Raw genomic sequence first — 134,685 nt, 5'->3', positions numbered from 1 at the left:
GTATAGGTTTTCTGTTAGCAATGCATAATCCACGTAACAGTTGACAATGCTTCTACGTAACTAGGCCTTAAATATATAATTATTTTTAGATTGTTCCAGCCAGTTAGTTTTCATTTTACTCGTACAAAAATTTTCTTTAACGATTTAGTTAAAATATAATATTTAAATTGTAACTCAATGTTTCGGGAATGTATTTTAAAATGCCATTCTGACGTTCCAATATTCTAATGATCGAAAAATGAATATTTTATTGTTACTACCACGCCATACACGATACATCACACTACGTAGTGTGGGCCGGTTAACACCTGTTTAATAATATAATATAATATAACAATAATGAAACAACGATGTTTTACAAATTCCCGAGATGGTCTTCTAACGCAATCGTTGTACTATTTACATAATTCGATTGATCCAAAACGTGTTAATTATATGCATACGCACATAGTTAGATTTTATATTGTTACGTTTATTTTTAGTTATTTGGATTTAATGCAATTGTAAAATAGGTATATATTACATTACACATAATAATATACAAATATATACTTATATATTTATGTATATTATTATGGATATTGTGCGAATTTATAATGCAGTGCAGTGCTGTTGGCGTGGTGTGCGACATTTTGATAGGTAGCACATACTCGTAATAATAATATAAAGCACATATACCTAAAATATTGTGACATGTGGTGCGCACACACGATGATAGGTGTGTCAGGTATGTATGGTTGGAGGTTGCTGACTAGAGTATTATAGCCTCCGTCCTTATACACCGTATTGTATTTACTAAATTGAAGTCCGTACGAAATTACATGTGCGTTGCATAAAACGGTGCGTAGGTACTAATCGAATAAAAAAAAAAATTGCCGGGCTCGGAATGTTTATTGACTGAACAACAGAGTAACAACAACAATAAAAGAACTATTTAAAAATGAAAATGGAGGCGGCCGGTTTTTATTTTTTTGAAGATCTACACGAGTTGGTTAGTATTTCCCGTTCAAAGAATTGTGTGTTTTAATTTGTGGTTAAAACGTAAAACCAATATCATAATACTTTTCATATTTTATGTAACTCTCAGTACTCTCTCATATCTCCATCTGAAAAAAAAAAAAATCAGTTTTAGTTATACATCACGGCAAGTAGATACTTAAAGTAGTTCAATACTTATGGAATTCATTTTTCAGTAACATTTTAAACAATAACCGTTGTGGATATTCGTTTGATTTGATTGATTTATAGACATTTATTTGAAAGATTTCATAAAATGTAATCGAATTGCTTTCTTTTTTTATAATATAGGTATACATATCAATTACGAAATGATTTCGTACGCCAACAACATAAAATAAAAATGTCTGTACTATAATTCTTAAATTCCATTAATGTATAATGTCGGTAACAATAAATGGATTTCATGTGTAAATTAATGATTATTATCTATGTAATATTTATTTAAATTAAATAATATGTTGCATTATGTATGAAAATCCTTTGTACCCATCACAAATTACCTTTGAAACCATGTTGTCGGCACAAAAACAATGGAAAAGTTGAATAGGAATTCAAAAATACGATCTTACATATCATTGGTCGTACCGATTAATTTTGACATGCCTATATAGTACCTATAATTTTATTAAGTCTTATTATAAATCTTTTCTCTTTTATAAAGTAGGTATATTATAAGACTTAATATAAAAATATACAATAGGTGTGATTAATTTGTTCAATTCAATCACTCTTCGTGTATGCTGTACTATAAATATAAGCCAGGTATTGAATAACAGGTACCTAACCTACCTATCTAATATACTTAAAATTATTATTTATTAGTTATTACACATATTATTATCTCGTGATTATCGTAATGATTTATATCGTAAGAATGATTGACAATATAATTGTATAAATGACTAGATGAATTTTTTGTGTAAATACAATTATAAAGAATAATTTGGTAGTATAATTATAGTTATGATTTTCCTAAGTTATATTAAAATAAGTTTTTTTTTAAAATGTAATATATTTATTATACATTACCGCTGGGTGGTTTTCTTCGAGAAATTCGGATGCGACATATTATATTTTTTACTCAATAATGACAATTTGTATATTTTTAAGAACGAATGCTAAAAAAAAAAAGTTATATTAAAATTAAGTATTATAAATATATAATGTTGTAAAAATATACCTACTTGGATTATTGTTGAGCTCATTCGTATTCATTAAAATAAATGTCATATTTGTTACAAGTTATCTAAATCTTTTGTAACACATTTAACCCCTACAAGTCGGTCATAATCATATTTGGTCGTCAAGGATATTACAACAATAAGGATATTCTAATATGCCGTGACTGTACAGTTGTCTCTCCCCTTTGTGTATATCTATTGTCATAAACATCTTTATCTTTCTTCGAGGATTTGCTCGTATGTCGTTATTTATTTACGACTTATGATGTTTGTATCTAATATCTATAATCTATATTATAGTACCGTTTTCGACTACTCATACCAAACTAGTGAGAGTCAAACATATCAAATTGTATATGCATTTAATTATGGTATTAGTATCAGCGTTTACAATTTGAAAAAAAAAACATTAATAATTGTAAAAAATAAAAGCAATAATTCATGCCATTTCAATAAAACAGGCGGCCCATTAAAAAGATAATATAACAACAATCATAATTATATTATGCATATTGTAATTTATCATGTATCTAATAATACAAACATATTATAAGTAATAAGTATGTGCGTAGAGTTTTAAATCTTTATAGAACCACTACTCGCTCGAAAAAAGCTAATTTAAAAATAATAAATACAACTCCTAAAGCCATTCGCATAAGAAATTAATGAAATATTTTGTGTTTGATATTTTCGTATTAACATTAATTTTATCATGTCATTTTTTTTTTTTTTTTTATAAATGATGTTTTAAAATAGTGAAATCGATTACACCTTACAAATATTCCGACAATTTCAATTGACAGTTCAATTTATATTTATATTAGTAGTCAACGTACAAAATATATAATATTATAGTTACGCACTTGTATACATAAATTCATTTGATTAACGTTATACTAATGTTGTGATCGGTCCACGAAAGAAAATATTTTCAAATCAGCTTTAAAGTTAAATTTAAGCCAGATTGATAAACTTTTGAGAGACGATTGAACATTTATACGTACATAAATATGATGATAATTTTTAAATTTTTACCAGAAAAAAACCCAAAACAGATTGCGTAACTCAAACAACTGATTTGAGTGTAATCATGAAACAAAATTAGAAAAAAATGTAGTTTTTAAAATGTCATATTTTTTTTTTTATAAAAATTAACGTTAGCCAATTATAATAAGGACAACTAAAAGTACAATTATTTAATAGTTTAATTAGAGACACAAAACATGAATTTTAAATTTTTAACTCTTTATAAGAGAAGTATACACAGTATAAAATTATACGTCATAAAAATCTAATTTTAGACATTTGGTAAACTCCAATGAGATCACTGATCACATTGTGGAATAATTATATATATACAGTATTTGTGTTATTATTTACATTCATTTACAGCCTTTTAATACTTCGAAGCATGATATTTTCGTCTTAAAAAATCATTTATAATAATAATGTGTCAAATGTTTCAAATTATAATGAATAATCTTACCGTAAATCGTAATCCTTTTGTGATATGAATATCGTATAGTGGCGTAGCGTGGGTGTCAATTTAATGTATGCATTGAAAATGATAAAACAATAAATTTGTGGGCAGCTCCACCCCCCACACTCAATTCAGTTTTAAAAAATCAAGGTTTAAACGTACACAAGTTTTCCATATTTTGAATCTTAATAACTATTAGTATTATACACCAAAAAAATATCACTTTATATTAGTAAAATTCGCAAAAAAATGTGTTGAATTTATTGGTCAAAATGTTTAATAAAATAATAAATACAAACATTTTTTTTTTATTAATAAATTAAATCAGTTCTTCTATTTTTAGTAAGAACATTTTCGTTTAAATGATAATAAAGAACGATAAAATAATGGAATAACGTGTGAATCAATATCGTATATAATACTGATTGCGCATACAAGTGATGAGTACACGATCTGCGATCTGCGAGCCTTTTATGTTATGTGATCGATATTATAATAAAATATGTAAATTATTGTTATTGTATGACTGCACACAATAATAAACACAGTGGGTTCTATAAAATATTGTTAAACGATTTTGCTATGGTGCCGGCTACTCTTAATAGCCTTTAATGTAACATTATTACGTAATCGCGTGTAATTTCGGATTGATCAATTCCCACAAACTATGAAGATAATCCATAATATTAAATATATTATATTATAATATGTCATAGCATTACTAAAACCGATCGTCCAATACGGCTTGAAAACATGGGCACAGAGATAAACAGAAGATCGAGACTATTGATTTTCGAAAGAAAAGTTGTACGGACAATTTACTGTCCAGTTTTTGATAGTTAGACCAATGAATGGAGAAAACTACATAATGATGAACTCCAAAGACTTTTGACTATTCAAAGGCCGAATATAGTTAGAGAAATTGGAAAATGAAGACTAATGTGGGCGGGTCATGCATGGCTCAAACAGGGAGCGTTAGTTGAGCGGTTGATTGAAAAATACCCTATAGAAAAAATACCGTTAGGTGGACCTAAATTAATATGGGAAGACTGTGTGAAGAAATACGTTAAAAAAATAGAAATCGAAATCAGATGGTGAGAAGTATCGGAGGATAGGGACAGATGGTAAAGTTTGTGTTTAGCAGTATGGTCTTAAAGGCAGAAATTAAGAAAGAAAGAGAAGAAAAATATCACAAAATACTATATAATTTAATAATAAACAAAAATAATTTTTTAATTTTTGAAGTGTATGCTATACACAGCTTACACACACGCTACATCACTGGTATTCTCGTATTCTTTATAGGTAGCTACATGCCTACATGGCTACAATCGAAGGTTCGTTCGTAATTAATGCGTCATGGTAATCCGTTAAAGTTCATGTTTTTTTCAGTGATTGGCCGTTATACATACAAGTAGATCAAAGGTGAACGTTTTATCGTGTAATAGGTACACAGATTAGGTGCACCGTTTGTAAATATTTTGTAGTTACGCAAACCGTGGCTGAAAAACGTGTTCATTACAGGTATTATTGTAATAGTTATTAAAATATGTTCTATATATATTGTATATAGAATATATATTACAATATATTCATATATTTAAATTAAATAATTTTCATACGTTTTTAAGAAAACTAATGATATTATGCGTCGTTAATTTATAAATTAATTGAAAACCATGACTAGGTACCTATATACTAGGTACTATGGCTGCTATTCTTAAAACTAATTATAACTTATACATAATATGATGGTTACATTTGCGTGTTTTGTTTTAACACTACAATCATTCATTGATGAAAAAACTATAAAATTTTGGTGGGATTTAAGTGAGGTCTAGTTTGTATAGGTAATTTTTAGTTTAATTATCCGCATGTTTTGACTTCAAAATAATATACCTATTCAACGTTGTTATGTAATTTCGTCCGTTTATATTACTAATTTGTTGCTGAAACTGTTGAGGGTATTATAGTTATTAGATTAACATTTTATAATATTCGAATTATTGTGCTCAAATCGTTGTTTTTTCCTTACAAGTTTATAACCGGAATATTTAAAAATATTATTATTATATTTAAAATTTTGTATGCAATTATTTGTGTCTAGAATTAAAACCTAGGTAATATTTTGTAATTTATTTAAATAAAAATATAAAATTTTCCACAAAGATAAGATATAGGCAAGTGAACTGTAAAAATGATTATAAAAAAAACCACACTATAATACTAAAAAAAAAAAAAATAATTTACACTTGTAAATAATTGAACCACCTAATACTAATTAGTTTAATAATTAGGTCCCCTAAATTATTGAATAAGAATAACACGAAGCGTTCACTCCCTCCACAATACCAACAATACTAACTTTACATAATATTAAATTTGTTTTATTCAATATCAGTTTTTTTTTATCTATTTATACCTATAAATTCAATTAAACAAATAAAATACGCAGTTGTAACAAACTCAATTTAATCAGTGGTAAAATATTACATTGTCAGGTCATTATAAAATTATCAATTTAAGCTTCAAATAGCTCACTATTTTAATAGTTACGACTTTCTTGAGTCAAAGAAGTTTATGAAGAAGACACTTTTTATAATATTTTTTTATATTACTTTTTAATTATTGGATAAACTAAAAACCATATATTTAAAATGTTTTTAAATTTAATTTTATCAACACGTAATCATTAATAAATACCATACATAGGATTACAAATTGAATATTTTATGTTGTGTTGGCTATAAATAATAATGGATATTATTTTTTAGCAAATACCAAATAGTCATATTATGCTATATACTTTTATCACATTTTACATGAATCTGGAGGGCACCGTAGCAAATAAACAGTGATACTATAATAATTAATATAAATTAATTAAATATTAATACTATATTTTAATAGTGAATTTTTTTTTATTTTTCGTTATTTGTACACTTTATTTGTCATAAACTTTGCTATTATTTTTTATGTTTTTGCTTTGTTGTTTTTTTTCAGCGTTTATTGTTATAAAGAGATGTAATTATTTGTAGCGAACTAGCTTTTTGTAGGGAATGTATAAGTTTTTCCGGAGAACGCATGACAAAAAAAATTTTAATTCTCAATGCTCAAGTGTCAAGACTCTGCATCATCAGTCAGATATACAGACTTAAAAACAGCAGTAGGTGAATTGTCCTCTTATACAATCATATGACTGCATTTTTTTATTACACTTATATGGGGTTGCGTATAGAAGTTTTGTAGTTGGAACGAGTGGCAACTAGACATTTGTAAAACTCAATAACATTGCCTATAATTTCCTTAGACCGTAATCTCGACAAAATGCACGTACATATCACCCTCATGTTCGAGAGGTGAAGTTATCCGCTGTACGTTGAGTGTAACTACTCAGTGTGGTGTAACTGATCGGTATCTTGAGTGGCGTTGTCGGGCGGAGGTCTTGAAACTGCGTTGTTCGTGTCACCACAGGAAAGATAACGTTAGACACTTTTTAATTCGAAGGAATCAGCCTTCAATGCGTTAAAGTCCTTTTAAAACTTGATTCTACAAAGTATTTGATGTATAATATTGGAAATCGTATAAATATACGTAGGAATATATATAAGTAAATTATTGTTGTATAATTTTTGTCCTGCAGATGACTTATTTAATTCTTTATGTAGAAATAATATCAAAGGTCCAATATTTAATAAATTATTGATTGATTTGTACTTATTGATTATCGTAAGCATAATCTTATCTAAATTAATTTTAAAATACTTATTTTATTTCTTCATGTTTCAAAACTATACAACTATTTGAAATTTCTTAACTATAAAATATGTAAAAAGCGATTAAAAGAAAATATGCATACATTAATGACGTTAGGTAATACATATTATGTATTCAATTGGTATAGGTGTTGATGTGCATTTAATGTCGGTAAAGATAGCATACAGAAACTTCGTTAAAATATAATTCCAATAAGGGTATCTGTTTGAAAACATTTTGGTACCTACGCATTTTCCAGATTTATTATAACCTCGTTTTTGTAGCATATTATACTGGAAACGGGAAACTGCATGTAGATGTTGTTTTGATAATATTACATTGGAACATTGTTTTAATAGGCAATTAAACTATAATTATTAGAATGTTGATACCATTTTGGAGTTAGCTAAAAGTATACATATAATATGGAAATTAAGAATAAAATTGATACCAGAAATAAATAATATTAATAGCAGAACGGGAGCACAGGTAGAATATGATATCTTTATAAACCCTATTATGTGTATGGTGGTAATTATTAATTTAAGCTTTATACGATTATTTGAATGATAAATAATAAATTTAAAAATAATCATATTAAAAGAACTACCTACAAATATATTATATTTTTTGCTGACTTAAATTGTAATTATATTTTTTATGCTTCCTGTAACTTCTAATATAACTAACACAGCATTTGAAATATACCTACACATTAAAACGCAAGTTCATCAGTATTACTTAAATACAATAATTAAAATATTGTAATTTATTAAGCTTAAATTAAATTAATAAGTAAATTATACAAATAATAAGTATTTTAGCGTTAATATGTTATATAGACATATAGTTTTGCAAAATTGCAATAACCTTAAATAGTTCCCAATAATAATATTTATCATTTTATAATAATTCATATTCTATAAACGTACATCACACTTAATATTTATTTATACTTATGAATATTAATTAATTGTTCATAAGTTATGATTAAGAGTTAAATAGGTATTGTATTTCCGTAAGAATGGTATGGAAACTTACAGTTTTTCATAAATTGTTTGTACTAAATTGTCCTACCTATACTTAATAATTGTATATTTGTATTTATAATTATATTTGTTTAATGCATATGGAATTCGAGTTTCAGATACTTGCCGATGATATCAAACTTATAAATCGTTAGTGAATGATGAATATTTTTCTGTAAATAACGATTACTGATAGCCATGTATATCGAAATATTGTGTAACGAGCTATAATATTGCTAAGTTTAAAAAAATCTTACTGTTACTTTGTTATACATTGCAAATCATTATTTTTTTTTTGCATATAAACACCGTATAAATTATTCAAAACACTATTCATCATAAAATATGTATAATTATAAAAATTGTTTTAATAATATCATTAAATAATTGGTTTTTAATTATGATATTCCCTCCTTCTCTCACTAAAAGAATCAACAAATCGATGTGACTAGGTATATTATATACTTAGGTATTTAATATTTTTATATTCTATACGTGTAGAGTATATTATAGAATTTACTTTGATATAATGATTTGAATAAATGACAAAAGAAAAAAAAAAGGTGTCAATAATAATATTTACTTTCGCATATTATGCGTTTGAAACTGCGAACTACAGGGGACAAAACAGCAGTTGTATCTAGATTGGAATCTCCTGGGGGGTTTGGATATATAGCAGTATGGTCACCACTTGCAATACAATATCGCATAGGTGTGTATATACTATATATATATATATATAAACTGTAAACAAACATTCAGTGAAATATCGATTCGCAAACCCGTGTCGTTGCAGCACAGAATCCAGACGACTCATATTTATATAAATCAACTCATACACGCTCGTATATATACGACACACACATGCATACATATGGGAGGTCCTGACCATATGGCAACGCGGCGTATCTTTCAGCGTGCCCCGGAGAAACCGTATGCGAATTCATCACTGCAGCTATCAATTACTATATTATGAGCACTTAGTGCTAACTTCAGCAGCAGATTTTATAATAATATGTTTTATCGACTACCTACCCATACGGTGCAGGACGCAGTTGGAGAGGCATGAAAGTGGTATTATACACCTAGCATCGGACATATATTATATTGACCAATAGTAATATAATAATGACAGCTTCTAACTAGATCGTGTAGGCCGCGCTCGCAAATGTCGAGTGTTATATTATTATGGTTTGTACCTTGGGTAGTCAGTCTCGGTGCTCGGAGACAAAAAATTAGTCCCACCTTGAACAACTGATGTATTCGTTAAGATAACGCGCTATGTTTTTTTCTCGCGCGTTTACGTGTATTTCCTTTTATCGGTCTAATAATATCATGTAAAAAGAAAGGAATAATGTCCTAACAAGAACACATAACAAATATGTACGTAAATACTCGTATATATATATATTAAAAAAAATGATATCTAGTTAAGAACGATCAATTATTATTCTTTTAAATGGATTAATGTAACAGGTCTCACCCCACGGACCAGTTAACACGAAGAGGTAAATCCATTGTGGTTTCTTCAACTTTTCAACTTAGGTTTATTTAATTTAAATTCAAAAAAAAGTTTTATACATAATAGGCCTGAATATATTATGTAAAAAAAAAAAAAAAAAACGTTTCGTGCATCCATATTTTTTTTGATATCTGGATGTATTCCTATTTTATGATTCAATGAAACCGGTTGAAAAACCATGTATTTTAAACAGCGGGGTGAGAAAAGGTTGGAATAATAATATATCATAATTCATAAGTATTAAAAATTGTTTGATGTTCAACAAAAAACTGGAAAAATGAGTTTTTATACTTAAGTATAGTATATAATAATAAAAAAAATGTATTATGTTTATTAAATGTAGATACGTAATACATCAAATAAAAACAATTATGGCCTACGGGATATAATTTTATAATTTTTTAATAAACTCTAATACGCTTACAGATATACCCTAAATCCTAATAATATTATATAAAGCAATATATAACATTTTTTTGTTGAACGGTATTTAGCCCTTACACAGTTATAAATAACTATTAGTTTATGTATTTTGTATGTTCAAATGATTTAGTTTTGATACTTCACTTAGAAAAAACATCTCTTAATATCAATATTTAAAACTTTACATAAATTACTATACACACAATAACATTATCAAAAAATTAAGATTCAATTTTAGCTATTACCTACTTATACTACGAACCTATTCATATTAATAATATATTTTATTTTAATAATATTAAACAAAATGTTTCCGACAAAATTTAAATTGAGTTATGTATACACAAAATACAGAAAAAAATAATTAAAAATGTGTATACATTTTCTTATTTCTGTGTTGTATAATATGGTATATAATAATTATAGAAAAACACACACAAGATTATTTTTAATATTATCTTATTGATTGTTTTATTGTTACCATATAATATCTGTATATTTTACGTGCTTCCTGTTTTTTTTTTGAATCCCATAACATTATCGGTTGAATTTACTTACTACCTGTTTTTTATCAACGGTACCTGTGGGAGTTTACATGGTATTTTATAATAATAATTGTAAATCATTGAAATTTAATGTACCTACTTCACAGTAATATAACGTATTATTGTGACATAAACAGGCATTTTCTTAGCTGGGGATCCGATAATGACGATGATAAAAAGATTTTTAATTATTTTAATCAAAAAACATCTATAACATTTGTATAGATTCGGTTGAAAGGATATCCGGTTATTGTTCGGATGGCCAATAAATATCTTACTAATGCAAACACACGTTGCGTATTTTTAAATATATTATATTATTATAGGCAGCTATTTTTAATTCTACGTTGAATCGGATTATAAAAAAATGATCTAGAGTGTAAAGTTATATAATACAGTAAGACACGATCAATTGTTGTGGGAAAAAGTATCGGATGATAAAAATTTACCAGATTCAGTAACCGTTTTTGTACTTTATACGCGTATTTAATAAGCCTTCACAAACTCGTTTTAACATCTTAGACGGTTTAATGATACACTATTATAGTAAATAAATGCTGCGCCGATCGACAGCATAATGTTGTGTGTTTTGTGTAATAATATTGTTTTCAAAATTGTTTGGATGTTGACCTCCTATTGGTGCAATTACGTTGTACAATAATTGTTATAGTACGTCTTGAGTTAAAGCGTTTTGTGTGTTCAAGCAAAAATACCAAACGTATCGCGCCGCCTATGGGTCATATAGCCATAATATTATAATAAAAAAACAAACGAACAAAACTTTTGCGTTGTATCAATATCGTCGATCATTCGACAGAAACAGCTGATGACGGACATTGTTTTACACAGCACAGTCTCTCACTTATACATAGAGGTGCACACACGCATAATAATAATAATAATAATAATACAAATTTAGCATTTAGCTGCTACAGCATCAGCAGCAGTAGTAGCAGTCGACGCGCGTAATCTCGTGTGGACCTCGTTTATTTAAACGACAAATAATGTTATATTATTATGCTTCCTTTGTTTCTTGCGCCGTGGTGACTTGGCGGTTTTCGTTTTTTTTTCGGTCATAATTTTTCAAACGCGATCTCTCCTCTCGAACGAATGTTATTGCTTGCGTACGTGCTCGACGTTAAAACAAACATGTTGCGCCGCTCGCAAATACGATGTTTTAACATTACTAATAACTATATAATATATAATATTGTTATCGCTTTATTATATCGATATAACCATAGGCGAGGTTTTCCGAGAGGCGGGGATACAAATTCTTAACTGTTATAATTATCATATAGGTATATAATATTTCATCATTTATTGTATATAGTGTATGCATATATATATACCTAGTATTATAAAATATGATTTTTAAATTACCTAGTAATTAGATTTTGATTTTTTTTTAAACATAAAATCTTAGATGGCCACAAGTTCTCGTCAGCATGGTTGATCTATAACTTTAAGTGCCAACAGATTTATATTGAAATCAAAGATCTAATAAAAATACCAACAAATATTGGTTCTTATCCCCTTCGTGCGTATAAAAGTATTATCGTCTTCTCCAGTTGTTAAAACGATATATATATAAACATATAATATATGTATAGTAGTATATAATACCTATAATTATATACTGCAGGCTTCAGTTTTACGACCGTGCGTTTTGTGATTCTCTAAATAAATAAAGATTATATACATACCGATATGTTTTAATAATAGTTTTTCAAAGTAGAATCGACTAACTTAGTTGACCAAATCTAAACACTTTAATAAATAAAATTACATTTTCATGTTTTTATCTTGATATTATTATTATTATTTATATTATTGTCTATGTATATTGTATCGAGTATCGACTTGATATTATATGCGTATTGCGTATGTCGTATATACAACATATTGCATACAAAGTTCGAAACTGTCAGTTTTGGGGCGTGTATAACTAATGTCGAAGAAAGACAATAAGTATTTAAATTTTATAAATAAAAAAAAAATATTAATGTGTACCTATTACAAAAAAAAAATTATAAAATATTTTCCCACATCATAAAGTCCACAGTTCTGGACTTTGTACGAAGGTTTAGTAAACATATTTTCTTCATTATATACATTATATATATATATTTATATACACACACATACACACACGCATATACTTATTTTGTTAATAAAGTTTTAATAGTATAACTAAAACACAATTGCAAATTAGATATATACCATTTTTCAATTTTGTTATCGAATTGATTTTAATTGTAGTATATTAATTCATTACCTAGTCATCGCATTCATATTATATATGACATTTTGAATGTGAAAACTTACTCCTTCACCAAATATTGTACATAATGTGTTTTTTTTTTTTTTTAAAAAAAAACGTTATTTTGTGGTCGTTCACATTAAATTCAGACATAATCCATATTATTATTATTCTAAATGATACTGCGAGGTTCGTTTAAGGTGTTTAGTGTATTTGTAAAATAATTGCAGTTATTTTACGCCGTGAAAAATACATAAAACTAGTTTTTTTTAGAGAAAAACTGTCAACAAGTGGCTGTGGGTCCAATAAGAAATATAATTATGACATTTTTCACGTTTTTATACGTTTACATTCATTAGTCATCACATTATATCATATATGTGAAATTTTGAATGTGAAAACTTACTCCTTCACCAAGTATTATATTTAATGTGATTTTTTCAAAAAAACGGTATTTCGTATTTGTTGACATTAAATTCGGAAATATTCCATATTATTATTGTTCTATACTAAACTGCGACGTTTTTATAATATGTAGAATGCGTTTGTGAAATGATGGCATGAATTTTACACTGTGAAAAATAAGAAAAACTAGTTTTTAGAAAAAGTGACAACAAGTGGCTGTGGACCGAATAAGAAATATAATTTTGACATTTTTTTTGTTTTTATGCGTTCATATTTATTATTATTAAATATTAATAATTACGTGTTATAGATACGATTCGTTTAGAAGAATACAAACATATTTTCAAAAATATTCAAATTTGAAACACTCGGAAATTATGACGTTGACGTTACGTAAGTGGTAGACGCTAATTAATAATATATACCTAATATAAATGCACATAATATTATAGTATTATTATAATAAACGTACAGTATTATAATAATAAGTATTTTTAATTATTTTTGTCTGTCGTTAAACGTTTTCATTACGTATTGGACTGTATTACTGCCGGGCTATTGTTTTTGCAGACGATTCACGAATTCACTTGTAGTTATAATAATTGTAGTATAATCATATAAGTGATACATACGAAACTGCAAAATCGTATAGGTACCTATAAAAATAATGTTACTCTTTATCTTTAGAAAAAATGGGGGGGGGGGGGGAGACACGTGCCCAGTAAAACACAATTTGGCGGTGTTATAATACACTTATATTGTACGATTAACTCGTAAAACTCATAATGATTAATGAAGAAATGGTATTAGGTGGGCGCTGTGACCTGTAAATTTTTTGGTTTGCCGCCGTCCGTCATAGTCGTTGACCGTTCTGTTTACAAGTCGAGCATAATATTATAACTATACGTCGATAGTTATGATAATACACTGTAAAAAGTGATGGAGCGATTTGTTATCGTTGGCCGCGAAAATCGGTGGCCACGTTTTTGCGTTTAAACCTCGTCCGGAAAAAAATACGTCGTGTAAAATATAATCGTACCGAACGTGGTAACAAAGCCCGCGCCGGTCGGTCACCAGCAGTCGTACTATACTATATTATTATAATCGTATATACAGAATATTATATACGTATAGTAGTAGTCGTCGTCATCGTCGTAGTAGTAGTAGTATTATCGTAGTAGTATTATCGTATAGTCGTACGCGTATTGTAGGTCCCGACACGCGCGATTTTAATCGTATACGGATCGCGTTCGGGCGGCGCGTCCCCTAGACCGGTTTCAGAGATTTCGACGGCCGGGTGTTGTACGCGCGCGGTCGTACAACCTCGGCGCGGGGGTACGCCGCCGCCGCTTTGTCGCAGGGGAGTGGTCGCAGGTGTTTTACCCATTGTACGCGGTGGCCGTACGCATCGTGCGTCCGTGCCAGCGCGTGCGTACCGCGGTAAGCGGGCGGCGGACGGCGGCGGCGGCGGTGGCGACCACAGTATAACGTGGTGGCCCCAGTCTCGTACCGACGTTCGCGCCGACCGGTCGTCCTCTCCGCGCCGCGTGAAACTGGTCTTGAAGCCGTCGCTGCAGTTTTGGTGTGCGCGTCGCGAGTGCATTTTGTTTTCGAATTTCGTTTTGCCGCCGCAGTGTATATTCTTCGGTGCAATACCATACAAACACCACGCACACGCTTAGATTTCTGGATTACTGTATATGATGTCCGCAAGCCGATAACGCAGGTGAGTCGGGTCGAATTATGTTTACAATATAATGTAATATAATATATAATAGGCGAAGGTTTATTGCCGATAGTTGTTACGGCTCGGCCGGGATAAAAAACGTTCGGGGAGGTTCCGAAGTCTCGGCGTTTATTCGCGGTCTTATTCTAATGACCGCGTTGACGACGCGATCCGCGCGACTTTGACTTTGCCTCCGTTCAACGATCACATAATACGTTTTAATAATGGCTTTGTTTATGCGTTTTTTTACGCGATATTAAAATATAGTAGTAGCATTACAGTCGTCCGTAAACGGCTTAAATTACGAGTGCGCTTATTTCAAGACTTCAGGTTGATGGTATGTTTTAGTACCCTCCCCCCAAAAAGCACACATGGATCACGACTCTAGACTCTGGCTTGCGCCACTGTATAGTGGTTCAGTCGGACATAAATGATATAATGCATTTTTGCGACGCCCCCGGACCACGTCGTAACACGATTCGTAGTCGACCGTGCTGGGTTTGATTTCGCGCGTAATCAATACGTCCATTATCTCGACGTCTTCATCGTCGCGGTCGTAGGTCTTCGGCGAGAGGGTTCGAAAATGGCTTACTAAGTGGTCGGATAAGCCACCTACGCCCATATACATTGACATCTCACGAAGCGTCCACCATCAATTATCCATTCTGTCACGGATTGTTTCCGGTTGACGGGTTCGACGGGACGCGGGTGCCGTGGTCACGACGATTGTCGTCTTGGTCGTATAAATTATTATTATCATATTATAAGGGTTGTTTTTTTGTGCGTGTAACTGAGGGCGTGAAGGTGGTTGCAGACGAAAACGGCCACTGTTTGTATATGTTATACTTGTATATACACCACCCACCTACGTAATCTGTATTATGTTTGTATACCTATAGAAATCTTTTTGGTAAACAAAAAAAAAAAAGGGAAAAAAATTATCTCGTTATAGGTTTTACGGCACGTTCGGCTCGAAAACTCCATTATTTATTATTATATAATGTGTCTTGCCGTCATCTTCGAGTCCGTCGTCACCGGGTGGCACCACCATGGGGACATTCGATATAATGCACTTCGCGGCAGTCGTTCGGCGCCTGTATTCGGACGCGACGGGCCTCGAACATCCGATGGTGACCGTTTACCTGGTCCATGGCGCCATACGGGTCACGACAATCACGACTGGCGGCAACGTCGAGAAGGGGGTAGAGTGTAGGTGGTAGTAGCCCCGATAGATATAACTTTTATAGCGTCTATATAGAATAATGTCGTATGTATATAATATATAATGTAATCGCTTATATATTGTATATATTGTAACTGCAGTCGTGTGCGGTTGTCGTGATCGATATTTGCATTTGCACCTACCTCCATAATAAACACACCCGCGTACACAGGTCATTTTTGTCTCGTTCTTTCAAAGAGTAATAATATACCGCAGCAGGATCGCTTAGACCGCGCGATCTTAACCTAGGAACCACCGGCCTCGCAGTGCTCGAGCGCACGGGTGCGGATTTATGGAACATGCTAAACTTCATAGATACCGTCTAAATCTACTCAAAGGTTACCATATATTATTATAAAATTTGTAAGTCAGCTTATTTTATTTTATACGGAAAGCAATAACGTTATCATAAAAAAAAAATAAACCATATAAACCGGTTGCACCCTGTGACATCCAAGAACAATAACCCGCTCGCATATAGGTAACATGTACATACCCGTGACAATAATAATAATATGTATTTTATAATAGTGTGTACCTATAATAGTATAATGTGTGCTCACGGTTGATTGTTCCGATGACCTTGGTTGACCCTAGGACCAGTGCAGTGTCTCTGTATATTTTTTTCTCCGAGAAAACTCTTGGAATTAAGGTACCCTAAACGCGTTGGTGTGTATACTGTATACATAGTGTTGCTGCGTCGCTCAGCTCCCGAGTTCGTGAGGGTGTCCGCAGCCAGTATAATAACAACACCAGCATACAGCAGTGGTTTCCCTCGCGTACATTGTTGTATTATTATTTATTATAATAAGTACAACGACGGTTGGTGTGTGCGACGAAACTCTACAGACGTCAAAAAATATTACCACCGATGTCAAACTAAATGAAAAGGGAGTTCACTACGGATGTTATAAATTCAAATGAAAGAATTTGGAGACTTCATCGCTGTATGTATTTAATTATATAACATGTTCGTGTACGGATTGAAATGGTTTTTACGCGTTTTACGTGCAAATAATATGATTTTTTTTTTATTTTTTATTGTTTATGGTCTCCTGGACTTGCAGTATACAAGTATGCAGTTAATATTTTTATTTTATCATTTTCGTGGAACCATGCGTGGTCTTCTTCTACCTTTTCGTTTGGGTATTGTTCGTAAATCTTTCTGTCTTTTTTACACCATAATATATTATATTATAGATTTTTTTTTAATAAATTAATCAACAGATAACTAATGTCAATACTTTTTGGTAAAACCCGTTTGAAATAATAATTATAAAAAAAAAAATACGTTTTATTTGAATTATTTTTGTTAATCCGTTTTGACCAAATATTTAGGGATATTCTGTAACAATAGAAATTAGAATGAATTGTTAGTTACTTAAGTTATAAAATGTCGACTCATTAATGTATACAATCTTTTGTCTTGAATACAATAAAAGATCTACTATTTTGGAATTGTTAATTACATTATATGAATTATGATCTTCAATTACCGCCATTTGATAATTTTTAGTTCATTATCATTGAACTTAATAGGTTATATACATTATATCTACATATATATAATACCTATGCTTTGTAGATATGTACCATATTATTTACTAACACCGTTTGAATTTTTCAAACCATTCTATAATTTCCTAATACTAATCATATATAAAAGTATGTGAAAACGTATATTTCTACTAATAATTTGTAAATAATATAGAGGTGATTTTGCTCTTCACGTCTTGACAGGGGCTGATAAACACGTACGAAATCCTCGGGAAACGGGTGGCACGTGTCGTCGGGCTAGAGGTGATCAAGATTTATTTCATTAAATAACATTATAAATAATACGCACTTAGAAAAACGTAAATGATGGTTGGTTATAGAAATCGAATTTCTTTTCACTGAACGATACTAGGTATAATATATTAATATACACGATACATGCATTTACAAATGCATAAAATTAAAAATAAATAAATAACGTGAAAATGATGAAGCGTATAATAGTGAATAGAATAGTGGAACTACAGAGAAAATAGCGAGGACGACCATTTTTTAGGAACGACTAAAGACTAATGGAAACTATCTCTGTTACCCATTCAATGCGAGTATACAGTACCTATAATAGATATGTGGTTAGCGGTCTCTTCGTTGTGTTTACTACGATCAGACCACAGATAGTATTAGAACCTTATCGTATTTCGCCAACAACTTTCCGACCGCGTTCGTCGACGAACTCAAAAAGAAGGTTTAATATTATAAACTCACAGACTGCGATACTATCACAGTAACCAAGGTTTAGTAACCGATACCAATATTGTTTACGGTATGTTCATGGTAAATTGGTAAGTGGTAACTGTGACATTTTCCGTTGGTCATCGTTCTTGTTACAACCGATTGTTTCTGTTTATATTTTTCACATCAGTCTTTTCGTACCGTTTGATGCTTACTGGTTTTAATTGAATGATTTTATGGTCTTGTCCGTCAATTATTTTTACATAGTGTACATCTTACATTTATAGGCAGTGTTATAAAGTGCAATGGCATTTTGGTGAAAATAGTTTTTAAAATAGGCTCTCTATGACTCTATCACCTCTGAATTATGTGTGCGAGTAGCTCTTTAAGATAAGATGCACGTAAGTTACTTATAATATTATTCACAAGTTAGTTATAATTACAAGATCAATATTAATTGAATAAATCTGTTAAATTTATTTAAAATCTACTCTATTTACTGTATAATAATTTATGCCAATTGTAATATGTAATTTGCAAATGGTTGGAAAAACCAACTAAAATATTTGTGAAATAGTTGCGTGACGTATTTATAAGTTTATTGTACCATGTCGTTGCTGTTTATTATTTATAATATTTAGTCATATAGAACATGCATACTACTATATCTGCAGCGCTATGCTATTATTGTTAGCTGTGGCCAACTGCAACGGTATAATGCATAGGATATGTAGTTCGTATTTGGCGAGAGAGACAAAAGACAAAAGCATCCTGAATATAGGACGTTTTAATTTTTAATTAACGGTGCTTCAAGAATGTATATGAAGTATTATGAACATATAAATACTATTCAATAAAATTTACTCTGTAAGTGTAGCATCTATCGGGCATGTTTTTTTTATCGTGTTACAATATTTTGACGTTTGTGCTTTACTGCAATTAAACACTGTGTAAAAATAATAATACACAATCCATATAATAAGACTACTGGTGTTACATTAACTGTAAATGTTATGAATGTTTAGTAGGTTCTCAAGTCTTGTGACTAGAAACGATAAAAGTCAGAGCACAATAAATCTTAAAAAAAACAAGAAACAATCGCTTATTGATAACTATGTTTTCTTTTTTTTCCTTTATCGTAATTGGCTAAATAGGTTTAATGTTTAATACCCATGAGTTTATACATTGTGACGGTATTTTAATCCATTATATAGTCGTTTAATATGTAATTCAAATATTAATTAGGGATACCAACACTTGAAAACACCATATGTTAGTTCCTTCCATAAATCGTAAAGGATTTGTGGCGGAACGATTTCAAAATTATTTTTATTATAGTCACTTAAATCATTTAATAATTGTTGTGTATTTAAACCTATTTAAAATATATTCATTGACATCCGTCACTGCATTTATTTAATTTTATCTTGGACACCATTTTATGTAGGTAGTATATTTTTTTAATAATAAAAAATACTGATTAAATATGCATTGAATAAATGCATTTAGTTATTTAGACAATATAATGTTCTAGTATCATCAGAAATTTAAATTGTTTTTCTCATATTTAATATTAAGTGTATAATAATTTATAAATTTATATTTGATAATCAAATTATTTTAAAATTATTTTTAAGTCATTCTAACTTGGTGTATTGAAATCTGTTAGATAAATTATCAGTTTTATATTATATAGAAATTGGTATTGCCTACTATTATGAGTATTTCAGTTAATTTCAATAATAATTCTAAATAATTTAGGTTTGGTAGGTATAGATGATTATATTATACGTTTTATTAAAATAATAAAAAAATATCGATAATAATGTTTTTATTGATGAATACAATACAATACAATATTAACACATAATTTTGATAACCTGTATATTGTAGTTTTTATCAGTTATTAATTATTATAATTAATAATTTTATTTAAAATACATTTTTACTGAAAACAAATAGTGTATTCGATTATTTAAACATCATGGTCAAAAATATAATGCATTGCATTTTATTATACGATTATTGTTTCAAATTTATTAGAAAATGTAATAATATTTTTATAATGATTAATAACTTTTTTAGTTTGCGTTTAAAATTTATTAGTTGTTATTTTATTTATTTTTAATTTTATATCCCATTTAGAATTGAAATTATGGCAATACGTTAATTATATCCAAATTTACAAACTTTATAGATTTTGAATCACTAATTCCGTAAATAATATTTTTGATCTCGGTAAAAATCCTATCGCTGCTATTGCAGTTATTATGTGGTTAAATACTATAGCATTGACTATTATCCCTGATTTCACTGGTGAATGTGTAAAGAGTATAGGTAATTATTAGGTATCTACTCATATGCATACAACTATATTATAATAAGTATACACTATACACACCTGTACGCTTTCAGGTTTTTGAAAACATAATGTTATAATTTTCATTATCGATACACTTAACGTACACAATAGTTTCTGCACACGCGTTTAATAATAATGGAAATCGTTTCTTTTCTGGCTGTATGCAGTGTATATTATTTTCTTCTAAAACACAATGCCTACTGACAATGACAGATGAACCACGTCGTACCGTGTACATAGCACGTGCTACGCAGGTTTTGGAAAAAGTAGACGAAAAAAAATTAGACCCATTGCTTGAAAAAAAGAAAAACATAGATATATATGAATATATACTATATACACTACCTATGTATAATATAATAATAATACTACATATAAAAACCGGTACCATCTGTGGCGGCTTCGGGGACAGTGGTGTGCATCTTCTGCGGCCGCTATACGGTCGGTATAGGACCCGACGGCATACAATGGATTATCCGTAAAACATGTGCGCCTTCTATGGTCAATTTTAATTACGAGTCTTCTTCCACATTATAGACTATTATATTTTAAATATATATATATACTATGTTTATGTGTGTTGAGTGTATGTATGTTTGTGTGTATCTATATAATGTAATATTTAAATGCACCCGCCATGTTGGATATTATCTTGTGTCAACATTTTAGGGCGCATTATTCATCAGCCGCTGCCGCCGCGGTTTTCTTTTCTTTTTACATTATTATGGTAATCTGCTCGCGGGCGTACCTACAAGCCGCTGCTGCCATCTTTTTTGCTGGGTATACCCTTTTCGGCGGCATCTATGCTGTACAGGTGTGGTACCTGTAGCCAATTCAGATATTATTATGTACGAGTTGTGTAAGCCAAAATTAATGTTTTCATCATAAATATTATTCACTAGATCTTGTATTATATTTATTTTAGTATAGGTATATCGCAATAATAATGCACAAAAAATAACAAATGCACATATTTTTATCAAAAGTGTTATTTCATACGCATAGGTAGTTATAATTTGGTTTTTATGTTATTGTAATTACTTGATCAACTGTATACTATAATAACACATAGTTATATAGTAACAATAACATATCGGAAAAGAATGCATAATCAGCAAATTTGCTGTTGAATTATCAGCAAACTAATAAATTAATTATCGTTACTAACATAATATTATATAAGTAATTTTTAACTCATTTATTAATTTGTACATAATTATTTGTATTTGCTCAAAATTAATAATATGGTTCCGAAAGTAATGAAAAAAAAAAATGTCTGATAAAGCATAAGTTATTGTAAAATATTATAATCTGTAGTTTTATGATTTTCTCTTGAATCATTATAACACAATGATTATGATATCAAATATCACCAACGGTTTCCGGTAACTACTGGAAATATTAAATTTTTATTTACTTACTCGCACATAATATAGAAGTTTAAGTAGAATAATTTATTACCACATGTCTTTTTTGTTAAATTTATCAGGTTCGTTATAAAAAAATATAATTATGTATATTTTATTTACATTATTTTATTAATGCTAACTGATTACATTTGGTATAATTTACTTAAAAGTTAATAGATTTTTGTTTGAATCATGATGATATTAAGATAAATTGTATTTTAAAACGATTTTATTGATTGTTCTTCTATTTAATCCTGTTATAGGAGTTTTGAAATGTTTTTTTTATGCGTACCTACAATGATTTAACAAACCAGTTTTTGGTTTGTATAAATGTGTTTCATATAATCAGACTACTAATGTCTTCTTACATGAAAAGGTAACCCGATTAAATGGAGATAAAATCGAAAGTTATAATGTAGTAAGCCTATATAATGAAAATCGAATAGGTAGATAGTTACTGTATACAAATTTGAAATGATGGTCAAATTAGGTAAAACTTAAATAGAATAACTATGCATGAGTGACGGATATTTCTATTTTATCTAAATCTTCAATAATAATACTTAATAGCTAATAACGTACTTGGGTATTTAACAGTTTTGTATAATACACCTGTTAGCTTATATCTATTTTAAATATAAATAAACAAAATGTAAGAAAATATTTAATTTTAATTTTGTATTAATAATTACATTTATTACTAGTATACGTTTTAAAATCTTGTACAAGAAGTAATTTTATGCTTATTTTATAATATTACATATTTTATTCATGATTGTCTTTTTTTTTCAATGCCAATAACATTATTTTTCATTTTTGATGATTTTTCAGAAATTTTTTGTACTCTTTCTAATGAAAAAAAAAGTTATTTTTCAATGGTAATATTAACTGGTTTCTGTTTCTTTTATTAAGTTTTAACCAATTGTATTTTAGCTTCCTTAGCAATTAAATCTGATACTAATAGATAATATATCACAAGATAGGTACATACTATATCGTATTGCAATATTTTTTTACATTTTTTATTAGTCTGCTACCTCTGGAGTGATTTTTCGCATAAATTACAGAGGCCTATTTTATTTGACACCGTATAGTGCTATTGAAATTTGAGTGTGTTAATTAGCATATTTTTCATTCAATGAAATTAATGGCCCACGTCAATGGACACCGCCCGTTGTTGAAAGTCATTCAAATCACAACGATGTAATAAAATGTGAATACTGAGCATGCTATAGCATAGGGGTGGCCAAACCTTTTTTGGTCACGATCTACTAAAAATATACTTCACTTTTAAGGATCAACTTCCATAATTTTTTTTTTTTATTATTGAATAACTTTAATTATTAAGAAACATATAGAGCGCATGCCCCTAAAAATAAATTATCATACATTATCGACTTTGAAATTGTCCGAGATCGACTGGTGGATCGCGATCGACTGTTTAGCCACCCCTGTTATAGCAGTTAGCTGTTCAACAAAATTTATTGTACTTAAATGTATGATAATATAACCTGTAGTATTATGTTCATTACTTATTCATGAAAAAAATATTAAATTTCGTATTTAAAGAAAATTATATTTCCAACTTTTATAATTATAACATAATACTTAAATTTTCTAATATTATAACTTTAGGTTATTAAAATTAAAGTTAAATATTAAATGTTAAAATAAACATTCCGTGTCGATTCTAAAATTTGAATAAATAGTTGTATTTTAGAATCTGAACTAAGCGAGAAATATACTAGTATTATAATGATTTTAATTTATTTTAGTCAAAAGAGTGAACATCTTTTGCATAGTTTGGCTTTATATATTTTAGCTAACATTTATGTTTTAAAATCATGGTAGAATTGCACTCTATGGTCTAAAAAACATATATATAGGTAGATAATAGTAATCACATCATGTTTTTTTTTAATAATAATATATTCTTAATAATATTTTATTTTAAATTTAAAAACGTATTTTACGACACTTCAAAAATAATTTAACATAATACAGTATAGGTAATATATAGTATAATCATATAATATTTATACGTCAAGAAGGATTATTTTTCTGGTTTGTAAATATATATTTATTATTTAATTATTAAAGCTAATTATAATTTTTATTTATAAATGCATTTGTTTGCAGTTCCATAAAGATGCAATAAGGGTTTGGTAAATTTCAGTAATTATAGTATAAAAAAAGAACTTTTTGTAGTTATTTTAACTGTGATGAACTAGTGAATTTTTTTTACTATATATATATATTTATAAAAAAAAAATTGTGAAAAAAATTCACTAGTTCATCACAGTTAAAATAACTACAAAAAGTTATATATATATATTATATGTATAATGAAATTGTTTTTTATCTTGATAATAAATATTTGTAAGTAATTAATCTAAATTATTTAAACTACGCATTTTTTAATATAGATTTTATTTATTTCTGTATAATATGTGTTAGTAAGCTTATATATATAATAACAGTCATATTATTACCGATAAATTAATTAAACTGGATTTTATCATTTGCCGACAGTTGTATTAACTACTCAATATTCTTTGATCTTTTATCAACTGTATACAACTGTATAATAATATAGCGTGTCAGCAAAAAATGAAATGTTCTTGTTTTTATATTCTTACTCATAAGTCAATTTAAGTATAGCATATAATATCACAATTCAGTCGTATAGTTTGATGTTAATTCATTGTTATTATTTTTATTCTTACGAAGATTTATTTTTTAAAATACATTTAAGTTTTATCAATAATATTTTGTTGTAATAGGTACTCGTATATTAAAATCATCACATTATGCATACTATCGCAATACATTTACTAATACGCGTGTGGCTAAATTAAAACAAATAATATTTGTATATAATATTGTGGATATTACAATATTACATTAAAAAATATAACTAAAATAGGTACCTATGACATTTTAGTTCCAAGAACTGAGATCACTATAGTATTATTGTATCCACTGACCGTTTGTTGTAATTTGTATTCATTGCGGATATATTTGTAAGAGTACTTTTTTTTGTTAAAAATAAAACGGTAGCCACACAAGGAGGTATTATACACCAACCGGATGCGTGCGTGTGTACGTGTCTACTCAAGACGCAGTAGGTTTAAAATAAAAACGAGTATCGAAATCATTTTTTCCTCTTTCATTCTTATTATAGTGTATTCAGTTAAGTTCAAGAGAAATCGTATTGGGCTTGAAATGACTATCTACCTATAGTCCGTTTTTGTGCTTGGTTTGAGCCATATATTTCTTCTAAATAATAACTGTGGTCAAAAAAAAAATATATATATAACACCATTCATTGTGAATATCACGATACGCTAGCATTTAAATAAAATATTCGTTGAAGGTATTTCTAAATCCATTGAAATGTATCTAATATATTTAATACCTATTATAATGTTTTAAATAGTAATGAAGTTCCAAATAACAATTAAGGAACAATAAAACTATACTAGACAGTAGACACTATACCTGTATTAATTATAATTTAACTATAAAATAATTGCAATTAAATTAAAAGTACTCAGTTACTTACAGTAGCGTAGTGAACTAAAAATTTTCCAGATTAAAAAAAAAAAAACGTAGGTACCTACCATTAGGACCTACTCACCACTAAAGACGGAAAAAATGGTGAGGAGGGAGGCTAACGTAAATTTGTATAATTAATACACAATAATATAATACAACTAATTAAATTTTAGATCTATATTTACTACTTATTTTTATCATATTAAATTTATAATTATGGGACCCAACGACCATCACTCAAAGGTTTAAGAATCGCCTCTGAAATTATCGTTCACCACGCCACTGATAAATTATTTGTTCTTTGTGTATATAATCTATAACTTTTATCTAGTTAGATAAACAACATTTGACTCGTAATTTATTTGCTTATAAACTGATAGCAGAACTTACACCTACTATAATACAGTATATGTATACTATGATAGAACTACTTAATCAAATTTTATTTGGATTGAATATTGATAGCTATTTAGTATTTGTTCCTATAAAGGTCACGTACATAATTAGTAGTGTAATATTATTATTCAGTAATCTGAAAACTCACAAAATCTTAGTAACAAAATATTATTTATGTGATATCTTTATTTGTATATTTATGTATCTATACAATATACATATGACATGCCAACTGCCTAACTAGCCACCAACTACAACTGTGCCAGCAGTAAGAGCTACTATCAAATTATTTGTAAATTATTACAATATATTATAACGTTTTAGATACTTAAAAATATATTTCATATAATTTAATTGATTGCTTTTGATTATTATAAAAATCGTATAGGTAGTAGTAATTGTATTATTTTAAATAAAAATATAACTTTTATAAATTGCATCTACTAGTTTGGAATATTAATATATATATATTATATATAATTATATAATATATTTACTGTAATTAAATGTTGAGGAACACTTATTAGACAGTGTATAATTTATGAAAGTAAATATGTACGTATATATATAAAGCTACTTGTTAAAGTATAATTACAGTATGAATTAGGTTAATTTGCCCGAAGTGACTACTGTTTATTATCAAAATAGTAATTTTATTTTTTTGATCATAAACATATTGGCCGTTTAGAAAATTAGCCTATTTAAAACTTGTATATAATTTAATAAAAAAATTATAACAAACTTTCTATACAACATAATTACTTGCGGGGTGCAATAGTAACGTACTAAAATTAATTTTAAATTAACGATTTTCCATTTTTCATTGTTCCTTTAATATTTCTATCAAATTAGATAAAGTTAATTTATTATAAACTTAAAAATTAATATGTTATTGACGATTATATTTCACTTTTTTATATTTAGTCAAGTATTTATATCAAATATCAATGTACACAATAGTTGCATTTTAAATTGGTGTCAAAATAAAACCTTAAATCTTGACTGGACCGTATTTAATTTTTTATTGATAATTTATATAAACTATGCTGGTTTATAATAACTTTTATTTTTAATTCGTAATTTTTTGAAATACTCATTGTAATTTATTAGTAAAATTGTCTATAAATAATGTCTATTTCCAATAAAATTCGCTAAATATATATACATCACAATTATATTATTTGAGGATATCGAAAAAAAAAACTGAGTCATTCCATTATATTTTTGTTAAAGAGGGCTAAAATTATTCCTTTCTTTGAAAGCAGATTGATCTACTACAGGACTCAGCGGTCACACGGTTCCAATAAACGACAGTCGGTGCACAGCGGGTAATCTATCACGCTGAACAAGCATAAAAGTAGATATTATAATATTATACTCTTGTATTGGGTACCCTATACTGACCTACCATCCTCTCTCCCTCGTCCTTAATAGAGTTTAAAGTATGCATAATAAACGATATTGATTTAAATAAGGTTAGGTCGACCGTTGTTCACAATCCGTTTCATATGAGTCTTTAATGACACTGAACGATTGTCGATCGTAAGTCTGGAGTCTGATCGTCAAAAAAGTGATTACTATTGTTAATATTTTGAAGCATTTAACAACATACGTGTGACGTATTTTAATGTACCCATCTAAATGATTTACTGTATCTGCTTGTTACATTGTTTGATTATTTGGTTTTTTATTTTCAGGGCTTATTAAAAGACAAAACGCAATTATGATGTTCCTCATATTTTTGGTGATAGCGTGCGTTAATGGTCATCAAATCGAGCCAGGACACCATGTTATACCATATAAAGGTAAATATTATGAAAGAAATAATTTTTTTCTTACCTATTATTATTTGGTTAGGAGTAAATAATTTCTTTTTTTGAAAAATGTCATGAACGATAACTGGAGAATTGTCCAGAATGCACAAAACTGCCTTGAACTGTCGTGAAGTTTATAATAATACTCGTAGAAAGTACTACTAAATCATGTGATGTGTCTCGACAGCTTAAAGTATCCTAACAACGAGACTTATTATGATGTTTAGGTAGTTATATTTCTAGGTAAAGGATATTATGATTTCATGACTAAGTTTAGTGTTAAAAGTATGCACGCATTGTTAGTTGTATAATAAATCGACCCCAACATGACAGATTTATCTATATTATCTTTTTCCATTCAAATTACATTTTAGAAAAATTAGTTTGTTATTCTAGAATCTGTGTACATTAATATAATTGTAATCTCCGTAATAAAGATTAATTGATAAAATACTTACATTTTTATTTTTGCGAACAATATTTAACATGCTATTCATTATTAGATATTTACTCGATTTACGTAATTTATATAATTTTTAATAATTAATACTTTTATAGTGATTTGTTTATTGCAAATTTTATGTTTATATGAATTAAATGTATTTAATATATTCCAATGCATATGTATAACAGTATAACATCTCGTTCACAATAATTCCAAATTAATTAAATTATTTATTATACTAATTCTTGTACAGTTAGTTATTGATTGATCTAGGAGGATATTATTTAGTATGAAATTTCAAAAATACTTTTTTTAACGTAAATCATTTTAGTTAGTAATTTAGGTATAAATATAAACATAAAATATGATATTTAACATAAACTTTCATAGTTGATTCAATTCAATACCAATAAAAGCTATAAATTACTATTAGGTAATAGTTAATATGATAATACAATACAGTCGTGCAGATTTTTATTAAAATTATCTAGTCAGTTTAAAGGAATAATAACAAAAAAAAAAAAAAAAAACACACACACACACACACACACATATATATACATATATATAGGTATATATAATTGAAGCGATATTATAATATTAAGATTGTATAGATTACATGTACGACGTATATATATATTAACTGCATCTACCGTTACCGTGTGATAACGTATTTAATAAGTATATAATATACTTAAAACTACGTACCACGTACGTATGTCTGATTAAACATACAGTACATATATATAAAACAATAGAATTAAATTAATAGATGTGTATAGGTATGTTGTTTTTAACAAAAACATTTGTTGACTATGTATACCGTTCGGCATAGTTTAATAACCTGCACTGATAATAAGCTATGTTATATATGCTCGTAGAAAACAGCGTAAGCAGTCCTTATGATACTGTTATCCGAGCTATTTTTCTTTGCAGACGCAGGACGTAAGTATACGTGTTTACATGTATGGAGGTCCTTGCCGTAGGGGCTTTATTTTTTCGCGCTCGTGACCTTCGTTGCGGACGTCCGGATCTGGAGACGAACACGGCAGGCGGAGGGGACGTTTTCTCGTTAATGAAGACGTGCCCGTTTAGGCTGTACAAATCATCCGTTATAGACCAGAAGCTCGGTCCGGTATATAGAAAAGAATGCTGTATTGTCCTTATACAGTACCGGACTCGAGCGGAGTTTTTCTTCTCTTTTTTTTACCACTCAATTGCCTCAGAGATTTCACATCCACGGCCTAAATTTTAAAAATCAACACACGACTATAACAGGGCTGATTTTTTTTTAATTGGCCGCCGTGATAGCACACTTCCCAAGGCGTGTGTTTGGGGCGCTGGTAACAAAACAATACCGAAGTTTGCATAATGTCAACGGTGACTTGACGGAACGACATTGTTTCCCACACGACTATCTTTATGTATGCATATAATAAATATAATATAAAACATTCTATCTCGTTAATAATAATAATTGTTACGAATAACAGAGGTCAAAGGATCTGCGAGAAAAACTCGTGGGCAAACTTGTCGGTCGGTGTTGTAGTAGTAGATAGAAGTGTATTATAAGATTGCATGGTGTACCTATACTGAATCGCACACAACTGCGATGTCTGCAATCAAACGTTTAGTTTATTATCGAGTGTTTCATAAATTATATTTTCTCGGAAATATAAGATCACTGTGAATACAAATAGGTAGTTAAGATAAATCATGTTTTTCTTTTATTATATAGTGGGATTATTACACGATGTTTCACGTATTTGTTGACCATTTTATATTGTACCTACCAACATTTTCAGTAAACACATTTTAGTAATGAAATTGTATTATTAACTAATTATTGGTAATATAAGTAGTAGGTATGTATACTTTATATTATATAAGTACCTGTTATATAAGTTTAAAAATTTAAATAACATCAATTACAAAAAATAAACAAACAATAAATATTTCAATAAAAATTAACTTCTTCTGTGAGCACAATACATTTTATTTAGTTAATTTATGTTTTAATTTTGATATTTCTATACATCAATCGATTATTTGAGAAACTCGGCTTGTTCAATTATATATGTTTTATGCAGTTAATAATATAGAACTTTCTCTTTATTCTATTAAACAACTAAAGATGGATTAGTTTTACTCTTTTGTTACTACCTATATTTAACTTTTCAATGGTTTTTACATTGCATTTTTTTTTTACATTTGATATCAATTTTTTATCAGATTTGAGGAGATATCGTAAAGGGCACTTGCTATGTTTTTGAAAGTAAAGAAAATAAAATAATAATCGTTTGTTAATCTTAATTCTAAGTGAAATTAATAATTACACCCAATGCACCAACTCTTATCTTGCCAATATTTAAATTATTACGAGTAATTCGTAAAAACGTGTTAATTTCCATCGAGTAAACTACCTATCATTCTAGGTGTTGCCATAAACTCATTATACAAAGTAGTATGTGCTAGTTCTGATATGCCTGGAGTAACAACTGATTTCAATGAAAAAAATATAAGCCAACCTGCGGGATCAAATTAAAATTTCCAAGTTAATAATTTGTTCGGAGTATTCAGACTAGGTTATTGCTTTATCATTATGCGCAATAGTAGAATTTGCGAATATCTGAATATTTAATCTCATTAATAATAAGCGATCATAATTATTTAATTTTTATAGTCATTAATTAATGCATTTTTATAGCAATGAATGTACGAAAGTACCTAGTAAAGGAAAAGATAAGTACAAGAAAACTAGAAAGTATTTGTGCGTTATGAAATTATAGTTTTGCTTACGAAGGAATTATTTCAATTTATTTTAAAATGCTGAATAATATTTAATCATTTTAGCCAATTAGTTTAATTAGACTATTAAATTACGTGTAACAATCGAAAGAGATTCGTTTATCATTATTATTGGAAATCTTTATTTATGACGATAATATTATAACTTGAATACTTGTAATTTTATGCTTATGTAATATGAACTACGAGAGCTTTGTGTAATATACCTAGTATTCTATTAGAATGTAAGTTAATTTATTGAAGAAGTTATGATAATTCTTGACTTTAACTTAGATATATAGTTGAATAATATTACGTACTGTTAAAAATATTGTAAGACTGGTTATAACGTACCTATAAAAAATATTAATAATGTTGAAAATATTTATATTTTGGTTGTAAAATGTATTAAAATTAATTCTAACATAAGAGGTGTTTATATTATACTTACTGTCTAATAAATACCTATCACAGTTTTTTTTATATTTTACTTTCGACATTATTTTCTACATGAAATACAATATTTCTGAAGTATCTAAGCGTTGCTTAATATTTCATAAAAATTTAGTTAATTTTTGTCTTGGAAAATATCTTATGGCAATGAACCCAACTGATTGGATCCCAAAAACGCTTCACGGGCACCGAATCCTCTTAGTTCTATAATATCTGTTCCGTCGATCGAATGGCGAACCACTACAACAGGAGATCGCCGTCAGAACGACCTTGACGTTGGTAGATGATAATATTATTATTATTATTATTATACATATACTTTTCTTATACAGTTCATTTCGACAACGAGAAGGCATTTGGACATAGCGGGCGGCCGCTGTCATAATTATTATACTTATAATAATATACCTAACTATTGAGCAGACCGCGTAGACGTACGGAACGGTTATGGCCGCAGGCACACGCACCAGTTAAGAAAGACTGAAACAGATATAAAGATAGTGAGAGAGATATAATGAGAAAGGGAGTGGGAGCGAGGCTTGCATACGATTTGCGTGTACTCACGTCGTTTAGAGTTGTTCTCCAGGATCGCTAGTGGGTGTCATCTCCCGATATCTTTAAGCGCAACACACACCCCCGTCAGTATTTATATAAATATATATGTACAAAATATAAATAATAATGTATATCTACGCGGACGAGGTTTGTTCACGTCGCACATGGCCTCCCAGCCGCCGTTTTTTCCGTCGTTTAGTATCCAATATAAACATATGGTCGCATATGAGGATGTAGGCGACGACCACGGGACTTCGTCTTATTCTTCTTCTTTGCACATCTGGTCACCCCGACATTAAAAACCCTAATGTTCAGGTCAAAAATTGCCATTTTACTTTACAGAAATCGTAGGAGGTCGTCACATAAAATTTAACCGTTTTCTAGGCACAGGTCACAGGTCTTAGGTTCATTTTTACATTTACATTTAATTTACACTTTTTCTGTTTGAAGTATGACGTGTAATAAAATCACGTTAAATTATGTTATATTTTACTCTTTAAATAATATAACTTATAAGTAATACAGATTAGTATATTTCTGGCTTATATTTTACTGATCTTGCACTCTTGCTTACTGGTTTATTGAGTTCAGGATAATTTAGTTTATATACAACACAATTAAGATTCCTTATTTCCATTTTTTAAGATGATTAACTTCACGTTTTACTAAAAGACTACCTACACTATTTATCTGATTATATCTTTAATTTTTTTAATGTGAGTATCATTCAAAATAACAAACTATATTTTTTAACGCTTTTGACATTTTTAAAATTAAAAATAAATAATAACGTATAATAATTGTCTACACGTCAATCGTAATCTACATAATATGAAATACAAAATAGGAACTATATTATGTGGTATATTATTTAATTTTAAATGACTTTTCTTGGAACGTAAGATAATACTATTATAATACACACGATATAAGTAATACGAACAAGATTTGAATAATATATAGACAGTTATTTATTTTACATTACTTATTTTAGTATCGAATACTGAAAGAGTATAAATTTTAGTTAGGAATATTCAGGATTAGTAAATATTTACAATCAATACTATAATTGTAGTAATTTTATAAGTACCTGTATTTATATAAAATAAAAAAAATATTAATTAATTGTATGTTTATTTTACTTATTGCAGTATACGCATGTGTTATGTATCGATAAAATATTCTTAGCGACTTATGTATTCAGAGTTATTTGTAAATGAAAATCATCATTATTGTTTCAATTCATGCAAGTATTTTAAAGCACTTAAATTCATAACAAAATACGCAAATTGTCTTTGATTGACAGGATTAAATAAATATCCATTTTTAATAAAAAAATATTTTAACATTTTCTGTGAAAAACATAATACAATCGTGTTTTCCTCTAAGTAAAATCTTATGTTACGTGTTTTTATCTCGTAATTATTATGAATATTCATTTTGTGGTAGATTTTGATTATGATACTTATACAATTTATTATTTTTAAACCATTAGAATTAGATACAAGCCACTATAATGATAAGTATCTTTTCGCTGTCGTGATGAATCCAAAAATGTATCGAACAAAGAAATCCGTGATATAGCGATTTTATCCGACGATTATGCATTAAGCATAGTTAAAAATGTTTTATGTCGATAAAAATACTTTATAGGTGATTGTTAGTTATAATTAGTCAAATTTAGTAACATAAACCTGTTTTGCCAATTTACACGTGATCAGGTTTTGTTTCCTAATTATTGAGATAATAAATTTGAACAAATTATTCAATATATTTTTAATAAATATGCGTATCTATCAAATAAATGAATACATTTTTCCAGTAAAATTATTATAAAAAAAAAAATGTTTTCTAAAATCCTCAAAAATGTAATTGTTCAACATTGCTTATAAAGCTACATGCTACATCCATTAGTTGGTAACTTTAAACAGTATTATTTGTATTTCTGTAAATAGAAGTGATAAATATCAGTGAATCTCATTCACGTAGTAGATGTAGGTACAATTTATTTAAATAAGATATTAAAATAATTTACGTTGACATAAATCAATATAATATAAATAACTCTAATGAAATAATAAAATGTAAAAACACTATAATTTTCTTATTCGTGATTGTAATGACGGAAGCTTAAGTTGTAATTTCCATTTTGGCATTATGTTCTTTAGATTTACTCGTATTATTGCTTTATGGTACCTATCGTAACTTTAGATTCGATTACAGTCTACCTCACATTAATCATACACCAAGTGAAATTATGTACAAATATGTTTATCACGATTGAATGATACCACATAATATAGGAAGTACATTAAATAGTTGAACAAACTCTATAATAATGTAAACAATGTTCAGTTTCAATTTAAAAGTTGAGTTTTTTATTAATTATTCTATATGCTTTCATTTTACATACTTAATTTTAATGCCATAACACTATAGAATATAAATTCCAATTTGGCTATTTATTAAATTAAATTATTGAAATACATTTAAAATTTTTTGTAAGTTTATATTATTTGTGTTTCACTTAATAAATTCCATAACAGTACTTTAAGTACTGCTGCTTAGTTATAATGACCAGTATTAGTATATGGGATATCGATTTTAGATAATAACACTGTGTGAGCTAAACAATTTAGTTAAATCCACTAATTAAAACACAAATATATACATAAATGATAATAATACATTTTTTTTATATATAAACAAAGTAAATGGTGAATTATGCAATAGGTATTAACATAATATAAAGGTTTAAAACCTTTTTAAATAAAAGAAAAATAACTAGTAGTTAGTATAATAATAATTGTATATAAATTATAATAAAAAAAACAAAAGCTAAATTATTAATAAGAATTGAAAAAAAACATACTATATACCTGGGTGGTATTTGTAGGTAGAATGTAATATACCATTTAATGTTATATACCATTTTTATAGTAATCTTTATTGGTATAAACAACACAGAATAAGCATGTATGTATTTATATTTAAATTTATTTATGAATCTAATCCATTATCTATTGTGCATTTTGCATTTAAATGTAAAAGAAACCTACACATTTTTATACAAACATTAAAAAAATATCTTAAGTTTTTATTATTTTGTCCTCAATAATTATTAATTTTTACTATTGGAGAATTATAATTTTTAGAATATATAGTGTATTATAATATACAGTAATACATAAATATAATACTTAAAAATATTACGTGACTAGATATTATTAATGCATGGATTATATTTTAAAAACGAATAGATACTTCTTACGTAAAAAGCAATAATATTCAACAAGTTTTTCTAATAACAATCTGTAGCGATATAAATTATAATAATATGTGTTAAAAAATCGTGATTTTCCGCGTGATTTTTAATGAATATGTATAAACATTGTGTTTTTAACAGTGGTTATACATCATAAACGCTTACAATGAGTAATTTTATGACAAATGACAATCGATTGACACTTGACCGAAATGGACTTGAGTACAATCGAATCGTGAACTACCTACAATAATAATTGTAACGTTTTCAAAAAAGAAAAAAATGAAAAATTGTTTTTGTGTCTAATAAAATAAAAATAAACGTTCTATGTTTAATTGATCACTTTGTCAGTTATCAATTTTTTTTTGCATTTGTTTCTTTACGGACGACTACTCGCGCGCTATACTCGCGTTTAGGACCGGTTGGGTGTTGTACAACATATACGTGCGTCTCAATAAATTAAATCACCTTTTTCCTTACCATTTCGAATGCGTCCATATGGTCGTTATTCGTTCGCCAACAAAAAAAAAAAAAATTATATGTATAATAAAAATACAAACCGAATAACAATAATACTACGAGAGAACGACATCGATGCCCGGAGGCGGGATAACGTATTCTGCATGGAAAAAATATAAACAAAACAGGTTAATAAAAATGAAAACATAAAAATATAAAATGAAACGAAATCGGTCGAAAACGTATAAAAAATGATCTCCGATAATATTATTAAGACACGTCGGCTCTAGGTTATTTTGATGTGTGAATAATTTTGATTGTTTGGTTTTTTCGTAGATGTTATGTCGACGGCCAACACGTTTTCGGAAGACGGAGTGACATCGTACTCGCAGCTGTTATTTGACATAGCCAGAAAACAAGTGGTAGTCGGTGCAAGGTATGTGTATCATTTACTTTGTACAATATATAGATATTTATAGGTATACCTAAACATAGTCTTTATAATATTATATTGTCCCAGAAGCCAATAATATAGTGGATATAATATATATATATTTTACTGTACGGTGTGTATAATGTATTTTGCTCAAGTGACGTGTGAATTTGACAGTATAATAACGTTATTATATAGGTATCGAATAACATAACCCGGTGTCGTGTAACATACTCACGTCGTGCAGTGACTCTACCCTATACCTACTTTGAAAATAAATATGTTTCCCCTGTTCGATTATTGGTTTGCTGAAAACAATTTTGTTTTTTTTTGTTATTTTGTTATTTACTTTATCTCACTAATATTCAATAAAATCGATATTGATAAAAATAATAACACAACGGCACGTCTTTACAATATCCATACTTTACTATTGGAATGTTTTGTTCGCTTAGCAATATTATTCTTGAATGTTTGAATTATTTGCCTACGGCTAAATAACAAAAACGGCTACGAAAATATTCACTATTTGCTTTTAAAATTTACTGCTTATGCAAACGTTAATACAAAGAATTAATGTTGGAGAATAACACTCCCAAAAACTATTCTAAATTAATTCAAATTATATGTTATTAATAATGTATATGTGTGTTCTACATTTATATGTTTTTTTAATCAATATAATAATATTATCTCGAATACAAACACGTTTTATGGGTGTTTTCTTAGTGTTTTTTTATTATCAAGCATCTAAATGTCCCTGCATGTCTATATACTTATGTTATATTCATTCAACTCGAATTCAAAATAGTAAAATCGAATTAAACTAAAATATATTCTGAATTACTAAATTATTACTATTAAGATAGTTCTCCGTGTTTATAGGGATATTATTTTACATAAGACATTAACAGAGTATATTTAGATGGTTATCACTCGTTTTAAAATACATCGCAAGTTCAAATATAGTAATTTATAATATACTTAAAATAATAAAAAGGAAGTATTATAACACTATGTCAAACAAATGTAAAATTTTTATTTATTTCTTATGATCAAAACTCTCACTTTTAGGGAAAATTATCAATATTTTTATAACTATATTTTTTACATTATAAAATATGTAGGTACTTGTAAAATTTACTTATGAAATAACTAATAATTTAATATTCCTACTGTCTAAATTAAATGTACATTTATTTTTTTATATTTTTGGTTGATTAAGTACGTGTCATGGTGTACATGTATTTATAACAACTGTGATTTATGCACCCACATTTTGATGCACAATGATTCAACATTGAACAAAGTGTATTGACATTGGGTCCATTACTTGAGTAGGTATAGGCACATAATATACCTAGAGTTGTCGGTCGTTTAGTTTTTTTTAATTTTTTTTTTTTTTGTATAGGTAATTTTATCAGTAGATTTATTATTTAAACATACGTATTATTATTATTATAATATAAATTTGTATAGCTATGTCATTGTTTTCATATTGTACATACCACTTAAAGTAAAATAAACAAGTTTTGCATGTTCTCTTCTTACACCTCTAGTTGTATACAGTCAGTAGAAAACCCATAATATGGGATGCTACTGCATTCAATATTGCCGAATCTTATGTATCCGACATAATGCCTATAGTATTTAAAATTAGATAGACTTCAATAGTAACAAAATTCAATGGTTTTATTTACTTTTGTGTAAAAAATTATTTTACTGGGAATAGTTTATACCTACTTAGAAACATAAAATAATATCATATTATGCATACTGTTTTAAGTATTTAATTATTATTTAGTTTGATGTACTCTCATCATCATTTTTCAAAAATTCTTAATAATTTAACTAACATAAATTATTTAGATAGTAAAATAAAATAAAAATATAAAAATGTTCATGCATTATTCAAATGATGAAATTTAACGTTTGAGTTAATTATATGAAAAAAAAATATATTCATGTAGATTTTTGAAGCTTTCACATTTTTTCAAAGCCCATATATTCAGCCTATCAATAAAATAAAATAAACATTATCACTATAGTCATAGATCCACTATCGAGTATATTTTACTTTCGTTTTGATTCAGCGAAGGCTCATAATATGTTACACGTATTATTAATATCTACTTGTGTAGTTACTAGGGTTTCTTGGATTTTGAATGACAAAACCATTCCAAGTGTACACCTTATTAGTTATATATACAAGTGGTAACTTCCACATACCAGAACGTCATATTTTGTCACAATCAAAAATCATGCTTACAATACTTACGTAAGTGTTTTTAACAGACGTTTATGATTGTAAATAATAAAACTTTAATAATGTTGTTATCTTCAGTAAATATTAATATAAATAAAATATTTTAAAATTTTAATTATAGCCTGTTGTAGTTAATAAAAAGTTTTAAGGAATGATTATTTTAAAAATATTATTGAGTACCTATATGTAACAATAAGTCTCTATAATTTGTATTGTGTACATTAAATAAAATAATAATTTTTAAAACAAAAACTATTTGTAGTAATTTTTTATTATTGTATAGTTGAGAAAAAATAAAACACAAATTTACGAATAAGTAAAATATACAAAATAATTTAATATATACTATCAATTTATAAATCATTCAATTCAATCATGACACATTCAATGTTTTTTTAATTTCAAAATAAGTAAAATGTATTAAATTTAAATGCATCAATAATATTTATTTTTTTTTTATCTTAAACTTTCGCTGTACATGTTATTTAAGCTGTATTGTTTATAGTTTATTGATGATTAAATTTACCACAATATTACACTTGTTTTGCGCACGTGTTTTATCTGCTTTTCTCGTCAAACCATTTACTTAGATATAATACGCCATAATCATAATTCATAAATTAGTTATACACTCAGATATTTAAATAATTTCGTAAAAACTTTTGACAGAATCATGATGATAACCCTATTTATTAGTTTTACAATTAATAGTGACGTACATTTATTTGATAACCGAATAGCAGTCCTCACGTATTCATTTCCTTTTTTAGAGTATCTTAAATAGAAAACAGTTTATACTATACAAATACGAAAATATACGCTGTAAGAGCGTTAATATATATTTATTTTTTATTTTTCGTCATGTATAATACATAATATTTATTAATATTTTGAATCGTAGTCGATAGTTTGATTGTATGAGAACAAAATAAACAATTGGCTCTATTGACCTTCGATAGTGTAAAAACTAATGTATTTAGTCAGCATAGATAAGACTAATTTGGTAGACCAAAATATAAAAATTATATATACTACTAGCAAAACTAATTACAAAATAATGTTGAAAATAAATACCTAAATTGAATTTGATACAATCGTTATATTTCAGTTGTAATATATCCACAAATTAGAAGTAACTATTTTATATCGGTGGTTATAAATGACAGTAATAATAGTTTTTTTTTAATAATTAATTATTATATATTATAATATAATAGTAATTTGTTTTATTTTTATTAATCATACGTTTCGACAGCAGGGTTCATTAGCTTTTCATATGACATTTTACATAATTATAAGAACAATATAATAATAATAAAAAAGAAACTAATAACTATTTGTTTATATTTTATATATATATATTATTTCTCTACATCAGTATATATTCCTAAGAAATGATACAGCAGGTTAGCAATCTGGTCTGTTTCATGAAGTTGATAATTATTAATTTAATTTTTAATCATAGAAATAAATAAAGTACTTTCTATCAATATAATTTTAGATAATCATAATTTATTTTTATCTTAAATCACAAGTATATGTATATTTGTATACGTAATACGTATGTTTGATTGGCTTTTTAAATTACCTATACGTTTCAAAATTAGAATGATTTATAAAATTAATATTTACATAGAATTGAAAAATTATTTCATAATTATTTATATTTTATTATTATTAACTTAACAGTGACATTTTGAAATAAGTATACAATTTTTCTACTTTTGATTTTTTTCAAGATATTGTGAGCATTTTGTAACAGTTTATGAAGAAGAAACATAATACATATATATATTTTATGTTTTTTAATATAAGGACAGTATAATACTAGTTTAATTAGTTGTCGTATATTGTTAACGGTTTAGAAAGTCACAGTATTTTTTGTCAATACAATAACTACTAAAAAGTTAATAAGCATAAACTTTTTAACAGTAGTAGAAGTATGTACATATTTTTAATATTAACTTTATCTGTTGTTATATAAGTGCACGATATTTATTTAATTATACATTATAGATAAAAGTAATATCACGTATACAAATTTAATTTATTTTAGTTTTCGTTATTTTTGTTGAATGAATATTTTCTCAAAATAATTAAAGCCGCTTTTTATATTTTTGATATTGAGTGATTATTATAATTACCAATATTTCTAATAATTTATGGTCAGTATAACTTTTGATTTCTCAAATATTATTGCTCTAAAATATGCTGAAACAGTTATATAACAGGTTTAACATTAACATTATTTTTCTTATTTAAACTAAAATAATCACAATATCAACTGTCGAGCAGATGTTAATACACAACTTACTCGTATTAATACTGATTTAGTAATTATTTAAATTATTAAAATACATACTCTTAATTTAAAAATAATAGAAATTTGTATATATAGTATACATATTTTATTATTATATCCCTTTTATACTGTTTGTTAATAGTTATAATTTTTATTACCATAATTTTATAGTGCTTTTTGAATAAATATCTTGAATTATACGCATCATAATATATTCAACAACTATAAATACTTAGACATGAGGTAATTATTGATTGTTGGTATACAGTTTGTGTTTAATATGACACTACATCACTGCAATATTTAATGAACCTATAGTGATTATTAGAATAGTAGATTAGTGTTTTAATGTCTATTCACTAAAATATACATATATTTTACACCCAGGCACTTAAGTATGATAATTTTATAATTTCACTGCATTTATGATTGATTTTGTTACTCTTTAATCATTTTATATACGTAGCTGTGTGTCCAGCATAATAATATTTTATCAATATTCAACAGTTGATTATAATTAAAAAAATAGCCACTTACATATGGCTCCATGATATGCATAATGATATTAATTATTATTTATTATTATAAACGGTTGTACTTGACTACTATACTTTGAACTACATATTTAAAACAGATTCTTGACTGATTTCCGGTTCCTCATCTTGGTGCTTGAGCAACCCGGAGTTTTAGTTTCCGGGAATGTTTATTATAACACCAATGCTTCATGAACAATATTTTTACTTACAAACATTTTTGGATATTTTTGGATCTTCTAAAGAAGTATAATAACAATAACCTTGTCATCGCTGTATAACTTAACCACACATTGCTTTGAATATTTTTAATTATCTACGAGTAACATGATATTAAACGTGTCATCTCTATATCGTATAAATGTTATAATATTGTAATAATCATTCGAATAAAGTCTGTAAGACAAGTTAATCATCAGACATATTCGTAAACTAAATATTTTGTACCACCCTTATAGTTGAATGTTCTTTATAAGATAAAAAGCTAAAAATAAATATTAACTCTACACTTCATATCATTTAGATGATATATTTTAATAATCATTAATCTTAAACATTTTTAAATGTAATGAAAACAATGTTATAAACAAAAATAAATATTTACTTCAAATAGTATTTTTTTACTAATATATGAGAACATTGAAAACTATTGATAATTATCATTTATCAGCAATGGGGGTATATAGTTGTTTAGGTAGTTAACTATTTTAAATATTTACCCGTGCTATAAATTATTGTTATATTATTCTGATTTATTATAATATACGTATAATACATTGTGTGGTATAGCGTTGGTAAAATGATTAAATTATAGTTATTTCAATAAACAATCGTCTTGTCTCTTATTTTAGACATTAAATTATTTGTTTCTTATTCTCGTTTCTTCGATAATACCTTTATTATATGGGCATTGCTTTAATTATTAAAGTTTACAATATTGCGATCTACTTGTTTATTAAACATATACTTATACTTAATGTTTTTCAATAGGATAAAAAATCTATTTAAATTTATTTTAACTGTGTCGTCATCGACGACAGTCCAACACCTGACCGTGACGATCGAGGCACGCGGTCAACACGGAACGATAGATAATCATCATTCGTGCATTCGTCGCATAAATTTTATATATATATATTTATGTATGTGTGAGAGAGTTACGGTGGTAGTGGTGTTGACACGAGTGTCGTCGTATGCCTGAGGCTAATTAAAAAAAAATGTTCGGTTCATACTTTTCTGTCACTACGGTGGACAGCGGCATTCAACATCGTTGTTTTATACTCACAAACGCAGAGACGTGTGAGTTATACACCGCAACGAAAAGAAATCAGTTCAAAACGACGGTACCTATTCAACAAACTTGATTGTTTATCATCGAATAGATTATATTTAAATATTTGACTTGTTACGTCGCTACAATATTTAAGTATCTCGGATAACGATAAAAATTCATTAAATTTACATCTGACAGCTGCTATATCAATTATACACCAGATACCTACATAGTGCATACTATTATAATATAGCTGTGGTCAAAACATTTCAAGGTTTTATATTGTCGGTAAATCTTTATTGTCTTATGGGTGGTGCTGGTACTTATACTTGTATACCTATAGTAGTTTATCGTTACCGATTGTTTTTAATTTCACACGAATACTTGTGTTATAATTGATTTTATGTAAATGCATTTTTAAATAATTCTTTTAGCTTTTGAAACATCATTTTATCAAGTATTGATCATAAATAAATTTTAAAAATAGTTCAAAATGTGTTCTCAATATTATTGTTTTAATCAAATTTAAATTCAAATACAACTATACATTCAAAACGAATTTAATTATTTAAGTATACTTTAATAATTGTACATTGACACGTACCAATACGTAGTATATTTAGTTACTAGTTATAATAAATTATTCATTAACATATTTTATCTGCCATAGTAAAACAAAAATTAGTGCCAATAAATATTTTAATGGTCTGTATAATATAATATAATATTATATACATAAATTAAGTCATGTAGAGCAAGTTAAATAAAAAAAAAAAAAAAAAGAAATTATATTCCAAACAAAGTGTTATATCTTTATAATGTTTAGTATTTTTTTTTGCAACATATAATATTATATTATATTAAAAAGCGTATATAAAAAAAAAAAAAATCATAAAAATATCACTGCCCAGTGAATTTGTTTTGTACAGTAGAAATAATTTACAAATCCAGTCTACAGCCCACTTGAACAGCGTGTGTGTATTTATACAATAATATATAATGTATAACATCTAGTCCAGCTGGTTTTTTTCTTCTTAATATGTGAACACTTAAAAAAAAAAGAAAAAAGTTATTCAATAAACCGAACAGTTATAGCGCACCCGCCGTTTTCTATTCTATATACCTACTTAAAAATTGTTTCGATCACATTATTGAGCATACATTATATACACCTATATATATTTTATATGGGTATGACAAAAGCAGCGGGTTTTCTGTGTCGCGTGGTATAGGTTATACACGTCGCGTTTTCCATAGCGTCCTTTATAATGTATGATACGAAAAGCAAGATAGTTGGATCAGTCAAGTCAATATATTATACATTTATAACTCTTATACACGCATGTCATACACGCAGCACGCGGTTCTAAAATTATCAAAATACTTTTTTTTTAACATTTTTTTAACTTATTCAGATATTATGAACGACTTCGGCAAAGCGCTATTATACCTATTTTATTAATTCTTCGATGTCCACGCTCTACAGACCGTAATATCAGCACAATATTAATATGTAAACGAGTTATTTAAAAATACCATAATTGTTTTTTTGTCGTGTTAATCGTGTTATCGTTTTACGATCGTGTTACGACAGGATCGGTACACGCTAAGATATATAACATCATCTATACACATACCACCAGGTATCTATACACTATCATCTCGAACGATAAATTTGTACATTGGCAAGATGAGAGGGAAGAGGGAGTCCTGAATTTTTCGCCGCGGGTATTTTGACATCTGTTCGCCTCCACCGGGTCGTACGAAGACGTCGACGTTCAAAGAGAACCCAGAAAAGACTTATATATATATATATATATATTACGTACAAGAGACAGTCTTTGGGCCCGGGGTACGCTCTCATAACACGTCGTCCGGCGGGTAACAACGGCCGATGTAGCGAGAAACGAATACGAGCAAAGGATAAGAAAATAATAACCTCTATAGTTTTGATAGTTTCATATTATATATATTATACGCGATTGTACCGGTTTAGGTGGTGTGTGTGTGTGTGTGTGTGTGTGTGTTGCCTTGGACATATATGGCCAATGCCTTTTACGGGATTGCCGTCGTCGTCGTGGTCGTCGTCGCCGTCGCCACTGCCGCGAGCCGTTCGTCGGAGTCGCGTACAAAATGGTCGTCGTATCTCAGCGACCTCCTTACCGTTGCCGCCGTCGATCCCGCACGTACGAGTGCAACCGGGTCTTATATTATACTTTTTGAGTTGCTGGACGACGCGTGTAGGTTAGGTTAGGCTCTGGATAGGTATGCGCGAAATAAGACGGAGAAAAAATATATATAATAAAAATAAAATCACGTATATGGAATCGATATATTATTATACGTATATGTGCAGTAATATACGACAAGTACCTATACGACGTATCCGGTGTACCGCGCGTTTGACGAGAACCGTATTCCGCGACAGAGATCCTATGTGCGGGGTCATTGTGCGCTGTGTACGCTTCTCGGAAAGAAAACGGACGTTGCATGCTGTTCCTGGTGTACTTACCTTTTATCATTGTGGGTAATATGTATACGTTTGAGTGCGTTATCGGATGAAATTAGACATAATATATCATTCCTCGTGCAGAACAATATTAAAAAAAAAAAAAAATAATTCGTTATTTCGATATGTGATGGTATATTATTATTCCACATGTGGTCATCACAATAATATTACAACACATATCAGGAGAATATAATATAATGTGGTATATACGATCTAATGTAGATCAATTTACGATGTGACGCGTGTTGCCATCAAGGTGAACATTTTTTTTTTTTAAGAACAACAAGCAAACGGGCGAGAAATCGACCAAAATATACTGTTCGACGTTCGTAAATCGTTTATTATAGGTACCCCATTATTATGCAGTTAACCATTAATATACTGTTTGTATGTCTATATGCGTGCGCACAATGCGTTACTGCTTGCAGCAGAGGACATCGATCGAGCGGCTGTCACAATTCGTCTCGGCCATGTTCGTATAATAATATATAAATACGCGTTCGAGGTTTGGCTGTCGTTAGTTTTTTTAGCAACACAGTTTTTTTTTCGTGGTCGGACGAACGAAAACCCCATCAAGTATAGGAAAATGCGTTCCTTTTCGTCCTGAAGTGTTAATAATGTACGGTGACGTTTATCTTGCTGTAGGTACCGCCTGGCAGCCTAGAAATGAGTGGTTTAAAAAGTGCTCAGTTGCAAATCTATGCGGCTATGACTCTTGGTTTACGGTTTTCAGAAACTTTAGACGATTGGTGTCGGATTTCAGCATTCGGTTCATGTCATAACAATAACGCAGTTTATTATTAATTCATTAAAATTACCATTACATGAAAAAAATATAAATTATATTAAAGGAGTATTATTTAATAAGTCGGTACATCATCGTACCATATTTATATTAAGTATTATTTTATAATATGTAGTATAGATAATGATATATTATGACTAAATTATGTTTATTTATTCTTTTATTTTTTCGGTAAATGCGTTATAACTAATAACGATATAATATATTTCAATAGTGAAAAAATACGTACAAATGACACACATGTGGTTCGTGCTACTCGTTTGGACCGCTCTGTCCAAGTCGGAAAATAATTATTGTCATTATGTCTTGGGCTTCGGCCTACGTACATTTTTTAGAAACCTATTTCTAGGCTTAAATATATTATATATATTTACAATACTTTGTCGTGCCTATATAATATGTTCGTTTGATTAATTGACCAATACCGTGAAACGGATCAATATTTATTAACTATGGCCATGAATAATTTTTCTCAATCAACTACAATATCTGTGTGTAGTAAGTAAATAATTTTCACCCGTTACTTTTTTTCATATAAACACGTTAAAATATAATATTATAAATATTTATTTATTATTATATATATATATTTTTTTATCGATTTCGTCACGGTTTTCTCGTTTACATATGACTCAGCTGAGTTCAAAATCAACCGGAGGCTCTTGACATCGTCAAATAAACATACTCGATCATTCAATATTTCTTGCTGTAGGTACATATTGTATCAACACGCAGGAAAAAAAACATAAAACCGTTAAAATGAATATAAAACTTAACTCGTGAGTCGTGGTAAACACCAAAATATTACACACATTCCATCAAGTCAACAATAATTATTTTAACATGTATTATCTATTAGACATAATGTATGTAGGTACGTATATTATATCATTTACATTCATTCAAGTAGTATATAATTAGTGTAAAACCCATTAAAAAGTGGATAAATGGGTAAAAAAAAAACTCAATTGGAACAAAATACCTACCTACACGAATAATATTATAAAGATTCATGTTATCCATATTGAGTGGTTATTGTGAAAATCTGCCGGCGTGTAAAATGACACGATTTTATCGATCATCCCGCAGCACGCGTGTAAAATAACGAAATAAATTACAGTCTGTTGCACAGGTAATGTAAAACATTCGGTTCGTTCGGTATCGTTGAGTGCCTAATTAATATCGTGTTTGTCTTAACACCGCTAAACTTCCGTATCCGTATACATTACAGTCGTGATGTCTATAATATTGTAATACAACTACATCACGTGTCGGTGTCAGTATGATTACAATAATATTATGTGTATCTAAACAGTGACGATGGCCCCGAAGACATAATATTCCTTCCGATCAACACAATATTTTAATAATATTATGTTCTCCGCAGCGGAACCGATAACGCTATTATTATTATTATTCTATCTTGACGTTTATTATACCCGAAACTGGTGTAAGCGCTAAGCATACGTTATATCGTGCGCGGTATCATGTGTGTGCGACGATTGATTATAAATTATAATATATTATATTATTATAATAATTATCATGTATACAGAGTGTTTATCGAGTCTACCACGGCGGTCGACGAATCCGACGACGTCCCATTGCGGCACAGCGTGCGAGCAGCTATATCGAATAGGTGTTAAAAAAAACATAATCCTTGTTTATAATGACGACGAGAGAGACAGAGAAAGAGAAAGAGATAGAGTGAAATTCGTGCGTTTGTAATGGAATTTCAATGTTGTTTTTTTTCTTCTCTCGCCGGTTATCTGATGCTACGTATTCGGCGATGCCTATTGTTGTGGTACGTATGTGCGCGGTCTCTCCGCGGACAAGTGCCAGTGATCGGGTGGGCCGAAAACCCTATACTTACTTATACACAATATACGATGACTCCCACTCGGCGTGGCCAGCCGTACATTGAAAACGATTATATTTTTTTTATTTTTTATTTCTCATGATCGATCGACCACTTGTTCGATATAACATAACACTACCTACATATATATATATATATATAATATATATATATGTGTGTGTGTGTGTACATTATAAGATATACTTGTATATTGTATGTACATAAACACGTATCCACGTAATATACGAAGACGACACTCGCGATATTTATCATTGTCCCGCACGTAAACGCAATATTATTCTTCACCCGGGAAAAGCGATCGGTTAAACAATACGCTGTTCCTACGCCTATCATCTGCGCATATGAACCCAATATTATTATTGTTGTTGTATTGTAATAAATCTCACCTGTTGCCGAAGCGTACAGTTATTATACCCAGTGCCACTGCTAGGCGTAGGCGTATATTATATATATAATATTATAGTGGTGTAAAGTGTTATAGGCTATAATAGCTAAAGATAGACTACCTATCTGTACAAATATATAACATAATATCGATGTATAGAGTTCAAATATATTCGTTTTTGGTGGGTTCCATTTCAGAGAGTCGTTTTCACGGTATCAAATCTTCTTTTGCCAGCTCGACGGTATTGTTTAAATTATGGATGCATAATATTAATTTACTATGCGCGTCTAGTGTATATTGTATGTAGATAATAATGTGCATTATATAGTAGTTATTATTATTACTGCGGCGCGTACTCTTATAAAACATGTTTCATGTTGAAAAATTATTAAATAATAGGTACCCATAGTCGCATATACCTACAAAAAAGAAATTAACGATGCACCGACGGTGACGCTTGAAAGCCGAATATTATAATTAAACATGTACACCCGAAGACAAAACTCGAAATTATACATGCACTTACCTACCAAGAATAATGTTTATATATAGGTACGCGTTCGAAAACGATATCCATTGTATTGTTTTCTTTTTTTTTTGTTTTTGAACTGTCGTACATATACGCGTCACGTAACTCGTGTATAATAGCATTTCGTGTGGGCCATCGCCAAGCACAGACGATCGGCGATTGAGTAATATATTTGATAATATTATATCATTATATTGTCATTTCGTACACAATCTGGCGCGTACCAATTATTTCCAGATGTTTACGTTTTATGAGAGTAGGTATAGTGTACACCATGTATAATATGTTATATATGGGTACTCACTGAAGCCGGTCATTACGTCGCGGCAGGTCCTGCAGGATATATTTTATTTTATGTGAGGACGATTCATCCAGGCCGACACGCTGCGCCGGACAAGAGATTATTATATAGTTTTATGCCTTTATGGTATACGTTTTGGATTATAATTGTCATTTGCACGGATTATCGGATTTCACATTTCGTCGTCATAAATGCAGTTGGCGCCAGTTTAGCTGCGTTTTTGTTGTCTCGTGCAGCTCTTATTTTTCAAAACGTTTAAGGTGTGTGGACACTATTGGCTTTGTATAACCTTATAATATAGTAAGTTAATATACCTGCTATAATATTAATGCCTTAAAATTTTATTATGTACATTGTACACAGTATATACAAATACAATGGAACAACTACAGCATACATTCACATATAACACGTTACTTTAGAGTTTGAACTCATTAATGCTTTCCAAGGACTGATTTTTGGTATAGATGTATGATGAGTAAACAATTTTTAATTAATTGATTTGATTATATCGTTTTTATATTTTAACTGATAAATATGATAGGTACCTAATGTAAATAGATTTTCAATCATGTAATGCAAAGTTAAAGGTAAAAACTATACATACCTATACTAAAATGTTTTGTAATATGGCTTTGTAAATTGTTCATATTGTATTACAACATGCAAGATACTATTCTATATACTCGTACCACTTATTGTACATCAATACAGTTATAAGTTAATGTAATTAAATTCAAAACACTTGTTAGATATTAATTTAATTCACACTTTTAAAGTTGAATATAAAATGTATTATACGTTTGAAGAAAAACTAAGCGAATTATTCTACTTGAAGACTGAGACTATAGTTGCTGGATATTTAAGGATAAACTTAAACAAGCGGCGATGTTACTATGCTGAATAACTATTATGAAATAAACAATAGGAATCGGAACATTATTCGGACTTCATCGTGTATACAAATGTATTAATTGTTTAGTGCCGTCCGGTCCACAGTTATTATTACAGTTCGTGGGCCATAGTCACAGTGTGTTGTTTAAGCTCTTTTTGAGTTCCGGTCGAGTTGTCTGGTACAGTTTAGAAGACAGAATTACGTCGATACAAACAAAGCGTCGTCGCTTCATCGTCAGTATGCTTAGTGGTCCAACGTACACACGACTTGCACGAATCATCGTAACGCAATACAGTGATACATATTTTATACGGTTGCGGGTCGTTGTTTTATTAATAATAATATGTCACTCTAACTTTAAGACTGGTCATAGGAGAGAGAGTATAAGAAAGAGAAAAGGAGAAAGAAAATTATACAAAACAAATGTCGCCTTCTAAAATGTAAAATTAAATTAAAAGAGAAAAAAAAAGGGCACAATTATATTACATTATACAGGCTGGAAACAATGGCACGACGCAGACGTAAAACGTCTACAATGATAATAGATGCCATCTGCAATGGTATATAGTAGGCAGGTAACTATATATAGGCAAGTACGTGTGTGTATATTTTATTCTTCGCATATTATACCGACTCACAACACTGGTGCGGTCACGGGCACAGATACACGATGATATATGATCTCTGGCGTCGTAAATGTCAATTACTATAATATTATTATATTACGTGTGTATTATATGTGTGTATATATATACAGTTATAACTGCGGAAAAATTTAAAAGACACGGATGATCTGCCGCTCGGCAGTCGGCGGACCTGGATCGGGTCGAAACTGAATTATTGCCGGTTTTCCGACGCTTTTTAGCCGTTTAAAATTTTTTTGAAGACCGGTTATATTTTACACCGTCGAACACCAATTTATCGTGTGACTTATGTGTTTTCCAAACCAGTTTTCTGTAATTATTGCTAGACCGTAAAATTTATCGTATCAATAAAATCGTTATTTATTTCGTTTATACGTTTGGCACTACATTATATTATGTTCTATATTCGAGAAATAAAACAGCGTTGGTCGTCCAACACAAATAGAGACACATCTCAACGCGTTTATAATAGAATGAGTACTTAATTTTTGAACATCTGGTTGGGCGTTAAATTATTATATTATTCTTGAATATAAACTTAATTTTTCATTGTCTCAGTGTTATTTGTTCCTCCTAGCGTTGTAATAATATATACCTAGGTAGTAAATATAATAATACTCAATGCATACTACATTATGAAATGTTAAAATAATTCACACGCATATGGTACGTCATATAAATTCAATCGAAAAACACACTAATTATTTTCGAAATATAATATTGTGTCAGTCAAGATTTATAAAAATATTGTTTATACAACTTCCAACTATGTATAATCACTCAATATTACATATTTATATCAACAAATCATCGTCAATAAAATAATGCGTATAATTATATAATATTGTGATGACTCGAATTATTACGATAGATAGTTTAAATTATTATTCATCTCTGTGATAAACGATGATCTGTGTTATAGTTGCTGTTGTTATACACATATTAACTGCTGACAAAAATATTGAAACGAATTTATTTGTACTGTAAATGGAAATTATAGTTCACAATATTATTATAATACCAGTATATAGACATTAGACGTCATACTGTGTGGAAATCGTAGTGTGAAACATTGAAAACTATCTGTATCGGAACGAGTATTATACTGCGTGTAACAAGTAGTCGTATTCTCCGTTTATATGTATAGATATAAAATATAAATCAGAAGTCTCGGCGAATACGATCATCACGACATTTCGTGTCGTCGTAATTATTATTACTCAGCCGACTGTTTAAATATTTCGTATTAATTTAGCTACCTGTACATATTTTCCGTTCACTATTAAATCGTTTAAATACAGACTCGTATATTATGTGTATAAAAGAAATCGTGTAGGTTAAAAAACCTACATAAAATTCTATAGGTGTTTGTCTTGTGATAATTTCGTTTTTATAGTCTTTACGGAAACGCCACTATAGAATTTATTAGTTTATGACAAAATAAATGTAAATATTATGTTATAAATTATAATTTTTAAGTTATACTACTACTACTAAAGTTTATTGGATCAGACTAATTTTAGTTCTTAAAAAGTGCGTTTAAATAATAAAATGAATATGATTTAATAATTCAAGTATAAGTACTTTAAATTATATACTATATACATATAATATACCTACTTATAAAAAAAAAAATGCGTTACTATAAAATATTAGTTTGACGTTGTTTGTATTTTCGTGTTATGTAACTGTTATTTTGTTATCTAACGTGTTCAAAAAGTCAAATATAATTTTTTGAGCAGCGTTATTTTCACTTCGTATGCAGCAATATTTAGGTATTCAATTTGTTTAAATAGAAATAGATCTTCACTTCATATGTTATTAATTTATTATTATCACTATAATAACGTCGCAAAATATTTTCCTCCTGCAAGTATTAGGATTAAAATGTCCGTGGTCCAAACAGGTGAGGTTTGATACCCACGCCTGTTATTAGGTCCAATTTTGAATTCATTAATAAACAACGTGATGAAAAAAAATCCTGCCTACGTAGCAATTACCGTATGGCGGCCGAGGCTGCAGTGGCGACGGTTTTATATCGTCCCTGTCACACGCATCTGGATCATAACGGTGGAGAATTATGAGCCGTCGAAAGGTGGAGGATCTAACTCTAGATTGTAACGGGAAGAGGGGAGAAGGAATAAATTTATACGAAAATTATAACGCGCCAGTTGGTTGTTTTTTTATGTAATAATGATAAATTAAATTGTTTGTCGATAATACACCTATAATATGTATATAATGTTGTAAACCAGTTTCTTTCTTTTTTTCACTGAAATGCGCCCACACGGCGCCTGGTGCGTCGATCGTAATTCGCGCTGGCGCCTCGAGGAATTTCCCCAATTTCCATTAGGCTGCGACCCCGGGAGTCGAAATTTTCGACAGACTATCCGTTTTATCATGAACCCGATTCCGAGACTCAGATTCAAAGTCGCCATCCCAAAACTCCCGGTGTTTCGCTGACATTTGCAAACATGTGTTCGGGACTCGTGTTGCGTCCTTATATGCGTTGCAGCCGTTCCCATACGGTGTCTCGTCGTTTAATTATTAGAAAAAAAAAATACCAACAACAAAGAGGTCAAGACTTTATTTTAATTTTTTAACATTTTTTTTTTTTTTTTTTACTGACAGAGACAACATTTACCGTCTGGACTTGGACGATTTGAAAAAAATCGAGGCTGCCCGATGGCCGGCTGCTGAAGAAAAGGTGCAGCTGTGTCTAGTAAAAGGCCAAAGTGTCGACGACTGCCATAACTACGTCAAAGTACTACTGTCCACTGGGAAACGGCTATTTGCATGCGGAACCGGAGCTTTTTCACCACAATGCACGTGGAGAGAGGTAATGACTAATAAAACATTAATAGATTTTTTCGATTTTCTGAGCTTTAGGTTGGCTATTTAAGCGCACATTTGAAGTATTATTTATTATTTTAAAGTAGTTTCAAAACAAGGCACATGAACTATTGTTGTATCTCTTATATACTAGTATCAAATTATTGTTGTATACACGTACTGTTGATGATTGCTTTGATTTTAAATTGTATTTGTATTTAAACAATACTTATACATTCATCTTAATAAAACATGGATAAATGCAGTAATTTAAAATTTTCAACAGTCGGTCATTATAAAAAATGATAACGTTTATTTATGTAATTTTAAAATCGCCTTTGGCCCCGCCTGTCCTGACTGGATCTATGATGATTAGAGCTGGCTTACAATAATATTGTAGTATTATTATTCCCATGCGAGAATGCATTTAGCCAATTATAATACATCAATGTCAGTGAGCGCGGCGAAAGTGTGTCATCCGTTCTCGGTCGGGGAGTGTGCGAGGGGGCTCTTTTAGCTTTTATACACAAACTAATTGTACAACGTTTATGTGTGTGGATAGATGGAAAATGCCAACACCGTTACCGACACCGTGCGTGGGGTAGGCAAGTGTCCGTATAGCCCTTTGTCCAACATCACAGCCATGATCACACTCAACGGCCAGTATTTTGCCGGTAGCCCGATGGACTTTTCTGGCGCAGATTCGGCTATCGTCCGGGACCTGGGAGCTTCGTATCTGCGGACAAAGAACTATGATGCCAAGTGGCTGAACGAGCCTCAGTTCGTTGGGTCATTTGAGACCGACGCCTATGTGTACTTTTTGTTCAGAGAAAGTGCGGTGGAGTACATAAACTGTGGCAAGGTACGTCTTTGATTGTCGTTTAAATATAGGAAATATACTGTTTTCAGTTTGCTCTGGAAATGTAACCGTTTAGGAATTGTAAATTGTAAATCTTTATATACGTATATGGTACATATCACTGTGGATAAAAGTTTTTAAATTTATTATTTCGATAATAATTACTGAATAGTATTATATTTTTCATTATATGCACAATATTAATATCAAAACTATTATATATTACAGAAGGTGTACTCAAGAATAGCTAGGATGTGCAAAAACGACGTGGGCGGACAAACTATGCTTCGAGACAATTGGACCACGTTTATTAAGGCCCGTTTAAACTGTTCTTTACCTGGTGACTATCCGTTTTATTTTGATGAAATTCAAGGTATGACATATCTACCGGACGAAGGATTGGTGTACGCTACATTTACTACACCGAGGTAATATATTATTGAGATTTTTTTAGTAGGTTGTCCGATTCCTGCAGGCTATAATATCGTCTAACGTTAGATAGAAATCTCTTTTCATTGGTTGTTCCTTTTAATCTCAGAATTCACACAATTAGTACTAAGAATACTTTTAAAACTAATTTAAACTCTTACACAAGTACAAATTAATATTAATTTCTATTTAAAATATGTAAAACATAGTATTCATACCTAAATATGGCTATATATAAAGCTTTTTTTACAACTTTATAAGTCTGTTTCATTCCGATTCTAACATATTTTCTTTAGAGCGTACCTTTCTGTGAATAGTGGCTTTAGCGTTTTATTTTAAAATATATTAAACCATCGTATAATTTAGTTTCCAGTTTTTCAACTATCTTTATAAGATGTGTTATTATTATTAATATTACTATTACTGCCTATGAACTAATGTGAATACTTACACTTAAAGTTACTTAAATTAAAACATGTGATATTATTCTTTACAGCAATGGCATAGCTGGATCAGCAGTATGTAGTTTTAATCTTACCGCTATAAATGCAGCGTTTAACGGACCGTTTAAACACCAAGCCAGCGTCGGTTCAGAATGGGTACGATATAACCCACCGCATCAACTCAACCACGGACACTGCCAAAGACAGGATCCAAATCAGATACTTGACTCGTCGAGGTATTTAATTTATTATCATTGTTATTATTAGTAGTACCTATATAATATAAGTACCTATTGTACTAGAGTTTCTGAGTTTATACAATATAACATATATAAATTATAAACCTATAGTTTAAATACAGAGGATATAACTCCGATGGTGGTCGAATCGTTTGTTTACCTGTTATTTATTTTTTTTATGTAAATCTACTAATTCATATTAAATTATTCTTTTATTCTTTCAATTTTTTATATTCATTTTTTATGAACGACGAACGTACAATATTGAAAAATAATACTGCAGACTATTTTCAAAAGTTTTAATTATATCGAAACCTAGCCTAAAGATTTATAAAACTTAAAAAACATACATATTATATAACGCGAGTTATTTATGATCGAGTTGGGTGTCATACAAGGGTTATAATTGCATTTTTCATTCGTCCAAACAAGTTTTATTTTTTTTTTTAATTTTAGATGTATCTACCTATATATTATTGAGTTATGTCTTATCATGATAGATAACTGAGAATAAAAGTGGTTTTTAATGTATTAAATATTATTAATATTATTCACTTAAACATTATATACATTTTTGATTTACGTTCATTTTCGTATGTAATATATTATGTTTTGGACAGACGGTGTCTGGTATAATAATAATAATATGTCAGTCATTATTAGTGGATAAACCATTTATGTTTTATACTCAAGTACCTAATATGTTTCGTATTTTTACAGATACCAACTGATGGACAACGCAGTACAGCCCACCACAATGGATCCTCTGTATTACAAGCCATTGGAAATTCTAACTCACATTGCTGTGGACGTCGTACCGACCAAACCGCACGGATCTTTAAAAGTCTTATACGTGGCCACGACTGAAGGTACAGTGAAAAAGATAACTATTCTACCGAAGTCTTCGGTCACGTGCACGCTGGAAGAATGGAAAATATTTCCCGAGGGTTCCGGTTCCCAAATCATGGCGTTGCATTATTTGAAAGTCACGGTACGTCGTAATAGCTAATGTTTTTTTTTATGCGGTCGATTTGTAGAATTATGTGCTCATTCGGTATCGTGTGTTTATGATTGCGCAGGATTCAATATACGTGGGCACTCGTGATCGGGTGTTGAAAATACCGGCTCAACACTGTGGCCGGCACCGGAGCAAGGAAGCGTGCATGAATGCGATGGATCCCTATTGCGGTTGGAATGAGCATGTCGACAAGTGTCAACCACCGACAAACGGTAACATCATGGAACATAATTGGCGACAGGACGTTACCAAGTGTCCGGACCGGTCGAGGCCGATCGACGGTGGTTGGTCCAGCTGGTCGACATGGACTGCGTGTACGCAAAACGTTAACGGCAAAGAGTCTAGCGACCAATGCTTGTGTTCGAGCAGAACGTGCACGAACCCCGAACCCAAGTACAACGGGGCTGATTGCCAAGGTCCTACCATACAGGTGTGACATGCAACCAGTTTATATTATATTACCTAGATGTGCACTAATTAAATCGACTATCGGAATGGCTATTAACTATTTTTTTTATCGAGATGCTTTACCCTTAACGACAATTGTCGTAAACAATTTTTATTGTTTTGCTTATAATTTTTTATACTCTATTATTTTCCCTTTTCCACAGATAATACGCATTAGTTCATTACAATAGTGTATTTTGATTTTTTTTTTACATAAACAATATTCCTTTAAATTGGTTTTATATGCTAATTTTTTAGTATAACGTGCAGTTACCATAAAGATACCAGTCCTTTATGGGTATTCTTTTTTAAGTTCGAGTAAAAAATGTTACACACCCATGTAATGAGAAAAAAAAACTTCTATTGAACATTTATTAGAGTAGGTATACATGTATGTATGTGGTACGTGAATACCTACATTTATTTTCAGATCATATAGATAAATTAGTTGTACTACTGGGAAATTATAATATCCTACGCACACATTTATTATATATAAATATAATATAATATATTATATTATAATAATATGTATATATTATTTATACACGTATAAACATGATTACACGTTAACTAACAACGTCATTGACGTACATAAATTAACTTTCATTTTTTTTCTTAGGTGACTAATTGCACTGTACATGGACAATGGTCTGGTTGGTCGGACTGGTCAGCTTGTACGCAAAGTTGCGGTTCTGCTGTGAAAGTCAGAAAAAGGACTTGTGGAAATCCGGCGCCAGCATTCGGCGGTCGTGTGTGTGTAGGGCGAGACACTGATGAAATGTTTTGCCATTCAAATCCACCTTGTCCAGGTATGGGTAACTAGCAGTATTCACCTAGGCGACGCTTGATGCCGCCGTAAGATATTTTTGGTTTTAACTATTATCTTTATTTATCAATCTATCTCAGTTTCACCACCTGTGGTAAAAGAGCCGGGTTGGAGCGCCTGGGGTGCTTGGGGAAAATGCTCGGCCAAGTGTGGTGGAGGCATTCGACAAAGGTCACGGTACTGTAACAACCCACCGCCACAGGAAGGACAGGATTGTATAGGATGTTCCGAAGAGTACGAACTATGTAACCAGAAACCGTGCACGGATAGCATCAAAAAGATATCGGCATGGTCACCTTGGGTGTCCGCGGGCAACGGTACTCATAAAAGATACAGGTTCTCGTGCAGAACGCAACCCGATATTTCGGCATTAAGCATTATGCAGGACAAAGAAGAAAGTAGATTGTGCCAAGATGGATCCTGTCATAGACTTGGTGAGTAATCTATTATCTAATTACCTATAATAATATGTACATCGTATCTATAATTGAGTTTTTGTCGGTCCTATACTATATATTTAAACATTTAAATCTCTGTTACTAACTCTAGTATTTTCTAATAACGATTTCAAAATATTTATTTGTATCCTTTTTTTATTAGACCAATCATCTGATGTAGAAGACTCGTGGTCAGAATGGTCAACGTGGTCTGCTTGTTCTGCTGATTGTGGTGGTGGTGTACAAGTCAGAACTCGAACCTGTGAAGGTCTTTTGGATAATTGTGAGGGACAAACCACACACACTAGACCTTGTAATACACATCAATGCAAAGGTAATTGAATAATTGTATGCTACTTATAATATACTATGTTTCTATTTATAGAAGTTTAACTAGTTCCTAATATAGATAATAATAATACTTTCATTGTTTTTCATTGTAATTAGAAAATGATAAATTATATTGTGTCTTAGGAGAATGGAGTTGTTGGACAGACTTTAGTGAATGTTCTGTGACTTGTGGTGAAGGCATTAGAACTCGATCGCGCAGTTGTATGCTAAAAGGTACGTCCACTGAAGGATGCGAAGGGCCTTCTGAAAGCCATGAACCGTGCTACGTGCCTTGTCATGACATGGATTTGGGCTGGGAAGACTGGTCAGAGTGGTCGGTTTGTGATAAGGACAACCAGAAACATCGGACTCGAAAATGTACTTTTGACCATTGCTTGGGACCCGACGTTGAATCTGTTCCTTGCTTTGAGAAAAACGAGATCGGTAAGCATAATTAACACTCTAACATTTAAAATTAATATGTAACTCTTATACCAATTATCTGCCTACAAAAAATATAGTTACCTAGATGTTACTTATGATTAGGAAATTGTTAAATATAAATTGAAAAAATAACTAAACGGTTGCAAAAGAAAAGCCAAGATTTTCTTCTAAAATATTATAGAAACTGATTAATGATTAGCTTACCAATTATAATTTAATAAAAAACAGCAGTTGTAGAGATTTCTTAAGTATTTTTTATAGTTAGTCAATAGGGTTTTTTATACTTCGTAGGAATTATATATTATACGATGTACCGGGTAAATATAAAAAACGGACATCCTAAACTAAATTACAGAAAATATTCGAATTGCTCAATCCGTATAAATAAATTATACGGATTGATGAAGTAAAAAAAAAAAAAAAAGTGGTAACAACTTAAAAATAATTTTATTTTCCGATTTTCTTTCACATTCCGTTTAATCATATGAGACAATGATTGAAACCGAAAACCGTGTTTAATTGTTTAATCGTGAATACATATGGTATAATATACTTGGTATAATACCGATGCATTGTGCTCTTTCCAAAAGGGTTTTTTCTCAAATTCATTCTAGTAATATATAAGTAATATTCATCCACTCAACGCATTCTTAAGTCGTCTATGCGCTATTACACCTCTCGGACCCGTACTCGTATCCTCGTAGATCGTCGTTATACACCCACCGACCTGCGGTCATTCGACCACTCGTTTCTCTTAAAAATAGCAATACATTTTGATATGTCATGATATTATATGCGATCGTCCACGCTCGTCATTAACACGTTTCGTTTTGTTTAGTGAGTTCGAGCGGCTCCACACTGTTGGTGTGCCTGCTGTCTTTCTTGACCGGCGCCCTGGTGACCGGCGCAGCGTTCTGCGCTTGGCAGCGACGTCGGAAACCGAAGTTGCCGAGTAGCCCTCACTACATCACTACCAAGCAGAATCCGTACGTGACGGTGCCGATGAAGGAGTACCGCTCGCCCGCAAAGCGTACGCCGTCGTTCACCAAACCGACCACGGTGGGTGCGCAACATCACGGCAACGGTACCGCGGCCACGGGCACGCTGCCGAGACTGTTCAACAAACCGGCCGACTACGAGACGGCCACCATCAAGCGGAACAGCCACAGCCTGGTCAACGGTCACACGATGCGCAACCGTACCGACTTGGAACAGGAAAAGTTTTTCTAACCCTATCGCCAAATAATAACAATAACAATTACTACGATATACTCGCCATCATCGCATTGCTGTGACGGTCGTTACAGCTTTACGTCTTTATCGCCATTATCGCGCGGACCACCCTCGCAGGTTTGCGTCTTTCGCGGTTCTGTACCGCAGCTGCCATTTCTATTTATTTATGCGCGGAACTGCAGTTATCGGATTGTTCAATCCGTGTACAAAGTTGTCGTGTATAATATTAGCCGGACCGTCGTTTCCGGATTTATTTGTATTTTCATTATTCCGTTGTATTTTGGATTTTCGGACGTCCGGATATTATATTGGCTATACTACTGTACTGCTGCTGCTCGTTATTGCTAGTCATTACGTATTTTTCTTCTCGATTTTCCGCAAGCAGACGTACCTATCTAATTTAACGCGTGCTATTGCGAGTAACTGATAAAGTTCGCATAATATTACGTTTCTACGACGATTTGTAAAAACCTATTTCTATATTATTTTGTATTGACTAACGATCAATGTGCATGACACTATTTGGTTAGCTTTTGGTTTCGATAGAATATAATATTATATTATATTATGAAATAAATCATGTTTTAAACCGATTATCGTATACAAATGCTATACGTCAGTAACTATGTAAAATGTAATTATATCGGTTTGACCATTTCATTTTTATACAACTGAAGACTGCTTAAAAACACGATGCACATTATGGTATCTGTTATCGAATTACATCCATTGCTATACTCTATTTATTATAAATTAAATCCGATTAAAAAAAAAAAAACACGTATGAAATATCTTAACCAGTATTGTACATTTACATATTTTTAATATTAATTGAAATTGTAAGTTTAAGTTTGGTACGTAAGTGTGCATAATGGTGGATTAGAATCGTTTTTCTAATCATCCATATTGTTATATTATGTCATACAAAATATATTTTATAATGGTGTACCTACTTACTTAAAATGGATTTGTATCTTACCCAAAGTTATGTCAAATAATAGAGTTTATTTTTAATAAGTTATAAATTAACGAGTTTCAAAACACTGATAAATTATATGTTTTTGTCGCTAACAATATTAAAAACCACCATTAATATCTAAGATAAAAATCGGTAATAAAAGTAATTTTTAAAGCATTGTAAATAAATGGATACATAGGTTATTATTATTTTTGTACTTTTATACTGAACAAGTATGCATTGTGCCAATTATATTCATGATCAATCTATTATTTTGATTAACCATGAAATATTAATGACTGAATAATTTGTTTATTTTTTTTTTTTATTATTAATTTTATAATTTATAAGCATAAAAACTATGTGAACAAAAAGTGTTAAACACATAATATATTATTGTATACCTATAATATATATATATTATATAAATATAAGTATATATAACTCATGTTGAGTACCTACATTTTATAATATTGTAAATAATTTACATTTTTTTATTGTATGTTGTTGTCCAAATTTTATTTATGTATAATACATAATAAATAAATATGTACTATGTGTAACTGTTAAATAATATTTTGTTGTGAATATAGTATATTTTTTCATGTAAATATAACTATTTTTAAGTAAAAATAGAATAACAATTATTATTTTTATACTAATTTTTCGTAGTTTTTCATTTTTATTTACCAATAACAATCATATTATTTTAAGAAAACGTCAGCTATCTATTATAAGTCTAGAATAAAAAATATTAATAATATTTGAGAAATAAGAGGAACACGAGTGACCTGTGGGTATATACTACCATATAGTATATGGTCAGTAATATGCTTCAAAAATAATTCTAAATTGTATTGATAAGGTATGTAAATGTACCTACTCATTTTATGGATACTATCATTCAATATACCAATTGGTGTAGAATAAGATACGTAAAGATTCAATAGTGTTTATTGTTTAATTTAAAATAAATGGCTTGATTTTCATGTTATATAATTATGTGGAAATTCTTTGCTACTTAGTTCCGTCAATTCTATTTTTATATCGGTTTCTTTTGTTTAGTCAATAAATATTTTTTATTAGCTACTCAATATTAAGTTCCCTTATAGTTTATTAAATGGTACCTATATTTTCAGTATTTTTAAAGATACTTAATATTCAGATGAACACTTATTAACGGTCAATTTATTTCTATTTGAATAATGTGTTTTTTGTTCAATTACGTATGTATATTTATAGCCATAATTGTATTTTAAAATTATCTAATAATAAAATCATCAGAAAAAATTTAGTACTTATCTGAGATAAACTCAGACATGATCTTAATTAAAGAATAAGGATTAAGGATTAAAATATTTATAGATTATTTACACATACCTACATAATACAACGATATGTTATATTATCTATCGTACCTATACTTTTAACAAATCATAATTAAAATTATAATAATATTTTTTTACGAAAATATTTCTCTTATGTATGGTATCAAATCATCAACTACCGACAAAAATATTAATGAGATAAGATATCTTAAGATATATTTTATAAATTTGCTATATAATTTTATAAATTCAAACTGAGATCAATGATCGATCATTTTTTTAAATGTTGACTTTTTTTACTTTTAAAAGTCACGACCACTAGGTGTTGTCATTAGATTTAATATAATATAAAAATCTCCCACATTACTTAAATAATTTATTGTATTGCACTATTGCTTCAATATATTTATATAAATGATACACATTTGAAATTCGTTTAAATTAATTTGTAAATAGGTAAGTAAATATATAAAATAATATGTGTTTGAAGTTTGAATAATGCTACTAGATAGGTATATTGATTTGGAATCAGATAGATTTTATTTCGACGCTCAGAATCCCTTTACATTTAATTTTGAAATGTTAACATTGAAGAATTTTAAGAAAGGATTGCACACTCACAAAACTAAATGTAAAGTCGAAAAGATCAAAAAAGTGAGACAATCGATCTCAAATTAATCCCATAACAAAATATATTTGTAATTCTTTTACGACCGCGACAAAGGGAATAATAGGTAGGTAGATGTACAATGTACATGTTAATATGTTATTACTAAATCTAATTCATCCGATTTATTTGGAAAACTATAAATATGAAATCAGATGATTTTTTTATCTGGCAAATTTATCATTTTCATTGGAAATTGTAATTTTTAAATGTTACATTGTTACTCGAAAGTCCAAATTCATATTTATTTTTTTTTACCCGTAGTAGCAGTACAGTGTTCGCCGTCTCGCACTCGTTACGTTGGTCACACCCCAAAACGATGACATCTCGTTACACGCGTTATCGACAAGGCCGGTTATCACTAGCGCCGCGAAACGCGATCGTAACAGTTGGCACTTTTACGTTATTCGAACTAGATTTCAGAAATCGTGTCCGCTCGTCTTTACATCATTAATCCGACGCCTGTTCACGGATTTCATCAATTCATCCAGATATTCCGATTTTTCTCATCCGAATTCCACGATGAAAACTACCCACTGCATTCTAATCGCCCTGTCGCTGTGCGCTGTGGCTTCATCCACTGCCGGTTGTAAGTATGCCGTCGAGTCATATACCACCACCGATGCCATGATCGTTACCGAAGCCGCGTTCATCGCACAAGTGAGCGCCGAGTGCGAGGACTCTCCGTCCAACCTGTATGCCGAAGTGGAAGGCCGACTTTTAGTAGCGGCTAACGCTGGTCCGAACAAATACCAAGTACGTAACTTGTTCACGATACAACTGTGATCTTTTGCTTAAAGTTTTGTAGTTATATTGAAATTTTATAATAATATGCTCGTCGTTTTTATAGGTCAGTTGGTTAGATGACTTCAAGAAGGCACGTCGTGGCGATTATCACGTGAAATTTTACGATGAGGCCGGTTATGGACAACTCAGGAAACTGTTGCGGGATGGAGAATCTACCAGCAGCGTAACACCTGTACACTCTGCATATGTCCGATACCCCGGTGCTTACAAGGGTGCTTGGGTCAATTCTGAATTCCTGGCTGCAATTGTCAGCATGGTGGTTTTATATTTTGCGTATACTTTCAAGTCAAAAATTGTCTCCTAATCTTAATATTATTTAAGAATTATAAAATATTTTGTTACAAAGTCTGCTCGGTTTTTATGTGACTGTTATTTTTTAATCTTTTTTTTTTTTTTTTTTTTTAATTCATAGTTTAAATATTTGAAATAAACTATTTGAATTAATGTATTAATTTAATTCAATATCATAAGCTGCCCAAACTCAGTACCTTACCTAACATCTATATTGATGGAATATGTTATTAAATTGTAAGATATTGCTTGTAAGATTGGTACTTTTACACATTTTTTAATATAATTTTTTCTTATAATATTGTGTTTTTAGTTCTCTGATGAGAAGTCTGTTTGTTGGTCAGAAGCTTTTATGTCCTGGAATTGTAATTTCCATTTAAAGCCCAAATATTTTTATAAATTAATTTTTATGGCATTATTTAAGCAGTTTTGCATTAAACAACATACTTAAATAATATATATTTATTTTATCATAAAGTTTATTAACTTAGTTTTTTCTGTAACTAATCCTTTAGAATAGTATCCAAATATTGGTGTACTTCTAGATATAAAATTTATGTTTATTATGAGGTATTGCTTATATTATTAGCACTTTTATATTAGTCACTGTGACAACTTTACCTAGACTTAAAACAATTGACTATCACCATTGGGACACTGGGTTAAATCTCCAAAAAGTGTATAAGTGGGTACCAGTCTGGTATATAACAGGTTCAATCGCTGTAATATGTTAAATTTGAATTATCATAAACATTATTCATAAATTAACATTCATTATATGTTTTTTGATATTACTATTAAGTTATTTGTTTTGCAATTAGTATGGCAGTTGGTTAATTAAGTTTTTTTCTGATACCAATAAATTTGTTATATTATTTTTATTAGGCTTTCTAGTTAATACCATTTTTTAATGAACCAGTGTGAACCAGTACTTAGTAGTGTAAATAGGTGATATTAAAATTAATTTATACATTTTGTAAATGCTATTACATAGGTACATTATAGTAATATTCATATTATATGTTAGAATTTTAAGTCCACACAAATAATGTTTTTAAGTAAAAATTATTAACATTGTTCTTCATTTTTTAAATGTTTAATTTGATTTTAGATTTTTAGCGTAAATACTAATTGCGTAAAGCAACCGTATAATACATTTTCAAGTCTTAGCTATACAAATTCAAAATTTTATAAATTGTAAACTACAAAATAATTTACACATTTTCAAGATTTTAACAACATTTGATATTTAAATGCTGAAAAAACAAATATATTTGGGTATTTTTAATTTTGTAAAAATACAAACTAGTCACCATAGCTAAATTCTTAATAGGTATTCAAATATTAAACACTTAGTATTTAGTCATGATGGTCACTAGATCCAATTTGTTACCAGATATTGTTACCACAATTGATAATCAAAACAATTATACTGCTGGAAATGTTAAACAAGACAAATAAAACACTTACACTTCATCATGCATTCATCGCTCCATTTAGAATTTAAAAAGTGGAAATAAATTATACATTTTATTTCTTAGATACTTTTTACTACTAAATAATAAGAAACCATTTTAAAACTAGGAAAGAGAATTTTAGATACTTTTTAGTGATAGATTTGATGTCATGAGACGACAGATCACAGATTTATACAATGGTGACTATCACACATCTAAAACGGTGCTCAAGTACCTACCCCTTTCATGGATAATTAAATGTATTCACGCATTCTTAACTTGGTACATAGTAAGTGTGAAGTGAATACATTTTAAAATTCAATTTTTTATATTGCCAATTCTAAAAAAATAAAAAATAAACTTTAAATATTGGTAGGGTTACTGTCTGTCTGTACTAGGTTATTTTAAGTGAGCACCTGTGCAATAACATGTTTGTGTAACTATCTGTGAGATACTTTTCTTCAGTGAACTATTATTTAAAATACGATGTTAATTTATACTTTCATCACTAGATAGCACTAAATGTTTAGTCTTTTATTCAATAACCCGATATATTTTTTTTTTTGTGATCCACGATTACAACTATCATATGATTATATGGTGTGAGGCCGTGAGGGGATGGCCCAAAATCTCACGACAGAAAATGAATGTTATATTTATTAAAATGCATTGCATCAAGCTTACTATTATCGATGATTAAATTATAATCATTAGTTAATGATATAATAAAATATAATGACATAGTTTAAGGTAGATAAACCTATTTGAGTAAATACATTTTAATGTTAATAAATAAAGTAAGAATTTAAAAAAATTATAAATGACAAATAATTTTAAAATATTAATATTGTATTTCTTTTTCTCGTACGGAGAAATAATAATAATAATAATAAATATTTTCCAAACAATCGATATAATTTTTTTTAAAATCGTATAATATAGTTTTCAAATAATGATGAAATTATTGTTTATGTAATAAAATATTTAATACTTATACAGGACATATTTTTTGTAATTGCTAATACTTTTTATGACATCATTATTATATATTATTAAAATAGGTATGTTTAATTAATTAACAAAATGACTTTTAAATGTCACTTTACGTCTTTACACAAGTCATTATAATGACTATTCATATTTGTATACCTATAGGTATACAAATATGAAAAATAAAACTTACATAAATATAAAATTTTTGTTAATTGTCGCCGACCGGCATTGATAACGTAATCGTTGTCGGTTAATAATAATCTATTATAAAATTCTATAATATTTACATTTGATATTATGATACAAAACAGTCAATACCACGGTTTAAGATATATATATAAGGTATATCTTAAACCGTGGTCAATACCTACCACAGTTATCGATAATACGCAATAAATCAGTGGTAATGGTAAATATTTTAAATTTAATAAAGTGGAGATTTAATTTTATGATAGAAAATGTTTATGTTGGTATTTAAAATATATAGTTATTTCAAACATTTGTAAACTATTTTAGATATTTTTGGAGGTTTGGGTCCAGTTTCATTGGACCTATTCTCAGTTACGGCCCTGATAATTAAGGAAGCTTTATAATTTTTAATTATTATTATGATTGATATTGTTATTTAATTTAATTAAAATCAAGTTTCTATTACTTTTTTTTTTTAACATAAACTAAATTTGAATTTAGATTTAAAATTTAATTTAAATTAATTTTTATTTTATAAAAAAAAAGTAGACTTTAATTGTGTTAAATATATTGTTATGACTAAAAATGAAAAAAAGAAACTATTATTTTTTATAAACTATTTTGAATAATACAAAAAACAGTCATACAACTATCTAAGTATACTCGTAAATTAAAATAAGTATTAAAATTATGCAATATTGTTTTTATTTCTGCTCATGTTAATGTTTTCTAGTTTGTATTTTGCAATCACAATATCCGATATCAAGTGATATCAAGTATATTATATAATATTATAAAATATAAGTTATTATAATATTTTGTGTTTATATACCTACATGTAATTTACAATTATTTTTTTTAAACGTAATCCAAGCATAGATAATACATGGAATTATTTTATCTTTTTTATTTATATTTTAAAGCGTTTAACATTTTAAGTATGTATTATTTTATACTAGTATAATGCTTAATATTTATTGGAAAATAAAAACTTGTAAAATATTGCCAGCTGATGGACGATTAGAGAATCATTCCATGTATAGGTATATTATTTTTAACTTAATTTAACAAAATAGTATAATATAAAAGTGTCTACTTATTTATAATATACCTAAAAAAATAGTTCTCCTTACAATCTATAATTTTTATTTTTAATATCTATCTTGATACAATTTACTGTGGATACATTCTACCTACATTGTGTATGTTAAGAAAAAAATCATTAAACATGGTATAAAATATCGTGAAAATCAATTATGTTACGCTACAATGACAGAGAAAAAAGTCAGTCGAATAACAAAAAATTCTTTGATGACAGAAAAGAGCAGATGCCGTCTACCGATACTTTATTGAAGAGCATGAACATTTAGGATTGAAACCAATGACATATAAATTATAATACCTACATATTAAAGATACCGTTTAGAACTGCTACAGGGAAAAAATCAAATTAAAGGTTATAAATTAGATTGTGATTTTTTATTTATTACAATAAATACAAGATGATTGCGCGCCTGTGCACTACAATACAAGACACACCCAATTTATGAGCTGAAAAAATTTCTATTTACTATATAATTTAACCAGGTATAAATATAGAAACAAAGACGAATCTCTAATTTTCACACCACCCGTCGCTATAATTTCTTTACAGCCATCCCTCCCCTATCGATATAAAGTTATTACTTATTTACTTAAATTGTTTGTTGACTGTAAAAATTAATTTTATACACGTTGGATGAGTATTTCTAGGCCTCCAGGGCTTAGTATAATATACCTAAATGGCTAAATCACCTTTAGACAGTGGTCACCGTTACAACCTAAAGTTTTTAATACCGATTTTTTTTTTTTACTTAACAATTACAAAATATATGTATAGATTTTATTTATTATTTAAACAAAATAATATGATTTGTTCTATATTGCATACATATTTTAACAATATTTTATTAACCATAATATTATGTGATATGTACTTTTATAATAAATTTAAGAATATTATCAAAAAAAAAAAGTCAGTGTGATAACTGATGAAATTATTTTCAAGGTATAAAATAAATGATAAAAAAATAAACTAATATTTTTTTTTATCAATTTGACTATAATAACTCTTTACTTTACTTATTAAAACGACACGACAACGCATGTTAACAGGTGAACAATTTGGTACAGCAGCTGTCCATTCTGTCCGTACGCAGTAGAACTGACACGTTGTGTAATTAAATATAAAAAAGAAATTTGTCAAAGAAATACGGATACATTTTATAAAAAGAAACACGGTTATCGATTACCGCCCTAAGCACCCAGTATTTTTTTTAGTTCGTCGTTACACAAACGGTATACCTGTGATATTCATTTAATGAGATTAAAAATTAATTTTTCTAACATCGTTACAATATATTATCTATTATAAAATATAGATAAATATAAAACAATTTTCCACTCGGATTGTTCATCCATTAAAAATTGTATTTTGATTTTCGTCCATGTAATTTATAGTCATTGTAAAAAGTATTTATGTTATCAGTTATCACTTGTCATTTAACCACAAAGCTTTGAGTGGGATGCTTTTTTTAAGCACGATTAACCCATTTTCATGCTTAAAGTAATATGCATTAGTTCAAATTAAGTGTTTTGGCATCTTTAATTATTATCGACTTAAACGCGACTCCATTAGTTGTCTTGTGTCCGTGATTTGTCATTGATTACATTTTAGAGGATCATTCGAATCAATCAATAGCAATAAAGTAGGTTCTCACGTAGGTGGTACACGCTTAATCGTTTTCGCTGGACGGCACTGCGTTGAAACACTTAACGAGCACGCCAAATGGCTCAAAAATGGTCACGCGCGTATATACGTGAACTATAGGTAATATAGGTAATAACGTATTAACGCGATGTGGATATAGTGTTGGCGTGAGGAAGATAGTAGCTGTTCAACCCGACTCCCACGTCAATGTAGTTACGATGGATCACCAGTGAAAATTTGAAGTCTGATGATGATGAATTTGACAATACGTTGTGACGTTTATAATAAGTATATATTAATATGTAATATAGGTTAATAGTCAATACTAAAACGTGCATCGACCCGGCCGTTTCCATCCATTTGAAATTAAAATGTTTTTAAAATTCCACCCCACCAGTCCCGTCCTCATGTAAAATTGTTTTTTATTCATTTTTAATCCTTTATCATATATATTTTAAAAGAGGCACCTCTACGTAATATGAATGAATTTCTATACAGCATTTTGAAAATTTGTATGATCATCATTCGGAGAGTCAATTACGTTTACTTAAAAAAAACATCAACCCAGCTCAAACTCATATTTTAGTGTTTTAATTTTTTTCTTTACCATATATTATATATATAAATTATTATGCAAGTAATATGAATTTGTTTGAATATTTAAACAGTTTTTACGACCTTGGTTTTACCGTTGTTACAGAAAAATAGTGTCCTTGGTTTACCAATTGATGGTCTTCCACTGCACGTCTCCTCAGCTGTCTACAATCGAATTCTGACAAACATTTTTCTACAAATATTTAGTAAGTGATAAGTGTGAATTTTTTTCCTCTTATTCAAAATTTATTTTACATTGGTTTATTCAGTGCGCTCGGAAAAATTGATTTTCTGGGAAAATATAATTGTTTACAATAAATCTAGGAAACGCACGTCTAAATTCATAACATGTCTAATATTGTTATAATAATATTGTTTGAGATACACAAAATGAAAGTGACATTAACCGTAATGCCGTACCTCGTAACCACCAACTTTCAATTTAATTGTTTAATCGTTTTGCGTGTATAGGTAGGTACTATACTATATTATAACTACTATATACATATATTTAACACAATATATTATATTATAATTGTGATTAAATTACCTGTCGTTTGGATTTAATTAAAAACGAAAAGGGAGAACAGACTATTGTTGCAGTCCAAACAAAAGCGACGGTGAAAATCGTTTCGACGTACTTTTTTTCGTAGAATTATGCCATCATTTTTAATGCATTGTCAGCTGGAAAATTGTTTGATAAGTACCGTGGTTGGAAATCGATCAAAGACCTGTCGATCAGTCTTGAAACATTACGATGTACGTATACATCCAGCAACCTTCCACAAGATAGTAGACAATATTTTTCTCATGGCACATCACTCTAATTTTATAATATTACTAGCTGTCACCCTTGTGCTCCACCCTCGTGGATAGTTGTTTGCAAATTGTGAGACTGTTTCTTTGCCTTATAATAATTTTGATCATAAAATGCTATAAAGTGTACATACTTTATACCTACGCAAAATAATAATAATTTAAGGTGTTTATCAATTCTCATGAATATGCTAATAAAAACAATTTTTTTCTCACATTAATATCATTATTCTTACACCCGGGAAATAGATTATATTATATTATATTATAATAATATTATAACGTCGTCAAATGAATATCAATAATAATGATTATTAAACAACAATGGGTGACATTCTGTGGATTTCGCATCATACAGCCTATCAGCGTGCTACTGGCTTACTATACTACTTTTCTATTGGTTATTATTATTTTTATTGGATGCTTTTTAACCTATCTTAACTACTCGAATCTTGAGATTCGTCAGTCGTACTTAGGACGCAGTGATCTATACTTCAAACCCCGCAGGATCGTTCAGAGCACCGAGCCGTTTTCACATTTAATATAGGTACGTCGACAATAATTGATTTATCGTCGATTCTATATACACATGATTCTAAGGTAAGCCGTTCGCGATTGCTTAACCATATGCTTCAAACAATTATTTTAATATATTAGGGGTGGTTAAACATTTTTGGTCACGATCAACTAAAAATATACTTCACCTTTGAGGATCGATTTTCATAGAAAATTATACCTACAGATAAATAACTTATTGACAATTTGTTCACTATAACCTCGATTAATTTTCGTGAGCATGGCTCTAAAAATAAATTCTAACATGATCGACTTTGAGGTTGTCCGCGATCGACCGTTTGGCCTCCCCTGTAATATATTATTATGTATTATACACATACGTCGAAGATCAAACTTTACAGGAGAGATATAAAACTTATTTTGTGTAACTTATTTTATGTTCCTTTTTCGAAATAAATGAAATAAATATACACATACTGTTACTATAGGAATACGTAGATATATTTCTTGTTCACATCAAATAGTGTGTTTAGATAACATAGGTATTTCTGTAAAAATCTAAAAATGTCAAAATATTTGACATGTTCCCCAACAAAAGTGATACTAAACCCTCCAACAGAAAAAAAATTGGTGACTATACGTTGAACGGTGTGGATTTGTATGCTTGATAAAAAATCGGGACTTGCTTTTATAGTATAGAATATAGAAATATACAGAATGATTTATTAGATGTAAGATACTCATTATTTCAAAAACTATTTAAGTTTTATAAGATATTTAATTTAAAATTTTCAAGTTTTTATAATAACATTATTCTAAAATAAAAAAAATAAATATTTTTTGCTATTTTTTATGAGTAATATAGGTTTTTACTTTTTAGATTTTGAGCTGATTGATTAATATGTATATTGATGTTACAATGATATGTTTTTTTATTTAACATCACTTTTTCGGACAGTAAAATTGCTTCAATTTTTAACTTTGAGGTTATATTTGGTCGTCCGTTATTTTTTTTTAATCGGGGGGGGGGGAGAAATAAAAAGCAACCAAGGGAAAATATTGTTTTGTAACAACATAAAACTACCTATGTAAAATAAATATTACCAAAATTATTAGTGTCTTTTGAAATAATGAGTGTTGTGAAATAAATGGTACATTAATATTAAATGTTTAAAATATACTTTCCCTTAAAATCTACAGTAAGTTAATTTGTTGACATTATTTTTTTTCTTTCCCGTATTCTTAGAAGTATACAATATATTATTATTATTATTTATTGTTGAGTACATCATATTATATTATACCCAATTTATCCGTACATAATATGTTACATACTTATTCGGTATTATATTATACGCATGCATTTGGATGTAAACTTGAGGTACCTACCTTGAAAAGGTAACCGCTTCTTCAAACATTTAAACAAGGCAATGTATTTTGTAAATTAAGTAGAAACATGTTATCAAAAAGGCATTTTGAATTTGTAGGAGTTGCTTAATTTAATTCAGAATAATAAGATACTTATTAAAATTTAAATAATAAGGTAAAGGTAACTGGGTATATATATAAAAAATAAAATACAATATGGTTTAATTATGTTGTTACCTGAATAAAATTGAAAAAAATTATTATCTGATCTATAATTTGGTGATGCTAGTGAGATAAAATAAAATCTATTAAAAACTGGAGGAATACCAACTATAATTTTATTACCTTAACAAGTCAAAACATTTACCAATACTACATTGGTTAGACTTCATAATAGGTCATTTTATGTATATCAGAAACTATTTTTAAAATTATTGATCGGTTTAATACACTTGATAGATAAAAAAAGAAAATTTCAATAAACATAAATATTTAATTTTAATTTTAATTTTATTAATTTAAAATAAATTATAACTGTATATTATGGTCATAGATATTTACTGCTTAATTAAATAACTGTTATTAACAATTTAATTATATTTAATTATTTATTGATTTATTTAATATGTTATGGGTTATTCAGTAAAATATAAATTCTACACACTGAACTTATATAAATATATAAAGTAGTGAGTAGAATGTTTTTACAAGAGATACCTTTAGTCCTATTCTATTAAGTTATGTTATAGATATTATAATATACCCTATTGGATGAATTGTGAAGAGTTTCCACATGAGATATAACAGGTAAAAGAAACCCTGTATGGGATGCATACTTAATTTCCTAAACGAAAAAAATACAACCGTACGTAAATTCTTTCACGAATAAGAACTATAACAAATACAAATTTTGTACCCACTTTATTCAGACTTTATAGGGTTGATAACTTTGAAATGAATATAGTTAGTATGGTTTAAATTTGTTTGTTTTTGTGTTACATAAAAAAGTCTTTAATCCAATTTTCAATTGAATTGAATCTATTATAAATTAAAGAAAAATACACTAATTAACTTTATGTATTTATATAAAATAATAAAAGTAGTCTAAATAGTTAAGAATTTTAAGATTTTTTTACAATGTTAAATTTTACTGTACACATTTACAGTACAACAAGTAATACATTCAATTTTAGATTTATGTAGAAACCATAATGCGTATTGGTGTATATTTGTTCATAAAAAGGAACTTACGTAGATAGGAGTGTTTTTATTTTGATGTAAATATTTACATATAATAATTAGTAAACGTTTACTTAATATTCTTCGGGTGGGAAATAACCATATTTACTACAGGTATTATAATATGTTACACCACAGATTAAATTCATTCTAATCTATGGTTAAACCTATATACAATTAAGTCTCCCCAAAAATGTCTTAAGTTATACCTACGCGGAACGTTTTACTCAGGCCTTTATTATATAATACACAATATAGAATGATTTTTGGATTTATTATGCGTATTATAATAAAAGCCAATAGGTAATGGTATTGGTTATAGGTATTCGGAACATTTGGAAATACAGTGAGTTCCGCTTAATGTGATCACTAGTTTATAGAATCAACCGTTTATTAGAATCAAAAATGAAAATCCCAAACCAAATTGTATGTGTAATGTTGTAAATGCTTTATAGAATCAAACAGTTAATAGAATCAAAATTACCTGCACCAAAGTGATCACATTAAGCGGAACTCACTGTATTCATATAATGAGGGTGCAGTATACATATTTTCAGCAAGCATCATAGAAGTTATGGTTATTTTTGTATTGATTCGTTGGAAAATTAGTATCTATATCATATAACACAGGAATAGATACCATATAAATAGGATTTAAAAAAAAAAGACATAAAAAAATAATACAATTATAGAAGTGTGAAAAAAGGCACAAAGTTTCAAAGTGTTTGGATTAAAAAGGAGCAATAATAATAATATATTATTTTTTACCAAATGTTCTATGCTCTAGTTATGATAATAATATGACACAATATAATAATCAGGATCCCAAGAGGTATATTTCTATTAAACTGACAACTGACCTATCGCTATTCTTTAACACTATTTGCCGTAACATTTCCGGAACTGTATATTATTTTCTACATCGTAACATAACAACATATACATTTTCGCAGGCGTCTAGTTGAGCTGTGAAATATTATTGTATCACTGATCATTGTCATCCGTTGATAGTGTTGGTAACCTACCTACTTATCGCATTAACCGAATTGTACGCTCATATATATTATGTTATAATAAGATATACTATTTTATCAGTCAATATTTGTGTAATTTATTATACATATCACTTTTAACCATCGTTTAATAATGTGACTAATTTATTATTATACAATAATTTATCACCATGCATTTATCTTTATAACCGAAATACGAATATTTATTGTTACGTATTGATACCAAATACAATAATGTACGTATTCTCTGTTTTAACACAATTAATGGCGGAAGGGAAAAAATAAATTTATCTCATTCCTGGTTTTATATGTAAACCGTATAGGGGCGTGCCGAAAATGTTATTTTAAGAGGATTGGAAGCAGTGATTTATTAAGGGGTTTTGTATAAGCAATACGATACTTATACGCATTTTACAGTATGTTTGTGCGAGAAGTAAATACTCGTATTATCATTAGTATGTGTAGATGTTTACAGAGACTTGGCAATGTCCGAGCTTGGACTGTTGTGATTTTAAACTCGAGCACCTATTTACTATATATATTATGCTATAACAAACAAAATCGTTAAAAATAAAAACAATAGTAATATAATGATTAGGAAAAAATATAAAAGTTTTTATTTTAGTTTAAAATATTATCATAATATAGATGCATTACAAAACATGTTTTTTGAAAACAAATATTCTTAATAAGTTTCACCGTCCACCAAAAACCGTCACTATATAATATTTTTTGAGTGAAAACGACTACATGACCTGATGCCACATAATAAACAAGTAAGGCAAGCAAACAGTGGAATAATACCTATATAACCGTCTATATTTATTCAACCGTGAGAAATAAACAGCGTCTTACAGTAAGTTACTAATCGTTAATCGTTGACACAATGACCGTGACGACGATGACAACGATACACATAATCGTATGACATTATTATTAGGTACAAGTTGAGTGCACCAGTTGTTTGACATTTTAAGTACGATTGACTAGCGAAACACGAATGTACACTGGACAAAAGTGTTTTTATATTTTCAAACACGGGCTTACTCTGTTTAACAGCTCGAAAAAATAGTCAGTGTTTAGGATACGTTACCACAAATTCGTTGTTATTTATACTTCGATGATAATTTATTCATTTTTGTTTCTTGTTTTTTTTTTTTTTTTTGATTTTAGATTCTGAGCTGAGCGATGCAAATGTATTGATTTTACAATGATGTATGTTTTTTTCGGTTTGTGTACATTGTACACGATAAGTAGTCGATAACATGCTTCAGTTTTAATTTTGAGGGTGGATTTGGATGAAAATTGGATTTAGTTTGTACTTTGGAGAAGTCAATATTAAAAATTACTAGTATGTACATGTTTATAATCGGAAAAACAAACAAAAAATTGAAAAAGATAATTTTATGCAAATCCTATGTAATAATAATAATAAAAATTGTTTTTTAACCATATGGTTCCTAAAATTTAGACAGTCTTTGCTGAGGATCGTTTTTCATAGTATTCTACAATGGATTATTATTGAATTCAAATTTAACAAAATCTATTATAGTAATTTACTCAATAATGAGTTCCTTTTGACATCTAATTTATAACACTTACAGGTGGCATCCACTTTCCTACTTTTTTATTTTCTTAAGATACGAAGAATATAATATATTTTATTAGAAATTTAACGGTTTATTTAAATTAAATTTTAAATTTTCCTTATGTTTTTTTTATAGTAATAAAGTATTTTGAATATTTTCATGTTCAATAATATTGATGTAATATGTTCATAAATATGTTATGGTGTCGGTGTTTTAAATTTTTATCTCATAAAAATAAATCTTATGTATTTTATATTAGTTATATTGTTCTGGTTGTAAATGTTTTGTGTTCAATATTGTTTTATAGTTGGTAAGTTTAAATGTAAAAGCAATAACTACTAAATTGAGCTAAGTAAAAATCATTGAAATATTTTACATTTTAGAAATTTTTTGTATAAAAACCGTCGGTGATATTATTTACAAACATATAGTTTGTATTTCAGATACAGTAAATATTTAATAAAATTAGTATCTGATGTACCTTGAGATAAAAAAAAAAGGAAGCATAATATAATACATATTATTATTATTATTATTTGAAATGCTGTATGTATTTTGCATCTTGAATGTATTGGTAAAAAATAAATGAGCCATGGATTTTAATACTTTTTTTTAAGTATCTTACCCATATCTAGTAATAATATTTTCGTAATATTTTAACAATAATTTTGATTAAAACACAAGGAATTTGTGTTTTCGGCTTCTTGATAGTTGACGTAACCATTTGAAGAATCCTTCGTTTCACTCCAGCAGAAACATAATTTGTAATTTCTACTTATATTAAATTTGTAAATATTTATGGATTACTGATTCAGCGTTTATGTCACATTTAATGAATTCAATTCAGTAAACAGAATATAGTAACCGTTAGGTAAGTATACCTACAAGTGTATTTGTATAGTCAGTATTCGAGTTTCAAAATTAAATCGCAAGGTAAGACTAGAAATAATCTCTATATTTTTTAATATTATATTTTGATTTGTATTATTAAAGGTATAATAACCTATCTTACAAATAAACCATAATAACCAAGTTCAACTCATACTCCGCTACTGTTACGATATTTTATTATACTATTTACAAGAATAGGTTTAATCGGGCGATAGTCTACACTCTACTGCATAGTATTATTACTATTTCAAACATTCAAATAAATAGGCGTTTGTGTAGTACGTTGCTATATCGTGTTCGATTGTGTGGTACAACTCGGAATACTTTATTTATACTGGTCCAACACGCCGATTTTCAAGACTGGTTTCTATACTTAGTGGAAATAGGAGAATAGATAACCAAATATTCTTCAACTGAAAGTAATAGGCAAACTTATCGACAGTAACTTGGTTTTTACACTTTAACAATGAAAGGGATATGTTTAAAACTAAATATATGTTAGACTATGTTTAACTAACACGATTTGTATTGCTATGACGCTGTGTTGAAGCAATAATCTATGAATTAGTAGCTATAAATGTGATCTTTTATATCAATTAGTTTAACAGATGTGAGTCTTTGAAGTCATTTCGTCACAAACGATTTTATATTGTCAGAAGCTTGAGTAGGTACACAAAAATAGATGACGTATGTATTTATGCCGAGAATTTGTTGTTGATGGTTTTACTAAAAGGAATAGAATGAACAAGCTGCTTGTGACTTGCGGAGATTGAACTCGCGATTCCGATAAAAACTATTTGAGCATAGAGAAATTATGGCTGGTGTATTCAAGGCTCTTTGGTGTTTACCTTGTGTTGTAGACTTGAGAGTAGTTTTTTGTTTGATAAAACTAATATCCATCTTTTCAAGAGAAGTCGAACGTACATAAAGCCCTACATTTGTACACTAGCGTGTAACTGTGTTACACCACCGCAAAAGGTACCGTAGCGAAACGAGAAAATATTTATTATATTATATTAATTCAAAAGTTGTGTAATTCATATTATGAAAGCCATTGAATGTCTTAGGCTTTGTAAAAATCGAAAATGGGGTTACTACGTTTATTGTCAGTATACAAATGGTATATATCTTATCATGATAAATTATAGGGCTTTTTGATGACGATTTTCTTCGCGGCACGAAAAGCAGAGTTCAATGATTTTTAGGTTATATTTGATTGTTTTTTACAACTTAAATAGATCTCTTTACGGCATTACAATAATGTTATTGGTTAACTATGGTAAATGTAAATGCCAAGGACCCAACCGGAGACTGTTTAAGACATTTGTATATTAATATGAGCAGACCTTAACATTTTTTCACATACACAATATTAAATGTTACGGATTCAGACTGGCCTATAATACGCTGGGAACAACTTAGCCAACTTCAAGTATAATATTGGGAACGTAGAAAGTTGAAAATTATTTTCAGCCCAATACACGCGTATTGTATAATATTATACTCGTTTATTCAGACGTAAATGCTTTCGACGGAATTGTATGTATAAGCAATTTATTATAAATGAATAACAATTTTGATGGCTATTATATTAATTAAATGGTAATTATTACATAATGTATTAATATAATAATCGTACATTTACATAGCATTTTCTAATGAAATGCGTCGTTAAAATTAATAGATTTTTATATGTTATTATTTACGTATGATTTACGTGTACACGAGATATTATTACATAAATATAACGAGTCTGACAAAAAAAAAAAAAAAAAACACAATAATAATAATACAATAGGTAGGTGATTGTAAAAAAGCTGAATAATATTGTGATATTAAAATAATGTAGACATATGTTGTGTTTCTGTGTGCGTGCATAGTGGTTTAAACCTAATACCATTTGAGGTGTACGTGTGTGGGCGGAAATTGTGAAAGAGATAAAAATTATATTGACGAATTCTCTTTCGATCGGTATGTTATCATCACCGATGTCTTCTGGTGCTGTTTACCGATAAATATATAAACATTTTGATTTTATATATACTTAATAGTGCTGTTGATTAGGACGTGTATTCATTTAAGCAAGACGGATGCCTTTGCTGTTTGGGCATTCGGACTCTGATTTCACTGTGAGTTCTGCAACACAAATATTAATACATCAGTACATAAATGTACGCTATCTATAAATTTATGAATTTGTATTTAATATTATTTTGTAATAAAGGAGGTTTTACTTAAATTACGTACGTCATATAGATCAGCACATTTTATCGTCCAATTATCTATATTTCTACTAAAATCAATTTAAGTTAACTGAAGCCTAATAAATATTATAAATAATGAGTTATAAATAACTAAAAAAAAAAAAATTCACTTTTAATGTATAAATTCTACATTATTGATATTTTAAGATTTACAATATCAATACAATATTATTGTGTTTCCACCAGATTGTTATATATTTTCTTTATATTCATATTTTATTGAAAACGGTTAACAATGAGTAATATAAAAAGCTTAAGACGGTTTATATTCAAAAGAAATAAAAAAAATCAAACTTTATATTATGAAAAGAACCATTTTTTTTTCAAAAAATAAAAATGACGCGGTCATTGCAAAAAAAAAACATTGTGAAAATAACGTCGTTAACAAAAACAAACTACTTTTAAAATTTACAAGTAGTTTTGAATAATTTTAATTTTTTTTGGTAATTATGGATCATTTTTAACTTCTTCAAAAAATTAGAATTATATTTTTATTTTTATTTCAAACCTCATAATTTTTATAATAATTTAATAAAAAGTACGTGTTGGATTAACAATTTTATTTATTTTTAAAAAAAAAAAAAAAACAGGAAATGGTGTATACGTTATGGTGTATGATTATGAATAATTTATGAAAATAGTTCGTTTTGTTGGCGATTGATGCCTATTCATTTAAGGCTTAAGGTGAACAATAGTGTGGTTTGACCTAAATGCGGAATAAGTATGTTTTGATTACTTTAATATCATTTTTGTTTATGGAAATAATTTTTTTCGGATTATCCAGTCATTTTTAAATGTTGATTTGACTAGGATAAATAGTACGTTTGATCTATTCTGAGGAAAATTTTTCAACGGTTTTTTCCTTCAAGAACTAGGTTTTTAATTTGATTTTGTAAATTTCGGATTTTTAATTATCAATTTGTGGTTATATATCGAATGTGTATTATATGTTATATTTTTGTTTTTTTTACTAAAGGCATACAGTTGGTTTTTCAATGATCAGTCGATCTGTATAGAAAAATTTCATACAAAAACATTTGTATAAAATTATAATATGCGTTCATGAGTTGTACTTAAAGCTTAAACCACATTTTCCGGTTAAGTAATTAAAATATTTTGTCGAGTTTTTGTTATTGCCAAATAAGTATAATAAACATTATATTATCGACATTGAACAAGCAAGACGTAAGCAATTTAAGTTTAAACGATGAATATTAATAAAAATGATGCATTTGTGTTTTTAAATTTAAAATTACAATATAATATCATGCATATGTATGCTATATTGGTCTAATGAAGCTATTGTAGGTTGAATATACTGTAACAGTATGAATTTTGTTTGTTTCGCCTGTTAAGTCATTTTTGAGTAGAGGCAGTGATTCAAAAGTTTCACATAACCACTCTATTAGAAATTTGACACATGTGCTACATTTAAGTCATTTGCGAATTTTCTCAGTATAGTTTTAGAGAAACTTGCAATATGACCAGTAGAATTTCCGACAAAATCGTGCTTTGTAGAACAAAATTAATTTTAGTTGATTTGTCACGCTATTGATGTATACCGAACTGCCACTGCAGTTTCCACATTATAAATTATAATATTTTAATATAATTATAGCTAACTATTATCATATAATATTCGTTCTGAATTTGAAATAGATCGAAATTATTAATTTAATGTGTATTTATTTAAGGGTAGACGTTCAGTACTTGAAATCGATATATTATTTTATTTAAATGGGATTTCAATTTAGGTGGATACACAAAACATATACCAAATATATTTTTAAAAAGTTTTTAAATTTAATAATATTTTTGATTATATAGTAATTAATTTATCTAACATAATATATAAGTTGATTATTTAGTTTATCTCAACAAAAATATTTATAAGTATGATACGGTGAGTCGAAATATTTCTATTCTTAGCTCTTAAGTACTTATCTATTACCTACTATTTTTTTTATTAAAAAACATATTGATTTACACGTCTATAAAATGGTTTATTTTTGTAAATACGCAAATTATTTCATGTACAATTGTTAATTATTCAGCGTTGTCTAGCATACTAGTATTACATTTTTTATTCGAGAATGAAATATCAACATTGTTATTCAGTGTATTAACACTGAACACTCCATTCGTTGTATTGATATTTTCAAAAGTTGATCTATACAAAATGTACTCATTCAGTTTGCATAAATAGTATTGAAATATTTGTTTATTTTATAAGCAGTTTTATTTTTTCAAATTCTCTGAATTCTACGCGGAGTGAAAAAGTAATTGATTTAGAATGATGTGTGAATATTTGTAAAAAAACATTTTAGACTGTATTCTTGTTTTTCAATTTCATTTTATAGTACATAATATATAATAATCATAACAACAACACCAACAATAATAATAATAGAAAATAAATAAAGTAAACTGTGTAAAAAACGTTTGTTACAATCGAAGTTTAGTATTTTTAAAGAAAAAAATATATTTTTATAAATAAAATGAAATAAACGTTAAAAAAAAAAAAAAGTAATTAAAAAGCTGCTTGACGAACGTTGTTTTCATTTTCTTATGAAATGTCTCAATGTTAATTACAAACGATTATTTTGATCAATATGTAAGAATATTTTCATTATGTAATTCAAAATGATTAAGGTAGGATATGATTTCAAAGGCATGTACAATAATTTTATTGATATGACTTTAAAATATCATTTTTATTTTTTTAATTAAGAGGTCTATACCATGTGGTTATAACTTTAAAGTTTTAAGCGATGAAATTGATTTTTCAGTAAAATATTATCGTCATTTAAACTTAAAGCATTATTATTTTGCTCAGTATCGTAGAATAAAGACAACTGTTATTTTTTTTTAGCCAGCATCATAATATTATATTAAATATATCTATGCAATTACGTATGTCATATAATATATTATAATATTGGCTCAAATGAAACACCTTGACTGGCTTCGAGACAATAATGTTATTTTTTCGCACGGGCTTCTTCGAATAAAAACACATCGATTTGTAATAAATATAACTTATCAAAAGTTCTGATGAACCGAGAAGTTTAATCATAAAAGTTATAAGAAAATACTAAATATAGCGTATCTTGTCACTAGTTTTAGATCCCCCGTTTAATATGGGCTCAAACTTTTAAAAACTTGTTCGTTTTGTGTATTTTTGACCGAGTTACAAAAGAAATTGAACAGGTATTATAGAAGTGTTTTCACTAATTATAATATAGTTTTTTCTCGGCCATTTAATTATACGAGCGTTACCTACTTAAAATGGTTTTCAGTTTTCTTTATTTGTAAACTCAATTTCGCATAATAATAATATAGGCGCCGCGTTTTATTGGTAAATAAAAATAACTCATAGTGTAATTTATTATCTTTATTTTTTATTTGAACACGCTGACTGTTGACATTTCATGTTTGATTATTTGAAAAATCTGCTCGCTCATTTATTCAGTAAAGTTCACACATTCTTTTTGGAATATGTCAACAATATTCACCGAAAATCTCATTTGATAAAATACTATAACGCACAAATTATATATATTATATAAACACCATTACTTAAAATTAGGAACTTCTTGCACTTGCACGTTATTTTTGAATAGTCAAATAAAATTGTTATTTTCAATACAGGGTTAGGTCAAATCCAAAATTTGAATTAGCATGATTTCGCATATTTTTAGGATTTTGCTTACTATAGCGCAAATTTACGCATTATCTAGTATTTTAGGGTTTTTTTCTTATAGCGTTTCTACAACAAAAAAATATTTACTTATTTTATAAGCATTTTTATTATATTATTATTTATTGGTAATAAAGGTAACTAGATGGTATGAATGCGAAATAATTGAACAAAAGTATTACTCTACGGTAAAGTTGTAGTCCAACGAGATGATAATATCGGTCATTGGCTTTTTTGGTAAAAAATAAAAATAAATAAAAAAATAGTCAAATTTTGGCCGATATATTATTACTATCAATCACAAAATTAAATTATTTTAGGAACTTAATCATAAAAAAATAATACACGTATTAAATATATTCCATTTGTGTATTAAGTGATAATAATTAGCCTTATAAAGTCATAAATCTTAACTAAGTTTAAAACATATTTGATTTTATTCTTGATAACGATGAGTTATGTGTTGAATGTAAATTCTTGTAGTTCAGCGACTTGTGGTCTAGTAATAAGTAAATTTAAACGTATAAATAAATTAGTCGAAAAAAAGAATAGCATAAAATAAAAGTATTTATTATTTCAACATTGTTGTTACGAAATGATTTTAATGAAACAGAAAGAAGTATAATATTATACTTCTTATAGCTATATATCTATTTGTATTTATAATGGATGATGAACTGAAAATAATTTTTTGTCTAAAACCATCATCTATAGGTACCGTATATTTGTATAAACTGTGCGCAATATATTGATTATTGAGTTATATTTTGTTGTTCAAAATTATTGCAGATCATGCAGGATTTGCATCAAAATTAACCAGAATCCTTCCAAGAAGACTTTCAACTATTTCGAATAGTCTCCAGTGAGCTTACCTCTATAAACAACCGAATCATTGACTATGTAAAACCTAAATAAATTGTCAGTTTACCCAGCACAGCATCAATGATTTTGGAGCTGTCATTTTATTAAGAAAAAAGTGTAGGTATATTTGTATACTTAGTTATTTAAGAATAGAAATTAAATATTTTGGAAAAAATAAACAATAATTAGTTATATTTTATGAATTTTAAAATGTGTATTACAAATTTATAGTAGTTAAATGGTACACAAAGAAATTTTGAGAGAACATACAGTTAACAAAAGTACACTCAATTAAGAACTCTCTTTTTTTTTTTTTAATACAACAATAAAATTATCATGATAAAAATGACTGTATTTGAAAATATATTTTAAATTAAGTATTAAATATTTTAGGATTTTAAAAAATCATTAAAACAATACATTTTATCAGCATATTTTTTCAGTAAATCACTGTAGTTCACTTAAATTAATTATTATAGTATATATAAATGCTCTCTCGTGAACTTTTTTATTTTAACTTGCTCAATTCAAAGTTGGTCTTTCGCGAGAAAAGAATACAACCACAACATATTATTCCAGTAAAGAGTTGGTTAGTATGTACATAGTTTAGTTAAAGTTTCATATAACTATATGTTATGTTACCTCCAAGAAATACGTCTATTAAACTTTTTAAAATAGAAGATGAGAGTATGCTATTGTCTCTGACCAACCCACTCCCAGGTTGATGATGCTATACTCTAATATAAGGCATTAAACTGTTTATTGTGTGGTATTAATATCAGCTGCTGTAAAACTCGCAATCTCACTTTTACACTAAAACGCAGTTTAAATGTTTATAAGGGATGCGGCGTTTCGATAAGTCGGATACAAACAAATCGAGTGACCAGGGTAAATGGATGTGATATATGGGCCGGTAGGCGTATAAAGTTAAAGTGCGCGACTAAAACGAATGCGTGTCTACAGGGACTGACTGTATATTTTAACAAGGTAGGCATATAATTTATTATGATGACGCCCTTGAGTATCCTTGTTTAGTCGTATAATATGTGCATGGATGTACGTTTTTATGACCACGAGCGATTCATATCGAATAAAATATAAAAATAATAATGATAACAGAGTCAAAAAGGAAACGCATATTACACCGTCAGTGTGTAGAATTTTATTCCGCGTTTATCAATATATAAATACACAAATATATTATAATATTAGGTTGCAAGTGCAAAAATTATTCAAATTATACTGCAGTATGTATAATAATACACGTACACGAGATATCGTATAATAATATCACATCGACGCGTCGTATTTTTCGAATATTATGTTTGAGAACGCATAAAAACGTAAACCATCTTCGCCGGTGTGGTTCATCGAGGTGGATTAACCGAGACAATTTGTCTTTCCATCACAGAAGTTCGTTTTAATTAATTTCATTATATAATTATATACAGATATTAAACAAACGTAATACTTTAAATAATCGGTGTGATTACAATCCGTGCGCCGTTCCAGATTACGATTATTAATACTATGTTTTCTCCGTCATAGAATTTATACACTCGTTTATATAATACAAGACAATATTATTAACCACGTAGAATATTTTCAAGTTACTATGTATACTGTAACTGGACAACGTAAAGAAAACAATACTGCCACTGTTCGAATTTTATGCATACATAATATTTATAGTTTTAACGTTGCATGCAAGATTCGATAACACACCAAGTAATATACTATATAACTACATAATATTTCTTATTAATGCAATTGTATAACTACTATAAAAATATATATAACTTAGAGGCGTGAATGTCGAGAAAATTGATTATAGTTAATAACACCGTTCAAATCGAATGGCAAAATACAAGAAATGAAACAACAAATAAAACTGAAAGTCATTCTAAAAATTATTAGGTGTTCGGCTAAGGCGGTAACCACGCATTGTAATGAGTACCTTAGTAGGAACAGTCCGTTTTTTTTTTTTTGGATTTTAGATTTTTATTCACAAGCCAATCGCATAAACATACCTATATCAAATTATATTGCGTAATAATAAATGCAATAAATGGGTACGCGCAATTTATTCTTTTTTTTCTACATCAAAAGCGTGACGAATGACGAGGACGCAATATATAGTTTATTTTTCCTGATCATAATGATATTATATTCACATGAGTGACATCTCGTGCAATTAGTTTTGCCGTTTCACGTACCAATGTAAAATACGTTTGGAATTCGAGTGTTTTAGCTTTGCCGGCGCTGCGCGGTGGTTATCGTTGAAGGGTACCGCGACGAATTGAAATCGATCGTTAAACAATTTCTATACGCGGGAAGAGAAATAATAATAATAATAATCATAAAGTAATAAATAAATGATAGGTAACAAACGGTTTTTTTTTTCAGTGCGAAATGACTGTTACAGCGATTATAATAAGAGCCTATAATTGAAAAGCAGGTTTTTGTTCGCTCTCTACGTTAACGAGGTGTTTATAGAGTGTTTAGGCCACGCCGTATAACGGTTTGCGTGATGCGTTTCTGCACTACTCGATTTCCGACCATTACACCTAAATGGGGGCTGTTGTAGTACATAATATATATAGTCCATTAATATCGCTGACTGATTGTACTCTACTCACTAGCATTGTGCTCGCAGTTATATTTCTCCATGACGCACTTGTTGCCGAAGCTCAAGTTCACTTTGGCTCCGTCAGATCCACAAATCGGGTTGTAATCATTCGGGCACTCGGACTTGCATTTGCGGGCTGGCGAAATCGTTGTCGTTGTGCTGGTCGTCTTTAGTTTATGGCTGGTGCCTATCTTCTTGTCGCCGGCCGGGCTTCCATTCACTGACACCAACGCGACGGTCAAACCTACATTATATTACATTACGTAGATAACCATTATTATTTTTTATATTATTATAGCACTTCACTAATTTGTGTGTTTGTTTCTGTTTAATTTTTTACTAAGGTATGGAATGTGTTCAAATCTTTCTTGAGATATTTGAAAGTATAGCGTTAGTATAATTATATTAGAAAACTGTGGGTATTGGAATTAGTGGCATATATATATTTATATATTTATGATCACTGCACGAAGATTGTTAGGAGATATTAAAAAGAAAGATGTTCAAAGAAAAAATGAAAAACAAAAGACTTACCGTCTAAAATGTTATTGATATTAAGTTATTAGGTTTTCTTTAGGATTTTTCTAAGATACAACGTGTTCCATAGAGAACGACATATTTTTATATGGGAATATTTGACTTAAAAGGGATTATGAGTTTTATAACCACTTAAATTTTACAAATAGCTTTCATAGTTGGAACCAATGGACAATTAACATTAGGTATATAAAATATAGTTATAGTTATGTATCATTTTAGAGAGCAATTGCTGTAAAATGTTTTCCAAAAATGGTTCAAATCATAATAGATGATTAATTTGAAACTATGAGTGGAAAAAATTACATAACATAAAACATTGTTTTACTATCAATATAAAGATATTGTATTTAGAGTAAGATTAGTAAGAACTTAAACTTTTATTTCAAAACAATAAAATCAAAGTGTTTTTTTCAATTTAACTAAAACTGGATTTTAAAAAGAAATTTTACACTGGATAGATCACAAAAAATATATACAATGACATGTCTTAGTATATCGAATTTGTTAGTGATAGACTCGTAAAGTCGTGTTTTAGTCTATCTAGGATAAAAATTAAAAGAAGTACAACAGATTTCATGTATAACAATACTCGTTGTTAGCGATTTTTGTATTTTTACCACTATTGCTTTAGGTACTTTCAAATATGATTTAAATATTATAATAACTTCAGTGAAGAAGGTCGTCACTTTTAAGTTAATAGTTAATACCAAAATGTAACGGAAAACAATACTTTACATCTCTTACAATGTACCTAGTAAATTTCAAAAATTTGGTTCATGTGGGGAAATATTGTTTAGTTTCAGAATATTTTCTCATGAAACGAAATTAAATTTGAGTTCTTTCTATTTTTTTTCAAATCGATGTTATAAAAGCATAGAAATAAAATATAATAAGGGGCAATAATGATGTACTGGACAATAATTGTTGCAATGAATCAAAAATAAAAACCGATGTTAAATTCATTTTTTAACACACCCGATAATAAATATTAAATTATATTGGGAAAAAATAACTTTTTCAAACAAAAAATAATTCAGCAATAATTAATAATTCTTTTTAACAGTAATTGTATGAAGTATAATAATAATATATTAAGGCAATATCAGAAAAAGAGTTGTCATTGGGTCCCCAAATTGTTTTATTTCAAGCCTCTCTAAAAATAAGTATACCTACATAGACATAAAGATAGTGTATAAATGTGTAGTAATTACTCTACCCTACTTATATTAAGATTAAGTTATAACAACATCTAAATACAACCAATGGGTTATTATACGTATAAAGAATATCTTAGATAACGCATCGAGTAAACATTATAATTTAACATAATTGAACATGTAAATTTATATTATTTATTTATGGGTTATATCTAACAATTTATTTGTATTAATTAGTAAAATTTATATTTTTATATGATAAATAATGCTAAAATTACTAGTTATAATCGTATTTAGTTCTATATAAATGTAAATTATTTTGGTTAAATTAATTTTATTTGTTTTGTTTAATTACGGAATTGAATTATCTTCATCAGTCGAATACCATAATAAATTATATACAGAATTCGGACCGTTCTTGGGTTTAAAACCAGACTGAAATTAAATTTGAAATTATGTGATGTAGGTAGGTAAAATTATGGCCATGATTTTAAATACAGATATTTATTATCTCAAAAATAATATTTATTAAAATAATCACCGACATTTATAATTTATTTAGAATATTGTTCAAAGTAAAAACATTAACTGATGTATTATGTCGGAATCAATATTTCAATGCGAACTTGACAAAATACTAATTTAGTTCACCTCGCGGAATGGACAAAAACATAATTATAGCCAATGTACTAATACACACTATATTAAAATGGATATAGATTAAATAGTACGTATTTCATAAACCATAGTACAAAATATTTTCTTCCTGCAGGTTAATCACGATGGATTCAAGTATTGTTTTCTATGTTTTCAGAATTTAATTCAACTCTTAGTGTGTTGAAATTAAAATACATAATACCATGCTGTCAAAAAAATGTAATCTAACACGGTGAAGCTCCTTGAACACACCGAAAACTTTTTACATTACTCATACATACATTGAGACGGGTATAAACGTTTTTGTTTTTCGTGAGTTTTTAACCCCCTGCAAGTTGCACGTGTGTATTTATCATATAATATTTTATTTTAATTTGTAGTAATTATTTAAAATTTAAATCGAAACATGAAAACGTCTTATACCGCATCATATACGTACGATTATGCATTTTATTCCCTAGTAAAATCTCTCATTCCTAGCATAGTTTAAAAGTTAAGACTATAACTATTAATGATAATAATTAAAAATATCGACTTACCAAGAAACAAAAATAGCGTTAAAGATTTCATGATGTATTCGTTTTTCGTTTTATAAACTTGTTTATAGTGATGATAATAACAATTATTGTGTATCGTGAACTCGGAAACAAGCGTTTTGTTCACAGGACGATGGAGTGCAGCTCTCTTATATAGACGATTCTCCTACCCATAAGAGTATTATTTTATTTTTCCTGTTGAGCGACCGACGTGAGAAAGGTCATACCTAAATCGTATTTGCTACTATAATTGGTCGTCCCTCCTACTGCCGTCGTGGCTGCTTGTCCACCAATTATGTAACAAAACTGCAATGTATAAACATTATTATGTTTATATACAAAGGATGTACTTTGTGTGTATGTTTGTTTTTTTTTAACTCATTCGTCTGTCTAGTAGGTAAATGCGTTTTGGGAATGATTTGTATTCGTCACGATGTGAATATTGCGGCTCGCTTCGTTTAAAAATGACTTTGAACCCATCGCAAGGTTATGCCAATAAATTTATCGTCCGAGACGCGTTTCGTATGTGTTCATCACGACGTATCGTGGTGTTTATCGTCGAGGAGTCTTTGTTCGATAACAATATTAATATTATATTCCTCTCAAATAAAATGCAGTGGTGCGAGAACAAGAAATGCTTATTTAACAAAAATGTTGTAAACAAATTTAGTTTTATTTTTACCGTATATCTAAAGTGGTATTAAGGGACTATAAACTAGAAAAGTAAAAATACTTTAAACATAATACAATTAAATAATATTATTGGATATCATATAGATTATAGAATGTAGAAATCATAAATAATAATGAATAATAAAAAATAATAATAAGTAAAAAGTCATATTTTCATAATTGAACTACACTACATAATATTTTTGTTTAATCATCCTACGTCATATTCTAGTTAGGAATCGATAAGTACAATATTGTGACCAAATATAAAATATATGTATAGGTATACCAAATTAAAACAGTTATTATAGAAACACATTTCTGAAAACATGAAAACAGTTAAAATTCTGTTCGGGTTATTCTGACACTGTTTCAATACGTTTTGACTTAAACATTATCCATGTATTCGTTCTTATACTCTTATCCTCATCGATACCACAACGGAGAATAGGTGTGTTTCGGGTGATCATTGTAGTATACATAGACTTTTGGATAATAGTATGTATCGTTGAACTTAGAGAGCAAGAAGGGGGAACCTACAAAGACCTTGATAAGAAAAAAAAATCCGAAGTTCAAAGATTGATTCGGAGGAAACTGAGTTAAACGAATTACACTGGCATCATTGTTGTCTCTGTCGACTGACCATATAAATGCATTGGGAATATAATTTAACCTATTACACGGCCATTGTTGTTGAATTTACGTTGCACAACCGCTTCTAAACTAGTCTCCAGACCGTCACTGCCACTAAATTGTAATACGAAATTTCAGACGTTCGTTATCGTGATCAGTTAAATATTCTTCGTTTAATAAAATCATATTATGTATGTTAAACTTTTTCACTTTAAAACTCCATCTCTTTAAAAAAAATAATTGGTAATTTATATAATATATTTTGTGTAAAACAGTCGTTATCATTTTGTCAAAATATATATAACATATTACATTGTATCTATTACGTTTATCGTACAAAAATGATCTTAAAATTAAATTTATATTTATATAATAATCATTTATTTATCTATTAATAGGTATTAAAACAGCAGTGAACTCTTGAAATTTCATAGAGCGCGATTGATGCGTTCAGTTGTCGTCACGCAAGTACCAATGTAACTGAATTCGGTGGCTGTAAAACAAAACAAACATAATATTATTTATGGCTTAATGATAAATACACATATTATTAAACATGATATTTTATATAATATTATTATCCGTCAAGTAAATATTACTATGATAGTCGTATACAATAGGCAGTCATACAAATTTAATTCAAATAAATAAAATTTTATTGCAATTCGATATAACTTTTTTGAGAAATTAGTCTGTATCAGAGTAAGTTGTAAATGGAATGTATAATATGGACGAATAATTGGAAATTGAGTAGTTGATACAATAATTCATGTTTAACTTTTAATTGAATCTGAAGAAAAATTAAATTATATCAAAAGTATAATGTATGTAATATTAATAATATATTATATTACATATTGCATGCTGTGTAAACGCTTATAAAAAAATACCACACTTCAGTAAAATAAATAAATTCATACATACTTTCTATCTCAAGCAGGTATGATAAAATAATACATTTAGAAACCTAAGTTAGTTTATTGACCAAGTTATACTTACGTATACCACAGTTGGCGACACAATCTAAAAATCTTCTATTTTGGTATGTTTGAGAATCACTTCCACATACAGGATTGTATTCGTTTGTAATCTTTTCTCTACAGCTCGTATTGCATGTGTTGCGCTGAGCTTCGCTTTCCTGTTCACTGTTCGTTGCAGTCGTGCTAGTTTGAACTGGGTTTGACCCAGGGTTATTACCGTTGGTACCCCACTGGTTTTGTGCAGGGTTATTACCGTTGGTACCCCATTGGTTTTGTGCAGGGTTGTTACCGTTAGTACCCCATTGGTTTTGTGCAGGGTTATTACCGTTGGTACCCCATTGGTTTTGTCCAGGATTATTACCATTGGTACCCCATTGGTTTTGTCCCGGGTTATTACCATTGGTACCCCATTGGTTTTGTCCCGGGTTATTACCATTGGTACCCCATTGGTTTTGTCCCGGGTTATTACCATTGGTACCCCATTGGTTTTGTCCAGGATTATTACCGTTGGTACCCCATTGGCTTTGACCAGATGGTCTATTATTAAAGCCCTGTTGTTGATTTGGCCTTTGATTACCTACGTTACCCCATTGGCCTTGGTTTCCACCTTGGTTGTTTGTTTGTGGATCGAGCCCTCCAAATGGATCTTCCCTGTTAGGCGTCGGTGGTCTTGGACGACGATTTCCTTGTCTTGTAGTTCTTCTGGGAAACGACGGTTTATTATAATCTACACTTGATGAATGTTGATATCGCGAATCCAGTGACTCGGGAAATACGATATCATCCAATGGTACTGCACCATAGACGGATAAGACCGTTAGTCCAAAGCATACTAAAAATTGACAATTATATGGTTATATTAGATTAACATAAAGATTTACTGGTTTAAGATATAATCACGATATTCACTCGTAGTAAATAACTGATGGTATGATGTACAAAATAAATACATTTATTATAATACACCTTAAACATATAGGTAGCTTTAAATATAGTAAACATATCTATTAGGTAATTTGTATTTAGATAGCCAATCAGTACCCTAAATAGAAACAAAATTCCACACATAATAATTATTTAATAGATATTTTAATCGCTTGAACTATGTTAATAATGATGTGATAGTTACTTATGTGATAGTTACTTATTCGTTAATCAAGCTTAAGTAAAAAAATAATAATACAAATTTCAGCATTTCTTTAGTATTATAAAAAACCGATTATTTTCACATTTTATAAATACAAACAATGTACATTGAATTTTATAAATTTAATTTTATAATATAATCTTATTTTAATTTTATTAAAAAATTATTGATAAGTTAATTGTGTTAAAAAGATATCCATATGAGTAATAATATTATATATTTTTATTTTTTTATGTGTGTTAGATAACATATAAAATAGATAATACCTATCTTTTTAAATGACAAAATTATGTCAATTATATAATATTATAATAAAATTACAGTTGATCAAAATTATAAATATAATATTTTCTAAATATCATTAATATTATAGGTACAATTTTACTGAATAAAACTAGTCATATAAATAAAATTAAAATATTTATTTTAGATTCTGAACGAAGTGATGAATGTATTGATTTTACAATGATGTGTTTTTTTTTGTGTCTGTGTACAGCATAACTAGTCAAAATAATGTTTCAATTTCAAACTTTGGGGGTGGTTTCCGATGGCAAAGTGAATATCCTTGACGCATTATAGAGGTCAAAAGTAAATATTTTCCAACAGTTTTCAAAAAAATCGAGAAAAAAAAAGTAACGGAAAAACGGGAATTTTTAAGACCAAATCGATTTTTTTATATGGTTGTAACTCAAAAACTAATCTCTGTAAATACTTTGAAATTATCCCCACATATTTATGTTACTGTTATTAATACATGGCTAAATTTTCAAAATATTTTGAATTTTTTTGAGTTATAAATAGATCACAGAAATTTTTGATTATTCTGAGAATTTTTTTTTGAAGTGTCGATAAAAAAATTTTGGATGGCCAAAAAACCTCGAAAATTGAGTACAAGATTCTTTATGAGTTGTTCTTATTGTAGTTAAAAAAAATCAAAAATCTTTATTCACATTTTTTTTTTATAAGCGTTTATAAATCAAATTTTTACGCAATATGTCGAAATCACGAAAATTTGCAAGTAATTTTGAAGTTGAAAAATCATAAAATTTTTTGTGTTTATATCTAAGGATTAAAAATACAACATTATATTTTTCATAAGTTTTCCTTCAAGTAGCCACAGAGAAAACTTGAAGCATCATTATAGGGACAATTTTAAGTGCGTTTGAATTTTAAGTTTTTACAAAATACCGTAACGTTAACGATTTATCCTCAAACGATTTTAAATATTTGTTATTATTCAAAAAATATAAGTCGTAGATACTTGAAAATTTCACTAGTTATTTAGATTGTTATTTTCTTTACATGATTTAATTTTCAAACTTTTTTTAATTTTTAACTTTTTTTGAGCTCTATAAAGACAACTGAAATTTTCAATTTTTCTGAAATTTTTTTTTTGAAGTGTCGATAAAAATTTTTTCGGTCGAGTCAAAATACTTGAAAATTTAATACAAAGTTTCTCATAAGTTATTCTTATAGTGATTAAAAAATTATAAGAATACATATGCACAATTTGTTTTTATTAGCATTTGAAGTTTAAATATTGACAAAAATTCGTCAAAATCATGAATAATTGCAAATTATTTTGTATACATAATTCATAAAAGTTTTTGTATAAGTAACTAAGAGTTGAAAATTAAATACAAAATTTTCATAAGTTTAGCCCTTAATAATTATAAAGAACTTAAATTTTGGTGAATTCAGATCATTAAAACATAAACCACCTTTTTCACCAACCACTGAAAATTGTATCCTAGGCTGACAAATCATCTTCGTTCACAATTTCAAATTTTTCTTATACAATGATACCTATCATTGGATTCAAATTTAATACTCCTAGTGATCCATTCATCACCTAATGTACAGCAAAGCGGTACCCACTTACCCGCTTTTTTAATTTTTTTTTATCACAGGTTAGAAAAACTATAATGGGTACATCAAGATAACAGTTCAGCTTTAGTATGATTTGAGTGCATTATTTTTACATAGTGTTTTGGGAATTTAGGACACTCAATCGTTAAGTGCAGAAGCTTGTTTAACGTACTATAATATGTAAAATTAACAAGTTTGTACGAAGTATTGAGAGGTTTTCATTAATGATATTGGTATCTAGTTTTATAGAAATTGCATGCAAATACATGTTTTGTTAAGTTTGGATTAATATACATGAAACCTTTACATTTTTAAATTATTTATCCATATTTTAAAACCAAGGAGTTAATCTTGATTTTTTACAGAAAAATAAAAACCAATAATTGATTTATTGTTCAGTATTTTCGACCTTCAGCATCTCAGATGTTTTTTTTTTATATTATGATATACCTACAGTTGTTTTTTTGTTTAATAATGATTGAAAAATAACCTTGTATACAAACGACATGTTAGATGTTTGTCGAGATTTTACAATAATAATCATCGTAGAAATAATTATCACGTTCATTAATATATATAATATTTAACTAAACAATTTCTAATTGTTAATACTAAATATTATAAATTAGGTTCAATAAATTGGTGTACCTAATGGTGTTGTCATAATTTTTTAAAAACAAGTATTTTTATTTTTTAAATCATTATTTTCTATAATGTTGTGCCGTTTGACCGTTATTTTTTTTTATTGTCTTTGCAATATTTATTTTTATTTTTGTATTAAGTTTCACGTCTGTATAAATATTATTAAATATCATTGTAAATTGCTACCTATATATTATTATTAATATTAGTTTTCATAGTATATAGGACTCAAACGGTGCGTACCATTTATTTTTGTTTATAATTTTTACTATAATTTAGTTTATTGCGGGCGAACTCGGTACTGCAATTGTCTAGAAAGTTTGGAAAAGTTTAAATGTATAATTCATATAGCTGTTCAAGGTAAAAGTTTGGAACTTCCTAGACACTCAATATAGCAATTTCGATTATGCAATATTAATATTTTTACGTTAATAATATTTTGTTTCTATAATAATTACAATTATTAAATGATGTATAAAATGTAAAAGTGATTTTTTTTTAATATTTGCATTCTACTTATTAAAAATGTATTATTTTAGAATTTTAATAATAAGTCCAAAATAAATTTTTGCAACATTTTTTTATTTTGCAAATGTGTTCATAGAATTACTCAGGTTTATGGAAATACATGTCGCTCAGAAATTAATTTCATTTACTTGAAAAAAACCGTAAAATTTAAATAATAGTTATACCTATCAAATACAAGATATTATCTATTTATAAGCGTCTTAAATCAGCTATAAATGTTAGTCAATACGTTTTTTCACATCACGTATTAATATTATCTATAATATAAATATTGGTATTGGTAAGTGAATAAAATACATATCGCATGACTATCATTTATTGGTACTCCCCTCTAATATTAAATTATATTTTATACACAGGTATAAGGGGTATTTAATCAAAATGAATGGTATGTATTTAATATTATTAAAATATTATGATTCGTTTGCAAAGAGTAAGTTTTCTTAACATTTAAATAATATGCACTTGCACAATTTGAAATTGTTATAAATTATTACATTGTAATATTCGTTTATTATTAATAAATTACTATATGAAAAAGGTATATTACCAATACTTAATTCGTTATATACGACTGATAAAAAAGATATAAAAATTTAATAATTTAACATAATATAATACCGATATTTTAAGTAATATTATTAAGTACATTTAAGGATGTTGGAATTTTGAAAAAATTAATAATTTTTTGTTACGTTTTGCACGATTCCAAGTTTTTGATGCATATCTCAATTTATATTTTGATGAATTGTCGACCGATTACATTGCTGAATTGTATGTAGACCATTGTAGTATTTTTTTGGTATATAAAGAAAATAATTAATAAGACTCATAATCGAATATATTGAATATATGGGCAGGTGATGTTCAAAAATTATTTTTAAAATCGATAAATTATGATGTCATGTAGTCATTTATAGATACCTAGTAGATACCGGAAAGATGTTGAAAATAGTATCGAACAAAAAATTTCAATCAAAGATAATATTATACTTATATCAAATACGTACTTAACGACTAAAGTATCATCACCAAAAAATGCTTCATGAAATTAATATGATTATTAAAAAAACAGAGAAGATTTAAAAACAATTTTCAAGAGCCTGTGTTTATTAATTTTTAGATATTAAAAAAAAGGAATTCATTATGATTCCGAATAATGATAAATGACCTTTAGATCCCACAATAACCTATAAATTTTTACTTTTGGCCATTTCAATAACTCATTCACTTATTGATTAATAAAAAAAAATACATTTACATTTAAATTAATGAAGTAAGTAAATGTTTATAAATGAATTTTTATTAATTAAGTTTTACAGTAGTCAGTGACATAATAGGAAAATCTGTACTTATTAACTTTATTAGAATACCTAATATAAGTCATATGAGGAGTAATATGAGGTTTTTTTCGTTAGAATATATAGAAATTAGCGATAAGAAATTAAGGATATTAAGGTAATATTTCTTATAAAAATAAATAGCAATTCATAGTACTTAAAAAGTATAAAACTATGCCCATTATATTTTTATCAATAATGTATAATATGTTAATTTAAAAACAATAGAAGAAATTACGATTTGTAAGTTTATTTTGTGAATTTTATATTTTTCTATACTTCCTGATTTCTAGGTTGACAAGTTGGTAATTTTTTCGGTATGAAAAAAACATAGCTCAATCTTCAGTAATCTACTTAAGCAAACAATTTCAAATTGAAATCAATATGTTGTTTTTAAACCTACATACATCGGTGAAACTATATACTTTTTTCCCCAATAAAAAAAGGTACTGCGGAATCGATGAAATCCTGTCCCAAACATGGTCTAAAATTATAAGCTATAAAAGTACATAGGATGTTTGAAAACCAAACACTATACAGATTAGTATATTTAGTCATTAAATATTTTAATATATATATATATGTAAAATGTATTAAAAGTATAAACCATATTATGCATAATATTAAAACATAACTTTTAAGATTATTTAATTTTAATATGAGAGTACAGTTTATCAACTACCTTAATAGCTATATTGAACATAATGTAAAAAATACCCAATGGTAAGGAAGACAGTCTCTGGACAAAATCGTTTTTTGTACACAATAGTTTAAATTTAACATATCTATTACAGTGGCTCAATCAATACCTTCTATAAAGCACAGACGGTACGACTCGCCTACCTTTTTGGTTTGTTTATCTCGATTGAATGAAAAAAAAACTGACATTTTTGAACTTTGAATGCAAAATAAGTCTAATTTGATACAAGAAACCATCAACAAAAATTGATGACTGCATTATTTTTTCAACAATTGATTTAAAGTATATACTCAAACAAAAAACTGTTTCTTAATATTACTGTTTAAACGTAGGTATTCATTAATTATCGATTAAGGACTTACCGCAAAAGACGACAGATAGTCGACACGCCGACATAGTTGTTGACTGTTCGATCACAAATTTGCACTGAGCAGATCGTGCGATCGTCTAATGAAACGATAATGTTATTGAAATATTATTTTATTATTATTACAGACCATGTTCACAAGACACGTTAGTAACGTGTAGAAGTGTAGAACTGATAATTTACGCGACTTTGGTATAAAACCGGTTCCGTGTAAATTAAATTAAAGGTTGTTGTTTTCATATTCATGCTGATTGTGTAAACGGAAAACCCGTGTTCTGAGTAAACAGAAATCAAATAAATATTATTTGTGTATGCACACTTAAAAAATATTATACCATAATAGTATATTACCATGTTATAACTAGACGGAAAATAAACTCAGTGCTCATAAGGATAACGAATCTGCTGGTTCCATAGACATGTAATACGTTTGACCTCTGGCAAATACATATAATTAAAAAAAACCAAACAACTATGAAAACCGTATACATATATTTTAAGAATCACTGAATGCACTGAATGTATTATACTGCAATCAAAATTATTATAAATTTAAAAAAAAAAACATATTCGTAAAAGTGATTTATGAGTTTTGTGTAGAATGGCTACCTAACTAAAATCTATATTAATAATGTATTATTACGTATGACCAATTCGTCTTTTCCGGAATTTTTTTTTTTTTTTTTTTATAGAATCTAGCTTTGGTCTAATCCAGTGGGTAATTACATCAAAGAATAATTTTATGTAATGTTTGTTTATACGTAAATCTACATTCTACATCAAGATTACTTAATGTGTTATCGAATGTACAGATTGTCTTAAATTTAATAAAATAAAAAAAATCATTTCTTCAACTTAAAATCCATCTATTTTATATTAAAAGAAGAAAAGGGTAAAACAATTAAATATTTACATGCTTTTGTGTAAACAAGGAAGTATGAGCAATATAAGATAGTTATAATTTTTTAGATAGGTAAATACTAATTTGTATAATATTTTGTTAGTTTTTAATTTCCGAAAAAATGCAAATATTTGGTAAATACACGATTTAAAATTTGAAAGACAATAAATATCATTACATCCAAAAATATTGTTGTGAAGACATAATTTTACTAAAATAATGGGTATTTTTCATCGTTGTTTTAAGTTAAAGATATGAAAAAAAATAATAAACAGAACAAAATATGTAAAGAAACATTGAACGATAAAAATAAAAAACTGGAATACACGAACGAATAGCTCTTATCTAATATCTTATACTATACATTATACCTTCATATCGTAATAGAAAAATTCAAATTTTTAATATCACATACTATTCACAAACAAATTATCGATGTATTTCAAATTTAAATTATAATTTATCATTGAGTTTGGATACCGAATAATAATTTTTACGAGATTTGAATGTAACTAATAAATATAATTACATAATTACAGCTGTAGTGTGCAGAAGATTTTTATAATAACAATGCTTGCACCGCAATTTTACATGGGCAATATCAAGGTCAATGTTTATATTTTATAATGGATTGTTAATTGTTTTCAATAAAAATATTAGCCAGTGGCTCGTAAACACTTCCTCCTTAAATATATTATAATTTCTTAGTTTCTCATAATATATAGGTAAAAGTCTTGGCAAAGTCATATATATTTAATTGTTTGCGTCCCATCTGTAACATCACATAATATCCATAATACCAGTAGAAAATTGCTTCGTGCGTAATATTTATAATTATTATTATTGTTACTGTTGACAACGTGTGCGTAGTTTAAAATCTTATTGCTACTTACTTTATTATTTATAATGTGTAGCGCAAATTTGCCATAACACTGTAGCACAACAGATACGACTAATATTAACGTTAGGAGATGATTAAATTGAAAATGTAAAAACTAGAGCAAAATTTATTAATATTATCATTTGTACATACTACATATTATCTTATAATAATAGAACAGACATATTATAAAAAAAGTAGGTATAAGTCTATATCATATTAATATTATATTACAATATTTTTATTATCGTGTATTTATGTATTCGAAATCCAACCAAATAACACCCTTTTCGAAGGTGCCTAATGTATTATTTATGTAGTGACAAATGCTGTCATGCACTCAAGTATTTCAATAAATAATCGTGCACTCTCTCACAAACGAACCATATTAATAATTTTTAATATTTGTCGATTCCATTTTGGCATTACATCTAAAGTTTCAGTTTAACAGGATATTTTATATGTATTGTTTTACATTAGGCTTCAAATCTTCAAAATCATGATTCTTCTAAAATAATTTTTAAATTCAATGCTACGCGTGTTTGATTTTGATACCAAATAAATTCCAGCTAAAAATCTACTTTAATAATATGTATTAATATTCAATTTTTTTATTATAGTAATATTAATCTAATTATATAACATGTATTGTAAAGCAAATGCAATACAATACAGTAATAATAATTGTATATTTGTATCCCACATGGAATAATCATTAAAAAAGGAGAAAAATTCAAAACACGGTTTTAATAAATCATACTAATCGATATTTCAAATGTTGAAACTTTTATGTCTCGAGTTGTAAAATCATGGACAATTATTCAAATCATCTTAAATATTTTATGTATGATTTCTATTTTTATGCATCATCGTCTGTAATGATTCTACAATTATTAATATGTTAATTAAAATTTTCATCCACTTTTTTAGTCAACTCCAAGGTTCTTTGGCAACGGCTTAGTTGAAAACTGTCCTCGGACGATGATGATGACGATGAAAATTGATCCAACAGTAATGGTTCTTGTGACGACCTGAAATTGAGTAATAATCAGACCAAGAGTTTAATAGAAACAAAATTCTGATATTTTTAAGAAATTACATAAATATATTAAACATAATATATTGTTTTTAATTTCAATTTTTGTGTACACAATCTATAAAAAAATATTTATAATAAATGTAAGTGCAGAAAAATAAATCAAAATTTATTTAATCATTATTAATAGTATTGCTCATTCACTAAAATATTATTTTGTAATTGTTTCCTAATTTTTGTGCTATTTATAACTATTATTTCATTTATGTTTTTCGTTTTTTTTTTATTTTGAATATTTATTTTATTTTATACAAACATAATATTTTATTATTCAAGCATGGAGTCGTTAAAATTGTTTATTTTTGTTTTAAATACACCGAGCTGTACGCCGTATGGGCCCCATATTATCGTGTTTATCGTTATGTTTCTCGTCACTACTAGTCACAACGACACAGCGACTTCCTATACTCGAAAAATTCATAAAATCATATTTGAACTTTTAGTATTTTTAAGCACTGAAACTTTTCAACTGGAAGTTGACTTTCATCAATCAATCAGTCAATGTGTTTCGTACATATTTCGTGATTTGTATTGCATATTTCAATACGTATTTTGAAACATACCAGGTTATAAATTATGCAGGTATACTATATCTTACCCTTCAACTCATATTATTGTTATTATATTTCTGTCAATTTATATTTGAATATGTGTAGGTTTTCTTAATTCAATTTTTATAATGGGTACAGAAAAATTGTGCACTGTTGAACTTAAAAAAAAAATCAATGGTTTTTTTCTAACTGCCTAATGTCTTAACAAATTTATAATCTTTTCTAATTTATGACACATATGTATTTTTATTTTTAAGTGGAATATTTTTCTTGAAATTAAATTATGTATCTATCTCATAATAATAGCTTATTAATATATTTAAATGTCATGAGGCATTAAGACATGCAGATATTTATTTATGTTTCACTTTTTTCGTCTAAATTCTTAACATTTATAGGTACTTGCAACTTGCTTTTATGTCTGTTAACAAATTCAAAGTTGTTAAACGATTTTTTTACGTCCGAATATTATACTATTACAGTAGGTAAGTGTTTTACTTTTTGTTCTAATGAAACTAAACTGTCGATAAAATAAAAACTAATTAAACTTTTTATTTGTTTACTTTTTCAAAAGTTAACTGATGAAATAAATGTAGCAGGTTAAATGGACACTCTGTATTCATCAGTAAATTATAATTGGGCGCGAGATCTTCGTATTACCCATACCGGTACCATTATAGCATTGGACTATCCATTATACCTCCGTCCCAGTGCGTATAAAACGAGCAATTAAATTCTACGAGTTTTCTTTTTTTTTTTTTTTCATAATATTACTGTATAAACGTGACATTGTCATTAGCTTGAACTATTCGAAGTTAACAGATGCAAACACAGGCATTATCGTCTAGATTACTAGATCAAAATCTATGAATTATAACGTAGGTCTGTCTTCAATTTGAATAAAACGCCTGAAGTAAACATGATTATAGAAAATAGCGTGACGTAGGCCATTTTAATATTAGGTATCGCATTCACCGACTTGGTTCAGATTAGATCAAATAAAAATTTAATTCAAGTAGAATTTACTGTTTAAAAATGATAAACGTGAAGATTTATATATGTATCGAAAACGATTATACCTTGCAAATATTTTTTTCTCATAAACAATTTAATGTACATATTTGTTGTATATTGCAAGGTTCAACAATGTTTTTGACCTACATTTCTATGTAGGTGTACTATAATAATTATATTTAATATACAGTGTACAATAATAGGTAAAGGTATTGTTAAATTGACATGAAATTAATTACATATTATGCGATGCTAAATCGTTCGATGCTATAGTAATTAAACCGGAACATTCATTATAACATTTTGGCTTATTGCAATGTAGATAATAAAAAATGAAGTATGAATACTTAATAATATCAATGAAATATTTTATTATTGTTGATTACATTAATAATAATGTCAAATGGTTTTTATCATAAAACTGAATGTAATGATGGAAGTATGCCAAAGTCCAACAATGTTTCTCATCAATATAAATATTAACCGAACAGTGGTTAGTTACTTTTTTAGTTTTACTGAAATAATCTTATATATTATACATTTTTAATAGTTATCGAAATTTCCCAGTGATATATGTATTTGTATTTTCCATAGTATAGTCAGTATAGATTTTAATCGTCTCACAAGTGTAATTTTTGTCGAATGTATATTTAATTTAAGCATTAATAAATATTTTTTCATTTATTTCCGAACAAAATGCATTTTCCTATTAACTATTAAGAGTATAATAATTACGTAACTGTTAATAGATTTACTGTAGATAGTACACAATGAGCTGAGATCTATTTTTCGTCATTTTTCAAATAACGCACATTAGAATATTAGATAGCAAGATATCTTGTTTATAGTAGCAGTAAACTCATAAATACGTTAGAACTTTGTCTATTAAATTTAAATAAAAACGATCATACATACATACTTTTATAATCTATACATAGGCTTTGTTTACATATTTAAGTCATTTAAAATAAAATAAAATGTAATATTTTTAAAAATTAACGGATACTAGGGTCTTAACCGATAAGTTTAATAACTAATAAATATTGGCATAGGTAGGTAGGTAGGTATCAAAAAAAAAAAAATCCCAAACTTATCAATTATTTTTAATGTTAGCAGATAAATAAATAATTATTTATGTATTTAATTCATGTTATTAATTAAAATAATGTAAATGGAGACAAAAATTAGTTCTTACACGATTAATACATTTAATGAATTTAGTATTATACACCAAAAATGTCCCTGCAATGACCTAAACATATATTACTTTATGTATATTATAGGTACTACTATGATTTTTAAATAAAACAGTTGTAAATTTGACAAATATATTTTTATACTAACTAAAATAGGTTTATATAACTATACTCGTATTTAAGATATCAATACAAAGAACATTTTCGAAATCATTAAAACTATTGATAATATATAAGATTATAGTTTACGGAGTATATATAATTTTTATATTTTCATAATAGTATAAGTGGTGATTCTCGTTCCATTCTATTTTTGAAAAATGTATTATAAAATAACACTTCATAAAATATAAAACATGGCAACGTTTCCTATCAATTCTGATATTCTAATATTACAGCAATGGATTGTTGTATAAAATATATTTATTTCTGGAGTTATTTTCTTTCGGAGCTTTTCATTAATTTCTTAGATAGCTAACCCTTTACGATAAATATTGAGAAATAATTTCGTTAATTCCGGTATAAGTTTGTACACGATATTAATAATTGCGTAGTTTGAGGAATTTGTGGTATTTCTTATTACATTTATTACCAAAACTATAAAATATAATATTGCGTCATCGTTTTATATTTTTTATAGTTAAATTGAATGGATGTCTATAATAATTTCAATTACACGATATAGATCGTTTTTTTTTTTGTATAAATTAAAAAAATACCATCGATTTAAATGTGTCATCACTCGAGTTTGTAATATTTAATATAACAGTTGTTTGAACATCGCTGTGTTGTGCGTCAAGGTCGAATGGATGGGGTTCGAGAATGATAGGTAGAACGTATAAATAGATGTTTCCGTTTTTCACCAAAATGACCCTCAATCGTTATCACCATTCTGTTTTCCGTCAAGGGTTAAATTAAATTTCCACCAAAATATTATTATTTTCATAATATATTTTGAGAATTATTTTTGGCTTGTACCACGGATACAACTGACAAAAGCTTTAGTGAGTTAGACAACATTAGTGAAAATAAATTATTGATTTTTAAAAAAAATATTTAAATGCGTGTTTATTTCTTTTTTTTTTATAATTTAGAAAAAATATATTATATATATTTATTATTATATTGAAATGGTAATGAGTAATCAATAATCATTGATATATTATGTTGATTTACAAACATTTTTAATTTCTCTAATTAATTTGTATCTATATTATATTATGAGTTGTAGGCTCTACGAAAAACATTTTCCTTTTTGTAGATTAAAATACTTAATTGACAATCTATTTATATTTTTGTACTATTTAAGATTTTATGATTTTTTTTTATTATAACTTAATGTATTTCGGCATTAAACTAGTGATCTTTGCATGATTTAGTGATTATATGTGGTTAGACGAGATGCATACATCGTAATTGTTATAATATGATGAATATAGTTCTGGGTTCTAAAAAAATATTCAAAATAATATATTATTGTTTTTCTAGTGTAAATCGGTGTATAGTCTTTAGCGAAAAACAGTTATTGTGAAAACAGTCGAGGATCACTGAGGTGGAAAATAGTTACGTCCGTGTAAAGCCCTTTTAACATGTATATTTCATAATAATTACTAATTCTATTTTTACAAAATATTTTACAACAAAAATATTTTTTTAATATTATCGTATTAGGTACTAATACATAATATATTAATAGGTAGGTAAACATTGAATAATTGTTGTTTATTTTGACACGTTTTAATAGACTACTATCTTAATTACCCAGACGGTTAATTATAGCTATAATTAAATTAATTATTAAATAAGTGGGAAATAAAATAAAATAATGGTTAAGATTTTTAGAGTAAAATAAAAATAGAACTAATAATACAGAACTTATTTAAATAGTTTTATAAAATATTATATTGATTAGTTTTATGATTTTTAAAAATTAACTATTAAATTAATGATGAATAATATCGATCCGACTATTAAAATAACATTATATTAGAATAATCTTATTTTATAATTATTTTTTGCTTACTGTATAATACTTTGTAAAGATAAATCGAACCAAGGAACTGATTTAATTTCGGCCATAACAGATTGGTGGTCGTGAATGAATTGCCTGGAAGATTTGTTATCTGCAGCTGTAGATTCTCCTTCATTTTCTCCTGTTGTACTATACCAATTTTTGTAAAATTCTGGTTGAAAACCTACCACTCTTTTGCCACCTCGATGACAGTTTTGAATAATCCAATTACTGCATTCTATCGTTGGAACCCTATATGAGAGGACATTACTCGTATAGCTTATTGTGGATTAAGCATATTAATAGTCTGTTTTTACACAGTAATACATTGTAATTTGGCAATCTTTGTCAATATCAATCAAAAATAAATAAATTAACAACCATTAACAATGCCCATAATAATGATTGATACATTGTTCATTTATTTCAAATTAAAGTCAATTTGCGCTGTATAAACTTTCGGACAAGCTGGTACTACTACTACGGGCTTAGTGATTAATTTAGTTATGTCGAATTTATTATACAGTTAATACTAAAACTTCATAAAAATATAGAAATTAATGAATTTTGGTGAAAAATAACTAAGGTACGAATATTTATCTACATTCTACAGTTCTAACTATGAAAATATTGGAAATACCTATTTATTTCTACTACACAATTATAATTTATCCTTGTTATAAAACGAAAATTGATTGGAAAAATACTTTAATTTTGTTTTAAATAAATAATCTCCTTAAATTACGTCAAACAAAACAAACAAATAAATAGCTTATATGGCTACAAATTAAATAATAATAATTAAAGCGTTTGTTGACCACTTTTCGTGAAAATCTCGTTAACCTCCAAGAGATTCTGTTTTATTTGGTTTTGTTATATTATGTTATTTGAACATTAGAACTTTGTAGATACTCACCTAATTAACTCACTTGTCCAGTAATCGTGTACAGTGTTCGTAAGCGGCCAATAAAATCCATCACCCGCGTCATATGCTCCGTTTGGCACTGCGATCGTGGGCTGTCGATTGGTAATGTTACTCCGAGCGGCTGATTCAAAACCATTAACATGTTCAATGGCAAATCTAAAATAATGATAGATATGATGATGATAAATCAAAATTTTTGTTAAAATTGCCTTTTACATTAAAATGTACAGTACTATTTAAAATTTTTTCCATGGTTCTATTAAAAATATTCAAACATCATTGAAAAACATAAATTCGTACTCAAATGATAAATTTTCAATAATGATTAAAATATTATTAGTATAAATATTAATTGGAATTTTTGGTCTAGTTTTATTGCTGATAAAATATAAATTTATTACTTTGGTAGGTGTCTATTATAGTAGCTATTAAACCAATAAATTCTTATGGTATTAACTGTAGTTTATAAGTCTAAGTATTTTTTATTTGGTAACAAACTATCATATGTGTTCACAATAACATCATTAATATAAAATGACAGTGGATGTCAATTTTTTGTTTGACAAAAATGAATTTAATCTTCTGTCCCGTGACAAAGTATAAGTTGGTACTTTCGAGAATATATATATTTTTTACTTAATCTCAAAAACTTTTTTTATGTATAGAAACAGCTTATTTGTTACTGTAAGGATTACGAAAGATATTTTTATGGTTGATAAGATATTTTTAAAAATATTTTTTCCGTTTGTATAAAGACGTCTCTAATACAAGTGATGAATTTGACTTTTTTTTTTAGAATGGTATGCTAAGAAACATAGATGTTACTTGTTTTAAATGTTATAAGCTGTTTGGTAATTGGTAAACTACCTATAGAATATGTGACATATAAATATAAATATAGTTTACTTTTTAATACAACTACGCAATGAGTTTAGATTATTAATGAATAAGAATAAAATGTGTCCAACAATCTGGCTAAGTATAAACTATACTTAGAAAAATTGCATATTATACATGGAACAAATTAAACAAAGTTTTTAGTTTTTAGTTAAACTAATAAATTTTGAACACACAAACTAATATTAAAATATCGTATTCAGTTTTTTCTTTTATTATCGAAGTTAAAAAGTATAGTTCCATGAGAAACGATTGACCAATATTTGCCACCGAATTACTGTCAGTGTCAATGATGGGGGTCATAGAATTTAGATTTGGGTTTGGCGTTTATTCTATAGTACTGTGGATATGATTTAATATAGTCGTCCGAGTTTCCATAATGTACTATCGTATAATTATATAATACATCATACAATAAGTTGGACACCGATGGCTGCAGTGTATGGTTTTGGCAATGAAATTTACATTTACTAAGGTATAGTATAATATACTAAATAGTGCAAAACATAACCAATGTATAAGGTGTAGGCAATGTCAAACAGGCAATAATATTGTCCCTGCATACGCACTCGACCCATTATTAACGTTCCAATGCGACTTCTACGCATAATGTATTTATGGACTTAAATGATACAATTATAATATTAATATAATGTATTAGTGTTAAATAACGATCAAAAAAAAATTCAGATACAGCTGTAGATATATTGTGTTGTATGTTTACAATATTACGCATAATCACGTGTCCGTCATGACGATCAAAAGCAATTTTTTAATATTTATATTCGTTTTTTTGACGTGCTAAATTAATAACGTTTAAAAACGGACTTCGGCAAAATGTCCGTTTAAGAATATTAACGAGACGGATTAATCAAGTTATGATGGTAAAACTATATTTATGAATAAATTCATCATGTTTAGCTTACTTTTTAAGTTCATTTATTCTAATTGATTTATGCTCAAATTATTCTGATCTCGGTAGTCTCGATCTAATATACATATATATTAATATATTTACACAGAAATCTATATACTTGATTAACCGTGACTTTTACACGACACTGATTAATTAATCCATTTCAATCAAAAACTATAAAATATTCTGCACAGTTAATGAAATTGTAATGCTCGAGCAATGACCGGTTAATTTAATTTTTTAAATGCTGCGAGTTCTACAATATTTTTTTTACACGTATTAGGTTTTTAGAATGTTTGTATAGGGTTTAGTTTAAACAACTTGGATATTTTATTTACATCATGTACATTTTAATTAATTTCCCGTTCATTCGTAAGCTTTTCACTTCAAAAATACATTTAAACATTTCATTAAAAAAAAACTTCAGTTCTTGAATTGTCTGATAAGAGTATATTATTATTATGCACTTATTATTTCTATAAATTATACAGGATTAACAAATTTTATATCTAACGTACTATATTAACAATATTTGAATTTTAGTTGGTACCTAGTTGTTTTTAAAATGTTTTAAATGAATATTTATTTATATTATTAGTAGTTATGGATATTTAATATTTATATTTATTAATTTATTATAAGTATAAAACAAATGGAAAAAAATTGTAAATTAGATATTTATGAACTTAAAGAAATAACAATAATAATAATAATCATTATACTATTTATTTTTCTATCTAACTTAAATTATACTATATTATTGTTATTTATAAAAATATATTGTGAATTGTCTATTTCGTTCGTATTAATAAATAAATAAATCCGCTTAGTTAAATTCCGATATAAAAAATAACAAAAAAAAAAAAAATGTAATTTTATTGGCACCAGACTGGATAATATACATATGTATTTACATACAGACATGAAGTAGTTAGTGTAAAAAAAAGGCATAATGCAGAATAATATTTATACCTTTGAATAAATATTTTATTACTGCAGTGTAAATACTATAACTTGAAATCGATGATTATTCGATAAATAATGCTTATTTTTCACAGTTTTACGGTTTAATATGTAATGGCTATAAATTTAATTTGTATTTTCATAGTTATAATTGTTAACGAAATAGACTATGTGTGTAGCATGTACATTATACAGTACTGGAGCATCTATTGTTCGTGGACATTTCCGGAAATAGGGTATAATAATTAATACAATAACAATATCCAAACATTTTTTTCTAAACATTACTTGTTCAGTTTATCTATATAACAATATAAATATATAATACCATAAACACAGGTTTTTAACTTATTAATGAGTGAATAGGTAACTATTTTTGATTAAATGATTGAAATATAGAATATAGTTACAAAAAATCAAAATATATTAACAAGCACTTTTACCGATTCGTTAACTTATTTAAATATGAGTAATAATAAAAATGTATAATAAATATAGAATATTAATATTGATTAATTTTACAGGATAACACAAATTTAAGTGTCATTTAATTTTACTTCGCACGCTCCTTTGTAATTAAACATGCGGTTGTCGGTTAAAAAAACATAATTATCCACTTTTACGGCTTTACATAATATAGGTAACTTTATTATTTATATTTACATAATGTCTACTTACTTGTATTAAAATACTTATTATTTATTTTTTTTTTGTACAAGTAAATGTGGGATTATATTACGTAAATTGTTAAATCACATGCAATATATTATTAATAATAATTTTATTTAAATATATTTTAATAATGATTAAAGTAGTGCAAAAAATTTACATAGGTACCTACATATTAAATAAATCATATTTTATTATTATTTATATATCATGGTAAAAAAATGAAGAATATGTATATATAAATATATTTAAATGTTTTAAATAAATTAATATTTTAATGGGAATATCGTTGACAGGAATAATACCTTCTGTCGGGCACCTTACAGTACTGCCAATTATTTTGCTGAAATCGGAGACCGTCACTGAATATGTAATTTTGTTGTACGCATTTTCCTTTTTCCCAAACTCCTTCAATTCGGGATCCTGATGGATAGTACATAGATCCATCTCCGTGAAACAATCCATCGTCAAAATTTCCCTCATAAACAGCTCCTAAAAATCGATTCGGTGATATTTCTTTTAAATTACATACACAATAAATTGTATTGTAATCAAGTCGATCAGTAGAGACATTCATTAAATCCGAGAGCAAATCAAATGTATTTATCACTTGATAGTGTTCCTTGACATTCATACTCACATAATATTTGCATGGCTTGTTTATATTTTACTAACAAATCAAACGTTAGAAAAATTGAATCACCCCTTCACAATTTAAAAAATTTGCATTTTAATATATATGATTATCTACCTAACTATAAAGTATTCTTGTTTTAATTATTTAGATTATGTAGATAATATAATTATAATAATAAAATAAATTGTATTATACTGAAACATGATTTTTCTAATAACTGTAGATTTTAAACATATTATGAGAATATAATAATTGTTTACTGTGATACGAGAACTGTATGTTAATCTAATATTGATTTAATGTTACATGTAGTAGGTAAGTATAAATAAAATAAAAATAAATTATATATTATATATTATTTCTGTTTTATCTCTAAAAATAACTATACAAACTAATACACTATATTATAATGTAATTTTCAATAGTGGATAAACTAATTCACTAAGATTTCATATTTTTATGTATCACAGTTATAAAATATAATAAATACACGGAATATAATATACAGACTAGTAAAAAACTCAAATATTGGAAAACTTTTTAATAGACTAAATATTCAAAATTTCCTTATATCTAAAAGAATCAAATGGGCTGAATATATATATAATATAATATAATATATATATGGAGAGGAAAATAAGATTTTATAAATAATGTCTTAACCAATAAGCCAGTTGGAAAGAGACCACGAAGAAGACGAGACATAGATGGATGGACTTTGTGACGAATGATTTAATAAGAATTGATGAATCAGCAAGAATAGAAGACTTGCAAGACAGAAATCGTTAGAAAGACTTGGTAGAAACTACAAAACGTCTAAAAGGCGTGTAAAGAAAAACACAATACACTGTGATAGTAACGATACGTACCTATATCGATAATAAACGATATATATACGTATAAAATGATAATTATGAAATTAAAGTTCTAAAATCAAACAATTAGGTTTGGTTATTGATGGGTGTACGTTGTATACATAATGCACATGTAAATAAAGTAAATACACAGTGGTTTAAAGCATATTATATAAATATTTTTATAAAGTGTATTAAGCAATTACCATTTTGCATAACGTAAATTCCATCTCCAGACATCGTTCTATGATTCCATTTTCCTTTATAATAATTTCCTGTTCCGATTGGAATCCATTGGTCTTTAGGGTGTAACTGAGGTTGACACTTAACTTTTATCTTTTTTTTCGATTTTTTTTTCTCGCAGAACATTTTGGATAAAATTGAATAAAATACTTTTTCTATTGAATAAGTAAAATAAAAAAAAACGATTTGATAATTGTTTACCTACTGCCATTATTTGTAGTCATAGTATTTGATTAAATTGAATTCTTAATATTATATTTCTATATCAAAATAGACAAATATACTTATGTAGCTATATTATTATACTACGTATAGATTTTGATACACGGTATCTTACTGTGTTGGTGTGAGTCAATTTATTTTATTTACCAATAGTTTAAATATAAATATTTTAGCATATGTAAAATGTATTATTGTTGTAGTAAGAAATCAAAGACATATACGACAGAATTAATTAAATAAAATATATTTTATAGGTTTTTTACTCAGTTTAACTGAAAACAAAAAAGTTGAAAGATTGTCATCGTATTATTTTTTTAAGAATTTGAGATTGATATGAAATTTAATGAGTGTCATTAGTGTAAATATTGTTAATTTGTATTAAATATTCAAGTTTTTAACTATTTTAGTTTTAAAGTTTATTTGGGTTTAATAGTATATATAGTTTACAGGCGGTAAACACGGATACAAACACTGCAAAACATATCGTATATGCAACTGGTAGTAATTTATTAATATTTCTGAATTTGAAAAATGTTATTATTTACTTAATATCAAAAACAGTGTTTCTAAAACTGGTACAATAATTCTAGAAGTGTAATTTGATAAACTCATTAATTTGATAATACTAATGGGTAACACAAAGATGCGCTTAATTACTGTTTTATATTCAAGTATTCGCTTAACCTAAATTTATTAGTATATACGAATTGAAGACAATTATCGTTACATTAAATAAACATTTAATATAATTATTTAGGTGTTTTAACGATATATTTATATGTATATGGTACTTATTTGACAGAAAAATAACGATTTACCTATGTCAAAAGTTGATTATATTTTATTCTTAACAACATAACCATTTATATCTATTGTTCCAATTTTGTTCCCTTTGGAATATTCTCAGTTGTTTTTTGTAAAAATCAGTTAAGTATTATTTTAGCTAATAAACCTAAATCATATATATAAATTACTTTTAAAAGTCTACAATTCAACTGCTATTTCTCATTATAGCATTGGTATAGAATATTAGATTGGTTTTAATAGCCAAAAAGACAAAATATAATGATACAATACTAAAAATTAAAGCTAATCAGTAATCATTATTATTATTAAACTATCTTTGATCAATGTTGATCTTATATATATATATATATAGGTATAAATACAAATATTAGATTGTCGTCAGCCAAAACTAAATGCATGTGTTAACTTATAGCGAACTATATAGATTTAAAATATCTACAAATCTTTACTGAGTCTCAAGAGTTATATAAATATAATTTTTATTCAAAATGGCAAGTTTAAAAAATATTGTGTAGATTTTGGATTTTATTTGAATATTAAATATTTACAATAATATTCTATGAATTTATATTATATTATAATTTTAAACTATATTTTTTTGTTTTTTTATCACCAAATAATAAGGTAATATTATGAAGTTTAAATTCTAAGGTACATCATATAAATTAATATTACATGTAAAATAAAAATAAAACAAAAAAAGAAAGAATTCTAAAAATAATAAATTGTACTGATATAAAATAACACATTAAAAGTAAAAAAATAGTAATAATGAATACGTAGGTATAGGTACAACTTTTTTGTAGTATTTTTTTAAATCCAATTTAGGTTTGAACTGAGATAAATTACTCTCGACATAACAAAAAAAAAAAAACAATTTGAGAACAATGTTCGTAAACTTTATTGTTCGTAATATTTTTGGTGTGGTAACTGAGATTATGAAATCTTACTCGGAACGCTTATTCTCTTAAATCACCTAAATATACAGTAACGATTCTTCCATCTACGTAAAAATGATTTAGTTGCAAATAACTGAAACGAGTACTATGTAATATTAATTGGTTCGCATTAAGTAGATAAGTACGTAAGTACATTAGGTAAGGTTAATATAATTCATGTATAATATTAATCCACTCCATGAATTAATATCGGTTGATCATCGAATCAATTTAACTTGATTTGGAAATCGTTTTAAATCTTCAAAATATATTTTTGACGGTTAGATATTTAGAATAACAATTTAATATATATCTAATTAATATTAAAAATTTGGCATTAATGTTTTAGATCCTTATAACAAAAGCATGGTTGTATAATCTTTACGGGATGTTTTATTATTATGGTTTATGCTAAATAAGCATGTTACTAATGTACATTACAATCCAACTTGGATATGGACTATAATTTAAAGATTATATTAATTTTACTAAACATTTGACTTTACCACATTTACATGAATTGTGTAAGAATACTAGCGAACTAACTTAAATTTAACAATATTATCCGTTTTTTCTTACGTCTAGTATAAAAATAATAACTTATGATTGATGGAAAATTAAAATACTCACAGATAATGTATTGTAATAACATTAACAGAATAACGTTTTAAAAAAAAATTTCAATTATACCTAAAAATCTTATAGAGTAATTTAATTCTTTCTGGATACACGTGAAAGCCAACTGATTCCTAAGAACTTTGGATATTATTTAAAATCTAGAGTGTCGTTCGACATTTCCCTATGGATAGCATACTAATTAGTTGTCTCTTACTTGATCGGAAACGGGTCTCAGAAAGTCCATAGGGGAACCCGGACTTTCCCGAAAATAATTAAATATGGGCCGACGTTCATGCCGGGATTGCATTTTACACTAAGGATATTTTAAATAATTTTAAATATTGTAAAATTTCCCATAATTTTATCGTAAAATATTGAATTTCGGCGTAAGTAGATAAATTGGTAAGAATTATATTTTGTTTTGTTATTGATTTTGAAAAAGATTAATATGTTATTGATATTTTTTTGTTTTTGAACGTTAGTTTTTTTTGAATAACATTTTTAAATAACTCAAGAAAAGTTATAAAAGTTAAGTTCATTCTTAGTTTCTGAATTAATGTAAGTATTTGTATCTGTATTTGAATATTAAAATTAATAATAATACATTTGGCAACATCGCACCCAATTTCACGCGTAATCGTATGCCTTTGAGTAATTAAAGTTTTGTCTTTTGTTATTCTGGCACTACGTGCAATCGTATACCTAAAAAGGTAAGATGCTCGCAATCGTACTCCACCGATATGTTAATACTTTGTAGTATAGGTAAGTAATAATAATTTATTAATTTGGTATGAATTACACAGGTTCAACAAAAACTATTATATTATTTTAATTATTTTGACTGTATAAAATAAACACAATACAATAGAATTCGTGAAATATATTATTATATACCAACAGTTAGAATACTAGCTATTACATTATAAGTTATAACAATAAACATTTATCATATTGTATTAATAATATATTTTTTTATTATTATTCTCTATTTCGGTTGTTCCTAGTGGAAAAAGTCATCTAGTTATCTCATTTATTACCCCCAGGATACTCGAAGGTATGTACACGTATTGGATTGTATATATTAGCCATTGATGCAAATATATAAGTCATTTGGTCTGTAGTGTATATATTAACTATAGATTTGACGTATTGATGTAGTCCATAATTTTGGAGTTGACACAAACGATAATATTAAAAACATGCTGTTTCTAGAATGTGATAATAATTTTAAATAATTAACTTATGTATATATGTATATTATGTAGGTAGGTAGTAATATGCAAATGCATAACGTTACAAGTTGGAATAATAAACGCTTTAGATTGATAAACCAACGATCAAATATAATTATGTATTTATATCGTATTGCACTGGAAAAAATATATATAATGTCTGGCATATTTTCATCGTGTTTTGAATATATCATTCTATTTTGGGTTATTACTGATTTTTGAATGAAAATAAATGTTTCAAAATTGAACGCGTAAAATATTTCCGAGTATAAAAAAACATCAGTCAAAAGTTTACACGAATAATAGCATTTATTAAAATACATTTTGAGGTGCGACATAATCAGCTTGTATTATGTGTAACAAAATAGAGGTTGGATAGGCAAATGTCATAACTTAAATAGAGTCAATAATTTAAAAACTTCCTAAAAATATATTAAAGTAATTAAATTTATTATAAATCAGATAGAAATTCATTTTTTTAATTTTTAGGGTCTATTTATGAATAATCATTTAAACGAAAATATTGGATTTTTTATTTCAATGTTTGTATTTTGATGAATAATTTAAAAGGACGTTATACCAAACCATTTTTATTATTGTTTTTTTAATAGTTGGTTCGATTTTACAGTAATTGTTTTGCCAATGAAAAAATAATGTAAAAACCTTGTTGTACACACAAGTATGGCTTAGGTTTTTATCGATAGGTATTATTATTTTTTTTTTATGAATATGTAATAATAGTATGGATAAAATTGTTAATAATATTTACAACTGTAAAGCACAATGTTGTTAAATCTACAAAGTATATGTGTGTGTGTGTGTATAATAATGAATAAAACCAATCACTTTGAATATATTATATTGGTGTGGCTTTTTTGATCAAGTTGGCTATGCAATTTTTTTTAGATAATAATAATTCACAGTTGGAAGGTTATAATTTTTTTAAGAAAAACGTTTACATTTAATATGCTAAAAAATATTACAAATTACTTATATGGCTTAATTGAATGTCTTCATTACAACAATTTAATAATATTACATTATCATTAAACGGACTTTTTGAATTCAATATTCAGTGAAGAGCACATTGTTTTATTTATGAAATTTGTAGTTTTTATTTTAAATATTCTCTTGTATTTGTTATCATATTTTGGACGATTCAAAAAAATAAAAAATAACCTTCATATTTAAATTAATCAATAATAAATTATATATTATATGAATTATAAAAAAATTTGTCGGAGTTATTTAAATTTAGTTATATTTAATTAAGAAACCTAGTCGTTGTTGAATATCATTCATGAACAGGTTGCACTTAAGTTAGTTACTAAACGATTAGATGATTGTGATACAATTTAACGATACATATTTTTATAGTATATTTGTGTATACAATTCGTAAAAATTTACATATTTAAGGTTATATATATTATCATAATAAAAAATGAGTTCTATATTATTAAACATAATATAAATATAGTATTGAACTGAATATCAATGGTTCTATTCGAAATAATAATTTGTTTAGATTTCGTCCGATGAAAAACAGAACAAAAACGTTTGTGTCTAGTATATTACGGAAAGTGAATACTGTATTTGAATAGAAATATGGGTTTATTTACTTACATCATGCTTAAGAACAAATTTAAATCGTAAGTTACAATCTAAGATTTCAAAGTTACAATGCATACAACATGTACGAGTACAATAAGTTAGAGTGGTATTTTAATAAAATACTCGTAATTGAATTCTAGGAATCAATATAAGATTACAAAAAAACATTGAAAATATCAAGGTAGCATACTTATAATTAATAAACTTATATATATATATATATATATATATATAGGTATATAATATATATACACGTGTGTTTAGTTTAAGTTTGAAGAATGGTAAACTTTCATAACTTGCAATTTTCGATATTTATTAAGTGATGTAGAAAATATCTTTTTACAATCAATAACAACTTTAATAATCTTTGTACTGAAACTGTAGTTAAACTAAATATAGGTATATAACTTAATTGTTTTAATATATTTTAAAATTTAATAAAAGATTGTTGTATTGTAAATTAAATCATATAATGACGAACCTATAATATAGGTATAGACATTAGGTATACATACATCGCCTAAATAGGTAGGTAGTAATATAAAAAAATGAATTATGATGTATTATTGATAATTTAGCTGACCTAACTGATGTTTGGTATTTAATATATTATTATATTTAATATATATTTTATTATATTATATCTTTAACTATTCAACTGCTGGTTATATTTTATACCTTAACTTGAATTTAAATGTGAACTATCAAAATTAAATTATCCCATACACATGTCATTAATTTATACAATAATTAGAAATATTAATATTGAGTGTTATTTATTTATTATCATAATTAACCATATTTGGGTATATATTATAGTAAACATTTTTTAAATTCACTTTTTAATTGAATGGTTTATTAATTAATATCGGTAGCATTAGTAAAATTTCATTATATGTCCACAGCACTGCTTCTGGTCTATAGAAAATTATTTTACTCGACTAAAATAAGAAGTTTCAAAACCTTGAGAAATTTATCAAGAAGTTGTTGACAGTGTCTAATCGGATTTTTATGGAAGGTAACCAAAAAGGTTTAACTGTTTTTTCTTACAGTAAGCTTTAAATACAATTTGAATTTACACTTATCCTAATCAAAAAGTGAAATATTCTTGATAATTCATCATAGAATCAATGTAAAATGTTATATTAGTTCTAAGTTTTTGAAAAAAAAATCTATAATTATAACATTATAAACGCCAGTTGACGTAAATTAAAATAATCGATGTTTTTGATTTTATTCGAAAATATTTGGTTTTTTCAGCAGTGGAAGCACTAAGAGCAAGTGATTCATAGATTGAATTTAAATTGAATGGACTACTAGATCGTAAATATTTATTTATTGGTATGGCAAAAACCTACATATTTTAGTATGTAAACACAATTTAAATTTACAAATATAACTAGGTAGATTTGTTTTTAGTACCTAAAATCGTTTTAAACCATCAAAGACTTGGTTTTATTTTATCACCATGATACAAGAAGTGTGTAGTAAGTAAATAACCATTCTTCGTAAAGCTTATAGTTCAGGTTGTTTTTCAGATAGCATATCCTCTATTTGCTCTGACCGGCCTAACGTGATTTATTATTTAATGTACACTACTCTACGCGATTATATTTGACAATATTCTATGACCTGAAATATTATATATTATGAAGACAAGAACATATACAAACGCATAATACGAGTATAATAATAATACTACATACGATAAAGGTGTTTAATTTCAAGATAAAATCTCAGTGTTATTATATTATGTTTAATATTAATTAGAATAATATTATAATATGATTATCCAAATAATTATCTATATGATATTAATTCGTTTTGTAATATTAAAATATTATTATTTTATTTACACTTGGTATTAAATTGCTTTGGGATTATTATTATTACCACTATTGTCGTTAAATAAAGTAAAAACGAGTTTCGTCGTTGTTGAGTGGTGTTACAAAATGTATATTGCACGGTGATAATAATTCGTTAGGTGGGATTATGTCTGTTGACAAGTATCAACGGATTAACATTAAACAAAGTCCATACTTTTTAAACCAATATGAGCTTTATGAATGATTTTCTTCTTACAGGTAAAAGATACAACGTATACTTTGTTTAATTGTTTAATAAATTTACTTTACTTCACTTAATTTACTATTAATGCCTATTAAGCACGTCAGATTTTTTTTTATACATTCCACGTGATTAACTGTTTTTCGTTATGGTTCTATACCCATTAGTAAGACATGATGGTAATATAGCTTAGTCTAAGAATGTAATCTTTATTATCTATAATGACTTTATGTTTAAAGAATTGAAATTTATTATATAAATAATTTATATCTAAATATTTATTTTTATTTTTAATATTTTAAATGTAATAATATTGCAATATTATAATTATGTAATTATGTTTTGTTTAATGACGTAAAGAAATTAATTTATTATATGATGCCAAGTATCTACTCTTCTTCTTCATACGGCCCTAATACTCTTTAAGAGTTTTCTATCTACTGATAGATTAAAATTATTATAAAGTCTATTATGATCTCTTTAAAAATCAAAATCCTATAAACAAATAATTAGTCCTTTAATGACAAGGTATGGCAATAAATTTCTCTCTCAAAAAATCTAGTTTAAAACTTTGTATGTATCAAACTTTTTAATTTATAAATAATCAATTAATAGTAAACGCTTTTTTTTTAGTATGTTACCTACCAAATACATGTTGCGCCATAATTTGAACGTTAAAACATATTACTTATACTCGAATTCCATTACTATACAAAATCTCATAAATATGTTTTTCATAACTCAAATCATCTTATTTTATTTTTAATCTAATTTCTAGCATACAATTCTAGATAAACTTAATATTTGTCTTAAAATAAATTGGTCATGAAATATCATTACCTACTTTGTAATTAAAATAATAAATCACCTTTCCTGAGATTGAGTTTTTGATTAAGTGTCACTGAACGCTTCTCTTTCTTACGCCACCGCATCCAATAATTATTATACATCATATAGAAATGTTTTATTGTATATATGCTTAATATGTTTACATATAAAAATGTGTAAAAAGTGTATGCATAATGTACATTTGTATTTTTTTAAGTAATAAAAAAGAAAACTTTTGAGATGATTAAATCAAAAAAAATTTAATATTTTTAGGTAAATATTTTATGTTGTTTATTTTGTAGTCGGTTTATACTGAACAAAATTGACGTTATAACTAAATGCAAGAGTAACTTGTAGTAAATTAATTAGTGTATCTAAATATCATTTTAATATATAAGACGATTTTCTGGAACATTTTAGGTGTACTCATAGACTTCAGTTTGTTAAATACTGATAAAATTAATTATTCTAAAAACTATAACAAAACGTGTGTATTTTTGTTGGATTAGATCCCTGAAGTAAATGGCATAGTTCAGTTTACTTTCATACAACTATGAACAAAAAATAAAATAATTAATCGTATTTGAGGAGCGTGAACATTGCATAATGAAAGATCATGGTCATGTACGAAAGCTAAGGGTTACGACGACAAGTTTTGAAAGCTTTAAAATGAACTTAATGGACATTCGAAAATTTCTTACTGAAAACCAGTGAATAGAAATCATCCTAATTGTTAGTCGTGCGCAATCTAAACTTTTCATCCAAACTTTCAATTATTAATTGGTTGTATCATTATAAGAGTCATTTATGTAATTCTTAACATTTATAATTTGAAAAAATTATTAAGCTATTACTTTTGTTAATTGTTTTTAACTTTAATTTATCAACTAATTTGAATGTTTTATTATAATAGATCAATTTAATATTGATTTATTGAGTTCAGTATTTTTTTTTTTTTTTTATACAATATTTCCTCATGACTTTGATCATTTAATGCTTCCTAAAATTGAAATTTTTTTATATACATATAACTTGTATGGTCTTAATATATTTAATTTATTTCAGAGCATTTGAAAAAAAGTACTTGATTTAGGAGTTTAAGCTACATATTTTAAATGAGTAATTATAAACAAAAATAGTCATAATATATATTAAATATTTAGATATTTATATTAATATTAAATTTTAATAGGTAAACAGCCTATGGTCTCTACACAATTCAATTTAATTGTTTATAATTATTAAATGTTGTAACTATTGTATACAGTATAATTTTTATACTATAATATCAATTTAGTGTAATATACAGAATGATAATAATATTAATAATAATAATAATATTTATCTTCTCACCGCTTTTTTATTTAATAATTAAGATAATTAAAATTCGATTTTTGATATTTTTAAATATAGTTCTTTAAGATTATATATATTTTAAGACTCTTGAAATGTTTTATACTGTTTAAAAATGTTTCTATTTTTCTTGATTTAAATGAAATTAAAAAAAATGTTGATGTGTAAAAATCGAAATTCAAACGATTTGTGTTTGTGTAATTTAACGTTAAATTGAATATTAAGGATAATATATTCAATATTCAAAATATTGGGTTTAAAATATATGGGTGCTATATTAATTAGGAAATGTTAGATATAAGTTTTAAATTTATCAACATTTATAGTTTATAATAATTCCAAGCGTAATAAATACTAAATTTTATATTACATTTTTTTTTGTATTTTTGTAAAATAGTTTTTAAGAACAAAAAGGATAATATTCTTAAGTATAAATATTTTAAAACTGAGAAACTACTCGTTCGGAAATGTTTTTTTTATGGTACACATTAAAAATATATAAATATATCTACTAAATAATTCCAATTTAAAAATATAACTTTGTATAATTATATGACACTTTTGAAGTAGTAAAAAATAATTTAAAGAATTTATAAATACGGGTTTTAAGAATATTTAAAAAATTTTAAAATCTGAAAGATTAATACACTTATTATTATGGTAAAAAATTGGCGTAAGCATGCCTAATGAGTCATCTTGTATAAAATAAACGTTGAATCAAAAGCTCATGTATAATTTACGATTTGTAATAATGAGGTAGATACCTAGATGGTACTTATATTATGAAGCGTAGATTTTAGTATGTTTACAAGATATTAAAATAATTATGATAATGTGCGGAACGCGTTATTATTGCCTAGAACTTAAGTACGCAACAATGTGCCTGGGATTTGACTTTTAAGTATTATTGTGTTTGCAATCTCGCATACTAATTTTCAGTTTAGGATCAATAAATAAATAAATAATAACAATTATACGAAATTAAGCGAATCAATTATAACGTGAGCAACTATAATACACAAATACATAATAATGTATAATAATTCATCAATTTTACGCAAATTCATCGTGATTGAGTTGATTGTTATAACTTACAACTATTATTGGCTTTTCTATAGTATCAACATTCACGCTTCACGATTTTCCATGTACTCTTCATACTTTTAGTTTACTCAACAAGCCATAATCATTCTCTTGTTTAGTGTGTTTTATAAAATATTACTACTTGTGTTAAATATGAATTAAGCTTAGTTGCTGAATTTCTGTTCACTTAGTGTTTGAATATTATAATAGTCATTTGTTATTTGAGTGTATTTGATTTAGCAACACAAGAAACTTTTATGTATTATTGATCTAATGACCCGGTTTAAAAATCGATTAGTGTTGTGTATTATAAGATCCGACTTACTTCTACTCCGTTTGAGATATGGCTCATTATAATTTATATTGTACATTGGTGTGTAGTTACGTAATACACGGGTGCTCTATAACTAATCTCCTAGATTTAATATAGAGAGCGACAAAACCAAACTCTGTTTTATAGGTATTATTATATTAGTTATATTGTAGAATATCAATTGTTTTTCCATTAGTTTAGCGGTTCACAACTTTTTTTGATATCAAAATTAGTGTGACGCATTTTAAAAATGTTCACGTACCCTTTGGTTTAATAACTTATAATTTTTTTTTTTAATAGTGATAAATTCAGTAAACATTATTTTTATTAAGAATGAAAACAATGTTTTATTCTGAATGTATCAAGTTGGTTACTATTATGAGTGTGTTAAATTTGAATTTAATGATATATAATCGTATGCGAACAACAATTTTAAACGGACACCAACTGTCGTCTTATGTTACTATACTATATTTCATGATATGCTTTTAAAGTCGTTTATTTTATTTTAAGTATTACAGTATGTTGATGTTTTTTTTCTGAAAATATTATATTAATTAAATTATTTTAGTAATACAATTTTATACATTATAATATATTATAATCAACTGATATAACTCAACATTTAATAACATCTTTCTGCAAATACCATAAAATAGTATAAATAGAAAATACCTTGATGTAAATCAAAATACTCATTGCATATAATTAAATTCATAATAATATAGAACACATCTATTTTAATTTTCCACGAATAATGTTTTTATATTGTAAATGTTGTATATGTTGTATATTTTGTATATGTTTTTATATGAGTAATATTTCGTACAAATTTGAACTTATAATGTCTATGAAAAATAATTAACTTCATATATTTTTTAGGTTATATGGTTTCAATATTAACTACACAAAATCTTGTATTTAATTTTCAAAACTTTTAGGTATAAAAAGAAAAGTTTTTATGAATTTCTAACTACAAAATAGCTTGCATTTTTTGGCAAGTTTGGCGAAATTCGTCAAAACTATCTTCAAAAGTAGATAAAAAAAAATTAGGCCAAGGTATTTTTAATATTTTTATACTGATATAAGAACAGGGGATCTTTTATTACATTTTTAATAATTTTGAATAAGCAATTTTTTGTTTATTGACATTTATAAGAACAAAATTGAAAATTTGATGTGCTTATAATTAGCTCAAAAACATTTAAATATATTAAAACTTTTATTATATAATTGAAATACTGTTATTTTATTTTGATACAAAATAAAATATCAAAAAATATTTGAGGAGAAATAATCATGTTATGGGTGAATATGAACTTTCGTAAAAATTAGAACTGCAAATACTAATAAAAATTAATTAGACTAACCAATGGATTTTTTTTTATATAATATAGCTTTGAAAAACTTCCTATTAAATTACTAAATCATAAGTATAAACGCAAAAAAAAAATATTGATTTCTAATTACAAAATAATTTGTGTAATTTTGAGATTTTGACAAATTTTGTCAACATTTAAAAATTTAAATGACTATAAAAAAAATTAAGACTTTTTGACATATTTTAATTAACAAATTAACAAGTAGCTTTGTAATACATTTACAGATTCTAAAAATGAATATTAACAATTATAATGTTTATTATTAATATAATGATTATGATTTAATAATTTAATGAGACAATTTGATATGTATAGGTACTTCAATCCCAGGCTTCATATTCATAGCTTTAAATCTTTAATCATTTTTACGTTCAATTTATTTCTAAGTTATTATTTATTTATTTTTTTTTGTTTATTTAAAGTAAATGTGTTTTTGCACAGATATTGGCACAAAGAGATTAAAAAATTACCCATAAATAGTAGAAGCTAGATTGATATAACTTTCCAAAATATTTTACTTTCAGATATGAAATAATACCCGAAGATATCCCTTTCCACTTGTGGATTTATCTCTAAAGATCAATCGTGTAAAATAATCTAGGTTACGTACAACCTACTATCACACCACTCTCACAAATTGGAGCTCAATAACAGTGCATATTATACCCAGTGTACCTTATACTTAACTATGTAAGGAAATCGTATGAAGTTCAATAATTACTCATTAATTATCTCTCTATTTCACGAGATATATTTTATTTATTAACTTTTTACTCTCACAATCTCGACTTTTCATTCATTAATAATCTTTTTTTCAAAAACGTCTTCATAATAAAACGCTATTGGCAATATCATATTTTATTTTTTTTAATACACTAAGATAACGTGATAATAAATGAATTTTGATATAAGATCTAATTAAAATGTTGACATATTATATATCATATATTGCCTTATTCCTGAGAGTCATTCCAAAAATTTGTGACCAACACTGAGAATTTTACTATGATTTCATGAAAAAAAAACCGTTGCTTATGTGATAGGATAAAATATTTGCGCGTGTTCGGATCCTCTACTCCACGCTCAACTTGTCATCATAATGTTAACTGAATTCAGTAGCCACAGCCCACAAGACATATTCATGTACCGATATATCTGTATAAAGTATAGAATAGATACTCTTTCTTTTATATTATGGAAATGATTAAATATAAAATTAGTTAAACATTCATATAGTTCAAGTTAGGAATTGTTTATGAGTTTAATTTTATAATTTTATGAGTTTATGAAACAAATAATATAATATGTAATCGAAATTACAACTATCAGTGTTATATTATTATATGCAGTTAAAATACGTTTGAATTTCACAATATATATATATTATATATACATATAATAGTTATTTAACAATTGGAGTCATAAATATTAAGTGAAGAGTATCGAACATTTTTTTAGACAAGATATTGACAAAGAATCTATTATGGATAGTTTTTACGCAATTTTTGAGTTAACAGTTTTCAGGATAGGCAAAAAATGATTAATACGTTTCATGCAAAAGCACTTAAGGTAAATAATTTAACGGACATTCTATCATATATGATTATATTTTTCAAATGGTTTCTTTGACTGTTTATAAAGTTGTTAACACAGAAAAACATAAAAGAGAATTATAAGCAAGTATCCTAACATAATAAAATATTTACCATTTGTCGGTAAAAAAATTAGTGTATTACCATAAAAACACTGATAAAAAATAAATACACATTCCAATGATTCATTAAACATATTAATTATGTAATAGGTATCTGAAACTCAATACTGACATTCCGTTAATAAAAATAAACCATTTATCGGTATGCTTAAGAACAAAAGCAATTTATCAAAATAAACCTAAATATTTCTAGTTTAAGAAATTTATTTATTTATTTTTTAACACTGTTTGTGTTATCATTTATATTAAAACATTTATCATGTATAATCAATCATTTTGGTTGTCTACGTAGACAAATAAAATAAAAACAAATACACGAATACACCATTTAATAATACAAAATAAATAATATATATATTTATATGCGTGAATTTTAATAAATTGATTATATTTTTTAAACCACATTATGCATAATTCAAGGTTTTTTAATATAATATTGAAAATAAATCATAATATTGAAAGTGTAAACTAAAAATATTTTACCATATTATGAATTAAATTTTAATTGAGTCTAAAAGTTAAGAGTCCTATGTTAGGATGAAAACCAATGTGTTTGTGTATTTTATAATATGTATTATGTAATATACTATTATAGGATATATTATTATTATTGTTATATTTTTAAGTATTAAATTTTGTTGTTCTTTAAAATTAGTTAGTGCTTTATGAATTAACAACAAATGTCACTATTTGTTTAAGTATTCTATATAATTTTAATTTGATTTCCTTTAAAGTATAGAATACATTGATATGTAAAATATTTTATAATTTATAAAATTAAATATTTTAATTTATTTTAAATTGAATTAATTATAAGTTGATAAAATCCATCAATCGTTAATTTTATACAACTACAATAATTAAATGTTGCTCATACTTTCTTCTATCAAAATTGAAAATTTAGATATGTAGTATAGAACTAATATAAGCAACTGTAAGTTTAGTATTTGATAAACATATCATTCTTTCCACTTTCTCTACAATGTTTTTTTTAGATTTTTTTATCTCTTAAGCTAAACAACGCGAATGTCATACCATAGAAATATTTAAGTGGACTATATTTTTTATATGTCAACTATTGATTGATTTTAGTCACCCTACAAATAATTAATTAAGTTTTATTTATTTTTATTTAATTTAAATATATTTTTATTAGTTTATTACAATAATATAACTTAGAGTTAATAATTTGACTTTCAGCATCTCTTCTGATTTTTTTTTTTTTTGAAAAATCTGTTTAGGTAGAAGACTTTAAGATAGTCCAGTTTTTGGTAGACAGTAATATATCGCTTTGTAAGGTCTACGTTTAATTCAAAAATATTAACTATATATTGTATAATATTTGTACAATATTTGTACAATTTAACATAGTAAACAGTATGATATAAACATAAATATATAAAATAACTAATAAAATGATATATTATATTATCTTTACTTTTTAATTATTTCATAAACTATCTGATTAGATATCTATTCAAATTTATTATTCTTAGACTGTTTTACATTTTTAAAATATTTGAATACAATAATAATAACAATATATTTTTCGTTTTATAATATTATATGATTCCAATTTAGTTCATATTATTATTTTCAATTCATGTAGAGAAGTGAATGTATCATTGCGCTGCCTAAATAATATGCATTTACATTACATTCTACCTAGTTGTGGAGATTTTTACTATAACTGTCAAAAAACGCGGATTACTTAAAGTTAAGTGAATTCCTTGATATCCTGTTTAGGTTTTTATAAATAAAAACTAATAATAACTTATTTATATAGGTTTATATTTATTTATTTTTATAGGTTGAATTGATTTTTGGGTGAATACAATTTGTACTGATTCGTCTACCAAGACAGCTACAAATTATTATTTGTGAGGAGTTTAGACAACACAAATTAGCAGATGTGACATAATGAAATGTTAATAACTACAGAGATGAATTTCAATATTTAAATCATTGTATTTATGTAAGTTAATAATTTGCAGAGCTTGCAAATCTGTGTACTAAAGTAGATTTGAATGTAACTGTGCTTTATTAAAATGCTAAAATATACACACACAAAAAAAATCTTTAACTATGCAATAAAACTCACAAATATGAAAATAAAAATTTTACAGATTTTTTCTAATATATAAATAAAACATAATCGTCTTATTTTTTTTTTTAATTTTAAATTTGCATGAATAAATATATTTTTTTGTCTATGATTTAGTTTATAATCGTTTTAATTGACGATAGTGTTCACCATTATTTTCAGCTATTTATCCAACATGTATTGATTTCAAATATTATAATATGTAGACAATAATAATTGTAAAATGTGCTTTTTATAGATGCTGAATTTTTTATCTAACCTATTTCGTTATAACTATATTGTACCAAGTATCTAGTCTATTATATACATGGTATATTATCTTTTATACTAAGAGTTTGATAATCAGAAAACCACTCATTTGAATTTTGATTTAAATAAATTTACATTATAAATGCAAAAAAGTGGATTCTCATTTTAGAAAATTGAATTTCTTTATAAGTACAAGATCATTCTTAAATTAACACCAAAATACAAAAATATAGTCTCTAAATGTATTTAAAAATTTCAAAATCAGATTTTGAATAAATAAATTATTAAAAAGAAGAGTGGGCGTTTTTTTTTTAATTATTCAGTGTAGTATAATATGGCAGTGTTGACATGCAAATGGATAAACTTATGAAATCTAATAATATGCAGGATTGCATACAATATTCAATATTTTTTTATTATTAAGCCCAATAATTACTAATTAATCAAAAAGGGAAAAAACTGAAAGTCGGTTCAGTTGACTTTACCACTATTCAATTAATTTTCTCGTCAATAAGTTGCGCTGAATCGCTATAGTATTATAAATACACTATGTAATATAATAATATTACATAGTGAAGGAAAATGGGTTATACCCACCGGGACGACCGATGTTTGTGGTGAAACGACGTCGATGGACTATCTACGTACAATATAACATTATATCATTCCGTAAAATATAGTGTATATTATTACATTATAATATATTACAGTGTGTTAAGATAACGCTAGATGATGATGAAGTCGGGCCGGTGTACCACCCGTGCTATGTCGGCACGAGAAGACATCGATTGATACGCGTTTGTGGAGAGCGGAAAGACCGGTGAATGACTGGTGCAGCTAAGAAATGACGTGCAAAAATAAAGTAAACCAAATTATTGTTAAGACGTTGCGGAGTCGTTCAGTTTGTATGCAATTCGATGTACGAGAGCAATAAGACGAGACTTTGTTTTAATTTATGCGATGGAACAAATTATAAATTATTGATGCAATGACGCTACAGTGCAATTTGCTGTGCCATCAGTAGCTCAGTGTTGTTATTCTCGGGCATATCGTACCTGGTTAACGATCATAAACTTCGAATGATAGTGTTGTCTTGAAGATTTGACTAACTTAGTTTTATCGCATCGTCGTGTTTTTTTTATGGTCTCGGAAAATTTATATTATTCAGCTGTATTGTAGTATTTACAATATAAACAATAATCTTACGTTTTTGTTTTTTAATAAAACATTTGAAACCAGCTGATGGTTTTTAATTTAAATTTTTATAAACTGTAATTTTAATAAAAAAACTTTAAATTTTTCTTACGTGCACGTATTATTTTGGTTTGAAAGATTAGCCAAGTCCTACTTTAAAAATAATAATGTTATTTTTCGATATTACCTCAGTAGTAATCTGAACTTTTTTATCACTTACCAGTCAGTTATATTCATGCCCTGTTTGTTATTTATGTACGTTAATAAGTGACAGTCTTCGATTAGAAACATAAGTATTGAGATTAACTAATTATATCTTTGGTTTTTTTTTTTTTTTTTTTAATCATTAGTTTGGTGGGTAAATAAAATAATCTATGTTGTGTTTCATAAAATAGTTAATCCTAAGATTAAATATTTATAGTTTGTAGTTAAGACTTGAGATAAGGTGATAGTCGGGAATACATAGACTTTTTTTATAAAACTGTGTAAATAATAATAAATAACTTAAAGTGTGGATAAAATCTTTATTCTAAGAAAAGGTTTAGCTTTATTTTACAATTTTTTTCAAAATATTTTTTTGTTTTAGAAACTTGAAGTTTTAAAATTATTTATTTATTCATTGTATATGTTATGATAATGTTAAATTATAAGTTATTATATTTATTTAGTTTTAAAATATAATTTTTATAAAATTTTAAAATTTATTACAAATTCAATCATAGTATTTTATTACTATTCTAATGTAATTGGATATATTAGAAAATAATTTGGCTCATGCATATTATTTTTATATGTAAAATTCACAAAATCAATTACAACATCACTATAAGAACATATTATAGAAATAAATAAAATCACGATTTCAATAATTTAATATTCATATTTTTTCACACAATACAAAACAAAAGTTCTTTGTCGTTTTTTTGTCGATTGGATTTGACTTGTTCATTTTTGTTTTTTATTTTATTAAAAATTATAAAAAAATTGAGTTTTGAATGGAAGAATAAATAATACTATTTTTTTATTGAATACTTCTCCAAATAGTTAAAAAGTTTGATGATTATTAGATCGTTAAAACAGTTTATAATCATAATAATTACATGACGGATAATCATTCATTAATTGAGATAGAAATGGAGATGTTGTTATTGTATGAATACAGAATTAATGTATCTATGTTGGAATTTCAATTAATGCAATTGCTATAAAATTAATAGCTTAATTTTTAAGATTCAATTGGGAATGTATTTCAATAATAAACTTATTTAGAATATACATTTATATAATACGTAACATAATATAATTATTTTAATGGTATATATTTTGTATTAATATTGCATATACAATGCGCCGTCTTATGGAAATAATTAATATATACACCTAACCTGTATTTTTGTCACTGATCGTGATATTACTAATTTTAAAGATTATACAATAGTTTTAATGCAATTTTTGTTTCAAAATACTACTTTGACTCCGTATAATTGAGTAAAATTTAAAATAAAACATTTCGTTATTTAGTAAAATAATACGTTTTTTTTTTTTTTTTTTATTATTTTATAATACAATATATAAACTTTTGTATAATCATTTTTAGTCGACTTTTTAAAAGTAATTTGATTACAACGTTAATATAACGATATAGAACGATTTGTTTGTATACTACAATTGAAAGCTATTTTAATATTATAAAATGAAACATTTAAATGTATGAAATTGTATACTCTAAATATAGCGGGGTTTTTATTTCGAAATATACTATATATATATATATTTGTATTGTATATATTAAATTCAATTTTTTCAATATTTAAAAAAAAATATTTGGGTCATAGCAACTATGGTTCAAATAATTTAATGCAGTATTCTTATCAATAGATTGTAAACCAAATACATTCATTTGTAATAATATAAGTTTTCAATTAAATTCTTGACCTAACCTACATTTAACTTACAATAGTTGTTCTTTTTAGAAAATAACTAGTTTTATTATTTACATTTAAAATATTATGAATACAACTAAAATAGAGTCCATTTAAAGTTTACAATTTTAATCGTTCCTCTTTGAAGTTTACTTATAGGAAATTATTATTATACTTTATTACATGTTATTTTTTTTTAATCATTATTATTTCGTCGAACATGGATTTATGGTATTTTTATATTTATATTCATATTTTTAATCTTTTATTTATTCCAATAAAGGCAGAGCTCATATATGATTTACATATCAATATGTATATTGTATATAATAACATATAGTGTCTGTCTTGTATATAGTGCAGGATAGAGATACTCGTACATAGTCAGATTACTCAGTATCTTTTAATCATAAAATTATCTGATCATTTTACAGCTTTTGCATAAAACAAGTTAATTATTTTTATATACATATTGTACAAAAAAGGGACAAACAATTCAAACTTAGCTCCAATGAAAAAAAAAACCTCCTAGAATATTGTATAATAGCTTTTATATTATAAAGATACCTACAACGGAGAGTTAACTAAAACGTTATGCAAGTGTGAAAACCATGCGGATTTATATTAAGTTGCACCGTGTAATATACTAATATACGATATGAATTAAGTATATAGCTAACAATAATAATTCGTTTGTTGGCACACAAAGTTTGATCCTCAAAAACTATTGTTCATATCTAATAATATAGCATGATGGTTTTGATATAAAAATCGTTTTATATTTGAATCGCGTAGTGCAGATATTTTTCTTTTACATAAATATTAATACAATCAAAATGGGATTGAATCGGATATTTTAAAAATAGAAAAAAAAGTGTCTCGTTTGTTTCAATTACCATTAAATATTATATAATATTGTAACCTATAACGGCACATTATAATAATCAAAAATATTAGGTTTTAAGCCATTTTAAACTTAGGTAATTGGTATGTTCTATGGATGTATTGACGATTTATCGGTATATTATACTAATAATTTATGAATATCACAATACAAAAAGTGAAACAGGATTGTGGCGAAGTGTTTAGTATACTAACTGCCAACGAGAGCATATGTTTTCCCATCTTTCATTATTTATAGATACCTACATCATGCTTAATGATATATTATATTTATCAATTTATAACTGTATTGTTATATACAGCGCCAGTATACTGGCGTCATCCCTTCTTGACCCAACGTGATTTTTCGCCGGCGACGAGTCTGAACGAGGTAATGAGCAATAAATAATGTCATTCAGTGTAAAGTGCGTAAACGATATTATTTGAACGAACTATGTAGTAGTATAAGTGTTTGATGGAAATGGGTAGCGGTGAAAGTCGCAATTTTTGACGCGATCATAATAATGAACGACCACCGAGGCTACGGGCACTACATCGATCATTGTTAAAGTTTTCGTAAAACAAACGCGACTCACACGGTAGTCCGCTTTTCTGAACAAAATATATTCGAGAAGGTCGCGTTCAACACACATAAATGAATACTCGTCGTCGTAGTCAGTGGCGGCGGTCAGCGTTGAGATTTATCAGGATACAAATTCACTCGCATTTCCTCTAATCTTGACAAATGTTACGTATTCTGTCTCAATAGCGTTGTCGTCCGCAAGACGTGCGTGTACAATTGATGGGTTGTTCCGACGAAATTGTCTCCGCGAATGCACCCACCTGCTTGCCTGCCTGCGTGCTTACCTATAGCCTATCTACTAGCAAACAACTTCCACCACAAGGATTTAACTACGACCCATAATAAATGTATGTCATACAATTCACCTCGCCGGGCAGGTTTCGTAAAACGTTTTCAGATATTTCATTCGTTTTAAAGTACTATTCATGGTGTTGTTGGGGGAGGCAGGGAGGATAGTATGTCAGTATGAAGTTCACGTAAGAGTATTCAATAGTAATATAAATTATACACCAACAGTCAATAATATTAATTGTTATCATTG

General features: G+C 27.4%; 5 protein-coding genes and 1 long non-coding RNA gene across 7 annotated transcripts; 2 read left to right on the top strand and 4 right to left on the bottom strand.

Moving 5' to 3' along the window:
- Positions 1–15,108: 15,108 nt before the first annotated feature.
- On the top strand, positions 15,109–61,378 carry LOC114124103 (semaphorin-5A). Its single transcript, XM_027987281.2, has 14 exons — positions 15,109–15,349; positions 28,223–28,330; positions 36,640–36,739; positions 53,692–53,899; positions 54,455–54,754; positions 54,980–55,179; positions 55,677–55,859; positions 56,583–56,853; positions 56,942–57,310; positions 57,950–58,139; positions 58,237–58,590; positions 58,757–58,927; positions 59,068–59,367; positions 60,206–61,378. The coding sequence occupies exons 2-14, from the start codon at positions 28,249–28,251 to the stop codon at positions 60,595–60,597; spliced, it is 3,120 nt and encodes a 1,039-aa protein (XP_027843082.2). The 5' UTR covers positions 15,109–15,349; positions 28,223–28,248; the 3' UTR covers positions 60,598–61,378.
- A 2,534-nt stretch (positions 61,379–63,912) lies between these two features.
- On the top strand, positions 63,913–64,950 carry LOC114124063 (translocon-associated protein subunit delta). Its single transcript, XM_027987228.2, has 2 exons — positions 63,913–64,309; positions 64,404–64,950. The coding sequence occupies exons 1-2, from the start codon at positions 64,076–64,078 to the stop codon at positions 64,662–64,664; spliced, it is 495 nt and encodes a 164-aa protein (XP_027843029.2). The 5' UTR covers positions 63,913–64,075; the 3' UTR covers positions 64,665–64,950.
- A 14,683-nt stretch (positions 64,951–79,633) lies between these two features.
- On the bottom strand, positions 79,634–90,580 carry LOC114124081 (ovomucoid-like). Of its 2 annotated transcripts, XM_027987252.2 has the most exons (4): positions 90,413–90,580; positions 87,530–87,763; positions 80,110–80,201; positions 79,634–80,066 (listed from the first exon to the last, which is right to left on the bottom strand). In XM_027987252.2, exons 1-3 carry the CDS (start codon positions 90,441–90,443, stop codon positions 80,143–80,145), a joined length of 324 nt encoding a protein of 107 aa, XP_027843053.1. In that variant the 5' UTR covers positions 90,444–90,580; the 3' UTR covers positions 79,634–80,066; positions 80,110–80,142. The 2 variants fall into 2 exon arrangements, with proteins under 2 accessions (XP_027843053.1, XP_027843052.1); XM_027987251.2 differs by having other exon boundaries at positions 79,634–80,201.
- A 1,374-nt stretch (positions 90,581–91,954) lies between these two features.
- On the bottom strand, positions 91,955–99,450 carry LOC114124086 (bifunctional endo-1,4-beta-xylanase XylA). Its single transcript, XM_027987256.2, has 3 exons — positions 99,283–99,450; positions 92,714–93,526; positions 91,955–92,207 (listed from the first exon to the last, which is right to left on the bottom strand). The coding sequence occupies exons 1-3, from the start codon at positions 99,314–99,316 to the stop codon at positions 92,143–92,145; spliced, it is 912 nt and encodes a 303-aa protein (XP_027843057.2). The 5' UTR covers positions 99,317–99,450; the 3' UTR covers positions 91,955–92,142.
- A 2,347-nt stretch (positions 99,451–101,797) lies between these two features.
- Positions 101,798–113,266, bottom strand: LOC114124096 (MORN repeat-containing protein 5-like). The gene is made up of 5 exons (XM_027987273.2): positions 113,004–113,266; positions 111,612–111,798; positions 107,853–108,017; positions 106,949–107,188; positions 101,798–102,099 (listed from the first exon to the last, which is right to left on the bottom strand). Exons 1-5 carry the CDS (start codon positions 113,164–113,166, stop codon positions 101,970–101,972), a joined length of 885 nt encoding a protein of 294 aa, XP_027843074.2. The 5' UTR covers positions 113,167–113,266; the 3' UTR covers positions 101,798–101,969.
- Positions 113,267–130,228: 16,962 nt separating this feature from the next.
- LOC126549001 (uncharacterized) lies at positions 130,229–130,824 on the bottom strand. The gene is made up of 2 exons (XR_007603143.1): positions 130,619–130,824; positions 130,229–130,400 (listed from the first exon to the last, which is right to left on the bottom strand). It is a non-coding gene; the product is annotated as an uncharacterized LOC126549001 (long non-coding RNA).
- Positions 130,825–134,685: the final 3,861 nt, after the last annotated feature.

The sequence above is a fragment of the Aphis gossypii genome, chromosome 1, assembly GCF_020184175.1.
Source record: "Aphis gossypii isolate Hap1 chromosome 1, ASM2018417v2, whole genome shotgun sequence".
Lineage (NCBI taxonomy): Eukaryota > Metazoa > Arthropoda > Insecta > Hemiptera > Aphididae > Aphis > Aphis gossypii.
The sequence above is the reverse complement of the archived record's forward strand: the minus strand, read 5'-3'. Positions and strand labels throughout refer to the sequence as shown.

Coding starts and splice junctions, on each gene's coding strand:
- LOC114124096 (XM_027987273.2), bottom strand. CDS start 113,166: ATGTTCTGCGAGAAAAAAAAATCGAAAAAAAAGATAAAAGTTAAGTGT. Junction 111,799..113,003: donor AATTTACGTTATGCAAAATG/GTAATTGCTTAA, acceptor ATCGATTTTTAG/GAGCTGTTTATGAGGGAAAT. Junction 108,018..111,611: donor TGTAAGGTGCCCGACAGAAG/GTATTATTCCTG, acceptor TCATTATTTTAG/ATTTGCCATTGAACATGTTA.
- LOC114124103 (XM_027987281.2), top strand. CDS start 28,249: ATGATGTTCCTCATATTTTTGGTGATAGCGTGCGTTAATGGTCATCAA. Junction 58,140..58,236: donor TTCAAATCCACCTTGTCCAG/GTATGGGTAACT, acceptor AATCTATCTCAG/TTTCACCACCTGTGGTAAAA. Junction 58,928..59,067: donor TAATACACATCAATGCAAAG/GTAATTGAATAA, acceptor ATTGTGTCTTAG/GAGAATGGAGTTGTTGGACA.
- LOC114124086 (XM_027987256.2), bottom strand. CDS start 99,316: ATGTCGGCGTGTCGACTATCTGTCGTCTTTTGCG. Junction 93,527..99,282: donor ACTATCTGTCGTCTTTTGCG/GTAAGTCCTTAA, acceptor GTCAATTTTTAG/TATGCTTTGGACTAACGGTC. Junction 92,208..92,713: donor TGTCGCCAACTGTGGTATAC/GTAAGTATAACT, acceptor TTTGTTTTACAG/CCACCGAATTCAGTTACATT.
- LOC114124063 (XM_027987228.2), top strand. CDS start 64,076: ATGAAAACTACCCACTGCATTCTAATCGCCCTGTCGCTGTGCGCTGTG. Junction 64,310..64,403: donor CTGGTCCGAACAAATACCAA/GTACGTAACTTG, acceptor TCGTTTTTATAG/GTCAGTTGGTTAGATGACTT.
- LOC114124081 (XM_027987251.2), bottom strand. CDS start 90,443: ATGAAATCTTTAACGCTATTTTTGTTTCTTG. Junction 87,764..90,412: donor AACGCTATTTTTGTTTCTTG/GTAAGTCGATAT, acceptor AATATAATGTAG/GTTTGACCGTCGCGTTGGTG. Junction 80,202..87,529: donor TAACTGCGAGCACAATGCTA/GTGAGTAGAGTA, acceptor TTTGTGTTGCAG/AACTCACAGTGAAATCAGAG.